The sequence below is a fragment of the Pristiophorus japonicus genome, chromosome 9 (assembly GCF_044704955.1).
Source record: "Pristiophorus japonicus isolate sPriJap1 chromosome 9, sPriJap1.hap1, whole genome shotgun sequence".
NCBI classification, from domain to species: Eukaryota; Metazoa; Chordata; class Chondrichthyes; family Pristiophoridae; genus Pristiophorus; species Pristiophorus japonicus.
In genome coordinates this window covers 226455438-226587190 of record NC_091985.1, presented here as the reverse complement: position 1 = coordinate 226587190, position 131753 = coordinate 226455438, and the positions used below count along the sequence as shown (strand labels likewise).

Genomic DNA, 131753 nt, shown 5'->3' with positions numbered 1-131753 from the left:
CCCCCCCGTCCCACCTCTCCTCCCCCCCCCGTCCCACCTCTCCTCCCCCCCCCGTCCCACCTCTCCTCCCCCCCCCGTCCCACCTCTCCTCCCCCCCCCGTCCCACCTCTCCTCCCCCCCCGTCCCACCTCTCCTCCCCCCCCCCGTCCCACCTCTCCTCCCCCCCCCGTCCCACCTCTCCTCCCCCCCCCGTCCCACCTCTCCTCCCCCCCCCGTCCCACCTCTCCTCCCCCCCGTCCCCCCCCCCCCACCTCTCCTCCCCCCCCCCGTCCCACCTCTCCTCCCCCCCCCGTCCCACCTCTCCTCCCCCCCCCGTCCCACCTCTCCTCCCCCCCCCGTCCCACCTCTCCTCCCCCCCCCCGTCCCACCTCTCCTCCCCCCCCCCGTCCCACCTCTCCTCCCCCCCCCGTCCCACCTCTCCTCCCCCCCCGTCCCACCTCTCCTCCCCCCCCCGTCCCACCTCTCCTCCCCCCCCCGTCCCACCTCTCCTCCCCCCCCCGTCCCACCTCTCCTCCCCCCCCGTCCCACCTCTCCTCCCCCCCCCGTCCCACCTCTCCTCCCCCCCCCGTCCCACCTCTCCTCCCCCCCCCGTCCCACCTCTCCTCCCCCCCCCGTCCCACCTCTCCTCCCCCCCCCGTCCCACCTCTCCTCCCCCCCCCGTCCCACCTCTCCTCCCCCCCCCGTCCCACCTCTCCTCCCCCCCCCGTCCCACCTCTCCTCCCCCCCCCCGTCCCACCTCTCCTCCCCCCCCCGTCCCACCTCTCCTCCCCCCCCCGTCCCACCTCTCCTCCCCCCCCCGTCCCACCTCTCCTCCCCCCCCCGTCCCACCTCTCCTCCCCCCCCCGTCCCACCTCTCCTCCCCCCCCCGTCCCACCTCTCCTCCCCCCCCCGTCCCACCTCTCCTCCCCCCCCGTCCCACCTCTCCTCCCCCCCCGTCCCACCTCTCCTCCCCCCCCCGTCCCACCTCTCCTCCCCCCCCCGTCCCACCTCTCCTCCCCCCCCCGTCCCACCTCTCCTCCCCCCCCGTCCCACCTCTCCTCCCCCCCCGTCCCACCTCTCCTCCCCCCCCGTCCCACCTCTCCTCCCCCCCCGTCCCACCTCTCCTCCCCCCCCGTCCCACCTCTCCTCCCCCCCCCGTCCCACCTCTCCTCCCCCCCCGTCCCACCTCTCCTCCCCCCCCGTCCCATCTCTCCTCCCCCCCCCGTCCCATCTCTCCTCCCCCCCCCGTCCCATCTCTCCTCCCCCCCCGTCCCATCTCTCCTCCCCCCCCGTCCCATCTCTCCTCCCCCCCCCGTCCCATCTCTCCTCCCCCCCCGTCCCATCTCTCCTCCCCCCCCGTCCCATCTCTCCTCCCCACCCCGTCCCATCTCTCCTCCCCCCCCGTCCCATCTCTCCTCCCCCCCGTCCCATCTCTCCTCCCCCCCCGTCCCATCTCTCCTCCCCCCCCGTCCCATCTCTCCTCCCCCCCCGTCCCATCTCTCCTCCCCCCCCGTCCCATCTCTCCTCCCCCCCCGTCCCATCTCTCCTCCCCCCCCGTCCCATCTCTCCTCCCCCCCCCGTCCCATCTCTCCCCCCCCCCCGTCCCATCTCTCCTCCCCCCCCGTCCCATCTCTCCTCCCCCCCCGTCCCATCTCTCCTCCCCCCCCGTCCCATCTCTCCTCCCCCCCCGTCCCATCTCTCCTCCCCCCCCGTCCCATCTCTCCTCCCCCCCCGTCCCATCTCTCCTCCCCCCCCGTCCCATCTCTCCTCCCCCCCCGTCCCATCTCTCCTCCCCCCCCGTCCCATCTCTCCTCCCCCCCGTCCCATCTCTCCTCCCCCCCCCGTCCCATCTCTCCTCCCCCCCCGTCCCATCTCTCCTCCCCCCCCGTCCCATCTCTCCTCCCCCCCCGTCCCATCTCTCCTCCCCCCCCGTCCCATCTCTCCTCCCCCCCCGTCCCATCTCTCCTCCCCCCCCGTCCCATCTCTCCTCCCCCCCCGTCCCATCTCTCCTCCCCCCCCGTCCCATCTCTCCTCCCCCCCCGTCCCATCTCTCCTCCCCCCCCGTCCCATCTCTCCTCCCCCCCCGTCCCATCTCTCCTCCCCCCCCGTCCCATCTCTCCTCCCCCCCCGTCCCATCTCTCCTCCCCCCCCCGTCCCATCTCTCCTCCCCCCCCCGTCCCATCTCTCCTCCCCCCCCCGTCCCATCTCTCCTCCCCCCCCCGTCCCATCTCTCCTCCCCCCCCCGTCCCATCTCTCCTCCCCCCCCCGTCCCATCTCTCCTCCCCCCCCCGTCCCATCTCTCCTCCCCCCCCCCGTCCCATCTCTCCTCCCCCCCCCGTCCCATCTCTCCTCCCCCCCCCGTCCCATCTCTCCTCCCCCCCCCGTCCCATCTCTCCTCCCCCCCCCCCCCCCCCCGTCCCATCTCTCCTTCCTCCCCCCCCCCCCGTCCCATCTCTCCTCTCTTCCCCCCCCCCCCCCCCGTCCCATCTCTCCCCTCTTCCCCCCCCCCCCCCCCCCCGTCCCATCTCTCCTTCCTCCCCCCCCCCCCCGTCCCATTTCTCTTTTCGTCCCCCGTCCCACCTCTCCTCCCCTCCCCCCCTCCCCCCCCGTCCCACCTCTCCTCCCCCCCCGTCCCACCTCTCCTCCCCCCCCGTCCCACCTCTCCTCCCCCCCCGTCCCACCTCTCCTCCCCCCCCGTCCCACCTCTCCTCCCCCCCCGTCCCACCTCTCCTCCCCCCCCGTCCCACCTCTCCTCCCCCCCCCGTCCCACCTCTCCTCCCCCCCCCGTCCCATCTCTCCTCCCCCCCCCGTCCCATCTCTCCTCCCCCCCCGTCCCATCTCTCCTCTCCCCCCCCCCATCTCTCCTCTCCCCCCCCCCCCGTCCCATCTCTCCTTCCTCCCCCCCCCCCCCCCCCGTCCCATTTCTCTTTTCGTCCCCCGTCCCATCTCTCCTCCCCTCCCCCCCCCGTCCCATCTCTCCTCCCCCCCCGTCCCATCTCTCCTCCCCCCCGTCCCATCTCTCCTCCCCCCCCCCGTCCCATCTCTCCTCCCCCCCCGTCCCATCTCTCCTCCCCCCCCCCGTCCCATCTCTCCTCCCCCCCCCCGTCCCATCTCTCCTCCCCCCCCCCCCCGTCCCATCTCTCCTCCCCCCCCCCCCCGTCCCATCTCTCCTCCCCCCCCCCCCCCGTCCCATCTCTCCTCCCCCCCCCCCCCCCGTCCCATTTCTCTTTTCGTCCCCCGTCCCATCTCTCCTCCCCTCCCCCCCCCCCCGTCCCACCTCTCCTCCCCCCCCGTCCCACCTCTCCTCCCCCCCGTCCCACCTCTCCTCCCCCCCCCGTCCCACCTCTCCTCCCCCCCCGTCCCATCTCTCCTCCCCCCCTGTCCCATCTCTCCTCCCCCCCCGTCCCATCTCTCCTCCCCCCCCGTCCCATCTCTCCTCCCCCCCCGTCCCATCTCTCCTCCCCCCCCGTCCATCTCTCCTCCCCCCCCGTCCCATCTCTCCTCTCCCCCCCCCCCCCCCCCCCCCCCCCGTCCCATCTCTCCTTCCTCCCCCCCCCCCCCCCCCGTCCCATTTCTCTTTTCGTCCCCCGTCCCATCTCTCCTCCCCTCCCCCCCCCCGTCCCATCTCTCCTCCCCCCCCGTCCCATCTCTCCTCCCCCCCGTCCCATCTCTCCTCCCCCCCCCCGTCCCATCTCTCCTCCCCCCCCCCCCGTCCCATCTCTCCTCCCCCCCCGTCCCATCTCTCCTCCTCCCCCCCGTCCCATCTCTCCTCCCCCCCCCGTCCCATCTCTCCCCCCCCCCCGTCCCATCTCTCCTCCCCCCCCCCCGTCCCATCTCTCCTCCCCCCCCCCCCGTCCCATCTCTCCTCCCCCCCCCCCCCCCGTCCCATCTCTCCTCCCCCCCCCCCCCCCTCCGTCCCATCTCTCCTCCACCCCCCCCCCCCGTCCCATCTCTCCTCCCCCCCCCCCCCCGTCCCATCTCTCCTCCCCCCCCCCCCCGTCCCATCTCTCCTCCCCCCCCCCCCGTCCCATCTCTCCTCCCCCCCCGTCCCATCTCTCCTGCCCCCCCCCGTCCCATCTCTCCTCCCCCCCCCCCCCCCCGTCCCATCTCTCCTCCCCCCCCCCCCGTCCCATCTCTCCTCCCCCCCCCCCCCCCCCGTCCCATCTCTCCTCCCCCCCCCCCCCCCCGTCCCATCTCTCCTCCCCCCCCCCCCGTCCCATCTCTCCTTCCTCCACCCCCCTCCCCCCCCGTCCCATCTCTCCTCCCCCCCCCGTCCCATTTCTCTCTCCCCCCCCCCCGTCCCATCTCTTCTCCTCCCCCCCCCCCCCCCCCGTCCCATCTCTCCTCCCTCCCCCCCCCCCCCGTCCCATCTCTCTCTCTCCCCCCCCCCCACCCATCTCTCCTCCCCCCCCGTCCCATCTCTCCTCCCCCCCCGTCCCATCTCTCCTCCCCCCCCGTCCCATCTCTCCTCCCCCCCCGTCCCATCTCTCCTCCCCCCGTCCCATCTCTCCTCCCCCCCCCCGTCCCATCTCTCCTCCCCCCCCCCCCCCCCCCCCGTCCCATCTCTCCTCTCCTTCTCCACCCCCCCCCCCCCCCCCGTCCCATCTCTCCTCTCCTCTCTCCCCCCCCCCCCCCCCCATCTCTCCTCCCCCCCCCCATCTCTCCTCTCCCGTCCCATCCCCATCCCCCCCCCCCCCGTCCCATCTCTCCTCCCCCCCCCGTCCCATCTCTCCTCTTCTCCCCCCCCCCCCCCCCCGCCCCGTCCCGTCCCATCTCTCCTCCCCCTCCCCGTCCCATCTCTCCTCTTCCCCCCCCCCCCCATCTCTCCTCCCCCTCCCCGTCCCATCTCTCCTCTTCCCCCCCCCCCCGTTCCATCTCTCCTTCCTCCCCCCCCCCCCGTCCCATCTCCTCTCTCCCCCCCCCCCCCCCCCCCCCCCCGTCCCATCTCTCCTCCTCTCCCCCCCCCCCCCCCCCGTCCCATCTCTCCTTCCTCCCCCCCCCCCGTCCCATTTCTCTTTTCGTCCCCCGTCCCATCTCTCCTCCCCTCCACCCCCCCGTCCCACCTCTCCTCCCCCCCCGTCCCACCTCTCCTCCCCCCCCGTCCCACCTCTCCTCCCCCCCCCCCGTCCCACCTCTCCTCCCCCCCCCCCCCGTCCCACCTCTCCTCCCCCCCCCGTCCCACCTCTCCTCCCCCCCCCCGTCCCACCTCTCCTCCCCCCCCCCGTCCCACCTCTCCTCCCCCCCCCGTCCCACCTCTCCTCCCCCCCCCGTCCCACCTCTCCTCCCCCCCCCGTCCCACCTCTCCTCCCCCCCCCGTCCCACCTCTCCTCCCCCCCCCGTCCCACCTCTCCTCCCCCCCCGTCCCACTCTCCTCCCCCCCCCGTCCCATCTCTCCTCCCCCCCCGTCCCACCTCTCCTCCCCCCCCCGTCCCACCTCTCCTCCCCCCCCGTCCCACCTCTCCTCCCCCCCCCGTCCCACCTCTCCTCCCCCCCCCGTCCCACCTCTCCTCCCCCCCCGTCCCACCTCTCCTCCCCCCCCGTCCCACCTCTCCTCCCCCCCCCGTCCCACCTCTCCTCCCCCCCCGTCCCACCTCTCTCCCCCCCCGTCCCACCTCTCCTCCCCCCCCGTCCCACCTCTCCTCCCCCCCCCGTCCCACCTCTCCTCCCCCCCGTCCCACCTCTCCTCCCCCCCCGTCCCACCTCTCCTCCCCCCCCGTCCCACCTCTCCTCCCCCCCCGTCCCACCTCTCCTCCCCCCCCGTCCCACCTCTCCTCCCCCCCCGTCCCACCTCTCCTCCCCCCCCGTCCCACCTCTCCTCCCCCCCCGTCCCACCTCTCCTTCCCCCCCCCCCGTCCCACCTCTCCTCCCCCCCCCGTCCCACCTCTCCTCCCCCCCCGTCCCACTCTCCTCCCCCCCCGTCCCATCTCTCCTCCCCCCCCGTCCCATCTCTCCTCCCCCCCGTCCCTCCTCCCCCCCCGTCCCACTCTCCTCCCCCCCCGTCCCATCTCTCCTCCCCCCCCGTCCATCTCTCCTCCCCCCCGTCCCATCTCTCCTCCCCCCCCCGTCCCATCTCTCCCCCGTCCCTTCTCCCCCCCCCCGTCCCATCTCTCCCTCCCCCCCCCGTCCATCTCTCCTCCCCCCCGTCCCATCTCTCCTCCCCCCCCCGTCCCATCTCTCCTCCCCCCCCCGTCCCATCTCTCCTCCCCCCCCCCGTCCCATCTCTCCTCCCCCCCCCGTCCCATCTCTCCTCCCCCCCCCGTCCCATCTCTCCTCCCCCCCCGTCCCATCTCTCCTCCCCCCCCCGTCCCATCTCTCCTCCCCCCCCCGTCCCATCTCTCCTCCCCCCCCGCGTCTCCATCTCTCCCTCCCCCCCCGTCCCATCTCTCCTCCCCCCCCCCGTCCCATCTCTCCTCCCCCCCCCGTCCCATCTCTCCTCCCCCCCCGTCCCATCTCTCCTCCCCCCCCCGTCCCATCTCTCCTCCCCCCCCCCGTCCCATCTCTCCTCCCCCCCCCGTCCCATCTCTCCTCCCCCCCCCGTCCCATCTCTCCTCCCCCCCCCGTCCCATCTCTCCTCCCCCCCCGTCCCATCTCTCCTCCCCCCCCGTCCCATCTCTCCTCCCCCCCGTCCCATCTCTCCTCCCCCCCCGTCCCATCTCTCCTCCCCCCCCGTCCCATCTCTCCTCCCCCCCCGTCCCATCTCTCCTCCCCCCCCGTCCCATCTCTCCTCCCCCCCCGTCCCATCTCTCCTCCCCCCCCGTCCCATCTCTCCTCCCCCCCCGTCCCATCTCTCCTCCCCCCCCGTCCCATCTCTCCTCCCCCCCCGTCCCATCTCTCCTCCCCCCCGTCCCATCTCTCCTCCCCCCCCGTCCCATCTCTCCTCCCCCCCCGTCCCATCTCTCCTCCCCCCCCCGTCCCATCTCTCCTCCCCCCCCGTCCCATCTCTCCTCCCCCCCCGTCCCATCTCTCCTCCCCCCCCGTCCCATCTCTCCTCCCCCCCCGTCCCATCTCTCCTCCCCCCCCGTCCCATCTCTCCTCCCCCCCCGTCCCATCTCTCCTCCCCCCCGTCCCATCTCTCCTCCCCCCCCGTCCCATCTCTCCTCCCCCCCCGTCCCATCTCTCCTCCCCCCCCGTCCCATCTCTCCTCCCCCCCCGTCCCATCTCTCCTCCCCCCCCGTCCATCTCTCCTCCCCCCCCGTCCCATCTCTCCTCCCCCCCCGTCCCATCTCTCCTCCCCCCCCGTCCCATCTCTCCTCCCCCCCGTCCCATCTCTCCTCCCCCCCCGTCCCATCTCTCCTCCCCCCCCTCCCTCTCTCCCCCCCGTCCCATCTCTCCTCCCCCCCCCCGTCCCATCTCTCCTCCCCCCCCCCCCGTCCCATCTCTCCTCTCCCCCCCCCCCCCCGTCCCATCTCTCCTTCCTCCCCCCCCCCCCCCGTCCCATCTCTCCTTTCCTCCCCCCCCCGTCCCATCTCTCCTCTCTTCCCCCCCCCCCCCCGTCCCATCTCTCCTCTCTTCCCCCCCCCCCCCCCCCCGTCCCATCTCTCCTCTCCCCCCCCCCCCCCCCCCCCCGTCTCTCCTCCCCCCCCCCCCCCCCCGTCCCATCTCTCCTCCACTCCCCCCCCCGTCCCATCTCTCCTCCCCCCCCCCCCCCGTCCCATCTCTCCTCCCCCCCCACCGTCCCATCTCTCCTCCCCCCTCCCCCCCCCGTCCCATCTCTCCTCCCCCCCCCGTCCCATCTCTCCTGCCCCCCCCCCCCGTCCCATCTCTCCTCCCCCCCCCCCGTCCCATCTCTCCTCCCCCCCCCCCCGTCCCATCTCTCCTCCCCCCCCCCCCGTCCCATCTCTCCTGCGCCCCCCCCCCCGTCCCATCTCTCCTCCCCCCCCGTCCCATCTCTCCTCCCCCCCGTCCCATCTCTCCTCCCCCCCCCCCGTCCCATCTCTCCTCCCCCCCCGTCCCATCTCTCCTCCCCCCCCCCGTCCCATCTCTCCTCCCCCCCCCCGTCCCATCTCTCCTCCCCCCCCGTCCCATCTCTCCTCCCCCCCCCCGTCCCATCTCTCCTCCCCCCCCCCCGTCCCATCTCTCCTCCCCCCCCCCGTCCCATCTCTCCTCCCCCCCCCCCATCTCTCCTCCCCCCCCCGTCCCATCTCTCCTTCCCCCCCCCCGTCCCATCTCTCCTCCCCCCCCCCCCCCCCCCCGTCCCATCTCTCCTCCCCCCCCCCCCCGTCCCATCTCTCCTCCCCCCCCCCCCCCCGTCCCATCTCTCCTCCACCCCCCCCCCCCCGTCCCATCTCTCCGCCCCCCCCCCCCCGTCCCATCTCTCCTCCCCCCCCACCGTCCCATCTCTCCTCCCCCCTCCCCCCCCCGTCCCATCTCTCCTCCCCCCCCCCGTCCCATCTCTCCTCCCCCCCCCCGTCCCATCTCTCCTCCCCCCCCCCCATCTCTCCTCCCCCCCCGTCCCATCTCTCCTCCCCCCCCCCCGTCCCATCTCTCCTCCCCCCCCCCCCGTCCCATCTCTCCTCCCCCCCCCCCCCCCCCCCCCGTCCCATCTCTCCTCCACCCCCCCCCGTCCCATCTCTCCGCCCCCCCCCCCCCCCCCCCCGTCCCATCTCTCCTCCCCCCCCACCGTCCCATCTCTCCTCCCCCCTCCCCCCCCCGTCCCATCTCTCCTCCCCCCCCCCCGTCCCATCTCTCCTGCCCCCCCCCCCCCCGTCCCATCTCTCCTCCCCCCCCCCCGTCCCATCTCTCCTCCCCCCCCCCCCGTCCCATCTCTCCTGCCCCCCCCCCCCCGTCCCATCTCCCCTACCCCCCCCCGTCCCGTCTCTCTCTTTTTCGCCCACCCCCACCCCCCCCCTCCCCGTTTGTGTCTCTCTCTCCTCTTTCTCTCCTTTCTCCTCTTCTCTCTTCTCCCCCCCGCTCATGTTTTTGTCCCCGTCCCGTCTCTTTCCTCCCCCCCCGGGCTGGGTTTACGGGTTTTTTGTGCACTGGTTCTATCCAATCGCAGGGTGTGAAGCGGATGTGAACAACAGTGAAGTGTTTAGCACATGCGCTGTGTAGAAAGCGGCTGCGCTGCATTTAATTGTTGTCTTTCAACACTCTGATCTTTTCTAGTCTCAACCCACAAGGTGTCTGCACTCCTCAAATTCTGTCCTCTTGAACATCCCTGATTATAATCGCTCCACCATCGGTGGCGTGCCTTTTGTTCCCTGGGCACCGAGCTCTGGAACTCCCTCCCTAAACCTCTTTGTCTCTCTACCTCGCTTTCCTACTTTAAGATGCTCCTTAAAACCTACCTCTGACCGAGCTTTTGGTCACCTCCTTTAATTTCTTCTTCAGTGGCTCAGTGTCAAATTTATCCATTTTATCTTGTGACACTGTTGTGAAGCACCTTGGGATGTTTTACTACGTTAAAGGCGATTTATAAATAAAAGTTATTAATAAAAGGACAGCTGCAGGTTTGTGCGCCACTACCGAGATTCATCGAGACGTACAGCGCATGTGTGGCCATCTTTGTAGAGGAGCAAAGTGTGGGCGGGGCTACAGTGTCCCACTGAACCCAGCCAGAGTCAGCACCTTCAGGGGAGGAGAGGGAGGGGAACCAGTGAGTGTAGAACTGAACCCAGCCACAGTCAGATCCTTCAGGGAGGAGAGTGAGGGGAACCAATGAGTGTGGAACTGAACCCAGCCAGGGTCAGCACCTTCAGGGAAGAGAGTGAGGGGAACCAGTGAGAGTAGAACTGAACCCAGATACAGTTGCTGGTGAAAACCGGGAGCGGAGGACACGCTGTCTTCAGACGTGCGATGTGTTTGAATTTCAGGACAGGGAGGACGGAGAGTATATAGGATGTGGATTTACAGCTTTGGAGGAACAAGAGAGGCAAGAATGTTCCATAGAATCTACAATTGTCTGTTCTGAATTTCTGTCCTGTACTTGAAGTAATGGTTTTTGTAAACTCCTTTTCCAGGGTATTAGAAGGGCAGGATTGAGAAACTCAAACCAAACATCATGTCAAGATCTGACAGAAACACTCGATTCCTCAGGACCTGAATATCATCGGCTTTTGAAAGTGGAAGGAGAAATATTTGTCTGTTCTGTCTGTGGGAACAAATTTCAAACATCAGTGTGACTGGAAAAGCACCGAGACACACACACACACCCGAGTGAGAGTGTTCCAGTGCACTGCCTGTGGGAAGAGCTTTAACCAGTTACACAGCTTGAAAAAACATCGCACCATTCACAGCGGGGAGATACCGTACACGTGTTCTGTGTGTGGACGAGGCTTCAATTGATCGTCCAACCTGGAGAGACACAAGGCCACCCACCCCACGAAGAAACCGTGGGAATGTGGGGACTGTGGGAAGAGATTCAGATCCCCGTCTGAGCTGGAAAAACATCGACACAGTCACAATGCGAAGAGGCTGCTCACCTGCTCAGTGTGTGGGGATCGATTCACTCGGTCAAGCGAACTGATGGGACACCAGCGAGTTCACACCGGGTTGAGACCATACACCTGCCCCGTGTGTGGGGAGGGATTCACTTGTTATTCCAACCTTCTAACCCATCAGCAAATTCACACTGGGAACAGGCTGTTCACCTGCTCTGAGTGTGGGGAGGGATTCGCTCGGTCATCCCAACTGCTGGTACACCAGCGTGTTCACACTAAGGAGCAGCCGTTCACCTGCTCCGAGTGTGGGGAGGGATTTGCTCGGTCATCCACCCTGCTGGCACACCAGCGAGTTCACACTGGGGAGAGATCATTCACTTGCTCCGAGTGTGGGAAGGGATTCACTACCTCATCCCAGCTGCTGGTACACCAGCGAGTTCACACTGGGGAGAGGCCATTCACCTGCTCCACCTGTGGGAAGGGATTTACTCAGTCATCCTACATGCTGAAACACCAGCGTATTCACAGTGGGGAGAGACCGTTCATCTGCTCCGTGTGTGGGAAGGGATTCACTACCTCATCCTACCTGCGGACACACCAGCGAGTTCACACTGGGGAGAGGCCGTTTATCTGCTCTGTGTGTGGGAAGGGATTCACTCAGTCATCCAGTCGGCTGAGACACCAGCGAGTTCACAAGTGATCGCAGGGTTTGGATTCTGCTGTTACCCCAGACTGAATCATCTCCATTCTGACAGTTGGGGTTTCTTTCTGCTGATAATGATTCTCCCTATAACTGTGCTGGAGTTTAATATTCTGGATATTTGATCAATTAATCAACGGGAAACGGGTCAGTTAAAAATAATGCTGATTGTGTTTGCATTCGTACTTAACTGTTTAAAGGGCTTTCTTCAAATACTGAAAGCTGCAGCAAATGGAGCTAAACTTTGTTAACAATTGATAATAAAATGAATTGAATCTGCAGGTTGGTTTTGGATTTTTCTGGGATGGAGCTGGACATGATGTGCCTTGAAATACCGCCGGTGTCCAGTAGATGATGCTGTCCCTCCAATTAACCTCGACTGAGAGGAGAGTGCCTGTCCCCTAGAGCAGGAGGAATGTGGGCAGCTCAGAGTCAGACACTGAACATACTGCACCCCACAGGGACATCACACACTGCCCCCTCCCTGGGGCAGCTCAGGGTCAGACACTGAACATACTGCACCCCACAGGGACATCACACACTCCCCCCCTCCCTGGGGCAGCTCAGGGTCAGACACTGAACATACTGCACCCCACAGGGACATCACTCACTGTCCCCTCCCTGGGGCAGCTCAGGGTCAGACACTGAACATGCTGCACCCAACAGGGACATCACTCACTGCCCCCTCACTGGGGCAGCTCAGGGTCAGTCACTGAACATACTGCACCCCACAGGGACATCACACACTGCCCCCTCCCTGGGGCAGCTCAGGGTCAGTCACTGAACATACTGCCCCCCACAGGGACATCACACACTGCCCCCTCCCTGGGGCAGCTCAGGGTCAGATACTGAACATACTGCACCCCACAGAGACATCACACACTGCCCCCTCCCTGGGGCAGCTCAGGGTCAGACAGTGAAAATACTGCACCCCACAGGGACATCACACACTGCCCCCTCCCTGGGGCAGCTCAGGGTCAGACAGTGAACATACTGCACCCCACAGGGACATCACACACTGCCCCCTCCCTGGGGCAGCTCAGGGTCAGACAGTGAACATACTGCACCCCACAGGGACATCACACACTGCCCCCTCCCTGGGGCAGCTCAGGGTCGAAGACAGTGAACATACTGCACCCCACAGGGACATCACACACTGCCCCTCCCTGGGACAGATCAGTCAGAACTTGGAATGGGAAGGGGAGGATCCAGTTTTCGTGGACTATGTAGGAACCAACGACATAGGTAGGACTAGGAATGAGGTTCTGCTGAAGGAGGAGTTGGGGTCCAAATGAAAAAGCTGTACATCAAAGGTATTAATCTCAGGATTGTTACCTGAGCCACACACCAATTGTTACAGGGATAAGCAGATTAGAACATTAAATGCATGGTTCAAAGAGTGGTGTGGGAGGCAGGGGTTTTGCTTTATGGGCATTGACACTAGCACTGGGCAAAGAGGGAGCTGTTCCCTTGCATTGGGCTCCACTTGAGCTGGGCAGGAACCAGTGTTCTGGCGAATCGAATAACTAGGGCAGTAAACAGGGCTTTAAACTAATGAAGACGTAGTGGGGAGATCCAGGAAAGTACAGCATAGTTTAGATACAGAGAAAAAGCAACAAGAGACATGTCAAGGCTCTAGAGCAGAGTTTGGGGTAAAAATAAACAGAGTGGGTCAGGAAGGGACAGAGAGAGTAACAAAGGTAATAGGGCATTACTGACTGAGGAGACATCAAGGAAAAATAGAAGTCAAAGCTAAAGGCACTATATCCAAATGCATGAAGTATTCACAACAAAATAGATGAATTAATAATGCAGATAGAAATTAATAGGTTTGATCTAATAACGATTATGAAGATGTGGTTGCAAAGTGACCACGGTTGGAAATTAAATATTCCAGGATACGGAACTTTTAGAAGAAATGGCAAAATGGAAAAGAAGAGGAAGCCCTGATAATAAAGGATGGGATAAAGACAGTAGAGGGAAAGGATCTTGGCTCAGGAAATCAAGAAGTAGAATCAGTTTGGGTGGAGCTAAGAAACAGCAAGGGGCAGAAAACATTGGTGGGAGTTGTTTATCGGTCCCCAAACCGTAGTGGTAATGTAGGGCACAGTATAAATCAGGAAATTAGAGGTGCATGTAACAAAGGTAATACAATAATCATGGGGACCTCGCATGTAGACTGGGCAAATTAAATTTGCAGTAATAGTGTGGAGGATGAATTAATGGAAGGTATACAAGATGGTTTTCTAGATCAGTATGTTGAGGAACCAATGAGGAACAGGCTATTTTAGATCTAGTATTGTACAATAAGAAAGGGTTGATTAATAATCATGTAGGAAAGTGGCCCTTGGGGAAGAGTAGCCATAACATGATAGAATTTTGCATTAAATTTGAAAGTGAGTTAGTTAAATCAAAACATAGAAAACATAGAAAATAGGTGCAGGAGCAGGCCATTCAGCCCTTCTAGCCTGCACCGCCATTCAATGAGTTCATGGCTGAACTATAGTCTTAAATCTAAACAAAGGAAACTATGTAGGTATGAGGGGAGAGTTGGCTAAGGTAGATGGTAGAAAAGGAATGGCTAGCATTTAAAGACTTGATTCATAATTTACAACAAACATACATTCCTTTAAGGTCCAAAAACCCCACAGGAATAGTGGTCCAACCGTGGCCAACAAGAGAAGTTAAAGATAATATTAGATGAAAGTAAGATGCTTATAATGTTGTCAAAAAGAGCAGTAAGCCTGGGAAGATTTTAGAATTCAGCAAAGGAGAACCAAGAAATTGATAAAGAAGAGGAAACTAGAATATGAGTAAACTATCAAGAGACAAAATAACAGTCTGCAAAAGCTTCTATAGCTATGTAAAAGAAAAGATTAGCAAAAGTAAATGTGGGTCCCCTACAGGCTGAGACAGGAGAAATTATAATGGGGAACAAGGAAATGGCAGAGAAATTAAACGTATATTTTGTGTCTGTCTTCATGGAAGAAGGTGCAAAAAATTTGCCAGCACTACTGGACAACCCAGGGTCCAGTGAGAATGAGGAACTAAAAGAAATTTGTATTAGCAAAAAAAATGGTACTGGAGAAAATAATGGGGCTGAAAGCCGATAAATCATTTGGACCTGATGCCCTACATTCTAGGGTATTGAAAATGGTAGCTGTAGAAATAGTGGATGCATTGATTGGCACCTTCCAAAATTCCATCGATTCTCGAACGGTTCCTGTGGTTTGGAAGGTAGCAAATGTAACTGGGCTACTTAAGAAAGGAGGGAGAGAGAAAACAGGGAACTACAGACCAGTTAGCCTGACATTAGAAGGGAAAATGCTCAATTCTATTATTATGTGGTAACAGGCAATAATATTAGGCAGCATCAACACAGCTTTATGAAAAGGAAATTATGTTTGACAAATCTGTAAGAGTTTTTTCAGGTTGTAACTAGCAGAACAGAGCAAATTGTATGTTGGCTTTTATTACAAGATGATTAAAGTATAAGAGGAAAGGCTTCTTACTGCAATTATATAGGGCCCTGGTGAGACCACACCTGGAGTATTGTGTACAGTTTTGATCTCTTTATCTAAAGATGGATATACTTGCCATAGAGGGAGTGCAACGAAGGTTCACCAGACTGTTTCCGGGATGGGGGTGATTGTCCCATGAGGAGAGATTGAGTAGACTAAGCCTATATTCTCTTCAGTTAAGAAGAATGAGAGGTGATCTCATTGAAACCAGCAAAATTCTTACAGGGTTTGATAGGATTAATGTAGGGAGGATGTTTCCCCAGGCTAGGGAGTCTAGAACATAGTCTCAGAATAAGAGGTCGGTAATGTAGGACTGAGATGAGGAGAAATTTCTTCGCTCAGAAGGTGGTGAATCTTTGGAATTCTCTCCCCCAGAGGGCTGTGGAAGTTCAGTCGTTATGTATATTCAAGGCAGACATCAATATATTTTTGGATATTAAGGGAATCAAGGGATATGGGGATAGTGCAGGAAAGTAGAGTTGAGGTAGAAGATCATTCATAATCTCATTGAAAGCTCGAGGGGTCAAATGGCATATCCTGTTATTATTTCTTATCTTCTTATGGTGACAGTAAGTAACAGGATAGATAAAGACAAACTGCAGGTGTACAGGTACAACCCAGGGGTCAGTTCGTCCAGTGACTTGAGGAGACAGCAGGTGTACAGGTACAACCCAGGGGTCAGTTCGCCCAGTGACCAGAGGACACAGCTGGGCATCGCAAATTGTTCATTCTGCCATTGACATCAGCATCGTGTTGGATCAATTGCTAAAAATGGTTCCTCATTGGTTATCTGCCAAAAATGGAAAACAAAAGCTATACCTGGTTATGAAATAGTATGTGACTGATTCTATGGTGAGGTGCAGATCTCCAACCCATTATATGAAGAGATCTCGACCGAATCTAAGCAAGCACTTTGAGCCTCATTAATGCCACGATATAAACAGTCTGCAATTTCTCAACAGCTGAAATGTGGAAGGAGAAAGATCTGACTATTTCTATTTCTCTGTGTATCGGCTTCCATCTCTCCTGTCACCTCTCCTCAACCCCTCTGCCCCCTTCTCCCTCTCTATCTGTTCCGCTCTTCCTTTGTTTTTTGTTCCTTTTTCCGATCAGCCAGCTCTTTCTGTGACAGTCATCCACTTTCTATCCATCTGTCCCCCTTTACCTTTCCTCCTTTCACACCAGGCCACAGTCCCTCAAAAAGGCAAAGTCAGAGCCGTGAGGGATCTTACAAAAGAAACAAACAGTAGCAGGAGTAGGCCATTTGGCCCCTCGAGCCTGCTCCGCCATTCAATACGATTATGGCTGATCTGATCTTGGGCTCAGCTCCACTTCCCAGCCCGCTCCCCATAACCCTTTACTCCCTTATTGCTCAAAAATGTGTCCATATCCGCCTTAAATATATTCAATGACCCAGCCTCCACAGCTCTCTGGGGCAAAGATCTCCACAGATTTACAACCCTCAGAAGAAATTTCTCCCCATCTCAGTTTTGGCCCCTTATTCTAAGACTATGTCCCCTAGTTTTAATTTCCCCTATGAATGGAAATATCCTCTCTGCATCCACCTTGTCAAGCCCATCATTATTTTATAAGTTTCAATAAGATCACTTCTCATTCTTCTGAATTCCAATGTGTATACGCCCAACCTACTCAACCTATCCTCATAAGTCAACCCTCTCATCTCCGGAATCAACCAAGTGAACCTTCTCTGAACAGCCTCCAATGCAAGTATATCCTTCCTTAAATACGGAGACCAAAACTGTACGCAATACTCCAGGTGTGGCCTCACCAATACCCTGTACAGTTGTAGCAGGACTTCTCTGCTTTTATACTCTATCCCCCTTGCAATAAAGGCCAACATTCCATTTGCCTTCCTGATTACTTACTGTACCTGCATACTAACTTTTTGTGTTTCATGCACAAGGACCCCCAGGTCTCTATACTGCAGCACTTTGCAATTTTTCTCGATTTAAATTTTTATTTGCTTTTCTATTATTTCTGCCAAAGTGGATAACCTCACATCTTCCCACATTATACTCCATCTGCCAAATTTTTGCTCACTCACTCAGCCTGTCTATATCCCTTTGCAAATTTTTTGTGTCCGCCTCACAATTTGCTTTCCCACCCATCTTTGTATCATCAGCAAACTTGGCTACATTACACTCTGTCCCTTCATCCAAGTCATTAATATAGATTGTAAATAGTTGAGGACCCAGCACCAATCCCTGCGGCACCCCACTAGTCACTGTTCGCCAACTGGAAAAAGATCCATTTATCCCAACTCTCTGTTTTCTGTTAGTTACCCAATCCTCTATCTATACTAATATATTACCCCCAACCCCGTGAACTTTTATCTTGTGCAGTAATCTTTTATTTGGCACCTTATCGAATGCCTTCTAGAAATCTAAATACACCACCGAAAAATGTAAGTACTATTAAAGTTAAGTGTGAGTGTAAACATTTTTAATAAACATAATTATTTTTGAAATTAAAGCAGAATCACTAACATTACTTCTTCAATTAACACAACACAACATTACGGAACAAGTCCAAACAGTAAACATGGTCAATTATGAAACGTGCCACTGAGCCTTCATGCAGCAAAGTGTTCAAGGATTAGCCGCTAACACAAGGCTCGAGCAATGGTTAAAGATGCACGATGCCCCCCCACCCCACCCCCATCTCCTCCTCCGCCATCGTCTTGCAGGTTGAGGTAGTTGCATAGCTTCCTCCTCCTCCTCGTCATCAGCCTGTTCATCATTATCTTCATCCCCTCTCACCGGAGGTGGCTCTTCTACTTCCAGTTGCTGTTGCCTCATGATGGCTAAGTTGTGCAGTATGCAGCACATGACAGTGAACTGACCCCCCCCTCCTCCCCCCTCCGGTCTCAGTGGCACATTGCAAGTAGCCTCCAGCGTGGTCCAGGCATCAGAACCGCTGCTTCAGTATGCCAATGGTCCTCTCAATGATGCTGTGGGTCATTATATGGGACATGTTGTACTGACGCTCGGCTTCTGTCTGGGTTACATGTAGGGTGGGGGGGTGGGGGGTCATCTGCCAGGTGGCGAACCGTACTCTTTGTCCCCCAGCAGCCAGCTCTGCCCTTGTGACTGCTGCAAGATGAAAGCATCATGGGTGTTCCATGGGTATAAGAACATAAGAAAAGAGCAGAAGTAGGCTATACGGCCCCTCGAGCCTGCTCTGCCATTTAATACGATCATGGCTGATCCGATCATGGACTCAGGTCCACTTCCCTGCCCGCTCCCCATAACCCCTTATCATTTAAGAAACTGTCTATTTCTGTCTTAAATTTATTCAATGTCCCAGCTTCCACAGCTCTCTGACACAGTGAATTCCACAGATTTACAACCCACTGAGAGAAGAAATTCCTCCTCATCTCAGTTTTAACTGGGCGGCCCCTTATTCTAAGATCATGCCCTCTAGTTCTAGTCTCCCCCATCAGTGGAAACATCCTCTCTGCATCCACCTTGTCAAGCACCCTCATAATCTTATACATTTTGTAAGATTACCTCTCATTTTTCTGAATTCTAATGAGTAGTGGCCCAACCTACTCAACCTTTCCTCATAAGTCAACCCTCTCATCCCCGGAATCAACCTAGTGAACCTTCTCTGAACTGCCTCCAAAGCAAGTATATCCCTTTCATAAATATGGAAACCAAAACTGGCATCAACTGCCATGATGAGCTGGGTGTTTAGCGAGTGGAACCCTTTTCTGTTCCTGTACATGATGGAATCATCCAAAGGTGCTCGCAAGGCGATGTGTGTACAGTCAATGCAACCCTGTACCTTGGGGAAACCAGCAATCCTGGAGAAGCCCACAGCGCTGTCACGCATTGCCTGGGCGGTCATGGGGAACTTAATGTAGTCATTCCTGCAGGCACACAGTTACCTACAAAATGCAGATGTGTTGGATGTTGAGAGATGGAGGATACATTCCCAGTTGATGCCAAAGGCAGAGGCATAGGCGGCAAGTGCTGCAGTAACCTTCACTTCTACAGAGAATGCAGTCCTCCTCAGGCTTCTCGGCTGCAGGTTTGCCTCCATTAATTCGCAGATCTCTGTTATGACCTCCTTCTGAAAACGCAGCCTTCTGATGCAGTCTGCCTCACTCAGGTGCAGGTATGAACGCCTCTCTCTCTATACCCGATTTGGGTAAGGCCTTCTGGCCATCATCCTCCGCGCTCTCTGGTTCTTGATGTGATGCTGTCGTATCAATCGTCTCCTCTGCATCACCATGATGCAGAAGGCTCTTACAATGTAAGGCAGTTAATATTGCCCCATTATTTGTTCTAAGTTAGAAACACAGTGAAAATAGTAGCAGAAAGCAGTCACAACTTCTTCCCTCTCTCTCCAAGGTTGACGCGCTAGTCATAGACCACACCCTGGTCTCTGCATATGCAACACTAGGCTCGGTTCCTACGGGGATGCAACGCTCACAAGGCAGACATTTGGGGCACAAAATACATATTATAATGACGACTGGGGGCAATATTTAATATTTTTCATTGTTGCTGTGCAAAGAAATGCTTCTGTGCCGTCTCCGATGCTCACCGGGCTCGAGGCACACAGGGTCGGAGCGCTGGCCGGCAGCATCGCTCCTTCGGCCGGACACAGGAGCTCGGCTTCCACCCTCCCGGGCTTCTTTTGAAGCCAAGCGCCGAGCTCCGGTGTCCAGCCGAGGGAACGATCCTGCCGGCCGGCACTCCGACCCTCAAGCCCGGTGAGGAGAGGTTCGGTGGTGGGGTGGACCTGGTTCAAAAGTCACAATTTCCATTTAGATTTTCAAATATATGTAGTTTTTCCTTTTTCACTCTCCAAAAATGAACAAGTATCATGCATTCATTTTGTGTAATTAATGCCTCCTTCACTCCCTCCCTCGGCTAAAATCAATGGCACCTTTTTGTGCAGATTTTGTTACGTGCGCTGATTTGTTAAAAGCCCAGAAGGTTTTTCAGCACGGTCCACTACACCACCTTAAAATAAATCGTGGTTGGTCAAACTTGCTTAAATGGCAAGAAATGGCGCAGAGGGCAGGTTACATGCCCAGTGATGTCAAAAAAATCATACCGTTAAAAAAAAAAATCGTACCCAAGTGGTTTATGATGGCGCAGAAACTTTGGGGAAACTTGGAGATTTTAGTTTGCTCAAAAAATAACAGCGCATGCCAAAAAAAACAGCACAGAATGGTGGGGAAAAGTTCTGACCCGGAGCTGCCCCAGGGAGGGGGGCAGTGTGTGATGTCCCTGTGGGGTGGGCAGTATGTTCAGTGTCTGACCCTGAGCTGCCCCAGGGAGGGGGGCAGTGTGTGATGTCCCTGTGGGGTGGGCAGTATGTTCAGTGTCTGACCCTGAGCTGCCCCAGGGAGGGGGGCAGTGTGTGATGTCCCTGTGGGGTGGGCAGTATGTTCAGTGTCTGACCCTGAGCTGCCCCAGGGAGGGGGGCAGTGTGTGATGTCCCTGTGGGGTGGGCAGTATGTTCAGTGTCTGACCCTGAGCTGCCCCAGGGAGGGGGGCAGTGTGTGATGTCCCTGTGGGGTGGGCAGTATGTTCAGTGTCTGACCCTGAGCTGCCCCAGGGAGGGGGGCAGTGAGTGATGTCCCTGTGGGGTGCAGTATGTTCAGTGTCTGACCCTGAGCTGCCCCAGGGAGGGGGGCAGTGAGTGATGTCCCTGTGGGGTGCAGTATGTTCAGTGTCTGACCCTGAGCTGCCCCAGGGAGGGGGGCAGTGTGTGATGTCCCTGTGGGGTGGGCAGTATGTTCAGTGTCTGACCCTGAGCTGCCCCAGGGAGGGGGGCAGTGTGTGATGTCCCTGTGGGGTGGGCAGTACGTTCAGTGTCTGACCCCGAGATGCCCCAGGGAGGGGGCACCGTGTGATGTCCCTGTGGGGTGAGTGAGTTCAGTGTCTGACCCTGAGCTGCCCTCATTATTCCTGCTCTGGGGGGGTGGGGGAGTCACTCTCCTCTTAGTCAGAATTAGTTGGAGGGACAGGGTCATCTACTGGACACCAGCAGTATTTCAAGGCACATCATGTCCAGCTCCATCCCAAAGAAGTCCCAAACCAATCTGCAGATTCAATTCATTTTATTATCGATGGATCAAGAAAGTTTAGCTCAATTTGTTGCAGCTTTCAACATTTGAAGAAAGCTGTTTAAACAGTGAAGTATGGATGCAAACACAATCAATTATTTTTACCTGACCTTTTTCCCGTTGAATAATTGGTCCAATATCCAGAATATTAAACTCTAGTCCAGTTATAGGAGGAATCAATCTCAGAGGAAATGAACCCCAACTGTCAGAATGGAGACGATTCAGTCTGGGGTAACAGTCGAATCCAATCCTTCCAGTCACTTGTGAACTCGCTGGTGTGTCAGCAGGTTGGATGACACAGTGAATCCCTTCCCACACTTGGAGCAGGTGAACGGCCTCTCCCCAGTGTGAACTCGCTGGTGTGCCAGCAGGTTGCATTTCAAAGTGAATCCCTTCCCACACACTGAGCAGATAAATGGCCTCCCCTTGGTGATACTGCGCCTATGAACTTGAATCCCTTCCCAGAGTCCCCACATTCCCATGGTTTCTCCGTGGTGCAGGTGTCCTTGTGTCTCTCCAGGTTGAACGTTCAGTTGAAGCCCCGTCCACACACAGAACACGTGTACGGTTTCTCCCCGCTGTGAATGGTGCAATGTTTTTTCAGGCTGTGTAACCGGTTAAAGCTCTTCCCACAGTCAATGCACTGGAACACTCTCACTCGGGTGTGTGTGTGTGTCTCGGTGCTATTCCAGTCACACTGATGTTGGAAATCTTTTCCCACAGACAGAACAGACAAACATTTCTCCTTCCACATTCAAAGGCCGATGATATTCAGGTCTTGATAAATCGAATGATTCCAGCAGCTCTTGATGTGATGTTTGGTTTGAGTTTCTCAATCCTGCCCTTCTAATACCCTGCAAAAGGAGTTTACAAAAATCATTACTTCAAGTACAGGACAGAATTCAGAACAGACAATTCTTGATTCTATGGAACATTCTTGCCTCCCTTGTTCCTCCAAAGTTGTAAATCACCGTTCCATAAACTCTCCGTCCTCCCTGTCCTGAAATTCAAACACATCGCACGTCTGAAGACAGCTTGTTCTCTGCTCCCAGGTTTCACCACCAGTTCTGTCTGGGTTCAGTTCGACACTCACTGGTTCCCCTCACTCTCCTCCCCCGAAGGTGCTGACTCTGGCTGGGTTCAGTTCTACACTCACTGGTTCCCCTCCCCTGAAGGTGCTGACTCTGGCTGGGTTCAGTTCTACACTCACTGGTTCCCCTCCCTCTCCTCCCCTGAAGGTGCTGACTCTGGCTGGGTTCAGTTCTACACTCACTGGTTCCCCTCCCTCTCCTCCCCTGAAGGTGCTGACTCTGGCTGGGTTCAGTTCTACACTCACTGGTTCCCCTCCCTCCCCTCCCCTGAAGGTGCTGACTCTGGCTGGGTTCAGTTCTACACTCACTGGTTCCCCTCCCTCTCCTCCCCTGAAGTTGGCATCTCAGCACCCGGCTCACAATGGTGACTGAATTACTGCCGATAAAAGGGAATTATTGATCTACATCACCATTAATTTATATCTATATATCTGACCGCAGTGAAGGGGGAATAGGAGGCAGACGCTGCTGATGGGGTGATTTGGAGATTAGATTTAAAGGGAGGGAGTGAGAGTGAGATTGAGCCGAGTGAGGTGGCGGCTGGAGTCCAGCACGGTCAGAGAGAGAGCGATAAAGCCCCGAAGCTGCAAACACTGGTAGTTCAGGTTATTATTCCCGGTTTGCGGCGTACACCAATTGTTTATGAAGCCTCCCCGTCCATCTGTCGGACCATTACTGCCCTCCGCTCCACCGGCCCACAGCAACTCAAATCTTCATTTCAAAACTAAAATCCGAGGTTCCTGTTTGGTTCATGCTGTCTTGTAACTAATTACATCTGGAGCGAGCAGACTGGGAAGGCTGAAGGGATTTGCAGTCATCAGGATCAAACTGTACCCAGCAAACTTTGTGTCGGTGCAAGTAATAAAGTGAGCAGAAAAGGACATGTTTGATGGGACAATGTAGAGGGAGCTTCCCTCTGTATTTTAAACAAACTATATAGAAATTATGGGCCCAAGTTTTGAGCCGCGCCTTGAACGGCGCAGTCCCGACCTGGATGCCCGTTTTTCGCGCCACAAAGTGCGCCTAAAAAAACCCTCCGTATTCTCCACCTCCCTGCAGGTCCTCTGGCCCTCGGCGCAGCGCAGCAGGAGCTGTAGGGGGGCGGAGCCAGGTCCCTGCGCTGAAAACAGTGCCGGGACCTCTGCACATGCGCGCTACAGTGGGCACGCAAGTGCAGTAGCTCCAGGCGCCCGAAACTGTGTGGGAGGAGCCCAAAGCACGCAGCCCCTAGCCCTGGCCAAATGGCCTCACTGGGGCTGTGTGAATAAGGCTCCTCCCACGCCCAGCTCCTGCTTCCTCCCAACTCCCGCTTCCCGCTTCCCCACCCCCCCGACCTGACTGCCCCTGCCGCTCCTGCTTCTCCCCCCCCCGACCCGACTGCCCCTGCCGCTCCTGCTTCCCCCCCCCACCCCCGACACGACTGCCCCTGCCGCTCCTGCTTCCCCCCCCCACCCCCGACCCGACTGCCCCTGCCGCTCCTGCTTCCCCCCCCCACCCCCGACACGACTGCCGCTGCCGCTCCTGCTTCCCCCCCCCATCCCCGACCCGACTGCCGCTCCTGCTTCTCCCCCCCCCCGACCCGACTGCCGCTGCCGCTTCGCCTTCGCCCACGCCCCCCGACCGCCGCTCCCCTCCGACTCGACCCGACCCTACTCCCACCCCCGGACTGGATCCGACCTGACCTCCTCCTCCCCGACCTCCCCCCTCCCTTCTCTCTCTCCCCCCCTCCCTCTCTCTCTGCACCGCCCCCCCTCCCTCTCTCCCTTCCCCCCACCTCTCTCTCTCTCCCTTCCCCCCACCTCTCTCTTTCCCCCCTCTCTCTTCCCCCCTCCCTCTCTCTCTCTCCCCCCCCTCCCTCCCTCCCCCCCCTCCCTCCCTCCCTCCCCCTCCTCTCCCCTCCCTCCCCTCCCCTCCCTCCTCTCTCTCTCTCTACCCACCTCTCTCTCTCTCTCTCTCTCTCTCTCTCTCCACCCCCCCTCTCTCTCTCCACCCCCCTCCCTCTCTCTCTCTCTCTCCACCCCCCCTCCCTCTCTCTCTCTCCACCCCCCCTCCCTCTCTCTCTACCCCCCCTCCCTCTCTCTCTCTCCACCCCCCCTCCCTCTCTCTCTCTCCACCCCCCTCCCTCTCTCTCTCTCTCCACCCCCCCTCCCTCTCTCTCTCTCCACCCCCCTCCCTCCTCTCCACCCCCCCCTCCCTCTCTCTCTCTCCACCCCCCCTCCCTCTCTCTCTCTCCACCCCCCCTCCCTCTCTCTCTCTCCACCCCCCCCTCCCTCTCTCTCTCTCTCCACCCCCCCTCCCTCTCTCTCTCTCTCTCTACCCCCCCTCCCTCTCTCTCTCTCCACCCCCCCTCCCTCTCTCTCTCTCCACCCCCCCTCCCTCTCTCTCTCTCCACCCCCCCTCCCTCTCTCTCTCTCCACCCCCCCTCCCTCTCTCTCTCTCCACCCCCCCTCCCTCTCTCTCTCTCTCTCTCTCTCTCTCTTCTCTCTCTCTCTCTCTCTCTCTCCACCTCCCCTCCCTCTCTCTCTCTCTCTCTCCACCTCCCCTCTCTCTCTCTCTCTCTCTCTCTCTCTCTCTCTCCACCCCCTCTCCCTCTCCCACTCCTCCCCCCCTCCCTCTCCCCTCTCCCCCCCCCCCCCCTCTCCCTCCCTCTCCCTCCTCCCTCCCCGCCGACCCGAACTGAACTGAACCTCCCCAACCCGACCCAACGCCACCTACCTGTAAATCTGGTGCTGGGGACGGGCCCTGCCCGAAGTCTCGGGCCCGGCCCGTTCAGCCTTCGGTCCCGATGGCAAACCGCTGCCTGAAGAACTTTCACACAGGTAGGAACATGGTTTATTTAATCTTTTCTTTGCTTATAAATTTTTATTCAGGTTGGATTTATTTGTATAATATTTGTATAAGTTTAACTAAGTATTTATTGTAGAATTGAATGACTTCCCTTCCCCCCCTCCTCCCCTCCCTCGTTCCGGACGCCTAATTTGTAACCTACGCCTGATTTTTTTAATGTGTAGACAAGGTTTTTTCAAGCGTACAAAAATCTTCACTTACTCCATTCTAAGTTAGTTTGGAGTAAGTTTTCTCTCACGAAACTTTAAAATCAGGCGGAACTGGCCGGACACGCCTCCTTTTGAAAAAAATTCTGTTCAAAGTGAAACTGTTCTAACTGACTGGAACTGGAGCAAACTAAATGACGAGAATTCCGATTTCTAAGATACTCCGTTCTGCACCAGTTGCTCCTAAAAATCAGGAGCAAATCATGTGGAAACTTGGGGCCTATGAGTTGAAACTTTCACAGGACAGAGAGTGGAGAGCATCAGTTCATACAATCACAGGACAGAATGTTGGATCAATGGTCTTTGGAATGATTACTTCTCATTGTGCCTTTTGATCTACCCGAGAATTGATTTAATAATTTAATGAGGCAGCTAGAGACTGATTCAACTTTTCAATTACTCAAATTCTGATTTTAAGTTTACTTATAATTAATCTATATATTAATCAATTTTGTTTCAATATAATTGATATTGTTTATACTGATTGTACTATTGTAGAATCCCTATTGTAGTATTCCCTATTCACTGTGTAAACTGAGTTTTTCCCTGTGTCTATTTGCTGCCGCTTCGGACCCGAGCCATTCCCTTCTATTTCCACTTCCGTCTCCCGCTTTTTCTTTTCTCCCTATCCCTCCCTGACCATCTCTCCTGTCATCATTCTGCCTTTCATCTCTCCTCTCTCGGATACTCTCCCTCCCAAATCCCTCCCCCAACCCTTCATTACTCTCCGACCTACCTACTCTCCTGCCACTGTCCCAGGCTCGACTCCCTTTGAGACAAGTCTGCAGCTTCCCTCTGTGCCTCTCTCGGCATCTGCCGAAGGGCCCACCGTGGCTCTCGTCGCTGTCTCCTCACGAGCAGCAACCCCAACTGTCCCATCCTCCTCTCACCCACCTTGCCGCCCAGCTTGCCCGGGGGGAGGGGGGAGGATGGAGAAGGGGGCTAACCTTGCCAATCTTCTCCCCGTCCAACTCACCCGTCCAATCCCTGACCCTGTGGATGCTGGCAGTGGATCAGCCATCACCGATCCTCTCTGCATCTCCTTGCAGAATGTCTGTTCACTTGCGGACAAGACCCTTGCCATCCATGAGCTTATCGTGGATGATTGCATCGACATCATGGCCCTGACGGAAACTTGGTCGAGGGATGATGGCACATTACCTTTAAACAAAGCCTTCCCTCCCGGCTATACCTTCCACCACTTGCCCCGCCCAGACCGCCGTGGTGGTGGTGTGGCTCTCATCACCAAATCACACCTTGGTCTGTCCCCTACTCCTCCGGCACTTTCTCCTCCTTTGAACATCTCACCTTATTCCACCCCTCTCACCTCATTTAAAATTCTCATCCTCTACCACCCTCCCAAGTATGATTAAAATGTTACCGCAGATATATCCTCACTGCTCTCCTCCCTCAGCCTCTGCACCAAGTGACTTCTCATCCTCTTATCAACTCCAAACTGTCCAGCCTTTGGCCCTCCTTTCACTATGACATTTCTGCAGCCACCGATCTGCTCACCCACACCCTCACTACCACCTTTGATGCCCTAGTCCCTATTATTACTCCCCATCACCCTGGCCGTTCCCCCCGGTACAGCCCTTATCTTCACTCCCTCAAGTTCAAGGGGCGCAGACCTGAACGGATGTGGTGGACAAGTGGTTTAGTCATTCACTTCCAGATCTGGCTCGACCACATAAAGCATTCTTGGGTCCTACTCTTGTCTGTAAAAACTGCTCACTGTTCCAGGATCATTCTGGAATGCAAAGCTAACCCCCGGCTACTATTCTCTACTGCTAACCGTCTCCTTAAACCGTTCTCCCCTGTCTCCATCACACTCACCTCCAACCACAAGTGTGAGGAGCTCATGGACTTCTTGGTCTCAAAGATTGAGACCATCCGATCATCTGCCTCTTCCAGTTCCCTTCCTTCCCCTAGCCCATGGGGGCAATGTTCCTCTGAAGTGCCCCCTTGCCCTAGTTCTAAACTCGCATCTTTCTCTAGTTTCTCTCTGATCTCCCCTCTTGACCTCTCCATGCTCATCTTGTCCGTGAGACCCACTTTCTGCTCCCTTGACCCCATTCCCACTAAACTGTTGACCACACAACTTCCTTTTCTGGCTCCCATGTTAGCTGACATTGTTAACGGTTCTCTCTCCTCAGGTACTATCTCCTTCATGGTCTATAGAGCAGTAGTGATATCCGCATTCCTATATACTTCAGAGACATGGACCATGTACAGCAGGCACCTCAAAGCACTGGAGAAGTACCACCAATGCTGCAGATCCATTGGCAGGAAAGGCACACCAATGTCAGTGTTCTCGCTCAGGACATCATCCCCAGCATCGAGGCATTGACCACGCTCAATCAGCTCTGGTGGATGGGCCACATTGTCCGCATGCCCAATACTAGACTCTAAAACAAGCGCTCTACTCGGAGCTCCGACAGGGCAAGCGAGCCCCAGGTGGGCCGAGGAAACACTGCAAGGACACCCTCAAAACTTCCTTGAAAAAGTGCAACATCCTCACTCACACCTGGGAATCCCTGGCCCAAGACTAATCAAAGTGGAGGAGAAGCATCCGGGAAGGCGCCGAACACCTCGAGTCTCTTCACCTGGAGCACGCGAAAGACAAGCGCAAACAGCAGAAGGGGTGACGACAACCCAAGCACTCCACCCACCCGTCCCTTCAACCAACATCCATTCAACCACCATCTGCCCCATCTGTGACAGAGACTGTAGGTCCCGCATTGGACTTCAGTCACCTGAGAACTCATTAATGTGGAAGCAAGTCATCCTTGACTCCGAGGGACTGCCTAAGAAGAACTGTCCCCCTCTCATTCAAATCTGCTGTCATCACCCCGCTCCTCAAAAAAACAACTCTTGACTCCACTATGCTTGTTAGCTTCCACCCCATCTCCAACTCCCTTTCCTCTCCAAAGTCCTTGACTGTGTTGCCTCCTCCAAAATTCATGACCATCTTTCCCAGAACTCTGTTTGAATCCCTTCAATCTGATTTCTGCCCTTGCCACAGTATTGACACTGCTCTCATCAAAGTCACAAATGACAGTCTTTGTAACTGTGACAAAGGTACACTATCCCTCCTCGACTGGTCTGCAGCCTTTGACACAGTTGGCCACTCCATCCTCCTCCAATGCCTCTCCACCAATGTCCAGCTGGGTGGGGCTCCACTCGACTGGTTCCATTCCTATCCATCTAATCATAACCAGAAAATCTCCTGCAGTGGCTTCTCTTCCTGTCCCCGCATAATTACCTCTGGTGTCCCCCAAGGATCGATCCTTGGTCCCCTTCTATTTCTCATCTATATGCTGCCCCTTGGTGATGTCATCCGAAAACACGGAGTCAGGTTCCACATGTACGCTGATGACACCCAGCTCTACCTCTCCACCACTTCTCTCGACATTGTCAGACTGCCTGTCCGACATCCAGTACTGGATGAGCAGAGACGTTCTTCAATTAAATATTGTGAAGACCGAAGCCATTGTCTATGGTCCACACTACAAACTGCGTTCCTCAGCCACTGACCCCATCCCTTTCCTAGCATCTATCTGAGGCTAAACCAGACTGTAAGCAACCTAGGCATCATATTTGACCTTGAAATTAGCTTCTGGCCACATATCTGTGGCATATCTAAATTCGTAACATTGCCCACACCTGCCTCAGCTCATCTGCTGCTGAAACCCTCATCCATGCCTTTGTTACCTCTACTACTCCAACGCACTCCTGAATGGCCTCCCACATTCTACCCTACGTAAACTTGAGGTAATCCACAACTTGACTGCCCGTGTTCTAACTCGCATCAAGTCTCCGATCATTCATCACCTCTTTGTTCGCTGACCTACATTGGCTTCCGGTTAAGCAACGCCTTGATTTCAAAATTCCCATCCTAGTTTAAAAATTCCTCCATGGCCTCGCCCCTCCCGATCTCTAAACTCTTTCAGCCTCACAATGCCACGTGATGTCTGCGTTCCTCAAAATCTCCCCTCTTGAGCATTCCTGATCACAACTGTTCAACCATCGGTGGCCGTGCCTTCAGCTGCCTGGGCCCTAAGCTCTGGAACTCCCTCCCTAAACCTCTCTACCTCTGGGACATTTCTTTCCTCCTTTAAGACTCCATAAAACCTACCTCTTTGACCAAGCTTTTGGTCATCTGCTGCAATTTGTTCTTATGTGGCTCGCTGCCAAATTATTTTTTTTTCTTATAACACTGCTGAGAAGCACCTTGGGACATTATACCACGTTAAAAGCGCTATATAAATAAAAGTTGTTGTTGTTGATAGCAATGGGAACTCGTACAACCGGAGCTTCCATTATTATCAATGAGAATACTAGATGTTCATTGGTGGTCCCGGTCCACGTGATCCCAGGATATGAATACATACCTGGAAGACATATTACTGTACACTGCACTGCGAAACTAGGACTCTGACAACAATCCTATGTTCCTCCGGGATCACCAGGTCATTTTGTTAAAATAATTCCGGTCGGAGGCTTTCACCCAAAGAAAGCCTCTAACTGCAATTTCCCCCCAAAGTATGTGTTTAATTTCTCTGCCATTTCTTTATTCCCCATTATAATTTCTCCTGTCTCAGCCTGAAGGGGACCCACATTTACTTTTGCTAATCTTTTCCTTTTTAACACATGTATAGAAGCTATACGTGTCTGCTTATATGTCTCTCGCTCATTTACTCTCATATTCTATTTTCCCTTTATCAGCTTCTCAGTCCTCCTTTGCTGAATTCTAAAATGCTCCCAATTCCCAGGCTTACTGCTCTTTTAGCAACATTATGAACCTGTTCCTTTAATCTAAAACTATCTTTAACTTCTCTTGTTAGCCCCAGTTGGACCACCTTTCCTGTGGGGGTTTTGTGCCTTGAAAGGAATTAATGTTTGTTGTAAATTATATATTAATTCTTTAATGCGCACCATTGCTTATGTACCTTGATACCTTTTAATATAGTTTCCCAATCTACTTTAACCAACTCGCCCCTCATACCTAAAAAGATTGTTTGTTTAGATTTAAGATCCCAGTTTTGGATTTAACAAAATCACTTTCAAACTTAATGTAACATTTTATCAGATTATGGTCATTCTTCCGTTGCCAGCACGTCCCATGTACAAATAAACAAAATAAACAAGACTCACTGTTAAAAGTTGTTGCTGTTAATAATCACAAATCACTTTTTACAAATCACTCCAGGGCCTCGCCCCTCCCGATCTCTGGAATCTGTTGCAGCCCACAAGATGTCTGCACTCCTCAAATTCTGCCCTTTTGACCATCCCCGATTATAATCGCTCCACCATCGGTGTCCGGCCCTTCAGCTGCCTGGGCCCCGAGCTCTGGAACTCCCTCCCTAAACCTCTCCGCCTCTTTCCTACTTTCAGACCCTCCTTAAAACCTACCTCTTTGACCCAGCTTTTGGTCATCTGCCGCAATTTCTGCTTCTGTGGCTCGGTGTGAAATGTATGTTTTGTATCCTGTAACACTGCTGTGAAGCGCCTTGGGACGTTTTACTTCGTTAAAGGCGCTCTATAAAGAAAAGTTATTATTAATACTGCAGGAGTGAGGCATTGAGTGAGCTGGGAGTCCGGCGCAGGCGCACTGTGAGCGGTCCCGCCCCTCAGCACCGACGCTCGCTGGTACGTCACAAGAGATGTGAGCGAGTCTGTGACGTCACCGGTTAACAATTTTTTGAATTCAGAAGCCACGTGACCCCCGAGCTGCCCAGCGTTCCTTCAACGCAGTGGGCGGGGCTCTGTGGTGCTGCCGGCTCCTATTGGTGGGAGTGGCTGGCAATCTGATGCGTGCAGCCAATAGACGATCCGGATTCTCTGTGACAGCAGTACGCATGCTCGGTGCCGCCCTCCCCACGCCACAGTCCCCAGATGCCGCGCAGTTTGCTGTAACCAGCGGTTGGACAATGTGGGGAACCGGGGGCAGCAGGGAACCGGACTGATGGTGGGCGGCCGGGGCCGGGGCCGGGGCCGGGGCAGAGCGCTCGGCCGGCCGGGGAGGGTGTGGTGAGTCTGTGAGGGAAAACACCGGACTGAACACACAGCCCCGGAGCTCAGGGTTTGGGGACATGCGGGAGATAGACTGAAACTTCCAGTGAGCTCAGACAGTGTGTAACCCGGGGGCCCAGTGAGCTCAGTGTGTAACCCGGGGGCCCAGTGAGATCAGACAGTGTGTAACCCGGGGGCCCAGTGAGATCAGACAGTGTGTAACCCGGGGGCCCAGTGAGATCAGACAGCGTGTAACCCGGGGGCCCAGTGAGATCAGACAGTGTGTAACCCGGGGGCCCAGTGAGATCAGACAGTGTGTAACCCGGGGGCCCAGTGAGATCAGACAGTGTGTAACTCGGGGGCCCAGTGAGATCAGACAGTGTGTAACCCGGGGGCCCAGTGAGATCAGACAGTGTGTAACCCGGGGGCCCAGTGAGATCAGACAGTGTGTAACCCGGGGGCCCAGTGAGATCAGACAGTGTGTAACCCGGGGGCCCAGTGAGATCAGACACTGTGTAACCCGGGGGGCCCAGTGAGATCAGACAGTGTGTAACCCAGGGAGAATTCTGGTGATTTTCTGTAAGTCCAGACGGACGGGACAGGGATCTGAGGAAAAGGATAAAATCAAACAGAAATACTGGACATATACTTTTCTGAAACATTGGAAAAACACTTTACACTACATTCCACTTCACAACATTAATATTCTTCTAATTTTCTGCCCTGCCATAATTAGATCTCTCAGTGAATGGCGGAGTGATTGAGAAAGTTCCACAGCTGGAAGGAACCAGGGATTATGGACTGAGGAACAACAGCAGGTGAACCAGCACAGGATTGTGAGAGCACCTACCGGTGAGCCCCTTCCAATTGAAAGTGCTTCAATAGATCAACTGGGGAGAAAGGTAAGAGAAAGTGCCATTTATTCAGCTACACACCGGTCCTGTAGACAGCACAAACAAGTTACAAGGTAAGACAGGAAATGAGACTGGGAGAGACTGACCACCGAGCACAATTATCCAGCATGAGGGCCGTGCAATGGGATGTAAAGTGAGATCAGTTTCTGTCTCGAAACACAGTCACAGTGAATCTTGTGTGTGTTTTAGAGTAAAGGGCTTTGATCTAAGAGGTGACTCCAGTTTGAGGCAGAGCCCAGCAGATGGACCCGTCTCTATACATTAGGTGGGACTGAACTCACACCGACACCATCAGATCTCAATGTTCAAATATTTCCCATCTGGTGAGAAAGCCATTGGAAAGATTGAACCGGAAGCATCAGAGTCAATTCACTGATCACGATGCACAAACCAATCTGAAATACCAGCACAGCCTATCACTGACACAATCAATTATTCATTCATGAACATTTGGAATTATCAGAAAATATATTGATAAGTACTACTATTGAAGCATTGATCACTCGAGGTATGTAGTATTCTTATAAACTGAAACACAGATATGGAGGGTTGCAATTTATTGATTGGCGTCGTACTTGACCCCGAGATGAGTTTCCGAATCCATATTCCCTCAATCACCAAGTACGTTTACTTCCAGCTCCATAACATCACCGGTCTCTGCCCCTTCCTCAGCTCATCTGCTCAAACCCTCATCCCTGTCTGTTACCACTACATTGGACAATTCCAATGCTCTCCTGATCGGCCTCACACCTCGCACTCTCCGCAAGCTTAAGCTTATCAAAAACACCCCTGCCGTATCCTTACTCAAGAACACAAGAAGTAGCAGCAGGCGTAGGCCGTATGGCCCCTCCCGTCTGCTCCACCATTCAGTAAGATCTCTATTTGATAGAGAATTTCAAAGATTCACAACTCTTAAGTGAAGAAATATCTCATCTCAGTCTTAAATGGCCAATCTCTTATCCTAATACTAGGACCACTAGCTCTAGACTATCCAGCCCGTGTCAATTCTATGTTTCAATTATATCACCTTTCATTCTTCTAAACTCCAGAGAATATAGGCCTATTCTACTCAATCTGTCCTCAGCCCTCTCATCCCAACTTGTACCAATTTCCATTCACCCATCACCCCTGTGCTCACTGAACTACATTGGCTCCTGCTCCATCGATTTCAAAATGCTCGTCCTTGTTTTGAAATCCGTCCAGGATTTTGCCCCTCCCTATTGCTGTAACCTCCTCCAGCCCGACAACCCTCGGAGATCTTTGCATTCCTCCAATTCTGGCCTCTTGAGCAGCCCCAATTTTCGACCCTCCAATATTGGTGGCCGTACCTTCAGTTGCCGAGGCTATAAGCTCTGGAATTCCCTCCTTAAACCTCTCCAGCTTCAAAATGCTCCTTAATACCTACCCTTATGAACAAGCTTTTAATCCTGTGCTAATATTTCCTATGTGACTGGGTGTCAAATTCTGTTTGCTAACGGTCCTGTGAAGTGCCTTGGGACATTTTACTACGTTTAAGGTGTGATATAAATGCAATTTGTTGCTGATAACTGAAGATATTTTAACTTGTAATATAACAAAACTACAAGCATGGGGAATTGCAACAGATTGATAACTGCAGAGGAAGAGGATTGTTTTGTATTGCTAACAACGTGAATTATTTTAATGTGTGGTGGCCCTTGCACATTAGCTACCACACAGGCTTGGCAAAGCAAGGTCTTGGTCCAATGGCAAGGGGATCCAAGACGAAAGGACACCAGGCTCTGCTGCATGTTTCCTCTGGCACTGACACTCACTGGGGTACAGTTTCCTCTGGCACTGACTCTATCTGGGGTACAGTTTCCTCTGGCACTGACTCTCACTGGGATACAGTTTCCTCTGGCACTGACTCACTGGGGTACAGTTTCCTCTGACACTGACTCTCACTGGGGTACAGTTTCCTCTGGCACTGACTCTCACTGGGGTACAATTTCCTCTGGCACTGACTTTTACTGGGATACAGTTTCCTCTGGCACTGACTCTCACTGGGGTACAGTTTCCTCTGGCACTGACTCTCACTGGGGTACAGTTTCCTCTGGCACTGACTCTCACTGGGGTACAGTTTCCTCTGGCACTGACTCTCACTGGGATAAGTTTCCTCTGGCACTGACTCTCACTGGGATACAGTTTCCTCTGACACAGATTTACTGTGTATCTAATTCGTGCTGTCCCTGCCCTGGGAGTGCTTGATGGGATAGTATAAAGGGAGCTTTGCTCTGTATCTAACCCGTGCTCTGCCTGCCCTGTGAGCTTTGATGGGTCGCTGTAGGGGAAGCTTTCCTCTGAATCTAACCTGTATTCTACCTGTCCAAGTTGTATCTGATGGGACAGTGTAGAGGGAGGGTCATCATTGGCAGTCCCTTGAAACATAGAAAATAGGTGCAGGAGTAGGCCATTCGGCCCTTCGAGCCTGCACCACCATTCAATATGATCATGGCTGATCATGCAACTTCAGTACCCCATTCCTGCTTTCTCTCCATATCCCTTGATCCCTTTAGCCATAAGGGTCACATCTAACTCCCTTTTGAATATATCTAACGAACTGGCCTCAACAACGTTCTGTGGTAGAGAATTCCACAGGTTCACAATTCTCTGAGTGAAGAAGTTTCTCCTCATCTCGGTCCTAAATGGCTTACCCCTTATCCTTAGACTGTGAGCCCTGGTTCTGGACTTCCCCAACATCAGGAACATTCTTCCTGCATCTAACCTGTCCAATCCCGTCTATATGTTATATTTTTCTATGAGATCCCCTCTTATTCTTCTGAATTCCAGTGAATATAAGCCTAGTCAATCCAGTCTTTCTTCATATGTCAGTCCTGCCATCCCGGGAATCAGTCTGGTGAACCTTCGCTGCACTTCCTCAATAGCAAGAATGTCCTTCCTCAGATTAGGAGACCAAAACTGTACACGATATTCAAGGTGTTGCCTCACCAAGGCCCTGTAGAACTGCAGTAAGACCTCCCTGCTCCTATACTCAAATCCTCTCGCTATGAAGGCCAACATGTCATTTACCTTCTTCACCGCATGCTGTACCTGCATGCCAACTTTCAATGACTGATGTACCATGACACCCAGGTTTCGTTGCACCTCCCCTTTTCCTAATCTGTCACCATTCAGGTAATATTCTGCCTTCCTGTTTTTGCCACCAAAGTGGATAACCTCACATTTATCTACATTATACTGCATCTGCCATGCATTTGCCCACTCACCTAACCTGCCCAAGTCATCCTGCAGCCTCTTAGAATCCTCCACACAGCTCACACTGCCACCCAGCTTAGTGTCATCTGCAAACAAGGATGACTTGCTTCCACGCCAAAAAAGGATGAGTTCACAGGACCCAATATTCCAGGTCCTGAATCTAAATCCTGATGGGTGGAAGATGCCTGTGCGTGGCTTTTTTTAACGTGTCATGGCTGTTGCACGCCAGCCACCACATGGGCAACTCTGTATCTGATCTGTGCTGTGCCTGCCCTGGCATTGTTTGATGGGATAATGTAGAGGGAGTTTTAGTCTGTATTCAACCCAAGCTGTACCTGCCCTGGGAGTGTCTGATAGGACAGTGTAGATGGAGGTTTACTCTGTATCTAACCTGTGCTGTACCTGCCTTGGGAGTGTTTGACGGGACAGTGTAAATTGGGCTTTATGCTGTATCTAACCTGTTCTGTACCTGCCTTGGAAGTATTTGATGGGACAGTGTAGAGGGAATTTTACGCTGTATCTAACCCGTGCTGTACCTGCCCTGTGAGTGCTTGATGGGACAGTGTAGAGGGAGCTTTACTCTCTATCTAACCCGTGCTGTACCTGCCCTGCGAGTGTTTAATGGGACAGTGTAGAAGGAGCTTTGCTGTATATCTAACCAGTGCTGTACCTGTACTGTGTGTATCTGCTGGAATAGTGCAGAAGGAGCTTTGCTCTGTATCTAACCCGTGCTGTACCTGCCCTGGGAGTGTTTTTGGGACAGTGCAGAGGGAGCTTTGCTCTGTACCTAACCCGTGTTGTACCTGCCCTGGAAGTGTTTGATGGGATAATGTAGAGGGAGGTTTACTGTGTATCTAACCTATGCTAACCTAGCAAGTTGTGAGGAGGATGCAAAGAATCTATAAACTAATATAGATAGGCTAAGTGAGTGGGCAAAGCTTTGGCAGATGAAGTATAATGTGGGAAAATGTGAGGGTATCCACGTTAGTAGGAGTAATAAAAAAGCAAATTATTATTTAAATTGTGAGAGATTACAAAATGCGGTGGTACAAAGGGATCTGGGGGTCCTTGTACATGAAACACAAACATTTAGCATGCAGTTAGTGCAATTAATTAGGAAGGCAAATGGAATGTTGGTCTTTATTGCAAGGGAGTTGCAGTATAAAAGTAGGGAAGTCCTGCTTCAACTGTACATGGCTTAGTAAGACCACAACTGGAGTACTGCGTACAGTTTTGGTCTCCTTATTTCAAGAAGGATATACTTGCACTGAAGGCAGTTCAGAGAAGGTTAACGAGGTTGATTGCTGAGATGAAGGGGTTGTCATAATGAGAAAGGTTGGGCCTGTATGCATTGGAGTTTAGAAGACATAGAGGTGATCTTATTGAAATGTATAAGATTCTGAGGGGGCTTGACAGGGTAGATACAGAGAGGATGTTTCCCCACATGGGGGAATCTAGCACTAGGGGGCATAGTTTCAGAATAAGGGGTCGCTCATTTAAAAGGGAAATGAGGAGGAATTTCTTCTCTGAGGGTTGTGAATCTTTGGAATTTGTTACCTCAGAGAGCTGTGGGGGCTGGGTCATTGAATGTATTTAAGGTGGGGATAGACAGATTTTTGAACGATAAGGGAGTCAAGGATTATGGGGAGTGGGCGGGAAGTGGAGCTGAGTCCATGATCAGATCAGCCATGATCTTATTGAATGGCGGAGCAGGCTCGCGGGGCCAAATGGCCTACTCCTTCTCCTATTTCTTATGTTCCACACCTGCCCTGGGAGTGTTTGATGGGACAGTGTAGAGGGAGATTTGCTCTGTATCTAATCCTTGCTGTACCTGCCCTGGGAATGTTTGATGGGACAGTGTAGAGGGAGTATTACTCTGTATCTAACCCATGCTGTACCTGCCCTGGTAGTTTCTGATGGGACAGTGTAGAGAGAGCTTTACTCTCTGCATAACCCGTGCTGTACCTGCCTTGTGAGTGATTGATGGGACACTGCAGAGGGAGCTTTGCTCTGTATCTAACCCATGCTCTTACTGCCCTGTGAGTTTTGATGGGTTGGTGTAGGGGAAGCTTTCCTCTGTATCTAACCCATACTGTACCTGCCCGAGTTGTGTTTGATGGGACAATGTAGAGGGAGCTTTAGGCTGTCTATAATCCGTGCTGTACATATCCTGGGAATGTTTGTTGGGACAATGTAGAATGAGGTTTACTCTGTATCTATCCCATGCTGTACCTGCCCTGGGAGTATTTGATGGGACAGTGTAGAGGGAGCTTTACCCTCTGCCTAACCTGTGCTGTACCTGCCCTGTGAGTGTTTGATGGGACAGTGTAGAGGGAGATTTACTCTGTATCCAACCAGTACTCTACCTGCCCTTGGGAGTGTCTGATGGGACAATATAGAGAGAGGTTTATTCTATCTAATCCGTGCTGTACCTGCCCGGCAAATATTTGATGGGACATTGTAGTCGAAGCCTTACTCTGTTTCTGATCCGTGCTGTACCTGCTCTGGGAGTGTTTGATGGGACAGTGTAGATGAAGCCTTACTCTGTTTCTGACCTGTGCTGTACCTGCTCTGGGAGTGTTTGATGGGGCAGTGTCGAGACAACTATATTCTGTATCTGACCCATGCTATACATGCCCTGCGAGTGTTTGATGGGGCAGTGTAGAGGGAGCTTTACTCTGTATCTGGCCCATGCTATAACTGCCCTGGGAGTTTTGGATGGGACAGTGTAGATAGAGGTTTATTCTGTATCTAACAGGGGCTATACCTGTCCTGGCATTGTTTGATGGGACAGTGTAGAGGGAGCTTTACTCTGTATCTGACCTGTACTGTACCTGCCCTGGCAGTGTTTTTGGGACAGTGTAGAGGGAGCTTGACTCTCTACTTAACCCAGTGCTGTAGCTGCCTTGTGAGTGTTTGATGGGACAGTATAGTGCGAGCTTTCCACTATATCTAATCCGGGCTGTACCTGCCCCAGGAATGTTTGATGGGGCAATTTAGAGGGAGATTTGTTCTGCATCTAACCCGTGCTATACTTGCCCTGGCATTGTTTGGTAGGGGAGTATAGAGGAAGCTTTACCCTCTGCCTAACCCATGCTTTACCTTCCCTTGGAATGTGTGTTGGCCGGTAGAGGAAGCTTTACTCTGTATCTAACCTGTGCTATACCTCCCCTGGGAGTGTTTGATATGGGAGTGTAGAGGGATTTTTACTTTGTATCTAACCTGTGCTGTACCTCCCCTGGGAGTGTAGAGGGACTTTTACTTTGTACCTAACCTGTGCTGTACCTGCTCAGGCATTGTTTGATGGGACAGTATAGAGGGAGCTTTACTCTCTATCCAACGTGTGCTGTATCTGCTCTGGCATTGTTGGATGGGACAGTGTAGAGGGAGCATTACTGTGTATTAAGACCTGAGGTTGCAAGCCATCAGGTCCAGGGGACTTTTCCACCTTTCTTCCCATTATTTTACTGAGCCCTCTTTCTTTAGTGATAGTGATTGCTTTAAGTTCCTCCCTCGCTATAGCCCCTTGATTATCTATTATTGAGGTGTTTTTAGTGTCTTCTATCGTGAAGACTGATATAAAATATTTGTTCAAAGTATCTGCCATTTCCCTGTTCCCCATTATTAATTTCCCAGTCTCATCCTCTAAGGACCAATGTTTACTTTAGTTACCCTATCCTTTTTACATACCTGTAGAAGCTCAGACTGTCTTTTTTATATTGCTTGCTAGTTTACTCTCATAATCTACCTTCCCTCTCTATGATTCCTTTCGTCATCATTTGCTGTTTTTAAAAACATTTGCCAATGCTCTGGCCTCCCACTAATCTTGGCCACTTTGTATGCCATTATTTTCAATTTGATACCGTCCTTTACTTCCTTCATTAACCGCTGCTAGTTCTCCCATCGCTTAAAGTCTTTCCTTCTCACCGAAATATATGGCTCAGGTAGTAATCCAGAGATTATTGCCTTTGTGGTTCTGCTTTTTAATTTAGCCCCTAGCTGCTCAAAATCCTTCAGCAGAACCCCTTTCTTTGTTCTAACTATGTCATTGGTACCTACGTGGACTACGACAACTGGATCTTCCCCCTCCTACTCCAATTCCTCTTCAGCCCAGAGGAGATGTCCTTAACCTTGGCACCGCGCAGGCATCACAGCCTTCGGGACTCACGCACTCGGCTGCAGAGAACAGTATCTAGCTCTGAAACTATACTGTTTCCTAACACTACAACATTTCTTTTTACTCCCCCCACTTAAATGGCCCCCTGTACCATGGCGCTGTGATCAGTTTGCTCATCCTCCCTGCAGTCCCTGCCCTCGTCCAAACAGGGAGCAAGAATCTCATACCTGTTGGAGAATTGCAAGGACTGAGGCACCTCCATCACTACCTCCTGGGTCCCCACAGCTGTCTCGCTCATAGTCACACCCTCCTGTCCCTAACCACGGACCAAATTTGAATTAATGAATCTCTAAGAGGTGTGACTGCCTCCTGGAACACAGCATCCATGTAACTCTCCCTCTCCCTGATCATAACATAAGAACATAAGAATTAGGAACAGGAGTAGGCCATCTAGCCCCTCGAGCCTGCTCCGCCATTCAAAAAGATCATGGCTGATCTGGCCGTGGACTCAGCCCCACTTACCCGCCCGCTCCCCGTAACCCTTAATTCCTTTATTGGTTAAAAATGTATCTATCTGTGATTTGAATACATTCAATGAGCTAGCCTCAACTGCTTCCCTGGGCAGAGAATTCCACAGATTCACAACTCTCTGGGAGAAGAAATTCCTTCTCAACTCGGTTTTAAATTGGCTCCCCTGTATTTTGAGGCTGTGCCCCCTAGTTCTAGTCTCCCCGACTAGTGGAAACAACCTCTCTGCCTCTATCTTGTCTATCCCTTTCATTATTTTAAATGTTTCTATAAGATCACCCCTCATCCTTCTGAACTCCAACGAGTAAAGACCCAGTCTACTCAATCTATCATCATAAGGTAACCCCCTCATCTCCGGAATCAGCCTAGTGAATCGTCTCTGTACCCCCTACAAGGATAGTATATCCTTCCTTAAGTAAGGTGACCAAAACTGCACGCAGTACTCCAGGTGCGGCCTCACCAATACCCTGTACAGTTGCAGCAGGACCTCCCTGCTTTTGTACTCCATCCCTCTTGCAATGAAGGCCAACATTCCATTCGCCTTCCTGATTACCTGCTGTACCTGCAAACTAACTTTTTGAGATTCATGTACAAGGACCCCCAGGTCCCTCTGCACCGCAGCATGTTGTAATTTCTCCCCATTCAAATAATATTCCCTTTTACTGTTTTTTTTTCCCAAGATGGATGACCTCACATTTTCCTACATTGTATTCCATCTGCCAAACCTCAGCCCATTCGCTTAACCTATCTAAATCTCTTTGCAGCCTCTATGTGTCCTCTACACAACCCGCTTTCCCACTAATCTTTGTGTCATCTGCAAATTTTGTTACACTACACTCTGTCCCCTCCTCCAGGTCATCTATGTATATTGTAAACAGTTGTGGTCCCAGCACCGATCCCTGTGGCACACCACTAACCACTGATTTCCAACCTGAAAAGCACCCATTTATCCCAACTCTCTGCTTTCTGTTAGCCAGCCAATTCTCTATCCATGCTAATACATTTCCGCTGACTCCGCGTACCTTTATCTTCTGCAGTAACCTTTTGTGTGGCACCTTATCGAATGCCTTTTGGAAATCTAAATACACCACATCCATCGGTACACCTCTATCCACCATGCTCGTTATATCTTCAAAGAATTCCAGTAAATTAGTTAAACATGATTTCCCCTTCATGAATCCATGTTGCGTCTGCTTGATTGCACTATTCCTATCTCGATGTCCCGCTATTTCTTCCTTAATGATAGCTTCAAGCATTTTCCCCACTACAGATGTTAAACTAACTGGCCTATAGTTACCTGCCTTTTGTCTGCCCCCTTTTTTAAACAGAGGCATTACATTAGCTGCTTTCCAATCCACTGGTACCTCCCCAGATTCCAGAGAATTTTGGTATATTATAACTAATGCATCTGCTATAACTTCTGCCATCTCTTTTAATACCCTGGTATGCATTTCATCAGGACATGGGGACTTGTCTACCTTGAGTCCCATTAGCCTGTCCAGCACTACCTCCCTAGTGATAGTGATTGTCTCAAGGTTCTCCCTTCCCACATTCCCGTGACCAGCCATTTTTGGCATGGTTTTTGTGTCTTCCACTGTGAAGACCGAAGCAAAATAATTGTTTAAGGTCTCAGCCATTTCCACATTTCCCATTACTAAATCCCCCTTCTCATCTTCTAAAGGACCAACATTTACTTTAGTCACTCTTTTCCTTTTTATATATCGGTAAAAGCTTTTACTATCTGTTTTTATGTTTTGCGCAAGTTTACTTTCGTAATCTATCTTTCCTTTCTTTATTGCTTTCTTAGTCATACTTTGCTGTCGTTTAAAATTTTCCCAATCTTCTCGTTTCCCACTAACCTTGGCCACCTTATACGCATTGGTTTTTAATTTGATACTCTCCTTTATTTCCTTGGTTATCCACAGCTGGTTATCCCTTCTCTTACCGCCCTTTTTTTTCACTGGAATATATTTTTGTTGCGCACTATGAAAGAGCTCCTTAAAAGTCCTCCACTGTTCCTCAATTGTGCCACCGTTTAGTCTGTGTTCCCAGTCTACTTTAGCGAACTCTGCCCTCATCCCACTGTAGTCCACTTTGTTTAAGCATAGTACGCTCGTGTGAGACACTACTTCCTCACCCTCAATCTGTATTACAAATTCAACCATACTGTGATCACTCATTCCGAGAGGATCTTTTACTAGGAGTACTTTTACTCCCAGACTAGTCAAGCAACAGCTGACATAGTCATACTCACAGAATCATACCTTTCAGCCAATGTCCCAGACTCCTCCATCATCATCCCTGGGTATGTCCTGCCCCACCGGTGGCGATACAGTAGTATACAGTCGGGAGGGTGTGGCCCTGGGAGTCCTCAACATTGACTCGGACCCCATGAAGTCTCGTGGCTTCAGGTCAAGCATGGACTCGGATCTTTTACTAGGACTGATGTGTCGCAGTGTCTGCAGCTCGGACTCCAGCTCATCAACGTGGAGCCGAAGTTCTTCGAGCAGCCAACACTTACTGCAGATGTGGTCGCCGTAGACCTCAATGGGGTCAACCAGCTCCCACATGCAGCAGTAACACATCGCCTGCCCTGCCATCTCGAATGTATTTAGTTAAGTTTTCACGTTTTGAAAGTTTAGATTTTTAATCCCAGCTCTTAATTTAAACCAATGCCCAAGAAAAGAGAGAAAAACTGACCAACCAATCACTTCCCTGCTTTCCTGTGACATCACATTTTGAATCTTTTTACTTCTTATCCTCCCAGGTCACTTGGTGCTGTTTCGGCTGTCTGCTCGGCTGACTCACGCCCTTTGTAGGCTTACCGCTGCTCCCACTCTCTCGCCCTTTCCGAAGTCCCACTGCTCGGCTGACTCACGCCCTTTGTAGGCTTACCGCTGCTCCCACTCTCTCGCCCTTTCCGAAGTCCCGCTGCTCGGCTGACTCACGCCCTTTGTAGGCTTACCGCTGCTCCCACTCTCTCGCCCTTTCCGAAGTCCCGCTGCTCGGCTGACTCACGCCCTTTGTAGGCTTACCGCTGCTCCCACTCTCACGCCCTTTCCAAAGGGATGGGCGCAAGTCGGTTTTTCCCCTCGTGTTGGTTCTCTCACCCAGGCCCAGTCTGGCAGCTATGTCCTTCAGCGCTCGGTCATTAGTGGTGCTACCGAGCCAGTCTTGATGGACATTGAAGTCCCCCACCCAGAGTACATTCTGTGCACCTTGCTACTCTCAGTGCTTCTTCCAAGTGATGTTCAACATGGAGGAGCACTGATTCATCAGCTGAGGGAGGGCGGTGGGTGGTAATCAGCAGGAGGTTTCCTTGTCCATGCTTGACCTGAAGCCAGGAGACTTTATGGGGTCCGGAGTCAATGTTGAGAACTCCCAGGGCCACACCCTCCCGACTGTATACTACTGTGTCGCCACCGGTGGGACAGGACATACCCAGGGATGGTGATGGAGGAGTCTGGGACATTGGCTGAAAGGTATGATTCTGTGAGTATGACGATGTCAGGCTGTTGCTTGACTAGTCTGGGACATCTCTCCGAATTTTGGCACAAGTCCCCAGATGTTGGTGAGAAAGACTGGGCTGGGTGTGCCGTTGTCGGGTCCGTAGCCGGTGCGGAGGTCGATGCCGTGTGGTCTGTCTGGTTTTATTCTCATTATTGTTTTTCGTAACGATGGATCAATTGATGAATCAATATGATCTTATTGAATGGTGGAGCAGGCTCGAGGGGCTTCTAATTCTTATGTGCTTATTCCCGAGTCCAGATCCTGTCTCTATATTAAGAGCAATGGTCCCAACACTGACCCTGGGGGACACCACTGTTTACATCCCTCCAGTCTGAACAACATCCATTTACCACTACTCTCTGTTTTCTGCCCTTTACCCAACTTCCTCTCCACGCGGCCCCACTCCCTTTAATACCATGAGCCTTAATTTGATCAACAAGCCTCCTGTCCGGCACCTTATCAAACACATTTTGACAATCCATCTACACAACATCCACTGCATTTTCTTTCTCACTGCACTGTGTTATTTCCTGCAATAATCCCTGCTGTCTGTCCTGAGTCAATCCATTTCACTACCAAATGTTGCAATGTTTACTTCTGTAACCACAATACCCCACGCAGGGGTAAAGTGCTCTATCAATGACACCAGGAGCCCAGACATGGGACCGGGCTGTGCTCTGAGCACACGCAGTGCCAGTGGTGGAGGTGGTCTGAGGCGGAAGAGACGTTTCGCGAGTCGGTAGGAGCTTGTGGGCTCAGCGGAGGAATTGGACTCCTGGGTGGGATGGGCAGCTTCATAAACACCTGGTGTCGGCCTCGGGCCCCGAATACGAGCCCATAGGCCTCATGTTTGACCCGCGGTGATAGACCCGACTGCTCGGGGTAACTAGCCGAATTCTTGGACAGGATCAGGGCGCCTGCTGGCCATCTTGGTACAGGAGCAGAGGGCGGGTGGGGCTTTAGGGTCCCAGTGACTAGGAGAGAAAATAATTTCCTCATTTATTCTCAGTCTGCACAGACGGGATGTAGAACTGAACCCAACCAGAGAAGAGGGAGTGAGAAAACTGCAGATGGAAGAAAGAAATGATGGAGGTGGTGCGATGAGTTTGGATTTCAGCACAGGGTGGAGGGAGAGTGTGTGGGACGGGAATTTACAGCTTTGGGGGAACAAGAGAGGAAAGAACGTTCTTTAGAAACTAGGATTGTCTGTCCTCAATTTCTATCCTGCACTTCCAGTGCTGACTTTTGTAAACTCCTTTTACAGGATATTAGAAAAGCAGAATTTGCAGACGGGAAACTCTAACCAATCATATCAAGACCTGACAGAGTTACTCGATTCACCTGTATATCATCGGTCTTTGAATGTGGAAGGAGAAACGTTTGTCTGTTCTGTCTGTGGGAAAAGATTTCAAACATCAGTGTGACTGGTAAAGCACCGAGACACACACACCCAAGTGAGAGTGTTCCAGTGCAGTGCCTGTGGAAAGAGCTTTAACCAGTTACACAGCTTGAAATAAATCACACCATTCACAGCGGAGATAAACCGTACACGTGTTGTGTGCGTGGGCGAGGCTTAAACTGATCGTCCAAACTGGAGAGAGACAAGGACACCCGCACCATGGAGAAACCGTGGGAATGTGGGGACTGTGGGAAGGGATTCAATTACCCCTCTGCGCTAGAAATTCATCGACGCAGTCACAACGGAGAGAGGCCGTTCACCTGCCCCGTGTGTGGGAAGGGATTCACTCGTTCATCCAACCTGTTGGTACACCAGCGAATTCACACTGGGGAGAGGCCGTTCAACTGTCCTGTGTGTGGGAAGGAATTCACTCATCCAACCTCACTGAACACCAGCGTGTTCACACAAGGGAGAGGCCGTTTACCTGTCCTGTTTGTGGGAAGGGCTTCACTCATTCAACCAACCTGCGGACACACCAACGCACTCGCACTGAGGAGAGGCCGTTCACCTGCTCCGAGTGTAGGAAGGGATTCACTCGATCATCTGACCTGCTGACACATCAACACATTCACACTGGGGAGAGACCGTTCATCTGCTCTGAATGTGGGAAGGGCTTCACTCGATCATCCCTCCTGCTGGAACACCAGCGAGTTCACACTGGGGAGAGACCGTTCACCTGCTCTGAGTGTGGGAAGGGATTTACTCGATCACCCAACCTGCTGAGACACCAGCGAGTTCACAAGTGACTGCAGGGGTTGGACTCTGCTGTTATTGTTGCCGTTAATCACATCCAGGACTGAACCCTGTTCATGCGGACAGTTGGAGTTTGTTGCCACTGGTGTAATTAATCCCTATAACTGGACTGGAGTTTAATTTTTTGGATATCATAGAATGGTTACAGCACAGAAGGAGGCCTTTTGGACTGTCGAGCCCGTGCCGGCTCTCTGTAAGAATACTTCAGCTAGTCCCACTCCTCGCCCTTTCCCCGTAGACCTGCAAATGTTTTATTTCAGGTACTTATCCAATTCTTTTTTTGAAAGCCATGATTGAATCTGCCTCCACCACCCTTTCAGGCCGTGCATTCCAGATCGTAAACACTCGCTGCTGAAGAAGAAGTTTTTTCTCATGTCGCCTTTGGTTCTTTTGCCAATCACCTTGAATCTGTGTCCTCTGGTTCTCCACCCTTCCACCAATGGGAATATTTTCTCTCTACTCTGTCCAGGCCCCTCATGTTTTAGAGCACCTCGATCAAATCTCCTCTCAACCTTCTCTGTTCTAAGAAGAACAACCCCAGCTTCACCAGTCTATCCATGTAACTGAAGTCCCTCATCCCTGGAATCATTCTTGTAAATCTTTTCTGCACCCTCTGTCAAACAACGATCAAATAAATCAGCTTTGTTTCCTACATACAGTGAGTCGATTCCTTGATTTCTCCAAGAGGAGACTAATTGATGTCCTGTTAGCGACTGTTCCATTTTTGAATCATTTCTCTTTTGTTAAAGAAAGACTTGTATTTATAAAATACTTTTCACGGCCTCTCTTTTAGTGTTGTTGGTTGAGGGATAAATGTTAACCAGGACACCGGAGAGATTTCTTTACTTCGAAATAACATCATGGAATCTTTTACACCCACTTGAGAGGTCAGATGGTTCTGATTCTTTTTTTTTTATTCGTTCACGGGATGTGGGCATCCCTGGTACGGCCAGTATTTATTGCCCATCCATAATTGCCCTTGACAAGATGGTGGTGAGTCACCTTCTTCCACTGCTGCAGTGCGTGTGGTGATGGTACTCCCACAGTACTGTTAGGGAGGGAGTTCCAGGATTTTGACCCAGCGACAATGAAGGAATGGCGATATGCTTCCAAATCAGGATGGTGTGTGACTTGGAGGGGAACACGGAGGTGGTGGTGATCCCATGCGCCTGCTGCCCTTGTCCTTCTAGGTGGTAACGGTCGTGGGCTTGGGAGGTGCTGCAGTGCATCTTGTACATGGTAAACAGTGCAGCCACGGTACGTCAATGATGGAGGGAGTGAATGTTTAAGGTGGTGGATGGGGTGCCAATCAAGCGGATTCTAGAGACGAGGTGAGAGTGACTGCCCTCGACATCAAGGCAGCATTTGACCGAGTGTGGCATCAAGGAGCCCTAGAAAAACTGAAGTCAATGGGAATTAGGGGGAAAACTCTCCACTGGCTGGAGTCATACCTAGCACAAAGGAAGATGGTTGTGGTGATTGGAGGTCAATCATTACAGCCCCATGACATTGCTGCAGGAGTTCCTCAGGGCAGTGTCCTAGGCCCAATCATCTTCAGTTGCTTCATCAATGACCTTCCTTCCATCATAAGGTCAGAAGTGGGGATGTTCGCTGATGACTGCAAAGTGTTCAGTTCCATTCACAACTTCTCAGATAATGGAGCAGCCCATGCCCGCATACAGCAAGACCTGGACAACATTCAGGCTTGGGCTGATAAATGGCAAGTAACATTCGCAACACAAAAGTGCCAGGCAATGACTATCTCCAACAAGCAAGAGTCTAACCACCGCCCCATAATATTCAATGGCATTACCATAGCCGAAACCCCTACCATCAACATACCCGGGGTTACCATTGACCAGAAACTTAACTGGACCAGCCACATAAATACTGTGGCAACAAGAGCAGGTCAGAGGCTGGATATTCTACGACGAGTGTCTCACCTCCTGACTCCCCAAAGCCTTTCCACCATCTACAAGGCACAAGTCAGGAGTGTGATGGAACACTCTCCACTTGCCTGGATGAGTGCAACTACGACAACACTCAAGAAGCTCGACACCACCCAGGGCAGTGTCCTAGGCCCAATCATCTTCAGTTGCTTCATCAATGACCTTCCTTCCATCATAAGGTCAGAAGTGGGGATGTTCGCTGATGACTGCAAAGTGTTCAGTTCCATTCACAACTTCTCAGATAATGGAGCAGCCCATGCCCGCATACAGCAAGACCTGGACAACATTCAGGCTTGGGCTGATAAATGGCAAGTAACATTCGCAACACAAAAGTGCCAGGCAATGACTATCTCCAACAAGCAAGAGTCTAACCACCGCCCCATAATATTCAATGGCATTACCATAGCCGAAACCCCTACCATCAACATACCCGGAATTCAGCTCTTTTGTCCATGTTTGGACCAAGGCTGTGATGAGGTCTGGAGCCGAGTGTCCTGGCAGAACCCAAACTGGGTATCGGTGAGCAGGTTATTGGTGAGTAAGTGCCGCTTGATAGCACTGTTGGCGACACCTTCCATCACTTTGCTGATGATTGAGAGTAAACTGATGGGGCGGTAATTGGCTGGATTGGATTTGTCCTGCTTTTTGTGGACAGGACACACCTGGGCAGTTTTCCACATTGTCGCATAGATGCCAGTGTTGTAGCTGGACTGGAACAGCTTGGCTACAGGCGTGGCTAGTTCTGGAGCACAAGTCTTCAGCACAACAGCCGGTATGTTGTCAGAGCCCATAGCCTTTGCTGTATCCAATGCATTCAGCCATTTTTTGACTGTGGAGTGAATCGAATTGGCTGAAGACTGGCTTCTGTGATGGTGGGGACCTTAGGAGAAGACCGATATGTATCATCCTCTAGGCACTTCTGACTGAAGATGGTTGTAAACACTTCAGCCTTTTCTTCTCAGAGATGTAGAATCAGTTTAGGTCGAGATGAGAAATAATAAGGAAAAGAAATCACTGGTGGGAGTAGTCTATAGGCCTCCTAGCAGCACGGCGTACAAATCAACATAAAATGGAGGCTTGTAAGAAATACTGCAATAATTATGGGTGATTTTAATCTTCATTTTGATTGGACAAATCAAATTGGCAAAGGTAGCCTTAAGCAAGAGTTCATAGAATGTATTTGGGATGTTTTCTTAGAACAATATGATGTGGAACTAACCAGGGAGCGGACTATTTTAGATCTGGTAACGTGACTGCATTAATTAATGATCTATAGTAAAGGATTCTCTTGGGAAGAGTGATCATAACATGGTATAATTTCAAATTCGGTTTGAGGCTGAGAAACTTGGGTCTCGTACTAGTGCCCTGAACTTAAATAGAGGCAATTACAAAGGAAGGGTAAGATGGTAGATACGCAGTGGCAACCACTAAAGGAGATATTTTATAACTCTCAGCAAAGATGTATTCCAATGAGAAAGAAAGACTCTGAAGAAGGATGAACCAGCCATGGCTAACTAAGAAGTAAAGGATTGCATCAAATTGAAAACAAAGGCATACAATGTTGCGAAGATTGGTGGAAGGCCAGAAGATTGGGAACTTTTTTAAAAAGAGCAAAGGATGACTTTTTTTTTTAAAAAGGGAAAGGGGATATATTGAGAGTAAACTAGCAAGAAATATAAAAAGTGACTAAAAGATTCTGCAGGTATATAAAAAGGAAGAGAGTAGCTAAGTTGGTCCCTTAGAGGATGAGACTGGGGAATTAATAATGGGAAACAGGGAAATGGCAGAGAATTTGAACAAATATTTTGTATCGGTCTTCACTGCAGAAGACACTAAAAGCATCCCAATAATGAATAATCATGGGGCTATTGTGAGGGGGACAAGTTGGACAAAATACCATGGACCTAATGGCCTGCATCCTATGGTATTGAAATAAGTGGCTACAGAGATGATGGCTGGATTGGTTGCAATCTGCCAAAAATCCCTGGATCCTGGAGAGGTCCCAGCAGATTGGAAAACAGCAAATGTAATTCCCCTATTTAAGAAAGGAGGGAGACAGAAAGCAGGAAACTGTTAACCTAACATTAGTCATTGGGAAAATGCTAGAGTCCATTATTGAGGAAGTAGAAGCAGGACATTTAGAAAATCATGATACAGGCAAGCAGAGTCAGCATGGTTTTATGAAAGGGAAAACATGTTTGACAAATTTGTTGGTGTTCTTTGAGGATGTAACGAGCAGGGTAGATAAAGGGAAACCAGTAGACGTCATGTATTTGGATTTCTAGAAGGCATTCGATAAGGTGCCGCATAAAAGGTTACTGAGCAAGATAAGAGTTCAAAGGATTGGGGGTAATATATTAGCATGGATAGACGATTGGCCAACTATCAGAAAACAGAGAGTCAGGATAAATGGGTAATTTTCAGGTTGGCAAACTGTAACTAGTGGGGTGCCACAGAGATCGGTGCTGAGGCCTCAACTATTTACAATCTGTATTAATGATTTGGATGAAGGGACCGAGAGTAATGTAGCTTAATTTGCTGATGATATAAAGATAAGTGGAAAAGCAATTTGTGAGGAGAACGCAAAGAATCTACAAAGGGATATGGATAAGCTAAGTGAGTGAGCAAAAATTTGGGAGATGGATTATAATGTGGGAAAATGTGAGTTATCCACTTTGGTAGGAAAAATATAAAAGCAAATTATTTAAATGGGGAAAAATTAGAAAATGCTGCAATACAGAGGGATCTGCGGGTCCTTGTACATGAAACACAAAAAGTTAGCATGCAGGTACAGCAAGTAATTAAGAAGGCAAATGGAATGTTGGCCTCTTTTGCAAGGGGGATGGAGTATAAAAGTAGGGACGACCTGCTACAACTATACAGGGTGTTGGTGACACAACACGTGGAGTACTTTGTACAGTTTTGGTCTCTTTGCATTGGAGGCAGTTCAGAGAAGGTTCACGAGGTTGATTCGTGAGATAAGGGGGTTATGAAGAAAGGTTGAGCAGGTTGGGCCTATATTCATTGGAGTTTAGAAGAATGAGAGGTAATCTTATTGAAACGTATAAGATTCTGAGGGGGCGTGACAAGGTAGACGCAGAGAGGATGTTTCCCCTGGTTGGGGAATCTAAAACTAGGGGGCATAGTTTCAGAATAAGGTCGCCTATTTAAAATGGAGATGAGGAATTTCTTCTCTCGGCGGATCTTGAATCTTTGGAATTCTCTACCCCAGAGAGCTGTGAAGGCTGGGTCATTGAATTTATTTAAGGTGGATATAGACAGATTTTTGAACGTTAAGGGAGTCGGGGTTATAGGGAGCAGGCAGAGAAGTGGAGTTGAGGCCAAGATCAGATCAGCCATGGCTCGAGGGGCCAAATGGCCTACTCCATCTCCTATTTCTTATGCTCTTATGGGGCCTCAGTTGAACATCTCATGTGAAAGATGGCACCTCTGACAGTGCAGCTCTGACAGATAGCAATATATCCTATATTCGTAAGTCAACCGCACACTGACACGCAGTACCTGAGATTGACAAATATTGTCTATCCTATACTCCCCTGCCCATCCCACACTCAATGATTAACCCCACTGTTCAAACTACAATCGGCTGAGCGCCTCCACCTGCTTTCAATGGATGTTTAGAGTTTCAGCCGGACCAATAAAATACTTTGCAATGGTTTTAGTTGAACATAAACATGGTGCTGAGGTGTCACTGTCGAATTTAAAATAGTTTCTGCTGAATGATTGTCCCTTGTTGCAGGACTCGCTTTCAGCCAGGAGATGGCACCAACCTCTTAATAGTTTGGAGTGTGCGGATTGTGTCCACACATCCAGACCGCCGTGAGTCTGGTGCTGCCCGGGGAGCTGATCAAGCACGGGGTGACCAAGTACTCCAACTCCAAGTAAATCTCCACAATTTACTGACAAAAAAATGCAGAAAATACAACGGTTCTTTTAAGAGCCACCCACAGCCTCTCTGATGGAGCCGCCAGTTTAATGCATTGAATTGGTCAGTTTATTCATTCCAGCTAACGTCCTTTCAGGTGTGGTTTCAGAGGACTGGAGGACTGCTAATGTGTTACCTTTGTTTAAGAAGGGAGAAAGGGATAGACCGAGTAATTACAGGCCAGTCAGCCTGACTTCAGTGATGGGAATATTATTGGAAAAAATACTGAGGGACAGGATAAACCTTCATTTAGAAAGACACGGATTAATCAAGGGCAGTCAGCCCGGATTTGTAAATGGACGGTCGTGTCTGGCTAACTTGATTGAATTTTTGAGGAGGTAACGAGGGTTGATGAGGATAATGCGTTTGATGTGTAAATGGATTTTAGCAAGACTTTTGATGAGGTCCCACATGGCAGACTGGTCAAGAAAGTAAGAGCCCATGGAATCCAGGGAAAAGTGGCAAATTGGATACAAAATTGACTAAAAGGCAGGAAGCAGAGGGTAATGGTTGATGGCTGTTTTTGTGACTGGAAGGATGTTTCCAGTGGGGTTCCGCAGGGCTCAGTACGAGGTCCCTTGCTTTTTGTGGTATACATCAGTGATCTCGACTTGAATATAGGCGATATGATTAAGAAGTTTTTTAGATGATACTAAACTCTGCTGTGTGGTTGATAATGAAGAAGAAAGCTGTAGACTGCAGGAAGATATCAATCAACTGATCAGGTGGGCATAACAGTGGCAAATGGAATTCCATCCAGAGAAGTGTGAGGTAATACATTTGGGGAGGGCTAACAAGGAAAGGGAATACACATTAAATGGTAGGTCACCGAGAAATGTCGAAGAACAAAGCGAGTGCATGCCCACAAATCCCTGAAGCTAGCAGGCCAGGTAGATAAGCTGGATAAGAAGGCATACAGAATGCCTGCCAATATTAGTCGAGGCATAGAATACAAGAGCAGGTGGGGTTATGCTCGAACTGTATAAAACACTGGTTAGGCCACAGTTAGAGTACGGCGTGCAGTTCTGGTCACCGCATTACAGGAAGGATGTGATTGCACTGGAGAGGGTACAGAGGAGATTTACGAGGATGTTGCCGGGAGTGGAGAATCCTAGCTATGAGGACAGATGAGATAGGCTGGGTTTGTTTTCCTTGGAACAGAGGAGACTGAGGGGAGAACTCATTGAGGTGTATAAAATTATGAGCGGCCTAGATATAGTGAATAGAAAGGGCCTATTTCCCTGAGCAGAGATGTCAACAACCAGGAGCATAAATTTAAAGTAATTGGTAGAAGGTTTAGAAGGAATTTGAGGGGAGATTTCTCCACCTAGAGGGTGTTGGGCGTCTGGAGCTCACGGCCTGAAAGGGTGACAGAGGCAGAAACCCTCACCACGTTTAAAAAGTACTTGGATGTGCACTTGAAGTGCTGTAACCTGCGGACCTACAGCTGGGAAGTGGGATTAGGCTGGATAGCCTCTTGTTGCCTGGCATGGACATGGCCTCCTTCCGTGCTGTAAATTTCCATCATTCTATAATTGAAAATTATCAGAAAAATAGTCAAACTGCCCCAGGGTCGCGTTGTTCAGCCGCCGAATCCATAGAGAGTACCATTTCAGAGCGTACACCACATCCATGTCAGTGACCGTCTTGTGCTTGGCGTGCTCAGTGTAGGTGACCGTATCTCTGATCACATTCTCCAGGAAGATCTTCAGCACCCCGCGGGTCTCCTCGTGGATCAGGCCCGAGATCCACTGACACCGCCATGGTGAGCCAGGCGGCGGATGGTGGGTTTGGTGATGCCCTGGATGTTATCACGGAGCACTTTACAGTGGTGTCAGGCTCCGCCTTTACCCAGTCCTTTGCCTCCTTTACCTCGGCCAGACATGATGATGATTCTTCACAGGAACATAAACTGAATGATAAACTCTCACCATCCAGCTGTGTTTATGAAGCCAGCCCGGACCTGGTTGAGAAGGGCAGAGTGTGAGAGAGGCGAGGAGCAGCCAGAACCAGGGTGACAGGTTGATCAGAGGCAATGGCCTCTGAGCTTCCAGATCCGCCTCCAGGCTTCACGCTCCAGCATTGAAATACTTGCCTGCTCCCCTCAGCCCCTCTCCCCGCCCAGTGTTTAAACCGACGGGAAGGGCCCAGGCGAGCTCCCCTCCTCCAGCTCTGTCAGCGGCTGCCGTTTCCTCTGTGCTGGGCTGATGATCGTTGAACACATCAGGGAGCGGAGATATCCCGGGCCCGAGTAAGGGAGCAAACAGCAGCCTCCTTACAGCAGCTCATCACATTAGGACTGTGTCCGCAAGTGGGCTTTGTGTCGGGGTAACCTGAGAGCAGAATAGAAACAAAGAACAGAGTATAAATCGGGAGGGGATGTAATTGATGACCTCATTCAAGAATTTGAGATTGTGACGAGCAGTAAATCTGATTGGATGTTTAAAGAGACCAATCAGAGACATTACAGAACAATGGAAATTGACAACGTGGCCAATGAGCCAATCACAATCATTGCCTCACCCATCCCTGAATAGCATAGGGCTGTGGGCGGACTGTGGGGCTGCCTTTCTAATACAAGCTCTGAGCTGAGTTCCCTTCAGATCTGTGCCTGACTGAACAAAACGATGCCTGAGGAGAAGAAAATAGCTCTGAAAAAGGGCTGCAAGCGAAGAGCAGCAAGAAGCGCAGAAAGTCGAGGAAGGAGAGTTACTCCATCTACATTTACAAAGTGATGAAGCAGGTTCATCCCGATACTGGTATCGTCTCCAAGGCCATGGGCATCATGAACTCGTTTGTGAACGATATTTTTGAGCTCATCGCGGGTGAGGCTTCCCGCCTGGCCCATTACAACAAGCGCTGCACCATCAGCTCCCGGGAGATCCAGACCGCCGTGCACCTGCTGCTGCCCGGGGAGCTGGCCAAGCTCGCCGTGTCTGAAGGGACAAAGGCGGTGACCAAGTACACCAGCTCCAAGTAAAACACCACGTTGTCCTGAGAGAACAAATCCCAAAAAATAACGGCTCTTTTAAGAGCCACCCACAACATCACTGAAAGGGCTGCACAAACACGTCACCCTTTATACTGAATTTACAGTAAATATTTACAGTAAGGGGAACAAAGAAATGTCAGACCAATTGAACAAATACTTTGGATTTGTCTTCTCTAAGGAAGACACAAATAACCTTCTGGAAATACTAGGGGACAGTGGGTCTAGTGAGAAGGAGGAATTGAAGGAAATCCTTATTAGTCAGCAAATTGTGTTAGGGAAATTGATGGGATTGAAGGCCGATAAAACCCCAGGCCTGATAGGCTGCATCCCAGAGTACTTAAGGAAGTGGCCCTAGAAATAGTGGATGCATTGGTGATCACTTTCCAATATTCTATTGACTCTGGATCAGTTCCTATGGACTGGAGGATAGCTAATGTAACACCACTTTTAAAAAAGGAGGGAGAGAGCAAACAGGAAATTATAGACCGGTTAGCCTGACATCAGTGGTGGAATGTTGGAATCAATTATTGAAAATGAAATAGCAGAGCATTTGGAAAGCAGTGACAGGATCGGTCCAAGTCAGCATGGATTTATGAAAGGGAACTCATGATTGACAAATCTCCCAGAATGTTTTGAGGATGTAACTAGCAGAGTGGACAAGGGAGAACCAGTGGATGTGATATATTTGGACTTTCAAAAGGCTTTTGACAAGTTCCCACACAAGAGATTGGTGTGCAAAATTAAAGCACATGGTATTGGGGTAATGTACTGACGTGGATAGAGAACTGGTTGGCAGACTGGAAGCAGAGAGTTGGAATAAACGGGTCCTTTTCAGAATGGCAGGCAGTGACCAGTGGGGTGTCGCAGGGTTCAGTGCTGGGACCCCAGCTATTTACAATATACATCAATGATTTAGATGAAGAAATTGAATGTAATATCTCCAAGTTTGTAGATGACACTAAACTGGGTGGCGGTGTGAGCTGTAAGGAGGATGCTAAGAGGCTGCAGGGTGACTTGGACAGGTTAGGTGAGTGGGCAAATGCATGGCAGATGCAGTATAATGTGGATAAATGTGAGGTTATCCACTTTGGTGACAAAAATAGGAATACAGAATATTATCTGAATGGTAACAGATTAGGAAATGGGGAGATGCAATGAGACCTGGGTGTCATTGTACATCAGTCATTGAAGTTTGGCATGCAGGTACAGCAGGTAGTAAAGAAGGCAAATGGCAGGTTGGCCTTCATAGCTAGAGGATTTGAGTATAGGAGCAGGGAGGTCTTACTGCAGTTGTACAGAGCCTTGGTGAGGCCACACCTGGATATTGTGTTCAGTTTTGGTCTCCTAATCTGAGGAAGGACATTCTTGCTATTGAGGGAGTACAGCGAAGGTTCACCAGATTGATTCCCAGGGTGGCAGGACTGACATATGAGGAGAGACTGGATCAACTGGGCTTTTATCCACTGGAGTTTAGAAGAATGAGAGGGGATCTCATAGAAACATATAAAATTCTGACAGGATTCGACAGGTTAGAGGCAGGAAGAATGTTCCCGTTGCTGGGGAGTTCCAGAACCAGGGGTCACAGTCTAAGAATAAGGGGCAAGCCATTTAGGACCGAGGGGAGTCGAGAAGGCAGAGCGGGACGTCGAGAGGCCTATAAAGGCCCAACAGGAGGGCCAGCAGATCGGAGAGGCCAGCGGGGAGTCGAGGAGTCGAAGAGGTACGGCGAGAGGCCTACAAAGGCCCAGTGCGTTGGAGAGAGCAGCTGGTGCAGCTGCAGCAGGGAGAGAAGGCAAAAATGAAGTAGAAAGAAATCGAAAGGTGACGTCACAGCCAAGGGGGTAAGTGATTGGCTGGTGATTGGTAAGTAGTTTTTCTTTTTCTTTTCTTTATCAGTAAGTAACCTTTTAGCATTGTTGTTGCCAAATTAAGTTTATCTAAGGGTTAAGTCATGGCAGGAGAGCTCGGACACATTTTATGCTCCTCCTGTACTATGTGGGAAGTCAGGGACGCTTCCGGTGTCCCTGACGACTACGTGTGCGGGAAGTGTGTCTGGCTGAAGCTCCTGACGGACCGCATTGCGGCACTGGAGCTGCGGGTGGATTCACTCTGGAGCATGCTCGATGCTGAGAATGATGTGAATAGCACGTTTAGTGAGTTGATCTTACCTCAGTTAAAGGATACACAGCCAGATAGGGAATGGGTGACAGCAAGAGCAGTGCGAGGAAGGTAGTGCAGGGGTCCACTGTGGTCATCCCCCTGCGAAACAGATACACCGCTTTGGGTACTGTTGAGGGGGATGACTCATCAGGGGAGGGCAGCAGCAGCCAAGTTCATGGCACCGTGGGTGGCTCTGCAGCACAGGAGGGCAGGAAAAAGAGTGGGAGAGCGATAGTGATAGGGAATTCAATTGTAAGGGGAATAGATAGACGTTTCTGCGGCTGCAGCCGAGATTCCAGGATGGTATGTTGCCTCCCTGGTGCAAGGGTCAAGGATGTCTCAGAGCGGATGCAGGGCATTCTGAAAAGGGAGGGTGAACAGCCAGTTGTCGTGGTGCGTATAGGTACCAACGATATAGGTAAAAAACGTGATGAGGTCCTACAAGACGAATTTAGGGAGCTAGGAGCTAAATTAAAAAGTAGGACCTCGAAAGTAGTAATCTCAGGATTGCTACCAGTGTCACGTGCTAGTCAGAGTAGGAATTGCAGGATAGCTCAGATGAATACCTGGCTTCAGCACTGATGCAGAAGGGAGGGATTCAAATTTCTGGGACATTGCACGATCGGAACCAATGTCCTCGGGGGAGTGTTTGCTAGTGCTGTTGGGGAGGAGTTAAACTAATATGGCAGGGGGATGGGAACCTATGCAGAGAGACAGAGGGAAGTAGAATGGGGGCAGAAGCAAAAGATAGAAAGAAGAAAAGTAGAAGTGGAGGGCAGAGAAACCTAAGGCAAAAAGCAAAAAGGGCCACATTACAGCGAAATTCTAAAGGGGCATAGTGTGTTAGAAAGACAAGCCTGAAGGCTCTGTGCCTCAATGTGAGGAGCATTCGGAATAAGGTCGATGAATTAACTACGCAGATAGCAGTTAATGGGTATGATGTGATTGGCATCAAGGAGACATGGCTCCAGGATGACCAAGGCTGGGAACACAACATCCAGCGGTATTCAACATTTAGGAAGGATAGACAGAAAAGAAAAGGAGGTGGGGTGGCATTGCTGGTTAAAGAGGAAATTAATGCAATAGCAAGAAAGGACATTAGCTTGGATGATGTGGAATCGGTATGGGTGGAGCTATGGAATATCAAGGGGCAGAAAGCGCCAGTGAGAATTGTGTACAGACCACCAAACAGTAGTAGTAAGGTTGGGGACAGCATCAAACAAGAAATTAGGGATGCATGCGATAAAGGTACAGCAGTTATCATGGGTGACTTTAATCTACATATTTATTGGGCTAACTAAACTGGTAGCAATGCGGTGGAGGAGGATTTCCTGTAGTGTATTAGGGATGGTTTTCTAGGCCAATATGTCGAGGAACCAACCAGGGAGCTGGCCATCCTAGACTGGGTGATGTGTAATGAGAAAGGACTAATTAGCAATCTTGTTGTGCGAGGCACCTTGGGGAAGAGTGACCATAACATGGTAGAATTCTTTATTAGGATGGAGAGTGACAAGTTAATTCAGAAACTAGGGTCCTGAACTTAAGGAAAGGTAACTTCGATGGTTTGAGGCATGAATTGGCTAGAATAGACTGGCAAAGGATACTTAAAGGATTGACGGTGGATAAACAATGGCAAATATTTAAAGATCACATGGATGAATTTCAGCAATTGTACGTTCCTGTCTGGAGTAAAAATAAAACGGGGAAAGTGGCTCAACCGTGGCTAACAAGGGAAATTAAGGATAGTGTTAAATCCAAGGAAGAGGCATATAAATTGGCCAGAAAAAGCAGCAAACCTGAGGACTGGGAGAAATTTAGAATTCAGCAGAGGAGGACAAAGGGTTTAATTAAGAGGGGGAAAATAGAGTACGAGAAGAAGCTTGCCGGGAACATAAAAACTGACTGCAAAAGTTTTTATAGATATGTGAAGAGAAAAAGATTAGTGAAGATAAACGTAGGTCCCTTGCAGTCGGATTCAGGTGAATTTATAATGGGGAACAAAGAAATGGCAGACCAATTGAACAAATACTTTGGTTCTGTCTTCACGAAGGAAGACACAAATAACCTTCTGGAAGTACTAAGGACCAAGGGTCTAGTGAGAAGGAGGAACTGAAGGATATCCTTATTAGGCGAGAAATTATGTTCATGAAATTGATGGGATTCAAGGCCGATAAATCCCCAGGGCCTGATAGTCTGCATCCCAGAGTACTTAAGGAAGTGGCCCTGGAAATAGTGGATGCATTGGTGATCATTTTCCAACAATCTATCGACTCTGGATCAGTTCCTATGGACTGGAGGGTAGCTAATGTAACACCACTTTTTAAAAAGGGAGGGAGAGAGAATGTGGGTAATTATAGACTGGTTAGCCTGACATCAGTGAGGAAAATGTTGGAATCAATTATTAAGGATGAAATAGCAGCGCATTTGGAAAGCAGTGACAGGATTGGTCCAAGTCAGCATGGTCTTATGAAGGGGAAATCATGCTTGACAAATCTTATGGAATTTTTTGAGGATGTAACTAGTAGAGTGGACAAGGGAGAACCAGTGGATGTGGTGTATTTGGATTTTCAAAAGGCTTTTGACAAGGTTCCACACAAGAGTTTGATGTGCAAAATCAAAGCACATGGTATTGGGGGTAATGTACTGAGGTGGATGGAGAACTGGTTGGCAGACAGGACGCAGAGAGTCGGGATAAACGGGTCCTTTTCAGAATGGCAGGCAGTGACTAGTGGAGTGCCGCAGGGCTCAGTGCTGGGACCCCAGCTCTTTACAATATACTTCAATGATTTGGATGAAGGAATTGAGTGTAATATCTCCAAGTTTTCAGATGACACTAAACTGGGTGGTGGTGTGAGTTGTGAGGGGGATGCTAAGAGGCTCCAGAGTGATTTGGACAGGTTAGGTGAGTGGGCAAATGCATGGCAGATGCAGTATAATGTGGATAAATGTGAGGTTATCCACTTTGGGAGCAAAAACGCGAAGGCAGAATATTATCTGAATGGTGGCACATTAGGAAAATAGAGAGGTGCAATGAGACCTGGGTGTCATGGTTCATCAGTCATTGAAAGTTAGCATACAGGTACAGCAGACGGTGAAGAAGGCAAATGGTATGTTGGCCTTCATAGCTAGGGGATTTGAGTATAGGAGCAGGGAAGTCTTACTGCAGTTGTACAGGGCCTTGGTGAGGCCTCACCTGGAATATTGTGTTCAGTTTTTGTCTCCTAATCTGAGGAAGGACGTTCTTGCTATTGAGGGAGTGCAGCCAAGGTTCACCAGACCAATTCCCGGGATGGCTGGACTGACATATGAGGAGAGATTGGATCAACTGGGCCTTTATACATTGGAGTTTAGAAGGATGAGAGGGGATCTCATAGAAACATACAAGATTCTGACGGGACAGGTTAGATGCAGGTAGATTGTTCCTGATGTTGGGGAAGTCCAGAACCAGGGGACACAGTCTTAGGATAAGGGGTAGCCATTCAGGACTGAGATGAGGAGAAACTTCTTCACTCAGAGAGTTGTTAACCTGTAGAATTCCCTGCCGCAGAGAGTTGTTGATGCCAGTTCATTGGATATATTCAAGAGGGAGATAGATATGGCCCTTACGGCTAAGGGGATCAATGGGGTATGGAGAGAAAGCAGGAAAGGGGTACTGAGGGAATGATCAGCCATGATCTTATTGAATGGTGGTGCAGGCTCGAAGGGCCGAATGGCCTATTCCTGTACCTATTTTCTCTGTTTCTATGTTTCTATGAGGAGAAACTTCTTCACTCAGCGAGTGGTTAACATGTGGAATTCTCTACCACAGGAAGCTGTTGAGGCCAGTTCGTTAAATATATTCAAAAAGGAGTTCGATATGGCCCTTACGGCCAAAGGGATCAAGGGGTATGGAGAGAAAGCAGGAAAGGGGTACTGAAGTTGAATGATCAGCCACGATCTTATTGAATGGTGGTGCAAGCTCGAAGGGCCGAATGGCCTACTCCTGCACCTAATTTCTATGTTTCCCGATTAAGGTGTGAGAACCTTTGCAGTTCCAGCTGTAGATTTAGTTTTCACTGTCTGGTTCGACCTTGGCGTCGCTGGAATTTCCCGCAGTGAGTAAACTACAAACACGGTTCCTGGTCGCTTTCCCTTTGCTCTCAGACCCGTTCATTCACAGCGCCTGCCGACGAATTAGGAGCTTATTTTGGAGGGGGGCGGGGGAGACTCCGATTTCAGTGACACATTCTCACTCAAGCCCTTTTCGTGTTTTTTTTTATTCCGTTGCGGCTCAGTCCGTTTATTGACCCGAGACTCCCCGCAGTTCTTACAGAGACCAGAACGGGGGCAGTTTGAACACTCTGTCCCTCTTCTCTTTTCACAGAAGGACTCGCAGTTCTGGTCTCACTGCCCCCTGTGCGGAGGATCGATCCATGATCTGTGATTCCCAACTTTTACACCGTTCCTGTGAATAGAAGTTCACTTTTACAAAGATTAGGCTGGAATGTGTCCCGTTACACAATCAGAAAGGACTGAGTTATGCCCGTTACATTTTGGAACTGAAGCCGAATTTAATCCTGATTGTAACAGGCTGGAATTTGCAAGGGAAACATGGAATAAGACAAAAGGAAACAAAGTGTTTTGAAGTATTTGGTTAATGGTGAAGTTACTAACATAATCCGCAATTTTAACAATTATTGGCGGGATTTTTGAATTAAAAAATCGTTGAGTTCTGGCTGTTGAGAACCAGTAATTTCAGCCCTGCTTTCATTGGTGGACTAAACAGGCTGTGATTGGTCATCGGAAACGACCAATGATATTCACCACAGAGTGACCAATCACAAGTTCGCTCCCTGCATCCCTCCAGAAGGTATAAGAAGGGCAGATATGGGAGGAGTTTCTCATTCTTTCTCTGAACCTGCGCATTGTGGAAATGTCTGGAAGAGGAAAAACCGGCGGTAAAGCTCGGGCCAAGGCCAAGTCTCGCTCCTCCCGAGCCGGACTGCAGTTCCCTGTGGGCCGTGTTCACAGGCTCCTGCGAAAGGGGAACTACGCCCAGCGTGTGGGTGCCGGAGCCCCGGTCTACATGGCTGCTGTGCTCGAGTATCTGACCGCTGAAATCCTGGAGCTGGCCGGCAACGCGGCCCGTGACAACAAGAAGACACGCATCATCCCCAGACACCTGCAGCTGGCCATCCGCAACGACGAGGAGCTCAACAAGCTGCTGGGAAAGGTGACCATCGCTCAGGGCGGGGTGCTGCCTAATATCCAGGCTGTGCTACTGCCCAAGAAAACCACCACTTCGTCCAAGAGCAAGTAAAGCGGACAAGATTTAATCTAATAACCCAAAGGCTCTTTTCAGAGCCACCCACAGGATCTGTGAAAGGGCTGCTGACTGTATTAATGGAGACCTTGAGTTCATATACCGATAAATTGATCTGTTTCAGACCTGTATGCGGGAGTTTTTAGTTCCCGGTCTCTGCGTTACGGTTCTTTGCTTACATACGCTTTTCTAGTTAACAGCGAATCATTGAACTACAGTTGTCAGACTCAACAATTGTATAAATACTGCCACCAGTTCCCTAAATATTCTTTACTCTGTAAATGAAAACTATGAAGAGAGTCGGCGGTGATGAATTATTGTAGTAATAAAAGGACCTAGTTTAATTCTGGCCTGGTTTGAGATAGTTTGCTGGTTCAGTTCTCGGGAGCTCCGTCCGTTCCCAGGCTGTGTATTTCTCTCCTTAGTCGGTCAGTTTGGACCTACACTGAGCACGCCAAGCGCAAGACGGTCACTGCCATGGATGTGGTGTCCGCTCTGAAACGGTAGGACCGCACTTTATGGATTCAACGCGACTCTCTTCCCCCAAGCGCAAAGCAAAGGCTCTACTAAGAGCCACCCACCACTTTACAGAAAGAGCAGCGACCTGGGGAACGGGGGAGAGCTTACAGCACGTATGGAGGCCACTTCGGCCCATCGTGTCCGTGCCGGCCAACAAAAGGCTATCTCGCCTAATCCCACTTTCCAGCTCTAGGTCCGTAAAAGTGCACATCCAAGTAGTTTTAAATGTGGTGAGGATTGCAGCTTCTATCACCCTTTCAGGCAGTGAGTTCCAGACCACACCACCCTCTGCGTGAAGATATTTCCCCTCAAATCATCTCTAAACCTTCTACCAATTTTTTTAAATTTATGCTCCCTGGTTTTTGACCCTTTTACTAAGGGAAATAGGCCGTTTACGGCACAGAAGGTACGACATATTCCAGATGAAGGTAATACTGAAACAACTAACGTAGTTACAGAAGTGACCGATAAGAAAGGTGGTGAATTAACCGGTGGGAGAAAGGCAGCATCAGGGTCTTTGGCCCTCACAAAAGGACTCCCAAGGCCTGATCAGAATTGACCCTCAGGCAATCTCGGTTATAAACCGGTCAATGTCTGTTGAACATGTAGACATCTAGATCGACAGCGACCTTGCTGTTCAGATTATTGAATGTATATATAGGAAAAAACGTGAATGAACCTTCTTCATAAGACCGGCCGTCAGTAACCATGTTTGCCTGAGAGCAGAATAGAAACACAAAGAACGGTGTATAAATCGGGAGGGGATGTAATTGATGACCTCATTCAAGAATTTGAGATTGTGGTGAGCAATACATCTGATTGGATGTTTAAAGAGACCAATCAGAGAGATACAGAACAATGGAAAATGACAACGCGGCCAATGAACCAATCACAATCGTTGCCTTCACCCATCCCTCATTAGCATAGGGCTGTGGGCGGGCTGTGGGGCTGCCTATATAATGCGAGCTCCGAACTGAGTTCCCTTCAGATCTGTGCCTGATTTAACAAAACTATGCTGAAGGAGAAGAAACCAGCTCCGAAAAAAGGCACTAAGAAAGAAATCAAGAAAACACCACCGAAGGGTGGCAAGAAGCGCAGAAAGTCGAGGAAGGAGAGTTAAACATAGGAAAAAAAATAGGTGCAGGAGGAGGCCATTCAGCTCGTCGAGCCTGCACCACCATTCAATAAGATCATGGCTGATCATTCACCTCAGTACCCCTTTCCTGCTTTCTCTCCATACCCCTTGATCCCATTAGCAGTAAGGGCCATATCTAACTCCCTCTTGAATATATCCAATGAACTGGCATCAACAACTCTCTGCGGTAAGGAATTCCACACGTTAAAAACTCTCTGAGTGAAGAAGTTTCTCCTCATCTCAGTCCTAAATGGCTTATCCCTTATCCTTAGACAGTGTCCCCTGGTTCTGGACTTCCCCAACATCAGGAACATTCTTCCTGCATCTAACCCGTCCAGTCCCGTCAGAATTTTATATGTTTCTATGAGATCCCCTCTCATCCTTCTAAACTCAAGTGAATACAGGCCCAGTTGATCCAGTCTCTCTTCATATGTCAGTCCTGCCATCCCGGGAATCAGCCTGGTGAACCTTCGCTGCACTCCCTCAATAGCAAGAACGTTCTTCCTCAGATTAGGAGACCAAAACTGAACACAATATTCCAAGTGGGGCCTCACCAAGGCCCTGTACAGCTGCAGTAAGACCTCCCTGCTCCTATACTCAAATCCTCTCGCAATGAAGGCCAACATACCATTTGCCTTCTTCACCGCCTGCTGTACCTGCATGCCAACTTTCAATGGCTAAAGTCCCATGACACCCAGGTCTTGTTGCACCTCCCCTTTTCCTAATGTGTCACCATTCAAATAATCTGCCTTCGTGTTTTTGCCCCCAAAGTGGATAACCTCACATTTATCCACATTATACTGCATCTGCCATGCATTTGCCCACTCGCCTAACCTGTCCAAGTCACCCTGCAGCATCTTAGCATCCTCCTCACAGCTCACACTATCAGTGTCATCTGCAAACTTGGAGATATTACATTCAATTCCTTCATCCAAATCATTAATGTATATTGTAAATAGCTGGGGTGCCAGCACTGAGCCCTGTGGCACTCCACTAGTCCACTGCCTGCCATTCTGAAAAGGACCTGTTTATCCTGACTCTCTGCTTCCTGTCTGCCAACCAGTTCTTTATCCACGTCAATACATTATCCCCAATCCCATGTGCCTTAATTTTGCACACTAATCTCTTGTGTGGGACCTTGTCAAATGCCTTTTGAAAGTCCAAATACACCACATCCACTGGTTCTCCCTTGTCCATCTACTAGTTACATCCTCAAAAAATTCTAGAAGATTCGTCAAGCATGATTTCCCTTTCATAAATCCATGCTGACTTGGACCGATCCTATCACTGCTTTCCAAATGCACTGCTATTTTAATAATTGATTCCAACATTTTCCCCACGACTGATGTCAGGCTAACCGGTCTATAATTACCCGTTTTCTCTCTCCCTCCATTTTTAAAAAAGTGGTGTTACATTAGCTACCCTCCAGTCCATAGGAACTGATCCAGAATCGATAGACTGTTGGAAAATGATCAGCAACGCATCCACTATTTCTAGGGTGACTTCCTCTGGGATGCAGACTATCAGGACGCGGGGATTTATCGGCCTTCAATCCCATCAATTTCCCGAACACAATTTCCCACCTAATAAGGATATCCTTCAGTTCCTCCTCCTCACTAGACCCTCGGTCCCCTCGTACTTTTGGAAGGTTATTTATGTCTTCCTTCGTGAAGACAGAACCAAAGTATTTGTTCAATTGGTCTGCCATTTCTTTGTTCCCCATTATAAAGTCACCTGAATCTGACTGCAAGGGACCTACGTTTGTCTTCACTAATCTTTTTCTTTTCACGTATCTATAGAAGCTTTTGCAGTCAGTTTTTATGTTCCCGGAAAGCTTCCTCTCATATTCTCTTTCCCCCCCTCCTAATTAAACCCTTAGTCCTCCTCTGCTGAATTCCAAATTTCTCCCAGTTCTCAGGTTTGCTGCTTTTTCTGGCCAATTTATATGCCTCTTCCTTGGATGTAACACTATTCCTAATTTCCCTTGTTAGCCACGGTTGAGCCACCTTACCCGTTTTATTTTTACTCCAGGCAAAGATGTACAATTGTTGAAGTTCATCCATGTGATCTTTAAATGTCTGCCATTGCCTATCCACCGTCAACCCTTTACATAGAAACATAGACATAGAAATTAGGTGCAGGAGTAGGCCATTCAATGAGTTCATGGCTGAACATGCAACCTCAGTTCCCCATTCCTGCTTTCTCGCCATACCCCTTGATCCCCCTAGTAGTAAGGACTATATCTAACTCCTTTTTGAATATATTTAGTGAATTGACCTCAACAACTTTCTGTGGTAGAGAATTCCACAGGTTCACCATTCTCTGGGTGAAGAAGTTTCTCCTCATCTCAGTCCTAAATGGCTTACCCCTTATCCTTAGACTGTGACCCCTGGTTCTGGACTTCCCCAACATTGGGAACATTCTTCCTGCATCTAACCTGTCTAAACCCATCAGAATTTTAAACGTTTCTATGAGATCCCCTCTCATTCTTCTGAACTCCAGTGAATACAAGCCCAATTGATCCAGTCTTTCTTGATATGTCAGTCCCGCCATCCCGGGAATCAGTCTGGTGAACCTTCGCTGCACTCCCTCAATAGCAAGAATGTCCTTCCTCAAGTTAGGAGCCCAAAACTGTACACAATACTCCAGGTATGGCCTCACCAAGGCCCTGTACAACTGTAGCAATACCTCCCTGCCCCTGTACCCAAATCCCCTCGCTATGAAGGCCAACATGCCATTTGCTTTCTTAACCGCCTGCTGTACCTGCATGCCAACCTTCAATGACTGATGTACCATGACACCCAGGTCTCGTTGCACCTCCCCTTTTCCTAATCTGTCACCATTCAGATAATAGTCTGTCTCTCTGTTTTTACCACCAAAGTGGATAACCTCACATCCACATTATACTTCATCTGCCATGCATTTGCCCACTCACCTAACCTATCCAAGTCACTCTGCAGCCTCATAGCATCCTCCTCGCAGCTCACACTGCCACCCAACTTAGTGTCATCCGCAAATTTGGAGATACTACATTTAATCCCCTCGTCCAAATCATTAATGTACAATGTAAACAGCTGGGGCCCCAGCACAGAACCTTGCAGTACCCCACTAGTCACTGAAAAGTACCCATTTACTCTTACTCTTTGCTTCCTGTCTGACAACCAGTTCTCAATCCATGTCAGCATACTATCCCCAATCCCATGTGCTTTACCTTTGCACATTAATCTCTTGTGTGGGACCTTGTCGAAAGCCTTCTGAAAGTCCAAATATACCACATCAACTGGTTCTCCCTTGTCCACTCTACTGGAAACATCCTCAAAAAATTCCAGAAGATTTGTCAAGCATGATTTCCCTTTCACAAATCCATGCTGACTTGGACCTATCATGTCACCTCTTTCCAAATGCACTGCTATGACATCCTTAATAATTGATTCCATAAGTATCATTTGCCAGTCTATTCTTGCCAATTCACGTCTCATACCATCGAAGTTACCTTTCCTTAAGTTCAGGACCTTAATCTCTGAATTAACTGTGTCATTCTCCATCTTAATAAAGAATTTTACCATATTATGGTCACTCTTCCCCAAGGAACCTCGCACAACAAGATTGCTAATTAATCCTTTCTCATTACACATCACCCAGTCTAGGATGGCCTGCTCTCTAGTTGGTTCCTCGACATATTGGTCGAGAAAACCATCCCTAATACACTCCAGGAAATCCTCCTCCACTGCATTGCTACCAGTTTGGTTAGCCTAATCTATATGTAGATTAAAGTCGCCCATGGTAACTGCTGTAGTTATTCTATCTACATCTACAAAGTGATGAAGCAGGTTCACCCCGACACTGGCATCTCCTCCAAGGCCACGGGCATCATGAACTCGTTTGTGAACGATATTTTCGAGCTCATCGCGGGTGAGGCTTCCCGCCTGGCCCTTTACAACAAGCGCTGCACCATCAGCTCCCGGGAGATCCAGACCGCCGTGCGCCTGCTGCTGCCCGGGGAGCTGGCCAAGCACGCCGTGTCGGAAGGGACAAAGGCGGTGACCAAGTACACCAGCTCCAAGTAAAACTCCACGCTGTTCTGACAGAACAAACCCCAAACACAACTGCTCTTTTAAGAGCCACCCACAACTTCTGTGAAAGAGCTGCACAAACGTATCATCCTTTAGTTTGCTATAGTTATTTCCTGAGCAAGTGTATTTGACAATCTTTAAAGTTCCAGCTGTAGATTTAGATTTGAATTCTCAGATAAGCGGTTTTACTGCCCGGTTCAACCTTAGTTTCGCTGATGAATTCCCCTCCCAATAAACTAAGAACACTGTCCCTGGTCACCTGCCGATGAATTATGATCTTGTTTTAGGGGGTGAGACTCAGACTTTAGTCATCTCATTCTTTCTCAAGCCCTTATCGATTAAAAAAAATCAACCCGCTTATTAACCCGAGACTCCGAGTGTAACAACCCGGAACGGGAGTTCTGAAAATCCAGAACGGGGCTGTTTGAACACTCTGTCCCTCTTCTCTTTTCACAGAAGGACGCCCAGTTCTGGTCTCATTCCCGCCTCGATCGATCCATGATCTGTGATTCCCAAATTGTGCAAAGATTGAGCTGTAATGTATCCCGTTACAGAATCTGGGAATTGATTCCCGCCCGTTGCAGGCAGTTTAAAACTGAACCCGAATTTAATCCTGATTGTAACATCCTGGAATTTGCAAGGCAATATAGAATAAGACAAAAGGAATTAAAACTCTGACTAATGATGAATTTATTAATATAATCCGCACTTGTAAAAATTATTGGCGGGCTTTTTGAAATTGAAAATTCGTCAAAGGTCAGATTGTTACAAATAATTTTCGCCCTCTTTTCACTGGCGGGCTAAACAGAAGGTGATTGGTCATCAGAAAAGAACAATGAAATGCACCGCAGAGTGACCAATCACAAGTTCGCTCCCTGCATCCCTCCAGAAGCTATAAGAAGGGCAGATGTGGGAGCAATTTTTCATTCTTTCTCTCAACGTGTCGATTGTGGAAATGTCTGGAAGAGGAAAAACCGGCGGAAAAGCTCGAGCCAACGCCAGACTGCAGTTCCCTGTGGGCCGTGTTCACAGGCTCCTGCGAAAGGGGAACTACGCCCAGCGTGTGGGTGCCGGAGCCCCGCTCTACATGGCTGCTGTGCTCGAGTATCTGACCGCTGAAATCCTGGAGCTGGCCGGCAACGCGGCCCGCGACAACAAGAAGACCCGCATCATCCCCAGACACCTGCAGCTGGCCATCCGCAACGACCAGGAGCTCAACAAGCTGCTGGGAAAGGTGACCATTGCTCAGGGCGGGGTGCTGCCTAATATCCAGGCTGGCTGCTGCCCAAGAAAACCACCACTTCGTCCAAGAGCAAGTAAAGCGGACAAGATTTAATCTAATAACCCAAAGGCTCTTTTTAGAGCCCCCCCCCCCCCCCCCACAGTATCTGTGAAAGGGTTGCTTATGGATTATAATTGTCCTAGATCTCAGTATAAATATGAACGCATTGAACTATGCAGAATTTTACCCATTTTTAATTTGCATTTAATTTATCCTTTTAAAATCCATCAGGAAGGATGCGGATATTAGGGGGGGGGGGTGACAATCCCAGGCAGCAGAGACGCTCAGGTCACGACCTCCCTGTACATGGACGATGTCACCGTCTTTTGCTCGGATCCGCAGTCGGTCCTCAGATTGCTCACAATCTACGACCAGTTTGAACTGGCCTCGGGAGCGAAGGTAAATCGCAGCAAGAGCGAGGCCATGCTCTGTGGAAGATGGTCCGACCGATCCTTTATTCCCTTCACCGTGAAGTCAGATTACCTCAAGGTTTTGGGAATATGGTTTGGAGCGGATGGGGAGTGCGTCAAAAACTGGAAGGAGCGTATCGCTAAAGCGAAACATAAACTGGGATGGTGGAAGCTGCGCTCACTCTCCATTGCAGGAAAGAACCTGGTCATCAGGAGTGAGGTGCTCTCGCTGTTGTTGTATGTGGTGCAGGTCTGGCCCATACCCTGCTCCTGTGCCGTGGTAGTCACCCGGGCCGTCTTCTGCTTCGCCTGGAGATCGAAAATGGACCGTGTCCGCAGAGACACGATGTACAAATCTCTGGACAAGGGGGGGAAAGGACGTTCCGAATGTGGCCCTCATCCTGAGGGCCACCTTTGTGTGCGGCTGTATCAAGCTGTGCATAGACCCTTCGTATGCAAACGGCAAGTGTCAGAACATGCTGAAATTCTATCTGTCCCCGGTGTTGTGAAGGATGGGTCTGGCCAGGCTGCCGCGAAACGCTCCGAGCAGTTGGACCATGCCTCAGCACCTGTCCTTTGTGGAAAAGTTTTTCAAGGAAAACACTTTTGACCACAAGGCGATAAAGCAGTGGTCGGCACGCAAGGTCCTGGACGCCCTACAAAAGAAGGTGATGATGGATCCTGTCGGACGGTTCCCCGAGCAGACTGTCGAACTCGTTTGGCAGAATGTCTCATCGCCAGAATTTTCACATAAGCACCAAGACGTAGCTTGGTTGGCGGTGAGAAGGGCCCTACCAATCAGATCCTTCATGCACAGCCGGGGTTTCAGAGACACGGCACTCTGCCCCTGAGTTGGCTGTGGTGCGGACGAGACTGTCACCCATCTCCTTTGGGACTGCCCCTTTGCAAGGCAGGTCTGGAAGGAGATGCAGTAGTTGCTGCCGAGGTTCATCCCGAGCAGCTCCGTAACACAGGACTCTGTGTTCTACGGACTGTTCCCAGGGACACACGCCAAGACAGACATCATCTGCTGCTGGAGGGCCATCAACTCGGTGAAAGACGCACTTTGGTCTTGCTGAAATTTGCTGGTCTTCCAGAGCAAGGAGATATCCACGTCTGCATGTTGCAGACTGGCGCAATCCAAAATCCAGGAGTACGTGCTGAGGGACGCACTAAAAATTGGTGCAGTCGCCGCAAAGGCACAGTGGGGAAGAGCCACAGTTTAAAGCCCTTCCGCCACAGTAAACCCAGGGGCTGGAATCAGTATAAAACTCCCCTCGGGCTGTACTTGTAAACCTTTGTATACATAGAGCACCATGATCTGAACACACCTATGCAGTGCCATGTATAATGCAAGTTCAGCAACTGTTTAGTAATGTATGTTGTAAAAAAATGTAACTGTATCCTCACCCCTTCCGTGTACTGTATAGTGCCACATGTAACGTAATTTGGTGACTGTATTACAATGTACCCTGAAAAAGCAATCAAATGTATTGAACGGAACTGCCATCAGCATCCAAATGCATTGTATGGAATTGCTGACCGCATCCAAATGTACTGAACTGTCTAACAATGTATCGTGCAAATTTTTATATGAATAAAGTATATATTTTGAAATTTTTTTTAAAATTCTTTCTCTGAACCTGTGGATTGTGGAAATGTCGGGAAGAGGAAAAACTGGCGGTAAAGTTTGGGCCAAGGCCAAATCTCGCTCCTCCAGGGCCGGAATGCAGTTCCATGTGGGCCGTGTTCACAGGCTCCTGCAAAAGGGGAACTACGCTGAGTGTGTGGGTGCCGGAGTCCCGGTCTACATGGTTGCTATGCTCGAGTATCTGATCGCTGAAATCCTGGAGCTGGCCGGCAACAACAAGAAGACCCGCATCATCCCCAGACACCTGCAGCTGGCCATCCGCAACGATGAGGAGCTCAACAAGCTGCTGGGAAAGGTGATCATCGCTCAGGGCGGGGTGCTGCCTAATATCCAGGCTGTGCTGTTGCCCAAGAAAACCATCACTTCGTCCAAGAGCAAGTAAAGTGGACAGATTTAATCTAATAATCCAAAGGTTGTTTTCAGGGCCACCCACAGTATCTGTGAAAGGGCTGCTTCCTGGTCTATGCATCATAATTGTCCCAGATTTAATTTAACATTGAATCACTGCAATCAAACATTGAATCATGCAGAATTTTACCCTTTTAATTTGCATACAGGATGGAACCAGAATTACAGCTCTGGCCGCTTTAAAATATTCCAAATAGTATCCCACCTGTCGCCGCATTAAGAGCTGACTTTAAAGGTGAGATTCAAACCTGGTGCTCTCCTGAAAATCTATCCCGGTATGTGGATAATTTACTTAACAGATTCCGACCCACGTTGGGCAGGTGCAGTCGGTATACTGGGCACCTCGACCAAACCCGCAGATTCAGATATTCACCGCCTGCATTGTATAACCCTCCCAGTTACAGTAACACTACAAGACCCGCACGGTATGTGCACAGGCCAGTTTGCCTGGCGCCGATCGCAGCTCTTTCCTTTGCTGATTTGGTGGCTCTGAAAAGAGCCGTTGTTGCACTTGGTGCTGAAGCTCCGAGCCGGGGCAGGGGAAGTCTAGGCGCGCTCCCCGCGGATGCGGCGGGCCAGCTGGATGTCTTTGGGCATGATGGTGACTCGCTTGGCGTGGATGGCGCACAGGTTGGTGTCCTCAAAGAGCCCCACCAGGTAAGCCTCGCTGGCCTCCTGCAGGGCCATGACGGCCGAGCTCTGGAAGCGCAGATCGGTCTTGAAGTCCTGAGCGATCTCCCGCACCAGGCGCTGGAAGGGCAGTTTGCGGATCAGCAGCTCGGCGGATCTCCCTCAGAGCCACGGTACCAGGTCGGTAGCGATGAGGCTTCTTCACTCCGCCCGTGGCCGGAGCGCTCTTCCGGGCCGCTTTGGTTGCCAGCTGTTTGCGAGGAGCTTTCCCTCCGGTGGATTTGCGCGCTGTCTGCTTGGTCCTGGCCATTTTCTGAACGGATCTAAACACAATCTGGGACACAGGGACTGTTAATGCAGAGCCTCCTCTGGGGCCTCCTTTTAAAGTGTGTGAGGGTCCGCCCCGGGACTGTGATTGGCTGCAGCCCGACCGCCAATCAAGTTTGACCCAAGCGCCGAGAGTGAAAATGAAGGGCGGGGATTACTGGCCCCTGATTGGCTGAACTGAAACTGACAGTTGGTCAATTTCAAAAAGCCCGCCAATTTCAGAATATCAACCAACAGAGATTAAAGAAACTCTAACTTCCCGCCAGCAATTTAAGAATCCCAATCTTTATAACGGCGATTCTGCCCCATTATAAGTCACCAATCCCATTCTCTGCAACATTCCGGTTTGAATTCTGTTCCATTCCCTGATCGGTCTGAACCGGGCGGGAATAAATCCCCGGTCACTGCTTCCTGTAAACACAAAGTCCCGCATCGATCCCGCCAGTGCCGTCCCGTTTAACCGATTCTCACAGAAACCTCACAACATGACAGGAATTAGCTGTGAGGGGAGACTGTAATGTCTGGGTAAAGGGGACAGTGTATCCCGCCCGGTAATTGTGACTGTCAGCCGGAATTTCTGATCTCTCATATTTACAATAGTTGTAAAATATTTAATAATTCCCCCGACCCCCCCCCCCCCCACCCCAGCGACTACACTCCAAAAGTACTTCATTGGCTTTGAGACGTTCGGTGGTCGTGAACATAAGAACATAAGAATTAGGAACAGGAGTAGGCCATCTAGCCCCTCGAGCCTACTCCGCCATTTAACAAGATCATGGCTGATCCGGCCGTGGACTCAGCTTCACTTACCCGACCACTCCCCGTAACCCTTAATTCCCTTATTGGTTAAAAATCTATCTGTGACTTGAATACATTCAATGAGCTAGCCTCAACTGCTTCCTTGGGCAGAGAATTCCACAGATTCACAACCTTCTGGGAGAAGAAATTCCTTCTCAACTCGGTTTTAAATTGGCTCCCCCGTATTTTGAGGCTGTGCCCCTTAGCTCTAGTCTCCCCGATCAGTGGAAACAACCTCTCCGCCTCTATCTTGTCTATCCCTTTCATTATTTTAAATGTTTCTATAAGATCACCCCTCATCCTTCTGAACTCCAACGAGTAAAGACCCAGTCTACTCAATCTATCATCAGAAGGTAACCCCCTCACCTCCGGAATCAGCCTCGTGAATCGTCTCTGTACCCCCTCCAAAGCTAGCATATCCTTCCTTAAGTAAGGTGACCAAAACTGCACGCAGTACTCCAGGTGCAGCCTCACCAATACCCTGTACAGTTGCAGAAGGACCTCCCTGCTTTTGTACTCCATTCCTCTCGCAATGAAGGTCAACATTCCATTCGCCTTCCTGATTACCTGCTGCACCTGCAAACTAACTTTTTGGGAAGGGGTGTCCTTGGAGATGGAGCACGCGGTGTCCACCGGTACGCTCGCGGCCTTCCGCGAGAGGTGGGCACCAGAGGGACTGGAGTGCATCATCATGCCCGGCAACCAAATTTTAATTTGATTTTACGTTTTAAAGTTTAATTTGTTTTAATTGCCGGTGCTTTTAGTGTCCCCCTCCCCTTTTATAGGGGGCACTTGGAGAAAAATTCAATTCTGTGCCCAAAAAAAAAAAAAAAATTGGCATTGTAAATGTTGGTGTTTCCCCCAGATCGGGGGGCACGGTTTAATGTTTTTTCCGTTAACTCCCTAAAAGAGTTTCATGCACAAGGAAACCCCGGGGCTGGATGGGCTGACCGTGGAGTTCCACAGGGCGTTCTGGGACGTCCTGGGGAGCGACTACGCGCGGGTCCTGGGGGAAAGTCTGGCGACCGGGGAGATGCCCCTCTCTTGGCGCAGGGCAGTCATCGTCCTGCTGCCTAAGAAGGGCGATCTCCGCCTTCTTAAGAACTGGCGCCCGGTCTCCCTCCTCAGCACGGACTACAAAATCTTTGCCAGGGTGATGTCTGCTCGCCTTGGTGCCGTGCTGGACCACATGATCCACCCCGACCAGTCCTACACGGTCCCGGGCCGGACAATCCACGACAACATCCATCTGGTCCGGGACCTCATCCATCATTCCCAGGAGGCTGGTCTGTCGGTCGCCTTCTTATCTCTCGACCAACAGAAGGCGTTCGACAGGGTGGATCACGACTATCTACTCGGAACTCTGCGCGCTTTCGGGTTCGGGACGCATTTCGTCACCTGGATCTGACTTTTGTACGCCGCCACAGAGTGTCTGATTAAGGTTAATGTGTCCTTGACGGCGCCCCTTCGCTTTAGGAGAGGGGTGCGCCAGGGATGCCCCATGTCCGGCCAGTTATATTCCATCTGCGTGGAGCCTTTACTGCGCCTCCTGCGGACGAGGTTGACGGGACTGGCTCTGCAAGGGCCGGGCGTGGAGGTCGTCCTCTCGGCTTATGCCAATGACGTGCTCCTCGCGGTAGAGGATCCTGCTGACCTGCGGAGGATGCGTGAGTGCCAGGAGATTTACTCGGCCACGTCCTCCGCCAGGATCAACTGGGAGAAATGTTCCGGACTCCTGGTGGGTCAGTGGCGGGGGGACTCCCTGCCGGAGGAGCTCAGGCATTTTGCCTGGAGCACGACCCATCTCCTCTATCTGGGAGTCTACCTTAGCCCCGACGAGGAAGCCTGGCCGGCGAACTGGCAGGAGCTGGAGGCCAAGGTCGCCGCTCGCCTAGGGCGCTGGACAGAACTGCTCCGAGTGCTGTCCTACAGGGGTCGAGCGCTAGTCATAAACCAGCTGGTGGCCGCAATGTTGTGGTACCGGCTGGTCACTTTGACCCCTCCCCCTGCGTTTGTCGCCAAGATACAGAAGAAGCTGGTGGACTTCTTCTGGAACAACAGGAAGCACTGGGTCTCTGCCGCGGTCTTGAGTCTCCCGCTTGAGGAGGGCGGTCAGTCGTTGGTGTGCGTCAGCGCCCAGCTCGCGACTTTCCGTCTTCAGACCCTGCAGAGATACCTTTACGTCGAGCCCCCTCCTAGGTGGTGTGCCAGCAGCGCGACCTCAATTACGACACGCAGCTCCTGTTTGTGAACTTGGGGGGTGTTAGGACCGCCCTCCAGGAGCTGTCTGTCTTTTACAAGGAACTCATCAGGGTCTGGAACAAAGTCTCCACCAAGCGCAGCTCTCCGCCGGCTGGAGTGGCGGCTGTCCTGCAGGAGCCGCTGCTCGGGAATCCGTATCTCCACGACCGAGGTTTTATGTGGCGGTCGGAAGAGAGGGCTGTGGCTGGTGAGGTGACCAGGGTCAGGGACCTGCTCGATGGCGGAGGAGCGGGCTGGATGGCGCCAGACACGCTGGCGCGGCGCCTAAATTCAGCAAACGTCCGCCGCGCGGCCAAAGCCATCGAGTCGCTAAAAACAGCTTTGGGCCCTGACTCTGTTAGGTGCATCGAGGAGGCTCAAGCATGTGGGGAGATCCCGTCCGAACTGACCCCCGTCCGGACGGAATTCCTCATCGGTGCCAAACCCCGGAACCTCCCTCGGGGGCCGGCGCCTCACAACTTGAGCCGCCTCGGGGAAATCCCCTCCGTGCCTTTCAGTTCCGCACGGAGGGGTTTCATGTACGGGCTGCTCGTGCACACTCTCAACTTTGCCATCCTCGCCGGCCGTCCGTACACGCCATGGCGTACCATCTTGCCGTCCGGAGGAGGCGGGGGTCCCCGATGGCACTCTACGCAGGAGTCCTCCCACTATTCATCGGGGACTTGGCCTGGAGGGTGGTGCACGGAGCAGTGCCGTGCAACAAATTTTTAAGCCGGTTCACGGACTCCCAGGCCGCCTGCAATTTCTGCGGTCTGGAGGAGTCCGTGTTCCATGTTTTTATTGAGTGCACGAGGTTGCAGCCCCTGTTTTATTATTTAAAGGGGCTGCTCCTGAAATTCTGGCTGCACTTCAGTCCCACTCTCCTGATCTTTGGGCACCCTGTGCGGAGGGGAGCGGGTAGGTCTGAGGGCCTCCTCGTAGGACTGCTCCTGGGCACGGCCAAGGGTGCCATCAGCCGGTCCAGGCAGCGGGCGGTCGAGGGGGTCGTTCAACCTAACTGCCTGCCTCTCTTCCGCTCTTACATCCGGTCCAGGGTGTCCTTGGAGATGGAGCACGCGGTGTCCACAGGTACGCTCGCGGCCTTCCGCGAGAGGTGGGCACCGGAGGGACTGGAGTGCATCATCACGCCCGGCAACCAAATTTTAATTTGATTTTACGTTTTAAAGTTTAATTTGTTTTAATTGCCGGTGCTTTTAGTGTCCCCCTCCCCTTTTATAGGGGGCACTGGAAAAAAAAATGTGATTTTAGTGCCCAAAAAAAAAACACAAAAAAAAAGGAAAAAAGGGCCTTGTAAATGTCTGGTGTGTCATCCAGGTTGGGTGGCACGGATTAATGTTTTATGTTTTCAGATAAACTCCAAAAAGAGTTTCATGCACAAGGAAGAGGTGGGCACCGGAGGGACTGGAGTGCATCATCACGCCCAGCAACCAAATTTTAATTTGATTTTATGTTTTTAAGTTAATTTGTTTTAATTGCCGGTGCTTTTAGTGTCCCCCTCCCCTTTTATAGGGGGCACTTGGAGAAAAAATTCGATTCTGTGCCCAAATAAAAAGCCTTGTAAATGTTGGTGTTTCCCCCAGATCGGGGGGCACGGTTTAATGTTTTTTGTTTGCTCCTAAAAGAGTTTCATGCACAAGGACCCCCAGGTCCCTCTGCACCGCAGCATGTTGTAATTTTTCCCCATTCAAATAATATTCCCTTTTACTGTTTTTTCCCCCCCCTCCCAAGGTGGATGACCTCACACTTTCCGACATTGTATTCCATCTGCCAAACCTTAACCCATTCGCTTAACCTATCCAAATCTCTTTGCAGCCTTTCTGTATCCTCTACACAACCCGCTTTCCCACTAATCTTTGTGTCATCTGCAAATTTAGAAAGGCGCTATATAAATCCAAATCTTTCTTTCCATTAATTAAACAGCCGAAACCATTTCACCACCAAACTGTCCGCGCTCCCATCCCCAGGTCGCTGCTCTCTCTGTGAGGCGGTGGGTGGCTCTTCGAAGAGTCTTTGTGTTGTGCTTGGAGGAGGGGGGGGGGGGGGGGAAAGTTCGAGTTATTCAGCCGCCGAATCCATAGAGAATGCGGCCCTGCCGCTTCAGAGCGTACACCACATCCATGGCAGTGACCGTCTTGCGCTTGGCGTGTTCAGTGTAGGTAACTGCATCTCGGATCACATTCTCCAGGAAAACCTTCAGCACCCCGCGGGTCTCCTTGACACCGCCACGGCGAGCCAGGCGGCGGATGGCTGGTTTGGTGATGCCCTGGATGTTATCACGGAGCACTTTACGGTGCCGCTTGGCTCCGCCTTTACCCAGTCCTTTGCCTCCTTTACCTCGGCCAGACATGATGATTCTTCACTCAAACAGCCGCTGAATGAGACGCGAGCTCCCCCCGGTTCCTTTTTATAGAGCCGGAGCCGACCTGACTGAGAAAGTGCAGAGTGAGAGAGGCGGGAAGGGGAGGAGACAGAGTCAAGATTGACAGACAGAGCAGAGAGCGGCCTCTGGTCTTCCAGCTTTCTGCAGCCGCCAATTTCAAACCGTTTTCCGACAATAGAACCGAAACAGACTCGGAATTTATATTCAAAGCTTCCAGGAACCAGAAGCTTTTAAATAAGGTCCCGTTACAATTAAATATTCCCGCCTATATACTGCCCCTTCCCTGTCAATCTCAGACCTTGTTCCATCTCCCCACACTTCCTCTCACAGACGGGTCCAGCAGTTTACAAACACCTTATTCCAGCTGATTTGGAGAATGTGGTGCTTGGGGTTTGAGTTATGAGGCGGGGTATCTCCGCCAGTATCACCGTCTCACAGACTCTCCCCCTGAATCTGTGAAATGACAATGACCAGGAACTGAGATTGGAGCCGAACACATCCCCAGTTAATGAGGCCCGGGCCAGACATCCCATTCTCTGTGTGTTTTATTGCAGACACTGGGGGAGGGGTGGGTGCAGCCAATGTCAGCGAGTCACCAGGGATCCTGGCTTCATGTTCAATGATTTCTGTCTGAAATCTGAGCCCGGCCCCGGGACAAGGATCATTTGATTCGGGGATCAGCTCTTTTCTGAGAGGCGTGGGTGGCTCTGAGAAGAGCCTTTGGGTTCAGATGTTTACAAGTTGCACTTTTTATTTACTTTTTGTGCGCTGGTTTCTTGGGTTTTGCTGATTTGGCCTTGGCCCTCGGTTTTTCCACCTTTTTGGCCACCTTCACCTTTGCGCCTGAGGCCATTTTGGGGCTCTTGGGCTTCTTCGCCGCCGCCTTCTTCCCAGCCGCCGCTTTCGCTGTCTTTTTTACTGTTGGCGCCTTCTTTTTCTTGGCGGGAGAATTCTTGACTGCTGGTTTCTTGGCGGGAGATTTCTTGGCTGCTGGTTTCTTGGTCAGAGATTTCTTGGCTGCTGATTTCTTGGCTGGAGATTTCTTGGCTGCTGGTTTCTTGGCTGGAGATTTCTTGGCTGGTGGTTTCTTGGTCAGAGATTTCTTGGCTGCTGGTTTCTTGGCTGGAGATTTCTTGGCTGCTGGTTTCTTCACCTTCCTTCCCACTTTCCCCTGGTTTTCCTTCTTAGCGACTTTGAAGGAGCCCGAGGCGCCCGTGCCCTTGGTCTGCACCAGGAAGCCATTTCTCACATTCCTCTTGATACTGAACCTGATCTGGGACCCGCGCTTCTCCACATCCACGCCTTTGGCCGCCAGAGCCTTCTTTATCGCGGCCAGGGACATCCCCTTGCGATCGCTGCCATCGGCCACCACCTTGAGGATCTGTTCGCCCAACGTGGGACCGGCTGGCTTGGAGCGGGGAGCCGCCTTCTTCTTCTTGCTGGGAGCCTTGGTTTGAGCGGCGGCGGCAGGAGGAGCCGTTTCGGCTGCTGCAGTGTCAATCATGTCGGCGACTCTGTGGAAAATCTCTCTGACAGTCAGAGCTCGGTCAGAAATGAAACGGGAGGCGGCGGCACAGAGCAACTTAAAGGCAGCGAGCGGACGGGGCGGAGACATCCTGCTGTCAGCTCCCCGCCCCTCCAGCCTCTCTGTGTTTCTCTCTCCTCATTAACTGTCCGATTCCAATTCAACCCGGGCCCTCCAGATTCCCAGACTGGCCTCTTTCTGTCCCGAACACCGGGATGTTTGTTGTCGAGAAAGTTTCATCCGAATTGAAGGCAGCAATTTGGATTTAAACCCGTTTCATTGCTGCACTGATCGCGCTCTTTCACCCGATCGCGGACATTTTCTCTGTTTTTCGATTGAAATTTGAAATCACATCAAACTTGACGTTTAATTCCCACTTTAGACCTGAGCAGGGCAGCAGGGAGATCCTGTGACAGGGAAATCTTTGAATTTTACACAAGAGGGACTCTGGAATCCGGCGATGAGACGGACACACAAACACAGTGACATTAGTCTCACCGGGCCGCCCCTTTAACACACTCTCATCACACAATGTTCACATCTGCACATTCACAGCACAAACTGTCCCAGATTTACAGCTCCCAGCACAGGGTTACCTCTCCGCTCGGCCTGTGCTGCCGATTCTCGGGGTTAGTTGTAGTTTCCCAGCTCAGTAAGTGTTAAACACTCTGAGACCGGCGCTTCTCACAGTGTCTGTTTCCCAGATTCAGGGGCAGGAGCCAATCACAGCAGTGGCTGGCTTAACCCATATATGCTGTTAAGTTATTACGTTGTTCGCACGCAGAAATATGTTTGATTAATATCAAAATAGAAATAATGTGCTCACCGCCCCTCCATCCTCTCTTTGTCTCTCTCTCTCCTCCGAAAATGAGGGACATATAACAGTAACTGGTGTCCTATACATCCCATACTCACCACCCAGAGATGGGTATCAGAGGGAGCAACAGAGAGACAGACACAGTAGTAGTCTTAAACTCCCTAACTGTGTCTCCATATTACGCTCAATAATAATATCACACGTTCATGTACTGCACCAGCGGAAGAGAGAGAGAGAGACAGACACATTATCAGTCTTACACTTGGTATTATTGTCTCCATATTACGTTCAGTAACAGTACCACACCGTCGTGTATAGCACCAGAGAGAGAAACAGAAACAGTATCATAGAAACATAGAAAATAGGTGCAGGAGTAGGCCATTCGGCCCTTCGAGCCTGCACCACCATTCAATATGATCATGGCTGATCATGCAACTTTAATACCCCATTCCTGCTTTCTCTCCATACCCCTTGATCCCTTTCGCCGTAAGGGCCACATCAAACTCCCTTTTGAATATATCTAACGAACTGGCCTCAACAACTTTCTGTGGTAGAGAATTCCACAGGTTCACAATTCTCTGAGTGAAGTCTCTTCATCTCGGTTCTAAATGGCTTACTCCTTATCCTTAGACTGTGACCCCTGGTTCTGGACATCCCCAACATCGGGAACATTCTTCCTGCATCTAACATGTCCAATCCCGTCAGAATTTTATATGTTTCTATGAGATCCCCTCTCATTCTTCTAAATTCCAGTGAATATAGGCCTAGTTGATCCAGTCTTTCTTCATATGTCAGTCCTGCCATTCTGGGAATCAGTCTGGTGAACCTTCGTTGCACTCCCTCAATAACAAGAATGTCCTTCCTCAGATTAGGAGACCAAAACTGTTGTGTAGGCATGCCTGTTCACTGCGTGATGTCTGTAACACTGTCATGCAACATTGAATGTACCTTTGTACTGTACACACTTTACCGGTACACTCGAGGGTGCTGTTGCTGGAGACCCAGGGGTTGCCTGCACACGGCAGGTAACCCGGTATAAAATGGAACACACAGCTTGTTGTCATCACTCAGGAGCTGCTAATAAAGGACTGCAGGTCTGCACAGTTTAAGTACCATACTCTGCCTCGTGGAGTCATTACTAAAAGTGCCTTCATACACCACAAAAACTGTACACAATATTCAAGGTGTGGCCTCACCAAGGCCCTGTACAACTGCAGAAAGACCTTCCTGCTCCTATAGTGTTATACTCACAAGTGTTTCCACATCACACAGACAGTACAAGAGAAAGAGGATTGTAACAGAGACAGGGATGGGGAGAGGGGGGAATGAGAAACAGGAGAGATCAAGGCAGGATGGTGAGACACAGAAAGACTTACACAGTATCAGTTCCAGACTGACCTGTGAGGTCCCGTTTTATCCTGAAAGATCCCATTGGGGAGACAGAAGATGCAGTCTCCTCTCTCACTGGTATTGTACCACAGACAGACACCTTATTAATCCCACACTGCGGAACAGTGTCAGAGAGTGAGAGAAACAAGGTCCCACATTTAACCCTCGCTTGCCTGTTGTACTCTCTGTAATCTTGCAGCTCAGGGCCGTTCAGTAGTACTCTCAGTGACCGAGTGTTTCACTCTGATTAAACTAAACTGGGACAGTTTCTGTCAGATATTAACTCCTGCACAGTCCCAGCAAACACTCCTATTCCCCCGTCCCTCCGCTGTTTCTGCAGGATTGCTTTGTGAAGACGGGCTCATGAATAGGACAAAACCCTGCACGGAATGATCCCAAATTGAGCATCTCAAAGGGACAAGGCTCCCAGCTTTAAACATTCTCTGTCCTTGCCCCCCAGGCCCAGTTCCCTTGCTCAGATTCTGATAAAAGTAAATCGGGAAAAGTTCACTTTGAGTTTTAAAGGCGGAATTGTTGCGGAGAGCTGCGCATGCGCGGATAAGCCCCGCCCCCGAGTCGATTTCCAGTGAGCAGAAGAGCGCATGCGCCCTCCCCTCCCCCAGCCCAGCCTGTGAGCGCCATTCAGTCAGTGAGCGAAAGAAGATGGTTTAAACAGCCGGGAATGGAGATACCGCGGCCCCGGGGTAAGACAGCGAGCAGCACATCGTTTTGGGAGCGTGTCCGCAGATGGGCTCAGAGATCAGCATTGAGTCCGGGGGAAGTTCAGGGGGAGTCGGGGTCTGTGTGTAACAGGCGGAGTGGAGCAAGAACTGGTCTCAGTGCGTGGAGTGAGTGGGGGAAGGGAGAGGCCATTCTCGGGCTGTGTGTGGACAGCGTGTGTCCCGGGTAAGGGAGACAGAATGGGAAGGATCTGCTGTTTACAATCATTGCTGCTTTCTCCCTCCAAACTAGTAGTGAACGTTCCTGCTTTAGTTCCAGTCTCACCGTGTTTGTTGTCATTGGACAGCGAGCAGTGGAAGCAGAGCTGTACAGTAAACATAGAAAATAGGTGCAGGAAGAGGCCATTCGGCCCTACGAGCCTGCACCACCATTCAATAAGATCATGGCTGATCATTCACCTCAGTACCCCTTTCCTGCTTTCTCTCCATACCCCTTGATCCCTTTAGCCATAAGGGCCATATCTAACTCCCTCTTGAATATATCCAATGAACTGGCATCAACAACTCTCTGCAGTAGGGAATTCCACAGGTTAATAACTCTCTGAGTGAAGAAGTTTCTCTTTATCTCAGTCCTAAATGGTTTCCCCCTTATCCTTAGACTATGTCCTCTGGTTCTGGACTTCCCTAACATTGGGAACATTCTTCCTGCATCTAACCTGTCCAGTCCAGTCAGAATTTTATATGTTTCTATGAGATCCCCTCGCATCCTTCTAAATTCCAGCGAGTACAGGCCCAGTCGATCCAGTCTCTCCTCATATGTCAGTCCTGCCATCCTTGGGATCAGTCTGGTGAACTTTCCCTCCCTCAATAGCAAGAACGTCCTTCCTCAGATTAGGAGACCTCACTAAGGCCCTGTACAACTGCAGTAAGACCTCCCTGCTCCTATATTCAAATCCCCTCGCTATGAACAGCAACATACTATTTGCCTTCTTCACCGCCTGCTGTACCTGCATGCCAACTTTCAATGACTGATGAACCCAGATCTCGTTGCACCTCCCCTTTTCCTAATCTGCTGCCATTCAGATAATATTCTGCCTTTGTGTTTTTGCCACCAAAGTGGATAACCTCACATTTATCCACATTATACTGCATCTGCCTCTCATTTGCCCACTCAGCTAACCTGTCCAAGTCACCCTGCAGCCTTTTAGCATCCTCCCCTCAGCTCACACCGCCACCCAGCTTAGTGTCATCTGCAAACTTGGAGATTTTACACTCAATTCCCTCATCCAAATCATTAACGTCAGTACATTACTCCCAATACCATGTGCTTTAATTTTGTACACCAATCTTTTGTAAGGATTTATACAAGGAGCATCTATTGCAGGCACCGGGTGAGAAATGTGAAGGACATATTTTAAAAAGCGGCTCTTTGTTTCTGGCTAAACGGTTAGTGCCCTGGGAGAGGGGAGTAGCAATCTGAGCTGTGTAAAAGTCCGTGCTCCATCGGGTAGTCCCATTCCTGAAGCAGGGCAGGGGTTGGGTTGTGTCTAGATGTCAGTAAATTGCTGTAAATCTGCCCAACACACTTGGTGTGCAGAAGCTGAGTGCTGCAGTGCAGTGGAGTCAGACACTGACACTGTTTGTATCGCTGGCTTCCCTTTGTGAATGTTCATAATGATGAGTAATTGAACAATTACATTCAACACTTTAGTCTTTTCCAGCTCTCCTGTTCATGAATTATCAAAGGTTTCTTCCTACAGGCAAGGAATTGAAGGAACCGGAACAAATGTAAAGTTTCCTCCACCTGAGACATATGGAACAGTGCAACAGCCCCTTGTCACACATTAGGTACGGTATCACTCACAGATGACGAAACCAGGGAATTAGTGATGGGGAACATGGAGATGGCAGAAATTCTGATCAAATATTTTGTATCAGTCTTTACGGTAGAGGTCACTAAAAATATCTCAACAGTGGATAGTCAAGGGGCTATAGCAGGAGAGGAACTTATAACAATCACTAACGAGGTGGGTACTCATTAAGATAATGGGACTAAAGGCAGATAAATCCCCTGGACCTGATGGCACGCATCCTAGGATCTTAAGAGAAGTAGCGGCAGAGATTGTGGATGCATTGGTTGTAATTTACCAAAATTCCCTGGATTCTGGGGAGGTCCCAGCAGATTGGAAAGCGGCAAATGTAACGCCCCTATTTAAAAAAGGAGGCAGACAAAAAGCAGGAAACTATAGACCAGTTACCCTAACATCTGTGGTTGGGAAAATGTTGAGAGTCCATTATTAAAGAAGCAGTAGCAGGACATTTGGAAAAGCATAATTCAGTCAGGCAGAGTCAGCATGGATTTATGAAGGGGAAGTCACGTTTGAAAAATTTGCCGGAATTCTTTGAGGATGCAACGAACAGGGTGGATAAAGGGGAACCAGTGGATGTGGTGTATTTGGATTTCCAGAAGGCATTTGACAAGGTGCCACATAAAAGGTTACTGCACAAGATAAAAGTTCACGGGTTTGGGGGAAATATATTAGCATGGATTGAGGATTGGCTAACTAACCGAAAACAGAGAGTCGGGATAAATGGTTCATTCTCAGGTTGGCAATCAGTAACTAGTGGGGTGCCGCAGGGATCAGTGCTGGGACCCCACCTATTTACAATCTATAGTAACGATTTGGATGAAGGGACCGAACGTAACGTAGTCATGTTTGCTGGCAATACAAAGATGAGAGGAAAAGTAATGTGTGAGGAGGACACAAAAAACCTACAAACGGTCATAGACAGGCTAAGTGAGTGGGCAAACATTTGGCAGATGGAGTATAATGTTGGAAAGTGTGAGGTTATGCACTTTGGCAGAAAAAAAATCGAAGAGCAAGTTATTATTTAAATGGAGAAAAATTGCAAAGTGCTACAGTATAGCGGGTCCTGGTGCATGAAACACAAAAGGTCAGGATGCAGGTACAGCAAGTGATCAGGAAGGCCAATGGAATCTTGACCTTTATTGCAAAGGGAATGGAGTATAAAAGCAGTGAAGTCTTGCTACAGTTGTACAGGGTATTGGTGAGGCCACACCTGGAATACTGCGAGCAGTTTTGGTTTCCATATTTACGAAAGGATATACTTGCTTTGGAGGCAGTTCAGAGAAGGTTCACAAGGTTGATTCCAGAGCTGAGGGGTTCGACATGAGAAAAGGTTGAGGCGGTTGGGCCTCTACTCATTGGAATTCAGGTGATCTTATCGAAATGTATAAGATTATGAGGGGGCTTGACAAGGTGGATGCAGAGAGGATATTTTCACTGATAGGAGAGACTAGAACGAGAGGGCATAATCTTAGAATAAAGGGATGCCCATTTAAATCTGAGATGAGGAGGAATTTCTTCTCTCACAGGGTTGTAAATCTGTGGAATTCACTGCTTCAGAGAGCTGTGGAAGCCAGGTATTTGAATAAATTTATGACAGAGGTAGACAGTTACTTAACCAATAAGGAAATAAGGGGTTATGGGGAGTGGGCAGTGGACCTGAGTCCATGATCGGATCAGCCATGATCATATTAAATGGTGGATCAGGCTCAAGGGGCTGTATGGCTTACTCGTGCTCTTATTTCTTATGTTCTTATTATCAATTGCACACTCATAGGCAGCAGAAGTAGTCAGTCCTGCAATGATCACAATTTCCAGATATACATTTTCAATCCAGCAATCAAACAGAGCGGGAGAGATAATAGTTGTTAACATTTCGCCACAACTCAGTACTGTTCACAGGTAGATACATCAATCCCAGTCCAAAAGCACACCGATTATCAGCTGGAAAGGCTCTATGTTAATCTCACAATAGTGTAGCCTTAGTGACAAACTAAATATCAGAGAGAATAGACAAATAGCATCTGAAAGGTATAGAGTAAAACCACATCATATAATCCAGACTGCAGACTTACCCACACATTACATACCTGTCCAAAAATCTCACGAAGATTCAGACTGAAAGATACAAAATGTATCCCACATGCATACGCAGTACCGGAGACTGAGAGATACAGAAAGAATCCCAGACTCAGATATCGTACCAGAGACAGAGATACAGAATCAATATCACCTTCATAAACTGCACCAGAGACTGAGAGATACACAATGAGCCCACATTCACAAACTATACCAGAAGCTGACAGACATTGAACAAATTCAATACTTACATTAAGTGGCAATTACTGACTAAAGCATGATTAATCCCAGATTCAACTATTTACAATCTATATTAATGACTTGGATGAAGGGACTGAGTGCAATGTAGCCAAGTTTGCTGATGGCTGGGAAAGAAAATTGTGAGGAGGACACAAAAAATCTGCAAAGGGATATAGACAGGCTAAGTGAGTGTGCAAAAATTTGGCAGATGGAGTATAATGTGGGAAAGTGTGAGCTTATCCACTTTGGCAGGAAAAATAGAAAAGCAAATTATAATTTAAATGGAGAAATATTGCACAGTGCTGCAATACACAGGGACCTGGAGGTCCTTGTGCATGAAATTTTTTTGAGGATGTAACTAGTAGAGTTGACAAGGGAACCAGTGGATGTGGTATATTTGGACTTTCAAAAGGCTTTTGACCAGGTCCCCCACAAGAGATGAGTGTGCAAAATTAAAGCACATGGTATTGGGGGTAATGTATTTATGTGGATAGCGAACTAGTTGGCAGACAGGAAGCAAAGAGTAGGAATAAACGGGTTCTTTTCAGAATGGCAGACAGTGACTAGTGGGGTACCGCAAGGTTCAGTGCTGGGACCCCAGCTATTTACAATATACATTAATGATTTGGACGAAGGAATTGAATGTAATATCTCCAAGTTTGCAGATGACACTAAGCTGGGTGGCAGTGTAAGCTGTGAGGAGGATGCTAAGAGACTGCAGGGTGACTTGGACAGGTTAGGTGAGTGGGCAAATGCAGTATAATGTAGATAAATGTGAGGTTATCCACTTTGGTGGCAAAAACAGGGAGGCAGAATATTATCTGAATGGTGACAGATTAGGAAAAGGGGAGATGCAACGAGACCTGGGTGTCATGGTACATCAGTCATTGAAAGTTGGCATACAGGTACAGCAGGCGATGAAGGCGGCAAATGGCATGTTGGCCTTCATAGCGAGAGGATTTGCGTATAGGAGCAGGGAGGTCTTACTGCAGTTGTACAGGGCCTTGGTGAGGCCACACCTTGAATATTGTGTACAGTTTTGGTCTCCTAATCTGAGGAAGGACATTCTTGCTATTGAGGGAGTGCAGTGAAGGTTCACCAGACTGATTCCCAAGATGGCAGGACTGACATATGAAGAAAGACTGCATTGACTAGGCTTATATTCACTGGAATTTAGAAGAATGAATGGGGATTTCATAGAAAAATATAAAATTCTGACGGGATTAGACAGGTTAGATGCAGGAAGAATGTTCCCGATGTTGGGAAAGTCCAGAACCAGGGGTCACAGTCTAAGGACAAGGGGTAAGCCATTTAGAACCGAGATGAGGAGAAACTTCTTCACTCAGGGAATTGTGAACTTGTGGAATTCTCTACCACAGAAAGTTGTTGAGGCCAGTTCGTTAGATATATTCAAAAGGGAGTTAGATGTGGCCCTTATGGCTAAAGGGATCAAGGGGTATGGAGAGAAAGCAGGAATGGGGTACTGAAGTTGCATGATCAGCCATGATCATATTGCATGGTGGTGCAGGCTAGAAGGGCCAAATGGCCTACCCGTGCACCTATTTTCTATGTTTCTATGAAACACAAAAAGTGAGTATGCAGATAGAGCAAGTAATCAGGAAGGCAAATGGAATGTTGGTCGTTATTGCAAGGGCGATGGCGTATAAAAGCAGAGAAGTCCTGCTACAACTGTACAGGGTATTGATGAGGCCACACCTGGAGTACTGCATACAGTTTTGGTCTCCGTATTTAAGGAAGGATATACTTGCATTAGAGGCAGTTCGGAGAAGGTTCACTAGGTTGATTCTGGAGCTGAGGGGGTTGACTTATGAAGATAGGTTGAGTAGGTTGGACCTGTACTCATTGGAGTTCAGAAGAATGAGAGGTGATCTTATCGAAACATATAAGATAATGAGGGGGCTTGACAAGGTGGTTGCAGAGAGGATATTTCCACTCATAGGGGAATCTAGAACCAGGGGGCATTGTCTCAGAATAAGGGGCCGTCCATTTAAAACTGAGATGAGGAGGGATTTCTTCTCTGAGAGTTATACATCTGTGGAATTCTTTGCCTCAAAGAGCTGTGGGGGCTGGGTCATTAAATATATTTAAGGCGGAGATAGACAGATTTTTGAGCGATAAGGGAATAAAGGGTTATGGGGAGCGGGCAGGTAAGTGGAGCTGAGTCCATGATCAGATAAGCTATGATCTTATTAAATGGCGGAGCAGATTCGAGGGGCCAAATGGCCTACTCCTGCTCCTATTTCTTATGTTCTTCTTATGTTCTTAATGTGATAATGACCAGATAAACTGTTTTTGTTATGTTGATTGACAGATAAATATTGCCAGGACACTGGGAATAACTCCCCTGCTCTTCTTCAAAATAGTGCCATGTGATCTTTTATGTCCACCAGAGATAGCAGACAGTGCCTCGGTTTAACGTCTCATCCAAAAAACGGCATCTCCGACAGTGCAGCACTCCCTCAGCACTGCAATGGAGTGTTAGCCTAGATTTTTGTGCTCAAGTCCCTGGAGCGGGACTTCAACACACAACCTTCTGACTTTGAGGCGAGAGTGCTACCCACTAAGCCATAGCTGCACCCTCTGCTAAGGGACATAGATCCTTGTTATCCACTCTATCCAGGCCCCTCATCATTTTATACACCTCAATGAGGTCCCCCCTCTGTTCCAAAGAAAACAACCCCAGCCTATCCAATCTTTCCTCATAGCTAAAATTCTCCAGTCCAGGCAACATCCTCGTAAATCTTTGTACCTGCTCTGGTGCAATCAATCTTTCCTGTAATGTGGTGACCAGAACTGCATGCAGTACTCTCGCTGTGGCCTAAATAGTATTTTAGACAGTTCAAGCATAACCTTCCTGCTCTTGCATTCTATGCCTAGGCTAATAAAGGCAAGTATCTCAAATGCCTTCTTAACCACCTTATCCACCTGTGCTGCTACCTTAAAGGATCTATGGACCTGCACTCCAAAGTCCCTCTGTTCCTCTATACTTCTCAATGTCCTACCCTTTAATGTGTATTCCCTTGTTTTGTTAGCCCTCCCCAAATGCATTACCTCACACTTCTCCAGATTAAGTACCATTTGTTACTGTTCTGCCCACCTGACCAGTCCCTTGATATCTTCCTGCAGCCTACAGCTTTCTTCTTCATTATCAACCACACAACCAATTTTTGTATCATCTGCAAACTTCTTAGTCATACCCCCCTACATTCAAATCCAAATCGTTGATATATACCACAAAAAGCAAGGGACCTAGTACTGAGCACTACGGAACCTCACTGGTAACAGCCTTCCAGTCACAAAAACACCCATCGACCATTACCCTTTGCTTCCTACCTCAGTCAATATTTGATCCAACTTTGCCTTGGATCCCATGGGCTTTTATTTCCATGACCAGTCTGCCATGTGGGACCTTATCAAAAGCCTTGCTAAAATACATATACACTACATCAAATGCACTACCTCCATCAACCCTCCCAGTTACCTCTATGATAGATCTATCCAGTTAATTCCACTCCCCTGATCCTTCCCAATAGCTCTGCAAATATTTTCCCTTCAGTATTTATCCAATTCACTTTTGAAAGTTACTATTCAATCTGCTTCCACCACCCTTTCAGGCAGTGCATTCCAGATTGCAACAACTCGCTGCATAAAAATGTTACCTCATGTCGCCTCTGCTTCTTTTGCCAATCACCTTATTCTGTCTCCTCAGGCTACCAGTCCTTCTGCCACTGGAAAAGTTTCTCCTTATTTAGTTTATTAAAACCGTTCGTGATTTTGAACACTTTGATGAAATCTCCTCTTAACCTTTTCTGCTCCAAGGAGAATAACTGCAGCTTCTCCAGAATCGCTACATAACTGAGGTCCTTCATCCTTGGTACCATTCTAGTAAATCTCTTCTGCACCCTCTCTAAGGCACAGACATCCTTCTGAAAGTGTGGTGCCCAGAATTGAACACAATGTGCCAGCTGAGGCCTAACCAGTGTTTTATAAAGGTTCAGTATAACTAAACATCAAATGCTGATATTTCTGTGATGGGGTTTAGATGGGCGAAGTTTATCCAGTCAGTTGGATGTGAGCTGAAACATGTGTATTTGGAGCGGTGAGCCAGGGACACGCTGTGTAACCGGGCACAGACACTCTGCACAGCCCAGACATCACTTGTTTCCCACTTGGTGCAAAAGGAATATATTCATTGCAACAATTCATTTGATTTAACTTTAAATAGTTTTGTTTATAAATTTAATCATGCTTCTCTAATTTTATTTCTTAACTCAGATTCATGGCCTCATTTTGTTTCTTCCTCTGAGCGCCTCAACTTCATCTGGCAGTGTAATGTTGGCGAGAGGTGATTGATTGCCTTGAGAACCAACAGGAAGAGAGCTCAGAGGCCGGCGGGCCCAGGGAGCAGTGTGTTCTGTAACCAATCGCGGTGCTTGAGGGGTGGATCCTGAATTGGCCTGTCAGGTGAGTCAGTGTGAACCTCTGTTAAATTATTTATCTTTTAAAAGTTTAATCAAGATTTCTTTTATCAACCAAACAGTTTAACATTTTTCAGTATTTTGATTTCCTGGAGTTCCTATTATGAGTTTCAGACACTTCAGTGCTAAGTGGACCAGGTGTTTAAAGATCATTCATTTCCCTCTTTCTATGTCGCTGTTAGTTAAAGGTACAGAGAATGATTTCCCCTCACTATACATCTGTAGTAGTTAAAGTAACATCCTTCCTGGTAGCAGTGAGTCACATTCTGCACTGGGGGAGATGGCTGGTTGCATCAACCTTTAAAATTCTCATTCTCTTGTTCAAATCCCTCCAAGATCTCGCCCCTCCCTATCTTGTTACCTCCTCCAGCCCACCTCTTAATAGGCTGGGTTTGTTTTCTTTGGAATAGAGGAGACCGAGGGAAAATATTATTGAGGTGTATAAAATTATGAGGGGCATAGATAGAGTTATTGGAAGGACCTATTTCCCTCAGCAGAGGGGTCAACAATGAGGAGGCATAGATTTAAAGTAATTGCTAGGTGGTTTAGAGGTGATTTGGGGGGAAATGTTTTCACCCAGAGGGTGGTGGGGGTCTGGAACTCACTGCCTGACAATGTGGTAGAGGCAGAAACCTTCACCACATTTAAAAAGTACTTAGATGTGCACTTGAAGTGCCGTAACCTACAAGGCTACGGACCTAGAGCTGGAAAGTGGGATTAGGCTGGATAGCTATTTGTCGGTCGGCACCGACACGATGGGCCAAAATGGTCTCAAAGGCCAAATTTCTATGATTCTATAATGAGGAGAAACAATTTTGAGTGGCAGAAGGGTCGGTTACCAGAGGACATCGATTTTAGGGGGTTGGCAAATGAACCAGATGCTACATGTGGGGGGAAATTAAGCAGTGAGTTGTCATGGCCCAGAATGCACTGCCTGACAGGGTGGTAGAAGCAGATTCACTAGTTACTTTCAAAAGAGATAAATATTTGAATTGTAAAGATTTGTAGGGTTATGAGAGGAGTGGGACTAATTCTACAGCTTAGGAGGAATAAGAGAGGAAAGAACGCTCCAGAGAAACTAGAACTGATTGTTCAGAATTTCTATCCGGGCCTGGTAGGGCAGCTCAGTCGCATGGAATGCACATCCTGTGCCATGTGGAAAGTCCTGGATGTTTCTCGTGGCCTGGACGACCACATGTGTGGGAAGTGTCGCCAGCTAGAGCAACTTGAGCGGCGGCTGTCGTCACTGCAATGCATCCGCGAGACTGAGAACTTCGTGGATAGCACGTTTCAGGAGCTGTTCACCCCACAGCTTAAGAGTTTGCAGGCATAGAGGGAATGGGTGACCACCAGACAGACAAGGAGGACCAGGCAGTTAGGGCAGGAGTCCCCTGACTCGCCAACCGGTTTTCAGTCTGGAAAGTACTGGTGAGCACGACGGTTGCTCTGGGGCGTACAGCCAGTGCCAAGTCCACGGCACCACGGGTGGCTCAGCTGCACAGGACGGAAGGAAGAAGAGTGGAAGAGCACTAGTGGTCGAGGATTCGATAGTTGGGGGAACAGACAGGCGCTTCTGCGACTGCAGACGTGACTCCAGGGATGGTATGTTGCCTCTCTGATGCCAGGGTCAAGGTTGTCACTGAATAGCTGCAGGACATTCTGAGGGAGGTGGGGGGAAGGTGAATAGCCAGAGGTCGTGGTCCATATCGGCACCAATGACCTAGGTAGAAAGTGGGATGAGGTCCTATAGGCAGATTTTAGGGAGCTAGGAAAGAGATTAAAAAGCTGCACCTCAAAGGTCATAATATCCTGATTATACCCGGTGTCACGTGCTAGTGAAATAGGAAGATAGAGCAGATGAATGCATGGCTGGAGAGATGGTGCAGGAGGGAAAGGCTTTAGATTCCTGAGGCTTTGGGACCTTTCTGAGGGAGGTGAGACCTGTACAAGCTGGACAGATTGTACCTCAACAGGACTGGGACCAATATCCTCACTGTGGAGTTTGCTACTGCTGTTGGGGAGGGTTTAAACTAGCTTGGCAGGGGGATGGGAACCTGAGAGTAGATTCAGAAGGGAGAGAAGAAAAGCTGGAATGGGAGGCAGAAATTTAAAAGCGAGTTTGGATGGCAGAGGAAACAACAGCTAGAAACGGGGGTTTGGCAATGCTAAATGGTATATTCTTCAATGCAAGGAGTCTGGGGATTAGGGCAGATGAGCTGAGGGCACAGACAGACACGTGGGAGTATGATATTATAGCTATTAGTGAGACATGGCTGAAAGAAGGGCAGGAATGGCAGCTCAACATTCCTGGTTACAGGGTTTTAAGACGAGATAGAGAGGGGGGATAAAAAAAGGAGGGTGCATTGCAATATTGAGGATGGATGATATGTTAGAGGGGTCATTAAATGAGGCCATAATGGGATGAATTGAAGAACAAGGAAGGTGCAATCACACTGCTGGGGATGTACTATCGACCCCCAGTCAGAGGGAGACAGAAGAGCAAATATGTAGGCACATTTCTGACAAGTTCAAAAACAATAGGGCAGTAATAGTAGGGGATTTCAACTACCCTAATATTAACTGGGATAGATTTAGTGTGACAGGTGCAGAGGGAGCAGAATTCTTAAAATGCTTTCAGGAGAACTTTTCTAGCCAGTACATAGTCAGCCCAATAAGAGAGGGGGCGGTTCTGGACTAAGTGTTAGGGAATGAAGCTGGGCAGGTGGAAGGGGTATCGGTGGGAGAGCATTTTGGTGCTGGTGATCATAATTCAGTTAGATTTAGGATAGTTATGAAAAAGGACAAAGATAGACCAGGAATAAAAGTTTTCAACTGGGGAAAAGCTAATTTTACCAAGCTGAGATGTGATTTAGCCAAAGTGGATTGGAAACAACTACTTGAAGGTAAATCAGTGTCAGAGCAGTGGGATGCATTCAAGGAGGAGATAGTGAGGGTTCAGAGCAGGTATTGTTCCATTAAGAAAAAGGGTGGGACTAATAAATCTAGCGTCCTCTGGATGTCAACATAAGAACATAAGAAATAGTAGCAGGAGTAGGCCACACAGCCCCTCGAGCCCGCTCAGCCATTCAATATGATCATTGCTGATCATCGACCTCAACTACACTTTCCCCCTGATCTCTATATCCCTTCGTTTCCCGAGAGACCAAAAATCTATCTATCTCGACCTTGAATATACTCAGAGACAGCATCTACAGCCCTCTGGGGCAGAGAATTACAAAGATTCACAATCCTCCGAATGAAGAAATTCCTCCTCATCTCTGTCTTAAATGGCCTACCCCTTATCCTAAGACAGTGCCCCCTAGTTCTAGACACACCAGCTAGGGGAATCAACCTCTCCACAACTACCCTGTCAATCCCCTTCAGAATCTTGTATGTTTCAATGGATATCCATGTACTAGTCAAGTGGGCAGAGCAGTGGCAAATGGAATTCGATTTGCAGAAATGTCAGCCATTGCATTTAGGAAGGGCTAACAATGCAAGCGAATACACAATAAATGGTAGGATACTGAGAAGTGTAGAGGAACAGAGGGACCTTGGAGTGCATACCTTCAGGGATCTGTAGACATCAGGACAGGTAGATAAGGTGGTTAAGGCATATGGGATACTTATCTTTATTAGCCGAGGCATATACCCAAGTCCAGATCATTTCTCAATATTAAGAAGAGCAATGGTCCCAACACTGACCCTGGGGGACACCACTGTTTACATCCCTTCAGTCTGAACATCCATTAACCGCTACTCTCTGTTTTCTGCCCTTTACACAACTTCATATCCAGGCTGCCCCACTCCCTTTAATACCGTGAGCCTTAATTTGATCAACAAGCCTCCTGTCCGGCACCTTTTGACAATCCATCTACACAGCATCCACCGAATTTCCTTTCTCACTACTTATTTCCTGACATGATTCCTGCTGTCTGTCCTGAATGAATCCATTTCACCACCAAATATTGCAATGTTTGCTCCACACCAGAGTTTCATTTGTTTAAAGGCACAACAGAAAGGTCCACAAAGCGGCGACTTGTCAGGGGAAGTCTGTAAATGGAGGAGAAATGGGGAGTGGTCAGGGAGTGTCTGTAAATGAAGGAGAAATGCTGACTGACCAGGGAGCATCTGTAAATGAAGGAGAATTGGTGACTCGTTGGGGAATGTCGGCAAATGAAGGAGAAACATGGACTGGTCAGGGAGCGTAAACGAAGGAGAGCTGGTGAATGCTCAGGGAGCATCTGTAAACAAAGGAGAAATGATGACTGGTCAGGGAGCCTCTGTAAATGAAGGAGAAATGGTGACTGGTTTCCCTCTCTCGTCCCCTGTCATATGCAATGTGTGTGGAGGATTTTTACGAAAGCGGATCAAAAAATGATAAATTATACAGAAAGTAAATGATTTCACATCTTATGTAATATAGTTATATAATGGGGTGGTTCAAAGGAACTTCAAATAAGTGTAAAATGATTTCAGTCAATGACACCGACAAGCCATGTACTCAAATGGAACAGGCTTGGGGTTTGATATGGTAGAAGGCGAACTAGTTGAGAACTGAAATAACCTAGAGTAAGACAAGTCTGGGAACAGTCGGTAACAGAACATCAATTCGTCTCTTATCATGGTGAAATCAAATATTCGACACACTGTGTCTGAAACAAATAATTTATTCAATATTTATACAGAATATTAATCTCCAGCTCGGGTATAGGAGTTATTAAGATCATCAGAAACAATAACTGCCATATTGAACATTGTTCAGTGCTCAACGTAATCACAGTAAATCCTGTTCTATTCACTAATGTGGCCATTCAATGGAGAGGTGATTACCCAGCATTCCCTGCGGAGGAGAATGTGCTGCACCCAGACGACAGGAGCCCAGCGCGCAGGCGCGGCATCCGCCTGGGTTTGGAGCATGCGCGGTGCGGTGTTCGGTGCGCAGAGATAGGCCGCAAGTGGACAGACGGGTAATTCTTTAGTGGGTAGGAAATGGCGGGGTGCGAGGGAGTAACGCACCCGTGGGTGGGCTCCATCAACAACAAGGAGTGGGCGGGGCTTCAGGGTCCCAGTGACCGGGAGAGAAAATCATTGACTCATTGATTTTATTCTCACCCTGCACATGGGGGCTTTCTCAGTATCTCTCCTGAAGGCGCTGGTAAGTGCTGGGTTACGGTTTACAGCCCACAGAATTGCAACAGTAGGGCCCCAGATTTGGCCCCTTGTGCTCCGAGCTGTTCAAGTCCCACATCAGAGTCTTGAGCACTAAAGTGCGGCTGACACTCCAGTGGAGCACTGGGGGAGCGCTGCATTGTCAGACGTGTTAGCTTTTGGATGAAATGTTAAACCGAGGCTCCGTCTGCTCTCTCGGGTAGATTTAAAAGATCCCATGGCCCTATTTCGAAGAAGAGATGGGGAGTTACCTCGGCATCCTGGCCAATATATATCCTTCAATCAACATCACTAAAATACATTATCTGGTCACTATCACATTGCTGTTTGTGGGAGCTTGCTGTGCACAAATTGGCTGCTGCATTTCCTACATTAAAATAGGAAATATAACACCTGCCCTTTCACCTCCTCTTTTCCCACTGTCCAGAGCCCCAAACACTCCTTCCAGGTGAAACAGTGATTTACTTGTATAGGTTGAACCTCTTATCCAGGATTCCGTTATCCGGCACCACCCCTCGTCCGGCACCATTCCCGGCCACCAGGTGGCAGAACACGACCCATCAAAATCCTACTCACCAATATAATCTTTCTCCTCGATTGACTGCATCCTCCTTGTCGCCCTGCTGGAACTCCTGCAGCCAAAGTCCTCTGGCTGACCGCTCCTCCCCACAGCACTCCCTCCGGGGGGGGTCAGGCTGACTCTTCGGGGCTCGCTGATTCTTTGAGGCCCGTTGGCCCGCTAACTCTTCGGGGCCTGCTCAGGCCACCATCCTCTCCCTTCCTCCCCTCCCCCCTCTCCCTTCCTCCCCTCCCCCTCACCACCATCCCCGCCCCCCCCCCCCCCGCCATTCGGCAAAATTCCTCATCCGGCACAGGCCAGGTCCCGAGGTTGCCGAATAAGGTAGGGGCAACCTGTACTGCTTTGAATTTACTGTATTCACTGCTCACAAAACGGTCTCCTCTACATTGGAGAGACCAAACATAGATTGGGTCATCGCATTAAGCATCACCTCCGTTGAGTCGCAAGCGTGACCCGAAGCTTCCGGTCGCTTGTTATTTTAATTCTCCGGACCACTCCCACTCTGACCTCTCCATCCTCGGTCTCCTCCACTGTTCTAATGAAGCACGAGGCACAGTATTTCATCTTTCGATTAGGCACTTTACCTTCCGGACTCAACATTGAGTTCAACAATTTCACTTCATAACCACTGCTCCCATTTTTTAGTACAGCAGCTGTTGGGAATGATTCTCCTTTTGCCATTTATACCCCCTCTAGACCATCTTTTGTTTCTTGGCCCATTACCATCTCCTTTTGCCTACATTAAAATAGGAAATGCAACACCTGCCCTTTTGTCATTTAATCACTCCTGTCTTTCCGCCCCTCCCCTCTTTCCCTGCCTCTGCACTTACTTAAAACCTGTTACATCTCTAACTTTTTCCAGTTCTGATGAAAGGAACATGACCTGAAACGTTAACTCTGTTTTTCTCCATAGATGCTGCCCGAGCATTTCCATTATTTTCTGTTTTATTTCAGGTGCCCAGTGAGTGTAGAACTGAACCCAGCCAGAGTCAGTACCTACAGGGGCGGAGAGGGAGGGGAACCAGTGAGTGTAGAACTGAACGCAGACAGAGTCAGTACCTACAGGGGCGGAGAGGGAGGGGAACCAGTGAGTGTAGAACTGAACCCTGCCAGAGTCAGCACCTTCAGGGGAGGAGAGGGAGGGGAACCAGTGAGTGTAGAACTGAACCCAGCCAGAGTCAGTACCTTCAGGGGAGGAGAGGGAGGGGAACCAGTGAGTGTAGAACTGAACCCAGCCAGAGTCAGCACCTTCAGGGGAGGAGAACGAGTGAGTGTAAAACTGAGCCCAGCCAGAGTCAGCACCTTCAGGGGAGGAGAGGGAGGGGAACCAGTGAGTGTAGAACTGAACCCAGCCAGAGTAAGTACCTACAGGAGCGGAGAGGGAGGGGAACCAGTGAATGTAGAACAGAATCCAGCCAGAGTCAGCACCTTCAGGGGAGGAGAGAGAGGGGAACCAGTGAATGTAGAACTGAACCCAGCCAGAGTCAGCACCTTCAGGGGAGGAGAACGAGTGAGTGTAAAACTGAGCCCAGCCAGAGTCAGCACCTTCAGGGGAGGAGAGAGAGGGGTACCAGGGAATGTAGAACTGAACCCAGCCAGAGTCAGCACCTTCGGAGGAGAGGAAGGGGAACCAGTGAGTGCAGAACTGAACCCAGCCAGAGTTGATGGTGAAAACTGGGAGCGGACAATAAACTGTCTTGAGACGTGCGATGTGTTTGGATTTCAGGACAGGGAGGAGGAATAGTGTATGGGACGGGGATTTACAGCTTTGGATGAACAAGAGAGGAAAGAATGTTCCATAGAATCTAGAATTGTCTGTTCTGAATTTCTGTCTTGTACTAACAGTGATGAGTTCTGTAATCTCCTTTTACAGGTATTAGAAGGGGAGGATTTGCAGACAGGAAACTCAAACTAAACACGTCAAGATCTGACGGAGTCACTCGGTTCCTCAGGACCTGAATATCATCGGCCTTTGAATGTGGAAGGAGAAATGTTTGTCTGTTCTGTCTGTGGGAAAAGATTTCAAACATCAGTGTGACTGGAAAAGCACCAAGACACACACACCCGAGTGAGAGTATTCCAGTGCACTGACTGTGGAAAGAGCTTTAACCAGTTACACAGCCTGAAAAAACATCGCACCATTCACAGCAGGGAGAATCTGTACACGTGTTCTGTGTGTGTGGACGAGGCTTCAACTGATCGTCCAACCTGGAGAGACACAAAGACACCCGCATCACGGAGAAACCGTGGGAATGTGGAGACTGTGGGAAGGGCTTCATTTCCCCATCTGAGCTGGAAATTCATCGACGCAGTCACACTGGAGAGAGGCCGTTCACCTGCTCCGTGTGTGGGAAGGGATTCACTAAGTCATCCAACCTGCTGACACACCAGCGAGTTCACACTGGGGAGAGGCCGTTCACCTGCACCGTGTGTGGGAAGGGATTCACTTGTTCATCCCACCAGGTGAGACACCAGCGAGTTCACACTGGGGACAAGCCATTCACCTGCTTTGAGTGTGGGAAGGGTTTCACTCAGTCATCCACCCTGCTGAAACACCAACGAGTTCACACTGGGGAGAGGCCGTTCACCTGCTCTGTGTGTGGGAAGGGCTTCACTCAGTCATCCAACCTGCTGACACACCAGCGAGTTCACACTGGGGAGAGGCCGTTCACCTGCTCCATGTGTGGGAAGGGCTTCACTCAGTCATCCAGCCTGCTGACACACCAGCGATGTCACACTGGGGAGAGACCGTTCACCTGCTCTGAGTGTGGGAAGGGATTCATTCGGTCATCCAACCTGCTGAGACACCAGCGAGTTCACAAGTGACTGCAGAGTTTGGATTCTGCTGCTGTTGCTGCTGTTATTCACATTCTACTGATTATGTTCATTCTGTTAGTTGGTGTTTGTTTCTGCTGATAATAACCCTTCAACTAGGCTGGAGTTTAGTATTTTGATATTTCAAATAACAGTGTGTCGATATTTGATGTCTCCAAGATAAGAGGAGACTAATTGATGTCCTGTTTCTGACTGCTCCATTTTTGATCAGGATGGAGGAGTGGTAAGAGATCGGGGCCCAGGAGCATTGTGATCAGGGCCCAGGAGAGGCGAGGCCCCAGGGGCAGCATGGGCCAGCCCACACTGCGATCTATGGATAGTAGGAGCATGTGTGCACACTGGGTCTGTGCAGCAGAGCTTGGTCTCTGGTCATCTTGGTTAACCCTTGCCATTGGATCAAGACCTAGCTCTGTCAAGCCCGTGTGGTGGCTGGTGTGCAACGGCCACTCCATGTTAAAAGAATCCACACACAGGCATCTTCCACGCTTCAATCTGTACTTCGGGACCTAGAATGTCAGGTCCCTCATTGAAACACCTGTGAACTCATCCCTTTTTAGTGTGGAAGCAAGTCATCCTCGATACGAGGGACTGCCTAATACTATGAGACGTGAATTGGCTAGAATAGACTGGCGAGTGATACTTAATGGGTTGATGGTGGATAGGCAATGGCAAACATTTAAAGGTCACATGGATGAACTTCAACAATTGTACATTCCTGTCTGGAGTAAAAAATAAAACGGGGAAGGTGGCTCAACCATGGCTAACAAGGGAAATTAAGGATTGTGTTAAATCCAAGAAAGAGGAATATAAATTGGCCAGAAAAAGCAGCAAACCTGAGGACTGGGAGAATTTTGTAATACAGCAGAGGAGAACAAAGGGTTTAATTAGGAGGGAGAAAATAGAGTATGAGAGGAAACTTGCTGGGAACATAAAAACTGACTGCAAAAGCTTCTATAGATATGTGAAGAGAAAAATATTAGTGAAAACAAATGTAGGTTCCTTGCAGTCAGATTCAGATGAATTTATAATGGGGAACAAAGGAATGGCGGGCCAGTTCAACAAATACTTTGGTTCTGTCTTCACGAAGGAAGACACAAATAACCTTCCAGAAATACTAGGGGATCGAGGATCTAGTGAGAAGGAGGAACTGAAGGAAATCCTTATTAGGCAGGAAAGTGTTTTAGGGAAATTGATGGGATTGAAGGCCGATAAATCCACGGGGCCTAATAGTCTGCATCCCAGAGTCCTTAAGAAAGTAGCCCTAGAAATAGTGGATGCATTGGTGATCATTTTCCAACAGTCTATCGACTCTGGATCGATTCCTATGGACTGGAGGGTAGTTAATGTAACACAACTTTTTAAGAAAGGAGGGAGAGAGAAAATGGGTAATTATAGACTGGTTAGCCTGACATCAGTAGTGAGGAAAATGTAGAAATCAATTATTAAAGATGAAATAGCAGCACATTTGGAAAGCAGTGACGGGATCAGTCCATGTCAGCATGGATTTATGAAAGGGAAATCCTGCTTGACAAATCTAGGATTTTTTGAGCATGTAACTAGTAGAGTGGACAAGGGAGAACCAGTGGATGTGGTGTATTTGGACTTTCAAAAGGCTTTTGACAAGGTCCCACACAAGAGATTGGTGTTCAAAATTAAAGCACATGGTATTGGGGGTAATGTACTGACGTGGATAGAGAATTGGTTGGCAGACAGGAAGCAGAGAGTTGGGATAGACGGGTCCTTTTCAGAATGGCGGCAATGACTAGTGGGGTGCCGCAGGGTTCAGTGCTGGGACCCCAGCTATTTATACATTAATGATTTGGATGAGGGAATTGAGTGTAATATCTCCAAGTTTGCAGATGACACGAAGCTGAGTGATGGTGTGAACTGTGAGGAGGATGCTAAAAGGCTGCAGGGTGACTTGGACAGGTTAGCTGAGTGGGCAAACGTGTGGCAGATGCAGTATAATGTGGATAAATGTGAGGTTATCCAATTTGGTGGCAAAAACACGAAGGCAGAATATTATCTGAATGGTAGTAGATTAGGAAATGGGGAGGTGCAACAAGACCTGGGTGTCATGGTTCATCAGTCATTGAAAGTTGGTATGCAGGTACAGCAGGCAGTGAAGAAGGCAAATGGTTTGTCGGCCTTCATAGCTCGGGGATTTGAGTATAGGAGCAGGGAGGTCTTACTGCAGTTGTACAGGGCCTTAGTGAGGCCTCACCTGGAATATTGTGTTCAGTTTTGGTCTCCTAATCTGAGGAAGGACATTCTTGCTATTGAGGGAGTGCAGCGAAGGTTCACCAGACTGATTCCCGGGATGGCAGGACTGACATATGAGGAGAGACTGGATTGACTGGGCCTGTATTCACTGGAGTTTAGAAGGATGAGAGGGGATCTCATAGAAATATATAAAATTCTGACGGGACTGAACAGGTTAGATGCAGGAAGAATGTTCCCGATGTTGGGGAAGTCAAGAACCAGGGGACATAGTCTAAGGATAAGGGGTAAGCCATTTAGGACTGAGATGAGGAGAAACTTCTTCACTCAAAGAGTTGTTAACCTGTGGAATTCCCGACCACAGAGAGTTGTTGATGCCAATTCATTGGATATATTCAAGAGGGAGTCCGATATGGCCCCTAAGGCTAAAGGGATCAAGGGGTATGGAGAGAAAGCAGGGAAGGGGTACTGAGGTGAATAATCAGCCATGGTCTTATTGAATGGTGGTGCAAGCTCGAAGGGCCAAATGGCCTACTCCTGAACCTATTTTCTCTACTACAATTTTTGATTAGTTCAGTTCTCATACCTTCGATATCTCTCAGGGACAAGTCCCAGTTCCCCATACCTCCCAGAGTGCCTCTCCTAGCCTTGGTATCCAGGGAAAGTATTGGTAACACCCCCGGGATCACTAAACACAAAACCCAGTCTGTTAATCACTTTCAGCTACTGGGCTTAGCATGAGCCCCATAGCATCTCTCTCACCTTCGATGTGTGAATGGAGCATCATGCCTGCAAACCTGGGTTCAATTTAAATTTGAATCCATTCCAAGTGTATATTTTTTTAAATACATACCAGTAAACAGATCACATCAAATAATTGGCAATGGTTTAGAGTCAACAAGATGAACAAGTAAACACATCACAGCCAATAAACCAGCTCTATATTCACAGGAGAAAGTCTATTATCTAACTCCTCGAGTGATAGAGAAAGATCCCAACTCTAAGAACATCTAGAATCTGTTGGAAATACATTTCAAATCCTCTCTGGTACAACCTGTTTATTTCTTTTCAATTGAAGTGAATGGAAGATGAGGAGGGGTTTGAGAGTAGAGGTGAAAGAGAAGTTAGGGTGAGAGTTTGGAGAGTAGGGATGAAAGAGGGGTTGGAGGGTGGTGGTGAAAGAGGAGTTGGGGTGATGGTGCATGGAGAGGAGTTGTAATGTAGAAAATGCAGCAGCCAATGTGTGCACAGCAAGATCCCACAAACAACCATGTAATGATGACAAGGTAGTCTGTTCTCAGTGATGTTAGTTGAGGGATACACATTGTCCAGGACACCGGGGAGAACTCCATCTGTTCTTCCTCAGAATCGTGGCCATGGGATATTTTACGTCCAACTTAGGGGCTAGACGGAGCATCAGTTTAATGTCTGAAGTGGGGCAATCGAGCTCTGTTATAATTAAAGGGTTAACAATGGATCTCGGATTTAAAATGAGCTGACATAGGCTTTTGTAGTGGTCAACTTTCTAAGGGTGTTTAAAGGGAAATAACATGTCAGAATGATTAATTGTTACAAGCTGTGTAACCTGAGGACAATTACAGGAGGCCCAACTGTTGAACCACAGGAAACCCAGAGGGGCAGCAACAGGGCAAGGGGTCAAAAGTGACATAATGTAAAAACTCCATCTGGTTAAGCCAAGAGAGATCAGATAATATTCCAATGTGCTAATGAACTTGTGGGACACAGTGAGGTTTATGGAAAAGTACTGGAGATTGGCATGGTCAGGATTGTACCTTTACTTTGAGTGACAAGGGTTTTGACCATTCAAATCAATGTATGTCTCATGTATTGAATGTCTGGCCATTATAGGCCGAGGAACTGTACAAAAACCTGGTATTTTCTTTGTTCAGGGAGAGCAAGTGAGGACAGCTCAGCAACAGGTTGACTGCAGACATGACTCTCCCTCACAAGAAATTAAAAACTACTTGAATCTTCGAATCCAGACCTAGTGTTGACTGTTCAATTTAAATACTCCACTACAATTGGTGCTGCGGGCAATGGATACCAGCAGCTGGAAGCCATGTCAAAGACGTGAATATGCTTTAATTACCATGCACAGTTAGGACAAGGGTAGAAATCTGTCTGGTGTCAACTGCCTGAGAGATCCGAATCTGCAGGTCTGGCCGAGACTTCAAGTAGTCAGTGGAAGATCCCAGGTGAAACAATTGTGGTCGGATATATAGAAGTGTGTCTGTGTAACATTGCGATTGATAATTGATAAGGTTGCAAGTAATGGTCTCACTCATGAGGAATAAGTAAGTAAGGGACGTACCGCTGACAACCAATAGGTTGCACGTATTAGTCTCACTCAGGGCAAGTAAGTAAGGGACATACTGCTGGCAACCTATAGCCATGGGAAGTGAGAAACTCGAGTGGGGACCAGAGAGGTCTCTGACACGGTACCTAGCAGACAAAAATCGAAAACTAATTGAAATAATGATTAAACAAAATTGGAAACCAGACCACCCACCCGTTGAACAAAGAAAATGGTGGGAGTCGGAAAAGAAACAAGGAGGGGAGGACGCTCTCGTTTTAGTCACTCGTGCGTATTATGAATTAAGTAAATGGACCAGACTATTGACTGAGAAAGTGATCAAATAAACTGACAGTGTGATCACGACAGCATCCATCAGGACGCATAAAAAGAAACAACTGCCAGCAGCCCCCATCAATGAGAAACTGTGGGGGGTGGGGGATAGGACACCAGAAGTCTGTTATAACTGTAACAGACTGACAAACATAGTGTGAAATGTAGGGAGAGAGAGGCTCTTTGTAATGCAAGAAATGAGGGGTCGAAGTTAGTTGCTACAATGACCATTTAAAAAAAAAAGCAGGAAGCAATTCTAAAAGGAGATGTTCAGTGGGAATCCAAACCATGAATTGTAGGCATTTAACAGCAAAAAGTGCTAAAAACTACAGGGGCAACAGATTATGCTGCAGATTATAAAACAAACATTAAATGGTATGACACTGAAAAGTGTAGAGGAACAAAGGGACCTTGGAGTGCATGTCCACAGATCCCTGAAGCTAGCAGGCCAAGTAGATAAGGTGATTAAGAAGGCATGTGGAATACTTGCCTTTATTAGTCGAAGCATGGAATGCAGGAGCAGAGATGTGATGCTTGAACTCTAGTTGGGTCACCACATTACAGGAAAGATGCGATTGCAGTGGAAAGGGTGTAGAGGAGATTTACAAGAATGTTGCATGGATGGAGAATTTTGGCTGTGTGGAAAGATTAGAGATGCTGGGTCTCTTTTCTTTGGAACAGAGGAGGCCTGAGGGGAGACTTTATTGAGGTGTATAAAATTAGGTGGGGCCTGGATAGAGTGATGGGAAGGTCCTGTTTCCCTTGGCGGAGAGGTCAGAGGGCATAGGTTTAAAGTAATTGAAGGGAGGTTTAGAGGAGATATAGGGATCAGAAATTGAAAATTGATTTAAGAATAATGGATAAATAGTTATGACTGAATCAAAAGAAAAGGGAAGATCATGTTTCTTTCTTACTGTTCTCGTGTTTCTCTTTGATGTTTCAGTAAAGTTTTAGGAAAACATGAGCGACTGTTTTTGTTTGGCTGTGGCTGTCTTCCCCTTTTCCAAGAGGCATTGGGAAGTTTAATATTGGAATTACTGAGACTTTTAGCGCGGCTACATGGGAGAATGAGCAAGGGAGTTTGGAAGACGGCCAGTACAACCTGCACTGAATTCAGGGAGAGTGATGGGCTTGATCGTACCTTGACAAGAATGGTGTCCAGACTAGTGGGGAGAATCATAACAGAAGGCGGTGAGGCCTGTTTGATATGTTGCAACTAGTTTAATGCTAAAAAGGGGGTAAATCAGATTATAGAAGGGGAACAAATCGTCTTCAATGAAATGGCTCAAAGTAATGTATGGATCTTGGTTAGTGGAACAAGCCCAAGGAAACCTGCAGCATATTGGAGGGAAAGCTCTCTTTCTGGGTAACTGATCAAGACCGAGGGCAATGTCCACTTATCAACTTACTAAGACTCTGTGCCAAGTCAGAAGGTTGGTACAGGTGTACCCGGTGGCATGAGTGTCAGTTACAGGAACAGAATTACATCATTACTTCACCCTGTTAGAGATAGTAGGATATAGAAACATAGAAAATAGGTGCAGGAGTAGGCCATTTGGCCCTTCTAGCCTGCACCGCCATTCAATGAGTTCATGGCTGAACATGCAACTTCAGTACCCCATTCCTGCTTTCTCACCATACCCCTTGATCCCCCTAGTAGTAAGGACTTCATCTAACTCCTTTTTGAATATATTTAGTGAATTGGCCTCAACAACTTTCTGTGGTAGAGAATTCCACAGGTTCACCACTCTCTGGGTGAAGAAATTCCTCCTCATCTCGGTCCTAAATATTGTGTCAGCACCATACACCGGGAATACCAGTACGACACCAACCTGACTTGTCCCATTGCGACAGGAACTTTTTGTATTAGCCCAGTCCAAATAGTGAGACTTGGGGCACGAGTTTTATTCAGTAATTATTTGTGTAGGCAAGTAAATATCACTGTGAGAAAGGAGTTAAAAGTGTAACTGCCAAAGGGAAGATATAATGAATTTGGCTAGTTAATTGGGCCAATTGAGGACCAAGTATAATGGGCATTAAGCGAAATGGGGAACAGGGGATCACAATGGCTAGACGCTGAGGTGGTACTTACGGTACATATGATCGAGATAGTCTGACAATGAACCACGAGACTGTGGTTTTTATGTTATCTATTGTCCAACAACAACCGACACACACTGTCAGTATGCGGCGAGGATGGCAACTGTTAATACATTTGACATAGCCAGTATAGTCCAAGAAGTTCAAGACTTAGCCCAAAATTTGAGAACCCTTTTACTAAAGGGAAACGATCTGATTTTGCAGTTGTCAGAAACCAGGAACAAGGTCGCCAGACAAATGCTGCAAGTCGAGGAAATCTGAGAGCCTCATGCCCAAACTATCAATACGATAAGTGTGCGACTGATCTAACCCAAGAAACACATAAAGGACTTGTATGTGCAATGTACGGCACATGGTTACTAGGAAACATCTGATACAATGTAAGCCAGATGAAACAGGAAATACCCGATTGGATAAGTAATGAGCAGTTGTCCAAATGGACTAAGAATGGTATTACTCTCTCTAGGGTATTTGTAGGACAACACAAGTGTTCTTGTCCCAAAGTAATTATATTACCAGAGAATTGAAATAGATATGGTTCTAGTTATTCCACAAATAGAGGGTACAGATGCCGAACCTCTGGGCAGTACAGAACATAGGCGAAATACAAGGCCAATCCCGTGTATCAGTTCCATGATACACCCACTTATGCGATAAAACTCAGTGGCACCTTTCAAGGGGTGCATACCGATGGCTGCACGCAATATTTGGATGTGATAGTGTGTGCAAACCCCATAGAAGGAGGGCGACGTATAGCGTGCGGGTTCACTCAGACAGTTAATCGCATGTTGGAAATCAGCCCCTTAGTCAAGGAGGGACTGAGGTGGCAGCCTGGGATGATGGGAAGTACTGCATATCTACAAAGGAAAATGAGTACAAGCATTGTCATGTCATATGTGCGATCCCACAATCTAATTTCTGTTTCATGTCTAAAGCTATGGTCAACCTAGGCCATCGATACCTATTACCACAAAGAGAGGAATGCATTGAGAACATCACTTCAAACAACCCGAGATGGGACGGTGAAAAGGAACAATATGACATATCAAGTTGGCAAGACATTCCCCGTCTCAAAGAACATTTGACGCAATTGAAAAAGGACATTGAGAAAAGCATACGTTGTTATCATGAAATTTTGGAAGATTGAAGAAACCCTGAAAGACACTCAAGGGTGGGAACATGTATGGAATTGGGGAATGAATGTGAATATCCATCCGTGGATTCGTATATTATCTCACGTATTGGTGATCATACAGATAGGGCTAGCTGTCGGATGGGGAGTTGGGTTATGCATGGCATGCAGAAAGAGGCAACGGAGGAGGAAAGTAAAAGCTTTAATTATGGAACCACGAAAGTTGTTAGCCGAGTATCCTGAAATACTTTGAGATGTAGGTCACATCCCGAGTCCCCCAAATCGCGTGGCTGATCACCACAGAATGGAGCAGGGGATGCAGGATGAAGTCGAATTAGGTTGGCAATCTTGGGCTGGGTAGCCAAGTACCAAAAGGGAAGACTTGAAGTGGGGCTATTGAGCTCTGTTATAATTAAAGGGTTAACAATGGATCTCGGAATTAAAACGAGCTGACATAGGCTTTTGTAGTGGTCAACTTTCTAAAGGTGTTTAAAGGGAAAAAAACATGTCAGGATGATTAATTGTTACAAATTGTGTAACCTGAGGACACCCGCTGACTGTTGAGTGACAGGAAGCCCAGAGGAGCAGCAACAGGGCAAGGGGTCAAAAGTGACACATTGGAAAAACTCTACATGGTCAATGCAAGAGAGATAAGATAACATTCCAATGTGCTAATGAACTCTTGGGGCACAGTGAAGTTTATGGAAAAGTACTGGAGACAGGTGTGGTCAGGATTGTACCTTTACTTTGAGTGACAGGGGTTTTGACCATTCAAATCAATGTATGTCTCATGAATTGAATGTCAGGTCATTATAGGCCGAGGAATGTATAAAAACCCTGTGTTTTCTTTGTTCAGGGAGAGCCAGTGAGGACAGCTCAGCAACAGGTTGACTGCAGACTTGTCTCTCCCTTGCAAGAAATTAAAGATTACTTGAATCTTCAAACCCAGACCTGGTGTTGAGTGTTAATTTTAAATACTCAACTACACCCTGAATTAAACTATCCGAGCATCAATCGCCTGGGGGAATGAGCACTGACTTTCCAGTTTCATTTATCATTGTAAATCTGCAGCAGACACACCCGTCACATTGTTAGATACAGAAAGCACCATTCCTGTGTTGTCAGCGGTGTCAAGGATGAACTTTCCTCATGTTCAGAGTGGTTATCAGACAATAATAAAAATACCCTCCCCTGGATGGAGGTAGCTGAAGAGAGAAACTGATTGAGGGCAGATATGTTGATAATTCCGAGTGGAAGATTGCGATATTTCCCTTTCCTCTCTCATTTCTCCTGTTTTTTAACCAGGATTAAGGATTCACTCGTGCCGCAGGCACATCCTGAAGAGGCGGCCCCAAACTCCCCACAATATCTGTCTTCCTGTGAACTCCCCCGCCATAAATCGCCCCTTTCTTGCTTATTTCAATGTATAGTTAGTTTATGCTGAGAGCTTTCTATTACAGGTATAACAAAACATTCATATGGACAAGCCCATCTCAGTAAATTCACTGTTAAATGAATGGAGTTGTGCCACAAAGCAGTCACCCCATCTACATTTGGTCTCCCAATATAGAGGGGACCACATCGTGAGCAGCGAATACGAGATGCTAAATTGCAATAAATACAAGTAAATGGCTCATTCCCCCGGAAGGACTGTTTGGGATACTGGCCAGTGGGTGGCGAGGAGGTAAAAGGGCAGGTGTTGCATCTCCTGCACTTGTCACTCCCCAGGATGGAAGTGTCCAAAGGTAGAAAGTGTTTTGAGGACAGATTGTGGTGATAACGCCGCAGCACAGATTGCAATATTTCCTGTTTTCTCACTCATTCCCCCCCTGTTTTGTGACCAGGGTTAAGGATTTACTCAGGCCGGAGACACAGCCTGAATCTATGTCCCAAAAATCGCCCAATATTAATCTTTAAGTGAACGCTCCCACCACAGACTCTTTCTTGCTTGTTTCAGTCTATCTTTGTTTAAAGGTGTGAGTGCTCCATTCTAACAAAAACATTAAAATGTACCAGCCCATCTCATTAAATTGACTGTTAAGTGAACAGTGTGTGTAAATTGAAGGGTATCCTGCAGGCAGCGAAAATTAATTGATGTGTTCAGAATTATAAAATGATCCGATGCTGTAGTTACAGAGAATCTATTTCCTCTGGTGGGAGAATCCAGAAGGGACTAGAATTTCACAATCAGAGCTCGACTGTTAAAACAGTGAAATCTGGAAGCACACTTGTACACAAGGCTAATGGAAATGTGGAATTCTCTTTCACAGAAAAGCTGTGGATTCTGGGTCCATTGAAGCTGGCAAGACTGATATAGATTGCATTTTATTAGGCAAGGGAATCACGAGCTATGGATCAATGTGAAGGTTAAGCGGAGTTCCTGGACATACACACCTGGCAGGATCCTGATACACTGAAACCCCATACACACCTGGCAGCATCCCGATACACTGTGAAACCCCATACTTATCATCCAGCTGATCATTAAATGGAGGAACCCGAGAACAGGACGAGGCCATTCGGTCCCTTGAGCCTGTTTTGTTATTTAATCATGTCATGGATGAACTGCACCTCAAATCTATTTACTCGCCTTTGCTCCATATGTCTTGATCTCCTTGCCTCATAAAACTCTGTCAATATCAATCTTTCTACACTGTGAAACCCCATACACACCTCGCAGGACCCTGATACACTGTGTGACCCCATATACATCCCAGTTTGGGATTTAGCAGTGTATCAGGATCCTGCAAAGTGTGAATGGAGTTTCACAGTGTAGAAAGATTGATATTGACAGAGTTTTATGACGCAAGGAGATAAAGACATATGGAGCAAAGGCAAATAAATAGGTTTGAGGTGCAGTTCATCCATGACATGATTAAATAACGGAACACGCTCGAGGGACCGAATGGCCTCGTCCTGTTCTCGGATTCCTCCATTTAATGATCAGCTGGATGATAAGTATTGTGTTCCTAACACAGATGAGACTGCACACAGGGAGGTTAAAGTAACAGTGAACTCAGTCTTTATTAAGACACTCCAGAGTGAGGAACAGGCCTTAGGGGCCGGCTTATATACAGTGCTCCCAAGGGATGCTGGGATTCCTTAGGACTTCAGGGGATGCACTCCCTGGTGGCGGAACAGGGGAATGCATGCTTTATAAATACACAACATCACTCCCCGCCAAAGTCAAAGTGAAAACTATTTACAAGGTGAGGCGGTCAGGAGCCTTTCTTTCCCTGGTGGACCGCCTCGGTACAAATGTCTGTTCTGGTGTGTTGGCTGTGCCCTCGCTGGGCTGGCGTGTTGTTGGCCTTGCAGGGCTGCTGGGTGAGCCTGGCCTTGCTGGGCTGTTGGGTGTGATGGGTTCAATTTCCTGGTCCGGGGTGGTGTCGTTGATCCTTTGGGTGTGGGTTGTGGGCTCGAAAAAGGTGGTGTCTGCTGTGGGTTGTTCAGGGCAGTCTGTGAACCGCAGCCTCGTTTGGTCCAGCTACTTTCTGCAAATGTGTCCATTGTCTAGTTTGACTACAGACACCCTACTCCCTTCTTAAGCTATCACCGTGCCCGCGATTCACTTGGGACCATGTCCATAGTTTAGCACATACACAGGGTCATTCAGATCAATTTCCCGTGACACAGTGGCGCGACCATCGTTTACATTTTGTTGCTGCCGCTTGCTCTCCACCTGATCATGTAGGTTGGGTTAACCAGCGAGAGTCTGGTTTTAAGTGTCCTTTTCATGAGTAGCTCAGCCGGGGGCACCCCTGTGAGTGAGTGGGGTCATGTGCGGTAGCTGAGCAGTCTTCGGGACAGGCGGGTTTGGAGTGAGCCTTCTGTGACTCGTTTATAAGGCTCTATTTGATTGTTTGTACTGCCCGCTCTGCCTGCCCATTGGAGGCTGGTTTAAATGGGGCTGAGGTGACATGCTTGATCCCATTGCGGGTCATGAATTTTTTTAATTCGGCACTGGTGAAACGTGGCCCGTTGTCACTGACCAGTATGTCAGGCAGGCCGTGGGTGGCAAATATGGCCCTCAGGCTTTCAATGGTGGCGGTGGCAGTGCTTCCCGACATTATTTCATATTCAATCCATTTTGAAAAAGCATCCACCACCAGGAACATTTTACCGAGAAACGGGCCTGCATAGTCGACATAGATCCTCGACCATGGTCTGGAGGACCAGGACCACAAACTTAATGGTGCCTCTCTGGGTGCGTTGCTCAACTGAGCACACACGCTGCATTGCCGTACACAGGACTCTAAGTCAGAGTCGATACCGGGCCACCACATGTGGGATCTGGCTATCGCTTTCATCATTACTATACCCGGGTGTGTGCTGTGCAGATCCGAGATGAACGTCTGTCTGCCCTTTTTGGGTAGCACCATGCGGTTACCCCAAACAGGCAGTCTGCCTGAATGGACAGCTCGTCCTTTCGCCGCTGGAATGCCTTGATTAGCTGTTGCATTTCAACGGGGATGCTGGCCCAGCTCCCATGCAGTACATAGTTTTTTACTAGGGACAGCAGAGGATCTTGGCTGGTCCAAGTCCTAATCTGGTGATCTGTGACAGGTGATTTATCATTTACAAATGCTTCCATGACCATCAACAAGTCTGCGGGCTGCGCCACCATCAACAAGTTTGCAGGCTGCGCCATTTCCGCCCCCGTGGTGGGCAATGGTAGCCGACTGAGAGCATCCGCACAGTTCTCGGTGCCTGGCCTGTGGCGGATGTTATAGTTATACACTGATAGCGCAAGTGCCCACCTTTGTATGCGGGCTGAGGCATTAGTATTTATCCCCTTGTTTTCCACGAACAGGGATATGAGGGGATTGTGATCGGTTTCCAGCTCAAATTTGAGGCCAAACAGGTACTGATGCATTTTCTTTACCCCGAACACACACGCTAATGCCTCTTTCTCAAGCAAGCTGTCGGCCCTCTCGGCCTTAGACAAGCTCCTGGAGGCATAGGCAACAGGTTGCAACTTCCCCGCAATGTTAGCTTGTTGTAATACACACCCGACTCCATACAACGATGCATTACACGCTAGCGCAAGTCTTTTACACGGGTTATACAATACAAGCACCTTTTTGGAGCATAAAATGTTTCTGGCTTTCTCAAAAGCAATTACTTGGTTTTTTTCCCCACACCCAGTTCTCACCTTTACACATGTAGGAGCTCTAAGAGGGTGCTTAACCCCGGTAGGAAGTTACCAAAATAGTTGAGGAGTCCCAGGAACGACCGCAGCTCCGTGACATTCTGTGGCCTGGGCACGTTCCTGATAGCCTCTGTCTTGGGGTCTGTGGGCCGAATGCCATCTGCCGCGATCTTTCTCCTTAAAAACTCCACTTCTGTTGCCATGAAGACGCATTTCAACCTCTTCAGCCGTAGTCTTAGGCGATCCAGTCGCTGGCGGACATCTTCCAAGTTTTGTAGGTGCTCGACGGTGTCCCGACCTGTGACCAATATGTCGTCCTGAAAAACCACCATGCGTGGTACCGACTTGAGTAGGCTCTCATGGTTCTCTGGAAGATTGCTGCAGCCGACCGAATTCCAAACGGGCATCTGTTGTGGATGAACAGTCCCTTGTGCGTGTTGATGTAGGTGAAGCCCTTCGAAGACTCCTCCAGCTCCTGCGTCATGTAGGGCCGAAGTCAGGTCGAGCTTGGTGAATGTCTTGCCTCCTGCCAGTGTCGCAAATAGGTTGTCTGCATTAGGTAGCGGGTATTGGTCCTGTAGCGAGAAACGATTAATAGTTACTTTATAATCGTCGCAAACCCTGACCGTGCCAATCCTTTGGAGTACTGGAACAATTGGGCTGGCCCACTCACTGAATTTCACTGGGGAGATAATGCCCTCACGTTGCAGCCTGTCCAGCTCGATTTCCACTCTCTCCCTCATCATGTGAGGTACCGCTCGCGCCTTGTGGTGAATGGGTCGTGCCTCTGGGACCAAGTGGATCTGCACCTTCACCCTGGAAAAGTTTCCAATGCCTGGCTCAAAAAGGGAAGGAAATTTGTTAAAAACCTGGGTACATGATGCCTCATCGACATGTGATAGCGCTCGGATGTCATCCCAGTTCCAGTGGATTTTACCCAGCCAGCTCCTTCCAAGCAGTGTGCGGCCATCGCCTGGGACAATCCAGAGTGGCTGTTCATGCACCGTGCCCTCGTAAGTGACCTTGACCATGGTGCTGCCCAGGACAGTGATGAGCTCTTTGGTGTACGTTCTCAGTTTCGTGTGGATGGGGCTCAGGGCTGGTCTGAATGCTTTGTTGCACCACAGTCTCTCAAACATCTTTTTACTCATGATGGATTGGCTAGCGCCAGTGCCCAGTTCCATGGCTATGGGTAAGCCATTCAATTTTACATTTAGCATTATAGGTGGACATTTCGTCGAAAATGTGTGCACCCCGGGTACTTCAGCATCTGCCTCATCTCTGAGGCTTGAAATTGCTTTGATCCACCATGGACCGATCTTCCTCTGCCACATGGTGGTTAGCAGGTTTTGCAGAGCTTGCAGCTCGTCTGCAAGCTCGTTGGAGGTGCTCCCATTGTTCCACAGCTCTTGCAAACATACCCTTTGAAGCGGCATAAATAGGCTGAATGGAAGCCTCCACAATGCCAACAAGGTGTGAATTGCCTTGCATTCATCCTTTGTTACGGACTCTAAGTCATTTGGGTCACCTGAGGCCTGCTGGCAGTTGCAGACTCGTGGTTTCTGCCCTATACATTTCTGCTTGCAAACACAGTTCCAGTTAATTTTTGAACATTGCTAGCACTTGTGTGCTGAGAGATTTGTTTGGTGTTATCGCTGGTGGACATAAACGCCTGTGCTATCGTAATGACCTTACTGAGGGTCGGTGTCCCTACAGTCAAATGTTTTCGCAGGATGGTCTCATGGCCAATGCCCAGTACAAAAAAATCTCGACATAGCTCGCCACTTCCTGACCTTCAGATTGCTGGCACGTGTAGAACCGATACCTCGCCATCAGCATACTCTCCCTCAGGTTAAGATGCTCCTGAACTAGTGTACACAGCTCCACATATGACATATCTGTGGGTTTCATTGGAGCCAGAAGATTCTTCATGAGGCTGTAGGTCGGTGCCCCGCAGACCGTGAGGAGGACCGCTCTCCTTTTTGCAGCGCTTCCTTCTCCGTCCAGCTCGTTGGCTACAAAGTACTGGTCTAGCCATTCGACATAGGCTTCCCAGTCCTCACCCTCCGAGAACTTCTCCACGATACCCACAGTTTGCTGCATCTTTGCGTTGGATTTGTATACTCGTCGCCAGTCATTGCGTTCCTAACACAGATGAGACTGCACACAGGGAGGTTAAAGTAACAGTGACCTCCGTCTTTATTAAGACAGTCCAGAGTGAGGAACAGGCCTTAGGGGCCGGCTTATAGACAGTGCTCCCAAGAGATGCTGGGATCCCTTGGGACTTTAGGGGATGCACTCCCTGGTGGCAGAACATGGGAGTGCATGCTTTACAGATACACAACAATAATTTCCAGCCTTTGGTGAATGTGAAGATTAACCGGACCTTCTGGAGAATGTCTTCGGGACTGGAGGGTTTGAACGTCCTCTTTAAACGTATGTGATTGACTGTTTTTATTTAAGGCTGTGCTCCATGTGTTGTGAACTTCACAGAATTTCAGGCTAGTGAAGATCAGATAATTGGTGCGGGAGAACCGAGGGCAAACTTTACAAAATATAGTTTAGTAAAAACTGACCCTCTGTCCTGTCCTGTGTCCAGTCAAGGTAACACAGTGAGTTCCTGAAACTTACTGGTGGTTTGATTTCGGCATTGGTCAACAGTTCAGTGCAAGAGATTCTGGCGTAGAAATTCCAGTCGCCCGAAATGGGTGGCACCTACCACTTTTGGAGTGTTTTTCCCACTGAGGCGGCTGAGGAGGCCTCTTTCGCGAAATTCAGGTTTGTCCTTTTTTTTTGTGCGGACTGGAAATCGGTTATAATGGGGGTGGTAGGGCGGCGGTGAGCACTCTCGAGGGGCGGAAGTGGAGGTGGGACGGAGTCTCCGGCACTGTCAGTCAGCCTGGCACTGATGACATCGTGACGCGTGAGTACCACCACATCTAACCCTTCACTTAAAGGAGAGAGTCACTGCGAGCTCTGCGATTATTATAGTTAGTTCCACTCGGCCACCAGGGAGGGTTTCGGCTGGGCCAGCGGCCTAGCACCCAAGAGGGGCGGGGTGCCTGTCTGTTGGCGGCCCGGCCAAATCCGGCGGCATAATTCTCGGCCGACCTGGCAGTCTACCAACAAAATGCAATGGAGGCCACGGCAGTATACCCTCCCCTTGAACAACTGCCACACAGCCATGTCGCACACACTTCATGCACAGTGCACCGACAGAAAAAGCTGTCGGGAGCACCGCTTGGCGTCCCGAAGATTTTGAGGTGAATTTTGATGGAGGTGTGGGAGATGGGGGGGGGGGGGTGCGCTTTGATGACACACTTAGGAGGGGTCGGCAGCAGTGGGACAGAAACGGGGACCGCCGGAAAAATCAGCTATCAGGATCCTGACAGGTATGTATGGGGTTCTGACATTGTATCAGGATCCAGTTGCTACATTAACCTCACCTCGATCCCGCACAGATTTTCTATATGAATTTCCCATGTAGATTTCGCAAATTATATTCTTGTTATTTCATTATAAGCAATTAGGTAGAAGTTTCTTGTGTGATCTGAGCAAGTCACAAGTTATGAATTTGATCTGCTCCGTGTTCTGTGAGATTCAGAACTTTGCCCTCTGTGTGAAAGCTGCTGACAGCCCTTAGGGTGGATTCAACTTAAACTTTCCTCATTTGCTTCAGAACAGGGAGCGGCCTTTCTGGAGAAATCAAATCCATCTGGTTTGACAATTCGCTGCCAATTTATCTGTAAACAGGGGTGATTATAGGTTTTAATCTATCTCTTCCTGTTCCAGCGAAGCTCAGTAAAATAGACAGGTGGTTAGAAATTAATTGTTACATTTCCATCTGGGGTGTTGTTTGCTAAAAACCCCATCGATTTCCTGCTGTTTGTGATTTGAGCCCAGGGTCCCAGAACCAGTGTCTGGTCAGTAAGCTGAGGGGAGGCTGCTTCTGTATGTGAGGACATTAATCATTTAATCCCGAATTAAACTATCCCTGTGCATCAATCGCCTCAGCTACTGGGGGAATGAGTACTGACTTTCCACAGTTACATTTTGTTATGTATGCAACACTATGTAACCAGCATTCTACCACCACCAGAGGGCGTATCTGTTGGAGTCCCAAGGGATCCCATCTCTTGGGAGCACTGAATATAAGCAGGCCTCCCGTGCTGCACCAACACTCTAGTCTCTTTTATTCTGACTCCATATGTCACACTTACGTCTACAGAACTCAGTTACATTGTTTTATTTGAGACATAACAACTGGTGACGAGATAACAAACCATGCAGAGAACTGTTGCTATCCTGGAGAAATTCTCACAAGGGGATGATTGGGAGGCCTTCGTGGAGCGACTCGACCGATATTTCGTGGCCAATGAGCTGGAAGGGAGTACGAACGCTGCCAAACAAAGGGCGATCCTCCTCACCATCTGTGGGGCAACAACCTATGGCCTCATGAAGAATCTTCTTGCTCCGGTGAAACCAACAACCAAGTCATATGAAGAACTGTGTATGCTGGTCCGGGAGCACCTAAATCCGAAGGAGAATGTTCTGATGGCAAGGTATCGATTTTACACATGTCAATGGTCTGAAGGCCAGGAAGTGGTGAGCTACGTCGCCGAACTAAGGCGCTTTGCAGGACATTGCGAATTCGATGGATTCCTGGAGCAAATGCTAAGAGACTTCTTTGAATTTTGGCATTGGCCATGAGGTTATCCTTTGCAAACTATTGACTGTTGAAACACCGAACCTGAGCAAAGTCATAACGATAGCCCAGGCATTTATGTCCACCAGCGATAACACCAAACAAATTTCGCAGCACAAAGATGTTTCGGCAAGTACTGTACACAAAGTAACATCGTTTTCAGGTAGGAATGCATATGGCAGAATGTACAGGGCCGGCAGCTGCACGACCTCAGATGACCCAGAGTCCGCCATCAAGCGTTAATGCGAGGCAATTGAAACCTTGTTGGTGCTGCGGAGATGATCATCGATCCCATCAATGCCGCTTCAAACACTATGTGTGCAAAGGCTGTGGAACAATGGGACACCTCCAGCGAATGTGCAGAGGAAGACCGATCCATGGTGGATCAAACTGAACTAGAGACTCAAATCGAGGACGCAGAAGTGTACGGGGTACACACCTTCACCACGAAATGTCCACCGATCATGTTAAAAGTTGAACTGAATGGAATTCCAGTATCCATGGAATTGGACACGGATGCGAGTCAGTCCATCATGAGCAAAAAGGCCTTCCACAGGCTGTGGTGCAACAAGGCACACAGGCCCAAGCTGAGCCCTATTCATACCAAGCTGAGAACTTACACCAAAGAGCTGATCCCTGTAATTGGCAGCGCAACAGTAAAAGTCTCCTATGATGGTGCATTGCTCCAACTACCACTATGGACTGTACCAGGAGATGACCCCACACTGTTTGGCAGAAACAGGCTGGGGAAAATCCGCTGGAACTGGGATGACATCCGAGCACTTTTGTCCGTTGACGTCATCTCATGAGCCCAGGTTCTGAGCAAGTTTCCGTCGTTGTTTGAACCAGGCATCGGAAGCTTCTCAGGGGTGAAGGTGCAGATCCACTTGGTTCCCGGTACATGACCCATCCATCACAAGGCACGGGTGGTGCCATATATGATGCAAGAGAAAGTGGAGATTGAGCTAGACAGGCTGCAATGAGAGGGCATCATTGCGCCAGTGGAATTCAACGAGTGGGCCAGTCCAATTGTTCCGGTTATCAAGGGCGACGGCACAGTCAGAATTTGTGGGGACTATAAAAGTAACGATTAACCGTTTTTCGCTGCAGGACCAGTAGCCGCTACTCAAGGCAGACGCCCTATTTGCGACCCTGGCTGGAGGAAAGACATTCACCAAGTTGGACCTGACCTCGGCCTACATGACGCAGGAGCTGGCGGAATCTTCGAAAGGCCTCACCTGCATCAACACGCACAAAGGTCGGTTCATCTACAATAGGTGCCCGTTTGGGATTTGATCGGCCGCGGTGATTTTTCAAAGGAACGTGGAGAGTCTGCTAAAGTCAGTGCCGTGCACCATGGTTTTCCAGGACGACATATTGATCATAGGTCGGGACACCATTAAATACTTGAAGAACCTGGAAGAGGTTCTAAGTCGGCTAGATCGCATGGGACTCAGGTTGAAATGCTCAAAGTGCGTTTTCCTGGTGTCAGAGGTTGAGTTCTTAGGATGAAGAATCGCGCCAGATGGCATCAGACCCACCGACGCCAAGACGGAGGCCATCAAGAACGCGCCGAGGCCACAGAACATGATGGAGCTGCGGTCGTTCCTGGGACTCCTCCATTATTTTGGTAACTTCCTACCCGGGTTAAGCACCTTGCTGGAACCTCTACATGCGTTGCTACGCAGGGGAGATGACTGGTTATGGGGAAAATCACAAGAGACGGCTTTTGAGAAAGCCAGAAATTTACGTTCCAACAAACTGCTTTTCTTGTATGATCCATGTAAACGTTTAGTGCTAGTTTGCAATGCGTTTTCGTACGGGGTCGGGTGTGTGTTACAACAAGCTAACGAATTGGGAACATTGAAACCAGTCGTTTATGCATCTAGGAGCTTGACCAAAGCCGAAAGAGCCTACAGCATGATTGAAAAAGAAGCTCTGGCATGCATATACGGGGTAAAAAAAAAAGCACCATTATCTGTTTGGGCTTAAGTTCAAGTTGGAAACTGACCACATGCTGCTAATATCGCTATTCTCAGAGAGCAAAGGTCTCTGCTGGCAGCCAAAGATGGGTTCTCACGTTATCTGCATATAGCTATATAATTTGCCACATGCCAGGCACAGAGAACTGCGCTGACGCCCTCAATCGGCTACCATTGCCCACCACTGGCATGGAAACGGCAGAGCCTGCAGACTTGCTCTTAGTGATGGATGCATTCGAAAATAAAAATTCACCTGTTACGGCCCGCCAGATCAGGACCTGGACCAGCCAGAATCCCTTACTGTCCCTTGTAAAAAACTGTGTCCTCCATGGGAGCTGGTCCAACGTCCCAGCAGAGATTCAGGAAGAGATCAAACCGTTCCAGCGGCATAAAGACGAAATGTCCATACAGGCGGACTGTCTTTTGTGGGGTAATCATGTGGTTTTGCCTAAGAAAGACGGGGAAATATTCATACGTGACCTACACAGCACCCACCCAGGCATAGTAATGATGAAAGCTATAGCCAGATCCCATGTATGGTGGCCCGGCATCGACTCAGATTTGGAATCTTGCGTGCGCCAATGCAACACTTTCTCTCAGCTAAGCAATGCACCCAGGGAGGCACTGCTAAGTTTGTGGTCATGGCCCTCCAAACCGTGATCTAGGATCCACGTTGACTTCGCTGGCCCGTTCCTAGCCAAAATTTTCTTGGTTGTTGTGGATGCTTATTCAAAATGGATTGAGTGTGTAATAATGTCTGTAAGCACATTCACTGCCACCATCGAAAACCTACGAGCCATGTTTGCCACGCACGGCCTGCCTGATGTCCTTGTCAGCGACAATGGGCTGTGTTTCACCAGCACTGAATTCAAGGAATTCAAGGCCCGCAATGGGATCAAGTACATCACATCTGCCCCGTTCAAGCTCACATCTAATGGCCAGGCAGAACGGGCAGTCCAAACCATCAAGCAAAGCTTGAAACACGTATCGGAAGGCTCCCTGCAGACCTGCCTGTCCCGAGTCCTGCTCAGTTACTGCACCAGACCCCACTCACTCACCGTGGTTCCCCCAGACGAGCTGCTCATGAAAAGGGCGTTCAAAACAAGGCTCTCTCTAGTCCACCCTGATCTCCAGGACAGGATGATGTCGAGGGCAGGCGGCATCAACAAAGCATGTACCATGATCGCGCAAATTTGTCACGCGATATTGAAGTCAATGACCCTGTATTTGTACTCAACAATGGACATGGTCCCAAATGGCTTGCTGGCACTGTCATAGCCAAAGAATGGAGTAGAGCGTTTCAGGTCAAACTCGCAAATGGACTAACTTGCAAAAAGCATATGGACCAAACCAAACTGCGATTCACAGACTGCCACAAGCAACCTGAAGAGGACACCACCAACTCCGACACACACACACACACGTGGCAACTGACATCACGGTTGACCTCGAAGCTGAACTCATCATCTCCAGCAGCCCAACAAGGCCAGCTGGGCAGCGAAGGCCCAACCAACTCACCTGCACCTGCATTTGTACCAAGACAATCGACTAGGGTGCGGAAATCTCCAGATCATCTCACCCTGTAAACAAGTACACTATTGACTTTGGGAGGGAGTGATGTTATGTATGCAACAATATGTAACCAGCATTCTACCGCCACCAGAGGGCATATGTGTTGGAGTCCCAAGGGATCCTAGCATACCTTGGGAGCATTGTATATAAGCAGGCCTCCCATGCTGTACCAACACTCTGGAGTTAGAATAAAGAGACTAAGGTCACACTTACTCATGTCTACAGTACTCAGTCATGTTGCTTTATTCGAGACATAACACATTTATCATTGTAAATCTGCAGCAGACACACCAGTCACATTGTTAGATACAGCAATCACCATTCCTGTGCTGTAGTTGGTGTCAAGGATGGATTCTCCTCATTTTCAGGGTAGTTATCAGTCAGTAATAAATGTTCCTCCCTCCCCAGATTGTGGTGATAATTCCGAGGGACGAATTACAATATTTCCTTTTTCTCTCCGATTTTTTACCAGGATTAAAGATTCACTTGGGCTGGAGGCAGAGCCTCAAGCAGCGGCTCCAAACAGCCCCCAATATTTGCCTTCTTGTGAACTCTACCATCACAGACCTGCTCTTTCTTGCTTGTTTCAATGCATCGCTGTTTTAAGCTGAGAGTTTTCCATTATAAAGAATACTCTCATATGAGTGTCAGCTGTGGCTCAGTCAGGAGCACTCTCGCTTCTGAGTCACAAGGTTGTGGGTTCAAGTCCCACTAAAGAGACTGAGCACAAAATCTAGACCGACACTCCAGTGTAGTGCTAAGCGAGTGCTGCTCTGTTGGAGGTGACGTTGTTCAGATGGAATGTTAAACCAATGTCCTGTCTGCTTTCTCAGGTGGATGTAAAAGATTCCATGCCACTATTTCGAAGAAGAGCAAAGACAGTGTCCTGGCCAATATTTATTCCTCACCACCACTAAAAAACAGATTTTCTGCTCATTACCACGTTGTTGTTTGTAGGAGCTTGCTGTGTACAAATCGGCTGCTGTTTTTTCCTACATTATCGGTGGAAGCGAAAGCACTATATAAATGCAAGTCTTTCTTTTGCACACAAACAAGTCCACCTCAGTAAATTCACTGTTGAATCGACGGTGCGGGTAAATGTGGGTTGGTGGGGGGGGGGGTCTGCATGCAGCCGGGGTACATTAATTGCATTGTTTAAAATGGTAAAAGAATGCGATACTGGGAACGGGAGCATAATGGTTATGTTACTGGATCAGTAATCCAGAGGCCTGGACCAATGATACAGAGACACGAGTTCAAATCTCACCCTGGCACTGGTGAAGTTAAATTCAGTTAATTAGACAAATCTGGAATAAAAAGTTAGTTTCAGTAATGGTGACCATAAAACTACTGGATTTTCATAACTACCCATTTGGTTCACTTACTTGGTCTGGCCTACATGTGAGTACCAACACAGCAATGTGGTTGACTCTTAACTGACCTCTGAAATAGGCACTCAGGCATAGAAAACAGCTATGAAAAATAATAATAAAACCATCTACCGAGGCACCGGCTTCAGACATGACAATGGCACACCCAGCCCAGTCGACCCTGCAAAGTCCTCCTCACTAACATCTGGGGACTTGTGCCAAAATTGGATCGCTGTCCCACAGGCTAGTCATACTCACATAATCATACATTTCAACCAATGTCTCAGACTCCTCCATCACCATCCCAGACCCACCAGGGGTGGTGGCACAGTAGAATATGGGAGGGAGGGAGGGAGTGGATCTGGGAGTCCTCAACATGGGGTCCAGACCCCATGAAGTCTCATAGCTTCAGGTCAAGTATGGGCAAGGAGACCTCCTGCTGATTACCACCTACCGCCCTCCCTCAGCTGATGAACCAGTACTCTCCATGTTGAACACCACTTGAAAGAGGCACTGAGGGTAGCAAGGGCACAGAATGTACTCTGGGTGGGGGACTTCAACGTCCATCACCTAGAGTGGCTCGGTAGCACCACTACTGACTGAGCTGGCCGAGTCCAAAGGACATAGCTGCCAGATTGGGCCTGCAGCATGTGCCAAGAGAGTCAACACGAAGGAAAAATCTACTGACCTTGCCCTCACCAATCTACCTGTCGCAGATGCATCTGTCCATGACAGCACTTTAACCTCATGGCCCGCACTCTACCATTACCACCATGCCTGGCTCAATAAGGAGTGCAGAAGAGCATACCAGGAGCAGCACCAGGCGTATCTAAAAAATGAGGGGCCAATCTGGGGAAGCTGCAACACAGGATTAGATGCATGCTAAACAGTGGAAGCAGCTTGCTAGAGACAGCTGAGTGATCCCACAGTCAACAGATCATATCACAGCTCTGCAGTCCTGCCACATCCAGTCGTGAATGGTGGTGGACAATTAAACAATTAACGGGAGGAGGCGGCTCCATGAATATTCCCATCCTCAATGATGGCGGGTGTAAGGTTACAAATTTTCCAGAAAGCACAGAACGAGGCCACGAACTAAAAGTTGATCAGATTGCTTTGATACAAGCTTTTGGAATTAACTGGACAAAGGGAGCAAAAGGGCGCAAAAGGACAATCTCTGTGGTCAAGTACCAGACTGGTTTTATGCATAACAACAATGGGGTTGTTACATTTTTCATAAACTAATTGAAGAAGCCCTGAACTGATTGGCCGGAGGTGGAGGAACAAATCTTGCTGGAGACACCAAGTCTGCAAGAAGACCAGAACAACAAAGGGATCCCACCAGGTGTACATTTTTGGAGAGCGAGGTATTTAGGATGAGGAGTCAACTTTTGCCTGGCCGACTCCGTGTACGAATTGGGAACATTCGGGTCCATTTTTGCAGTCAATCAAACAAGATCATAGTAAACAACGTATCGATTCAAACAACGTATCGAAAACCACAGCAGCAGGGGATTATTCATAACGTCGATATAAATATGCGAACTAGAAGCAGTTCAGAGAAAAAGCAAAGAGTGGCACCGAAGTGAAGCGAAGTATGGAACGAACACGGAAGGAACAGAACTGAGAAGAATGGCCGGAAGAGGAACCATCCGGTCAAGGAACCAATGACCACGAACCTACGATCCACAATTACAGCGATAAACTGGACGGGTTGTAAGTCTTCAGTCAATTCTCTCAGGAATCTAGTCCTGTAGTTTTAGTTCGTTTTTACTTAATAAAACTGACACTGGGTTAAGCCTAAATTTTGTACCACGTGTTGTCCTTTTTCCTATACTTCCGGAGGTCAAACGAATCAAGGTAGAGTGTAAAAACAAACACACTACATGGAGCCCAGCACCCATGTGCAAAAGACACGACTGAAACGTTTGCAACCATTTTCTGCCAGAAGGTCAGTGTAGATGATCCATACCGACCTCCTCCAGGAGATCCCCATCATTGCAAAAGCCAGTCTTCAGCCAATTTGATTCACTCCACCTGATATCAAGAAATGGCAGAGCGCAATGGTTGCTCCAGAACTAGCCGCGCCTCCAGCCAAGCTGTCCCTATATAACTACAACACTAGCATCTACCCGACAATGTGGAAAACTGCCCAGCTATGTCCTGTCCACAAAAGGCAGGACAAATCCAATAAACCACCCCATCAATCATCAGCAAAATGGTGGAAGGCGTTAATCAAACGGCACTTACTCACCAATAACCTGCTCACTGATGCTCAGTTTGGATTCCGCCAGGACCACTCCGCTCCAGACCTCATTACAGCCTTGGTCCAAACATGGACAAAAGAGCTGAATTGCAGAGGTGAGTTAAGAGTGACTACAATAGACATCAAGGCAGCATTTGACTCAATGCGGCATCGAGGAGCCTTAATAAAATTGAACTCAATGGGAATCGGGGTGGGGAATAACTCTGCACTGGCTGGAGTCATACCTAACACAAAAGAAGATGGTTGTGGTTGTTGGAGGTCAATCTTCTCAGCCCCAGGACATCACTGAAGGAGTTCCTCAGGGCAGTGTCCTAGGCCCAATCATATTCAGCTGTTTCATCAATTACCTTCCCTCCATCATAAGGTCAGAAAATTAGAGGTAGGCTGTTCAGGACTGAAATCAGGGAGCACTTTTTCACACAAATTCGAGTGGAAATGTGGAATTCTCTACCCCAGAAACTGTGGATTCTGGGTCAATTGAATTTTTCAAGACTGAGATGGACAGAATTTTATTATTTAAGGTTATCAAGCAAAATTAATGAAAGGCAGGTAGATGGGGTGAAGATACAGATCAGCTATAATGTAATTAAATGGAGGAACGGGCTCGAGGGGCTGACTGGCCTCCCCCATTTCTATGTTTCTCTATTTAATCATCGACTGGATGGTAAGTTCCAGCATTTGGTAAATGTGATTTTAATCAGAGTTTCTGGACAATGAGTTCAGCACCGGAGGGTTTGAATATCTCCTTTAATCGGAGGCGATTGGCTGTTTTTATTTAAGCTGAGCTCTATTTATAATCTCATTCCAGGGCAGTAAAGTTCAGATAATCGATGTGGGAGAATCGAGGGCAAACATTGTACAATCTAGTTTTGTAAAAATTCACGGACTGTATGCAGTCAGAATGAAACAATGAGGCCTGAAACTTACCAGTGGTTTTGTTTTAGGGTCAGTCACAAGATCTGTACAAGAGATTTTCTATCTATAGATTTTATTTACAAATGTTCTGAAATTGCTGATACTATGACCCCCAGACGTTAATCTGATGTGTTACAAGATGGCTCCTGGGTTGGCAGCTCCCGAGTGAGCACCTTTACTGCGTAACTCTATCCTTGGCCATCAGTTGCCCTTTCTCCCCCAATCTCCTCTATTTCACTATTTAATTTCCCCAGGCTGTGCTAGTGGGTGCATGTTAGCCTTAACTGCGAGTCAACTGCTAGTTTAAAGCGACCTGGGCCAAATGTCCCCGCCCCCACCACTCTTTGTTTTCCTCACTGAGCACTGGATCTTTGCTCAAATTTCACTTCCAAATTCCTGATCTTCAACACTCCGCTTCTATACTGTACTACACTAGACTCAGCTGCTAAGTCAACGATCTGCTATTCAGTTGCTAAGTTTTAACAGTAACTTTGTCCAGCCTACAGCCCATCCTGAATTGCCACTGTTACCTGCCGAGTTTATGACTGTCCTACTGGTTGTTCAGCTTCAGCTAGAGTCTGGTTTCTGGCCAGAAATTCACGATCCTGGCCTGAAGTCCATTTCTCTTCCGCCTCTGGATCTCCAAATATGCCACCATTGTTCTGCCTGCAATCGATTCGGTACACGTCCTGGCTCTATACTCACTCAGAAATACCTCCAGCAGTGCGTCCTCGGATACTCTACCCTTTAAACTGCTTCTGGACTCACTCGCCCTCCACACCTGCTTCCGAACCTGGACATCAGTTTGTCAATGCTCAAAGCTGAGTCCCCCCTCTGTACGCCAACTTTATCCCACCACGCGACCGCTGACTAATTCTGATCTCCCTCCTATTGTCTCATCTCTATTCATCAATATGTAACCAGGCCTGTGTAACTTGACTTTCCTGCGTCCATTCACCTGTGCAAAACAATCATTCCCATTCCCCCATTTTTTTTTACTCTTTATCCCTTCTGTCATCATGACTCCTTTCATTTCTCCCCTCCTAGGTACTCTACCCTCCCAAATCCCCAACATAACCCTTCAACAATCCCCGACCTTCCTACTCTCCTGCCGCTATCCCAGCTTAACTCGCCTTTAGACAAGTCCACAGATTCTCTCTGTGTCTCCCTTGGTATCCTCTGAAGGGCCCATTGAGGCACTCGTCGATTCCTCCTTACAAGCAGCAATCCAAACGGCCCCATCCTATTCTCTGGCCGCCCTTCCCACCCAGCGTGCCCGCTGGGGGCTAATCTTGCCAATCGCCTTCCTGTCCCACTCACCTCTCCCAATGCTTACCCTGTGGCATCTGCCACTGCATCAGCTATCACCGCTCCTCTCCACATGCCCCCAGAATGTCTGTTCACTTGGCCCTTGCCATCCAAGAGCTTATTGTGGATGATTGCATCGACATCATGGCCTTGACTGAAACCTAGCTGAGGGGTAATGACACTTCTCCCCTTAATGAACCCTCCTCTCCTGGTTATACCTTCCATCACTTGCCTCACCCAAACTGCCGTGGCGACGGTGTCGCTGATCATCAATTCATACCTTGGTCTGTCCCCCTACTCCACTGGCACCTTCTCCTCCTTGTTCCACCCCTCTCGCCTGATTTTAAATCGTCATCATCTATTGTTCACCCAAGTACCGTGGCAAATTTCACATATCTTCACTGCTTTCCTCCCACAGCCTCTGCACCGTGCCACTTCTCATCCTCGGTGATTTCAACTTCCATCTCAAATCATCTTGCTCTCTTTCCTCTGAGTACACTGCCCTCCTATCCTCCCTTAATCTCTCCCTCCAAATAAACACACCTACCATATTCACAGCCAGCCCCTGAACCTTGCTATCTCACATGACCTCACTGCCCCCATCATTTCAATCACAGGTAAGATCATCTCTGATCACTTCCTTGTATCGCTCTCCAACCACATCCCCCTTTCCCCTCCCAACGTTAATTCCTTCTCTGTCTGCCCCTGGAAAACTTGCCCCAATCACTTACAAATCCACTTCCGAATTCCCAACTGTCTAGCCTCTGGTCCTCCATTCAGGAAGGAGGGTGGGGGAGAGGAGAGCAGTGACCAGCAGGGAGACGAAAGGGGGCAGAGATAGGGGTGCGTGTGAGGTGACGGGTGGGGTGGGGGTGGCGTGAGGAGACATACATATATCAGGATCATACCAGGTGTGTATGAGGTTTCACATATCAGGATCCTGCCAGGTGTGTATGGGGTTTCACAGTGTATCAGGATCCTGCCAGGTGTGTATGGGGTTTCAGTATATCAGGATCCTGCCAGGTGTGTATGGGGTTTCACAGTATATCAGGACCCTGACAGGTGTGTATGTCGTTTCACAGTATATCAGGATCCTGCTAGGTGTGGACAGGGTTTCAGTGTATCGGTGTAAGAAATCATGGATTGGAAGAAATTGTGAATTATAAAGAAATAATAGTCTTATAATAAAATACAGGTTCCTGAGCTCAGCAGTTTGTCTAAGTTGATGACACAGAAGGATTCCAGTCATGTCAGATAAGGAGTCATACGGAACTTGGATACCTCGGTTTGTGAAAACCGGGAAGATTTGGTTACCTCAGCTTACAAAACCAGGAATACTTGGTCAACCGCGTGCGATCATCACCAAGACTGGGTAAGGAACTCAGTGTGTCAAATAAGTGACACCAGAAATACAATGGCATTGGCATATCATCAGGAACAGTTGACAGATAGCCCGACAGAGAAAACCAGTGCACCTGGGGCAACGGACATTCTAAAAATCTAATGGGAACGACGATTGCATTCGTGACAGGCTCTCAGAGGATGTCCAGAAGCGCAAGCTTAAACTAAAAATAGGACGGAATAAGTTGACCTAAGGAGCACATTTATGCACCTCACAGTTAAATAGGGGGAAAAAAGTCAAAGGAACAGGTCGACAAGCTTAAAAAAAAAAGCCTTGCTGCCCTATACAGTTACACTGGGAACAGAAAGGCCATGACAAGGCGGATTACACACATAGCAGACAAATGAGGAGTTAGAAGATGCAAGTGGGGCTTTAAGGGAGTTGGACCGGTGCCAAACCATCACCTCCCCGAAGCAGACCACGCCCCATGTTTAGAAAATATCCAACAGCTTCAGGCACAGATCGGCCAACAACGGGCAGAGGTGGCTGCTGTCTCCAAAATCAAACTGAGATATTCCGGGCCCTTATTGGGACAACATAGTTGAAGACTCCACCCCGTGCTCCGCCTCCACCGTACAAGGATGGCAAGGCAAGTGAGACGATACCAGTGTGTGTGTGGTCACCCGGGACAATGCTGCACGCCAGCCTAAGCGTCAGACTGACCAAGAACCGGCAGCGGCCAACCCTCCTCGACCGCTAATGACGATGTGGAAACCACTACCATGACCACACATAGGGCCCTTGCCCCAATTGAAGTCAGAGCATTAAAGGATGATCTAGGGATGGTGCACATGGACACCAGCCCCCTTGGCCTCAAGCAACGGCGGAGGATTTTTAACAGTCACTCTTCTGGAACTAGAAGCAGATGACCTTAAACAGGTCCTCCTGGCTGCGCGTTCCTCAGAATTAAAACAAGAAATGGATCAGGTGATTCTGGGTGAGGGTGCGATACAGGATATGGAGATGGACCTATGTAGAACACTAGGGGAGGAGGGCATCGACTTCCACCAGCTCCTGGTTAACACCAAGCAGGGCCTTAGCGAGAATCCAAATATCTTTGCGCATAAGTTCCATGACATCTTCCCTCGCACTAGGGGTGGCAGAGCGAACTACATTAATGTCCCAGGCTTCAAAACTCTCTTTTTGAATAGCCTCCAGCCATTAATCCACAATGGGCTGGGCGTTTACATCTCCAAAGACAGACCCTGGGAACAAATGCACGCCCATACCAGGACTGCCTGGGAGCAGACCCGTGCCAATATTTCCAGAGCACCCGCTACAGTTAAAATAGCGGCTATCGAGGGCCCACTACCTGGCGAGAGATCAGGGCCGCCTAAAACCTCAGGGCCAGAGAAGGGTGATCCGGTATGCTGCTATTGTTGCAATCGCCTAGGGCACTATGCCCATGCCTGCCGCAATTGTCCGGGACAGACTGATCCTGACTCGGTCAAGCAGCGGTTGGAGAGAATGGAGGCAGTTATAGGGGTCATGCAGATTGGCCAGGGGGCTCCACCCATTGCCATGGTGCATCAGCAACCCGAGCCAACGGCTTCACCTCCACCTCCCTGTGACTCCTGCACACCTCTCGGAGAGGTAATTTCTCCTCGCAGATACGATGGTGGTTGGAGACCGGTGCTCTGCACTGTTAAACCTGGAGGCCGGCAACAATTAACGTTAGTCGACTCTGGCTCCTCCGCCACCATCATTCACCATCCCCACCCCAACCCTACAAAGGCCCCATGTTTATCAGGCTTAGACAATTCAACTCAGACAACTATACAAGGATCCCTTCTCTTGGTGCTAGATATAGACGGGGTTCGAGTCACGGTCCTGACTCCCATCTATATGGCCATGCATAATGGGCAGGGACTATTGGGCAGTGCTGTGCTTAACATTATCGAGTAGTGATTGATTATACCAACAATTGTATCTGTTGGAACCTTACAAACGGACCCCATACTCCAGTGCCTAGTGTGCACTGTGTTCGCAATGGAAAAAAAACAGGCCAGCCACCTCTGATGACCCAGAGTTACAGACGATCCAAGAGTTGGTGCCGGGTGCATTCGCAACCCATAAACATGATTGTGCAAGTTGTAAGAAATCGTGGATTGGAAGAAATTGTGAACTGGAAAGAAATAATAGTCTTACAATAAATGATGGGTTCCCTAGCTCTGCAGTTTGCCTAAGCTGATGAAATAGAAGGGTCCCAGTCATGTCAGATAAGGAGTTGTACAGTGAGCTGAGTTCCAAGAACATAACGCAGAAACAGGCCTTTCATGATAAACAAACTCTACAAGGGAATGTACAAGAGGTCCAAACAAGAGATGAGGAAAGGAATTACATCATGATGCTGGGAGGGGGTGTCATAGATACCTACCGCTCTGTAAATGGACAATTGGTGAACAAATGACTAACGCAAGGTATCCACCAGCCCACCAAAATAAGGTATATAAACGGCCAGCCGAAAGGGAAATACAGCCAGAGAGGGGGAGAGCTTCCTCTGAGGTGGATCTCATACTGGCTTTGGCCCAACACCTCTGCCAGTTCGGGAGACGGACAAAGAGGAAGAGACCACTGTTCGGCCTCAACCTCTGTCCATTCATCCGTTCCGGGACCGGTAAACCATTCTCATCTGTTACGGGTTGTATGTTTACTATGTCTATTCTGATTGCATGTTGTACATAACTTAAATTGCCACTCCTTAATAAAGCGACCTATGACTCCCAAGTTACTTTGGATCATCTGTGTGAGTCCTGTGATCCAATATTACATCAGGCTGCTGTCAGATGTGTATGGGGTTTTGGAATCTCTCGGGATCCTGTCAGGTGTGAACTCGGGGATTTACAGTTTATCCAGATCTTGCCAGGTGTGTATGGGGTTTCACAGTGTATCAGGATCCAGCCAGGTGTGTATGGGGTTTCAGTGTATCAGGATCCAGCCAGGTGTGTATGGGGTTTCACAGTGTATCTGGATCCTGCCAGGTGTGTATGGGGTTTCAGTGTATCAGGATCCAGCCAGGTGTGTATGGGGTTTCACAGTGTATCTGGATCCTGCCAAAAGTGCAGACAGTTGAATAAGCGAGCGCAATACAATACCTGTAAATTTGTGTCGATTGTGGCTCAGTGGGTAGCACACTCGCCTCTGAGTCAGAAGGCTGTGGCATTCAAATCCCAGTACAGGGACTTGAGCACATAAATCAAGGCTGACACTACAATGCAGTGCTGAGGGAGCACTGCACTGTCTGATGTACCGTCATTCGGATGAGACGTTAAACCGAGGCCCCGTCTGCCCTCTCAGGTGGATGTAAATTGTGCCATGGCACTATTTCAAAGAAGAGCAGGGGAGTTATCCCCAGTGTCCTGGCCAATATTTATCCCTCCATCACCATAACAAAAACAGTTTATCTGGTGTTTATGACATTGCTGTTTGTGGGAGCTTGCTGTGTGCAAATTGGCTGCCGCATTTCCCACATTACGACAGTGACTGCACTTCAAGAGTACTTCATTGACTGTAAAGCGCTTTGAGACGTCCAGTGATCGTGAAAAGTGCTATATAAATGTAAGTTTGTCTTTCTTCTTTACCAATAATTCAAAAATCGGAGGAAATTGCAACTTCAATTTACATAGAACTTTTGAGGATTAATCACGAATTGGGATTAAGTTTTCATTCTGTTTCTCCATCCTTTGTACTTCTGATTCCCAGATTGTGACAACTT

At 49.4% G+C, this 131753-nt stretch overlaps 2 protein-coding genes, 2 long non-coding RNA genes and 1 pseudogene across 4 annotated transcripts; 4 read left to right on the top strand and 1 right to left on the bottom strand.

The window, feature by feature from the left end:
• Nucleotides 1-10263: 10263 nt before the first annotated feature.
• On the top strand, nt 10264-103489 carry LOC139274180 (zinc finger protein 271-like; the record flags this gene model as incomplete). Its single annotated transcript, XM_070891215.1, has 6 exons — nt 10264-11046; nt 19122-19320; nt 53897-54079; nt 61748-61836; nt 69060-69116; nt 98644-103489. Coding segments are annotated over 6 exons (1926 nt in total), but the record flags the coding sequence as incomplete, so codon positions are not given.
• LOC139273828 (uncharacterized) lies at nt 20663-30445 on the bottom strand. The gene is made up of 2 exons (XR_011595393.1): nt 30245-30445; nt 20663-21539 (listed from the first exon to the last, which is right to left on the bottom strand). It is a non-coding gene; the product is annotated as an uncharacterized lncRNA (long non-coding RNA).
• Nucleotides 30771-45994, top strand: LOC139273822 (zinc finger protein 239-like; annotated as a pseudogene).
• LOC139273823 (histone H2A type 2-A-like) lies at nt 61283-62037 on the top strand. Its single transcript, XM_070890903.1, has one exon. It carries the CDS (start codon nt 61319-61321, stop codon nt 61703-61705), a length of 387 nt encoding a protein of 128 aa, XP_070747004.1. The 5' UTR covers nt 61283-61318; the 3' UTR covers nt 61706-62037.
• LOC139273827 (uncharacterized) lies at nt 81933-98496 on the top strand. The gene is made up of 4 exons (XR_011595392.1): nt 81933-82018; nt 83755-83842; nt 90478-90666; nt 98306-98496. It is a non-coding gene; the product is annotated as an uncharacterized lncRNA (long non-coding RNA).
• Nucleotides 103490-131753: the final 28264 nt, after the last annotated feature.

Bases quoted from the DNA above. Each gene is read 5' to 3' on its own strand.
- LOC139273823 (XM_070890903.1), top strand. From the start codon at position 61,319: ATGTCTGGAAGAGGAAAAACCGGCGGTAAAGCTCGGGCCAAGGCCAAG.